Source organism: Mesoplodon bidens (genome assembly GCF_964165515.1).
Source record: "Mesoplodon bidens genome assembly, chromosome: 12".
In the NCBI taxonomy this organism is placed as follows: domain Eukaryota; kingdom Metazoa; phylum Chordata; class Mammalia; order Artiodactyla; family Ziphiidae; genus Mesoplodon; species Mesoplodon bidens.
In genome coordinates, this window is record NC_138168.1 from 40,090,110 (window position 1) to 40,212,005 (window position 121,896).

The 121,896-nt window shown below is 36.9% G+C and overlaps 1 protein-coding gene across 2 annotated transcripts; it reads right to left on the reverse strand.

Moving 5' to 3' along the window:
• Positions 1 to 23,937: 23,937 nt before the first annotated feature.
• On the reverse strand, positions 23,938 to 121,622 carry HACE1 (HECT domain and ankyrin repeat containing E3 ubiquitin protein ligase 1). Of its 2 annotated transcripts, XM_081251360.1 has the most exons (24): positions 121,292 to 121,622; positions 115,980 to 116,034; positions 114,887 to 114,976; positions 114,000 to 114,104; positions 101,598 to 101,673; positions 96,271 to 96,402; positions 87,172 to 87,254; positions 80,174 to 80,270; positions 79,114 to 79,215; positions 78,003 to 78,109; positions 72,363 to 72,513; positions 66,126 to 66,460; positions 61,150 to 61,218; positions 60,816 to 60,903; positions 54,574 to 54,685; positions 54,385 to 54,482; positions 54,118 to 54,205; positions 49,974 to 50,123; positions 49,268 to 49,464; positions 40,363 to 40,494; positions 33,424 to 33,522; positions 33,074 to 33,144; positions 25,887 to 26,000; positions 23,938 to 25,297 (listed from the first exon to the last, which is right to left on the reverse strand). In XM_081251360.1, exons 1-24 carry the CDS (start codon positions 121,365 to 121,367, stop codon positions 25,195 to 25,197), a joined length of 2,730 nt encoding a protein of 909 aa, XP_081107486.1. In that variant the 5' UTR covers positions 121,368 to 121,622; the 3' UTR covers positions 23,938 to 25,194. The 2 variants fall into 2 exon arrangements, with proteins under 2 accessions (XP_081107486.1, XP_081107487.1); XM_081251361.1 differs by lacking the exon at positions 114,000 to 114,104.
• Between the last annotated feature and the right edge of the window lie 274 nt (positions 121,623 to 121,896).

A 121,896-nucleotide genomic window follows, 5' to 3' on the forward strand; every position in this document is an offset into this window, starting at 1 on the left:
TTCCTTAAACCATACCTTCTTTATCTTTTTTTATGCAACAAAGGGGAGAGGAGCAGGTAAGAAAGAGTAGACACACCTTCTCTAGACCTTTTCTCTAGCTCTTAGCCATTAAACAAGAAAGGGAGGTAGTTTAGGGGAGCAACTGGGCCTGGGACGCAGGAAACAAGGCACATCCTGACCAGTCACTGCCTGGTTGGAGCCCTGACCTGGAGCCTGGTGAGCCAGGGGTGCACAACTCCATGAGCCTAATTGACTGAGGTAATGAGAGTGAAAAGAGACCGTATCCTATTAACGTAACTAATCTCTATCAGGTTGGTGTGTCTCATGGGATCAACCATCACACTGATGAATCCTTCTGCAACTCCAAACTCTGACGGGGGTTTGCAGGGCTCAGGGATAATGGCGACCATTCACCAAGGACGCAGCGTGAGCCCGACTCTCCACCTACACCAGCTCTAATTCCGCGAACAACTCCACAGAGAGGGTTTGACTGTCCCCATTCGAGGATTTAGGAGACGGAGCTTAGAGTCAAGAAGTAACTTGATAAAGCTGACGTCTGTCTATCGAGTGTTGATTACATGCAGGCTCTCTCTACTGCCACTCCATAGGCAGTATCCTACTGACCGCTCACAGCTGCGCTCTAAAGTAGGGACTAGCACCATCCCCATTTGCAACAGATGATACCTAGTTTCACAAAGGTTAGGTAACTTGCCCAGGGTCACAGAGTAGCCTTGAGAAAGCAGGGTGTCGCTGTTTTGATATCCTGCTCAGAGCCCCTCTGCTATGGTAACTGGCCCCAGGGGACATGTCCCTCACTCCCAAGGTCCTGTAATGAGATTATTGAAATGCACAATCTTTATGGGTTGGGAGACGCATGAGGCCTATTTTATAACAGATATCATCATGAAACTTGAGTGAGTTCATCTTGTGCCCCACAAAGACTCCCATCAATGGAATGTGCCATTCAGATTACATATAGCAAATAGTATAGTATACGATTTGGCAGTGGCCTGGGGAAAGCGCTCTGGAAACATGGGCTCATCTTGCCTGTACTTGCATAAAATGTCTTTCTGTGTCTATACACAACTGTTGTTTGGCTCCACTTCTCTCAGAACAGCAAGGCAGTACTGCTTAAAACAAGCAACCAGCTGTACCACTCAGGCCAGGACCTGTCACTATTATGCGGGTGATGTGGAGCCACACAGAACCTAAGCTTTTCCTGTCCTTTTGGCTTATATTCACAAGTGTCTGATAGCTTTCAGAGCCAATTTTGCTGGCAGTTCCTAAGGTGAGCAACATCACCCCCGTCAGACACCTCTTTTTCCATCTCCTAGATGGGATCTTACACCATCTGTTCCCAATCATTGCTTCTTGCTTATTGTGTAAATTGCATTTATCACTCTAAAAGGACTTGAGACATCTTCACTGTTTTCTTCTATGTGGAACTTGAAATGCATCGATTTCTGCTGCTACAGCCCTATAGCCACATGTTTACTATCTGTCAGTTCTAGTTTACTCAGAAGTCGCCTCCACAGAACTGAACAGTCTAAAACCAGCTCACAAAATAAGAGAATCAAAAGCCATATTTCATCCACATGTGGACACTTGCATCCACCCTCCCACTTCTACTCAACAAGATTCTACCAGAAAGGTCCCTAGTATCCATCCTTCAGTGGCCAGCAGAAAAGCCCTCTAAAAGCTTCCATGGCTAGAAGAGAACAAAGTTGTCACTTCTTGTGATCAAATTCAGCACCTCCTGTTATTCCTGCCACCATCATGAATGTATGTGACACAGAAAAGCCATGTGAGCCTGAGTCCCAGGACTCCCATAAAGCCAGGAATAAAATGATCTCCAGGCAGGTCCTGGGGAGCCACCTCAGAGAAGTAAAGGCAGGTCTAGAGGGCAGAGGGTGGGCTTTGGAGCCACACAGATGTGGTGGTGGAAAAGTCATTTAACTTTTCTTGAGGGGTAGTTTTCTTCTCCATAAATGGTGAAGATAATACCTCACTTGCAGGGTTCATGTAAAAATTAGAAATAATGTCTGAAAAAACTTATTTTCATGCCTAACAGAATGACCTCAGTAAACAGTAGCTATTATTGTTAGGAAAAGAAACTAACATAATAGCTTTCTCTAAAATAGTTTTTTCTTTTTAACAAAGTTACACATGTGCATATTTTAAATGGTCAAATGGGGAAATCAGCCTTCTTACAAAAAAACTACCCCTTACATTAGACCTACTTTCCCCTCCACATGTAATGCCAAATTGGTTTGATCCATCGATACTCCCACGAGCCCATGGGCTCTCTGAATCTGGAAATTCTTGCCCTTCAATACTGGAATGTTTTAAAAATTATTTTTTGGTCTACCTTCTGGCTTACTTCCTCAACTTTATCTTCCCACCCTTCCACTGAATTTTCATTTCTTCTCTCATAGTTTAAATTTTTACTATCACTTATTGTTTTCTGAATGTTACTTTTTATAGTCACTATTTTTTGTCCACGGCTGCAATATCTTCTTCCATCCCTGACTATAGTAATTTCTTCTGGTTCTATTTTCTTCTTCTATTGCTTTCCTAGTGCTTATTCCCTCCAAGATGCTTTTTTAGGTTGTTTCTATCTCTGTCTGCCTTACTGGACACTTTCCTAAAAAGTATGAACATGGGCTTCCCTGGTGGCGCAGTGGTTGAGAGTCCGCCTACCGATGCAGGGGACACGGGTTCGTGCCCTGGTCCGGGAGGATCCCACATGCCGTGGAGCGGCTGGGCCCGTGAGCCATAGCCACTGAGCCTGCGCGTCCAGAGCCTGTGCTCCGCAACGGGAGAGGCCACAGCAGTGAGAGGCCCGTGTACCACAAAAAAAAAAAAAGATATGAACGTCTCTGGTTGTCTGCTTCTATTTAGAAGTGTTGTACTAACAAGTTTATTGAAGCTCTGTATGCTTGGAGGAGGTTTGGTAACTTTGTTCTTCTGTGTAGTCATCTGCCAGAGGCCCATTCACTGAATGTCAGCAGATGAAGGTCTTTCTCTTGGGCTGGTCAGATTTTTTGGATAGGACTCTTCCAAGTCTCCTGCATATAGGTAAAGCCTGACTCTCTATTCTGGGAACCAGCAGGAGAAGAAGTGAAGGGGGAATTGGAGCCACACTATCAGTATGTAAACATTCACTTAATCTCCCTATTTTTAATACAGTCCTGGATAAATAAACCTCCAGTCTTCTGCCAGGGTAGGCAACAAACAGTCACCGGTTGTGCAGAGTTGGAGAGAAGGTCCAAAGATCTGTTTCTATGTTAATTAGGAAGATACTTTATTCTTCTCTCAAAAGATAGTTCAGAAGTAGACAGATGGTCCTGGATGGGTAGGGTGTGCTTCATGAGGAGGGGAAAAAAAAAAAAATCCAGGTGCATTCTATCTGTTGCTCCATCTTCTCCTAGGAGGTCCTCTTCATTTGTATGGGCATAGTCAAGGTTAACTCATCCCATGATATCTACATTCTAGCCCACAGAAAGAGAGGAGAGAGAAACTGAAGGACAATTATCTTCTTTTCTAAAAGCCTGACCCATCATATCCCATTAGCTAAAACTGATTCATGCAGCCATCTCTCCCTGCAAAAAAAAAGCCCGAGAAATGTCATTGCTAACTGGGCAGCACGTGCTCAGCTAAAACTTGGCGATGAAGGGGTTCTGTTCCAAAAGGAAGCAAGGGAGATTGGATCTGAGGACAGCAGCTTTCTCTGCCACCGCTTACTAGACAGATTTTCAATCAGTCTCCCTGTCCTTGGCCCACCTCCACCTCTCCTTCTAGAACCTGTAACACCACTTGGGGGCTTTATTGGGGTTTTGCAGTGCTAATCAGAATGCTTTTTTAACTTTCCCAACTCTGGGCCAGGGTGACTTCCCCAATCTGCTTTAGCATTTGCAATGAATCCATCTGCTCTCCAGCGTCCGGAATTTCATGGCTGTTGTCTTCTCCTGATGTCCTTTCCCTTGAAGATGTATTCCTTGTTAAATAAAACCTTTTACTCTTATTATAGTGGAATTGGGGGAGGGAGTGATGGTTAAAAATGTGTGCTCAGGGACTTCCTGCAGTCCAGTGGTTAAGACTCCACACTTCCAATGCAGGGGGCATGGGTTCCATCCCTGGTTGGGGAACAAAGATCTCACAGACCGCATCGTGCAGCCAAAAAAAAAAAAACCACAATGTGTGCTCAATCAGCCAATTTTAAATAATTCTGATTTCACCAATTCTGATTTTTAATCAGGATGAAAGGTGACAGACATCTACTTTTGGTCCATTCATTGGTCATATTTCATATAATCATTAATTAATTCCACAAGTATCTATTAAGTGTCTGCCATATGGCAGTCATTGTGCTAGACACTTGAGAGACAATGGCTTTATCAACCACATAGCCCAAGGCAAAAAGAGATAATAAGTAGATTTTTAGGAGGTAAACATGAAGTAAAAATTAAGAAACATGCAATAAAGAAAACAAACATTACAGTGGGATAGAAAATAAAGAAGTAAGAGAAGGCCTCTGAAGTGATCACATTTGAGATGAGATTTGCAGAAGAACTATAGAAGCCACCAAAGCAAGAAACAGGCACTAAATGTGTTTTGTTTTAGGAACTAAAAAGATGCTACTATGTTTTTATGGCTTCTTATCTTTACAACATCTTACCTGGTGACTTCTAAATAGTCCCATAAAATTTTTCTTGCTTTTTTTTCTCAGCTTACAGTTGGTGGTGGTATAATAAATAGAACATTATCCTTTGACTCAAAAGACAAGGGTTCAAATTCCAGCTCTGCCGTTTTCCAGCTGTGTGACTCAGCCAAGTTATTCAACTTCGTTGAACTTAATGTCCTCAGTTGAAAAGTGAAACATTATAAGAGGCTTAGTTCTAGCGAGAATCAAATTAGATAATTCATGTGGAAGTGCCTGGCATTTAGTAGGAACTCAGAAATTGTTTGTTGAAACAAAATCTGAACATTGAACAGGTTCTCTGCTAACATTAAACTTGGATTCTCCCCCAACACTGGCAGAAGACTCATGAATTAGTTTTCCACTCAGATAATAAGGAAAATAAATAAATACCATCAGTGCATGTTACAAACAAGTATACTAGGTAATGAAATCGGAATGACTGGGTCGGGTCCCTGGCTTCCCGCACTTAGAACTGCATCTGCTGGTGACATCCAGATCCACTTTGTGTGAGGCGCAGTGATGCACCCTGACATCTGTCTCAAGGGCAGGGATGTAACATGCCTGAACACTCCCCCCTTCCATAGCCTATTACAGAACTACAGCCGATGGACTTACCTCATGTGTTTTTAGTAATTCTGTTTTTTCAGCACCTATGAAGTCTTGGAAGGCATAAGCTCCACTAAGTTTGGATTTGGAGTACTCTTGTTTATTTTTCCATAACTTAATGCCTTGAATATCGTGAAGTGTTCCTAGTGGTATGATTTAGACTTCATTCAACAAACTTTATCCTTTGCTTCCTCGACACACAATACTGTGTTGATATAGTGGGAGGAATACAAAGATGATCTGAATATTTGTGGTCTAGAATATAATAAAATGCAGATAAGTCTAAGGTCTGTTTTCAGTGATTCAGAGGGCACTTTACGATCTTACAACATCAGAGCCATCATCATGGACATCAGTTACTATTCTATATGATCACGTTTATAAGGAAAGGCTGAATAAGGTCTGTAAGACACAACATAGTGGCAAAAGAGTGAGTTGCTTTCTTCATGCTCCCACAGAGAGCACTCAGCTCTGCGTGGAACTTGGAGATTTGTAGTAACTCAAATACAGAGAGAATTGCCCTCCAGATTCGGATGTGTTTAATGGCCAGGTCTCCGTCCTGTCCATCTGTGCATTCTCAGTACCTAAAATCAGGTGAGGCATGTGGTGCACACTCAATAAATGTGGAGTGTTGGCTAGACGGATGGATATTTAAGGCTTTCTCTATTTGTTGCCCTAGAAACTATACAGTGGTAAATGTTGATATGAAAGACTCTCTACTAGCACACTGAAGCTTGGCATTAGCATCGCATCTAGTGATGCTACCATTTTTACAGCAGTATATGTGACGGCGAGTAAAGGGTTAACGTCAGGCCTGGCTGAGGCAGGCCTGCCTGAGAATGACCTCGGTCTCCCAAGGCCCTGTTTCCTAGGAAACAGTGGAGTTAAGATAAATAGGGAACAGTTGTGTCTCCCTCTGTATTGTGTGAAACAAAAACCTGGGGTGGGAATCTGCAAGCTGGCATGCAGACCTCAGGCTTGATGAAAACCATATACCAGACTGAGGGGGGAAGGGGGCTGTAGCCTCTTTGTGACAAGATGACCCCACACACCTTGGCCCTGCACGTGGGTGAGGTGGCAAAAAAAAAAAGCCGCTACTAGGGAAGCTGCTGCGCCTCCCCATGAGCTGATGATGCTGCATCTCCTTGCTATGTCTCCTGCTGTCTTCCCTTCCAGAAAGCTCAGTAAGAGTAGTATTAGATTAAAGCCTGTCTGTGTCTCCCGAGTTTGATTTGCCAACTCGGACTCATAACGGCAGCTGATGAGCTGTCGCAGTCAGTAACCTTCATACCTGTTCCAAATGTCACTCTCAGCACAGAGAAGAGGCAGTTTAAAAGGAAGAACAAAAGAGAAGCAAAATCTTCTATACTATGTCCACAAGGATGGAAAATAAAATGTTTATATATTTGGGGTTGCCGTGAACCCCAGGCAAAACCCAGACCAGCTCCCAAGAGGTCAGCACACTTGATGATCGTGTCCCAGCAAGATCAGAAGGGAGGGGATTAAAATTAATACAAGTGGCAATGTCTGGAGTAGGCACTGCACAATTTAAACTGCATCACCAAAGAAAGGCCATCTGAGAAAGGAAGCGCAAAAGAGAAAAAGCAGGATGAGGGTAATTTGATGACTAGGAAAAGGTCAAAGGGGCATATTCGCTAAAGGTCCCTCTGGATCAGTGAAACAAGATGGAATAAAAGCATATGCATGTTCATTGAAATTAAAAACCCTTTTAGTTGTCCTCTCTGCTAAATTCTTATGGCTTGAAAATGACTTTAAATTCCTGAAAGCAACTCCTTCCCCTCTGAGTGAATGCATAGCCACTTTAAGATGCTTTGCCTGGGAGTTTCGTATGTGCCTTCAGCCAGGAAAAGTTTTAACGGGGTCTACTAGTCCCTTCACACATATGGATTTTTTTCAAGCACCAAACAGAGTCCACAAGCTAACAACGCCTAAAAAGGCCACATGGGTGACATCAGACAGAGTACCACCCAAAGCACCAGGCTAAGAGCCCTTAGGACTCACGTCCACTAGGCTGACCATCTTCACTACCCTTCATTATCATTCTTTTTTTTATTGCATTGAGAGCTCACCATGAGCAAATCAAAGTGGCCCCACCATGTCTTTTACTTCATTTATTCCATGTGTTTATTTCCAAAGTGAAGAGCACTACAGGTCATTACTCTCCGTATATTTTAAAACATCTCAACAACTTGCAGTAGGTCAATTCTAAAAAATAGTGATAGTTTTAGTTACATCAACGTAATACTAAAGTAGATGTCTTTGAAATCATGCATCTTCCTCCAATAAAATCCTAAATGCAATATATTTAAAGTAGTCTACATATACTAAAATTATTTTAAGTAAAATTGCTTATATTGCTGTAGTCCTTTATATGTCTAAACATTTTACATAAATCAACTCATTTGATATTCTCAATAACCTGTGATATAGTAAGGCCAATATTATTATTACTATTCAGCTCTCTTGGAAAGAGAAAGTGGTTTAAAAATGTCCATAAGAACACAGCGTTTTTAAATGACTTTAAACTACATCCCAGTTAGTCTGACTTCTAGCAAAATACTCTATTACAGAACTTAATAAAAATTAATGCAAACTTTTTCAGTTCATTTCTTCAAGATTTCAGTCAGTTAAAACAATAAAAGTTGTTAAACATATCTCCTTCCCTCTGTAATAAGGTAACTAATTCATCTGTAAGTAATTATGTAAAAATTCAAGATTTTGAAAAACATGTAGCCATTTTTGTGAAGCTACTGGGTAAGGAACTTTACGCTATTTCTTTTTTTATTTTTCAGAAGGGATTTGTTAGACAAATACCAAGTTTAAAAATTCATATAGCTCAAGCACAAGTTCAAAAAATTTAATCCCAGCAATACGAATACTCTAACTTCCTTGGAAGAAAAATTTTTTAAAAATCAAAATTTGGACCCACTTCCTTTACTACTCATTCTAATAGTTCACCAAGCTCCAAATTTTGTTTCAGAACAATTCTAGTGGGCAGTCCAACCCATTGGGGTAATCTTGAGATTTGATTTAAGTTCTTCTGGAAGATTCATACTTTTATAGTTGGGAAAGGAAATTAATGACTTCTATAAAGTATAGAAAAAAAGTATTTATAATGGGATTTCGGGGCAGGAGCTTTGCAATTAAAAATACGATTTAAACATTTTACTTAAATCCAACCAAACTGGAGTGTCAGCAAAATTCTATTCATTAATTTTGACATGATTTACTGAGTATAATCCCCTTAAGTCAGAAGCTGACCTCCACAGCATTCAAGCTTCCTGTGGGATCAAAAGGAATAATAAGAAACATGTTACTACTGTAAATAAGCAAGTCTGGTGTTGTGTGCAGGTTTGTTCCTATGTTGTCAAATAGACAAGCATGCAGCAAATACTCAGCAATAACAAAATAAATGTCCGGAGACCTTTTCCCAACCAACCAAGCCGACAACTCAGCAACTTCAAACAGATTTTTTTCTTTCAGAGCCAATTCACTTGCAGTGTAGGCTGATAAAGCAGTATTAATCTCCTGCTTTAAATCAAGTTTCTGTCACTGGGCTCCATTAATCTCCCCCCTGTTATCAAGTGTCTCCATGGCAGGAAATTATATTTCTAAATTGAATTTTGTTCTGTTTCGATGTAGTAAGAAATATTTTCCAGACTACTAATAGGATGCATAAAGATTGTGACTCTGACAATGCCGTTAAACAAATAAAAGCTATAAATTAAAACCACCTTCACTCACTATCCAGCAGAATAGAATAGAAAGCATTGATTACCTGGAAAGAGTAATCAAATAAAAGATTTTAAATGAAAAGTGAGGGAGCAGATGGTTAACTTTTTAATTTACCTTTTTATAGCAATTGCCCATAAAGGTAAAAAGGAAAAAAAATCAATCCAATGAGTCTCTCGATGCTAATAAAACACATATTGATTCTTAGTGCATATGCTTACTCTACAAGATGCTAGAACTTGGTTCTACCACCCGTAATGGAAGCAGATACTGTTTACGAGCGCTTCAGTGGAGACAACTTTACAGTAAAGAAATATCTTTGGACTAGATTTATTATCAAAGAATAAAAACTTTTAACCACAAGAACAAAGAGATTTCATTTTACGGGCAGGGATCCACTCATAGTAGGCTAGGACAATTCAGGCAAATGGCAGTCCAGTCACTGGAAAAGGTCTTCAAAATTACAGTGTTCTTTTTTGTTGGTGAGCAATATAGTGATTTCAACAGTTTAGATCTTTTTCATCGATACAAATTGCTTCGTACTACCTCCTTTAACACAGGTCTAGGTTCTCCTTGACAGTAGCAATGTCGGGAAAGTCTCTTCAACCTACTATTGAAAGGATGCTCCCAAGGTGAGCCATTTAAAACTCCCCATATTTAAAGGAACATTGCATGAAGGAAGCTTTTCATTGGGCATCAACGTAAGGAGCTTGTGGAACACGTAATGAATGCTACCTATCCTAAGATGCTTGAAAGATAAGCAGGATTTAACAAATGTACAAAAGAAAGGGGGAAACGTTTTCCAGACAGAGGAGAGATGAATGGATACCAGCACCTCTTTCCTACTCTAACCTATAGATTTGGCCTGAATAGATAAGATATTCAGATCAAATCACATCTACCCTCTTTAAGTTCAAATTCAGAATATTTCAAACAGAATTATCATGGTAGACTGAAACCACTGTTACACATAGTATCTTCATCAATTTAAGTATTTTGAAGCTCCATTAAATACATAAAGGTTATTTATAATGGGTAAAGAAATAATAATCTGAAATCACGGATCTTAAGATTTGCAAAAGTAAAACTAAGAATCTGATGATAATTATAAAGAATATCTTCAAAATAAGAAATAAATATCAAACAGAACTGGAAAGCACACTGAAATGGAATAAATTACATTCAGAAGAGGAAGAAATACGACATGTTCTTTTTTACAAATAAAAGCAGGTGGTAAAATGGAAGTCAGCATTTGAAAAACATACATCCTCCTCCTTTATCGTTTGAGCGGATCTTACCTATGCACGTGAAAAAGAAAGAAACCGCAGCACCACAAAGGAGAGATAAGTCACATTCCCTAAGAACAACCAACTGGTAATGGTAGGTTTGAAACCCTGTGAAGCTTATCTATTATTATTATTATTATTATTATTGTCATTTAACATAATTTTGACCAGTGAGCAGAAAATAATATCCTCCTGGGAGTAATGGCAGCAAAAGAGAACAACGATCATTACTTTTCTATAGGCTGCAATTTGACAATATATTTTGCATGAACACCACCACCAGGTGTCTAGCCTCTGGACTCACTTTTTATCAGAAAGGCCAGCCAACTCATCCAGTGTGATGTACATTTCAAACATTAATACCATGCTCCATTTAATGCCAAAAGTTTTGGTGGGGTTCCACATGGAATTAAGATCCTGAAAGCTAGCTTAGGACATTCTCAATTTTAATCTAAGTCCAGCTGCCAAAGAGTTGCTTCACACATAAAATGTACTAATTTTCAGAAGCATCTCATAGTCACCTTACTGGCACATAAAATGTATACTTCAATTGCTTGTTCATTAAGGGGGGAAAAATCTATATTGCCTAAATGGGGTACAAAACAGAAGTCACACACAAGGGAGGAAAAGCACTGCAGTCTTTCAGCAAGAGAGTCTTACACCACATTTTTAAAAATTTTTCCAGCACCAGGCATTCTCCTGGGCTAATTGTTCAAGATTTCCATTTTTACCATTAAATAGTCCCATTTTAAAAAGACTGCCTTACTTGGCAAAACATATTTAGACACCCAGTTGCGTTGGTTCAAAGGCTTCTAGTTCTAAATGTTTATAGGTAGAAAAGAGAAGGGTTAGGAGCCTACTTCACCTTGCCTTTTCCTGAGATTTGTAAAAGACTGGCCACACACCAGAATGACAGGATGTGGCCAGAGGGCTTCATTCTTTTGCTATGAGACAAAGTTTCCCCAGGAAGGAAATCTCAAGTAAGAAAGGAATCAGGAAACTAAGGACCATGGCAGTCATCTGTAAAGAGCTCAAAACACTTCCGAGAGCAAAATGCTCAATCCAGCTCTTTTTCTGAACAGAGAAATCAAATCCCAAGATCAACCAAGAAGAAAAAGATCACAAGGGATATTCTATCTCTAGCTCCAAAAAAAAAAAAAAAAAAAAAGACCCATTCTCAATTTTTTAAATGCATTTTTAGTCACTTCGAAGTATAGCTTTAAATATATTGAGAGCTTTAAATATATTGCTTTGAATAATGGTGCTGGATTTTCCATGGGCATGTATCCCAGGCCATTCACCTTGAATGTCAAAGTGCCCAGGATGCTTCTTTACAAGAGCCTCACTTCCAGAACATACCAGTCCTTAAAACTTGAGCTGAGTAGGAGAATAAATGCTTGATTTTAAGGCATTTTGTCAAGTTCCAGCTGAGTAAAAGGGACAACTCCCAGGGCTAACATAAAGTGTCTTTAAAGATACAACTTTATAAATAACTGGCTAATCAAGTGTGAAAGCTTAAAGAGGGAAGAAATTTCACTGACATAGCTTCTTAATACCTATCTGGTTCCAAATTGCCAATATTTATTCAAAAAAGCTAAAGCTAATAATTTTTTTCTTGTCTGTGTTAGGGTTAAGATATAATCTCCTAGAACTCCTTCAATTATATTCTTTAGCTACATCTATCACCAATCCACAGCATGCTGAAGACAAAGCAGGATACAAATAAACTAAAACAGCAGGGCCCCTGATCTCAACAGTTTTTAAAGTTTTTAATTCATTGCTGCCATTTAAAAATTTGGAGATTTCCCATAAATTTCCAGATTTCCTTTTTTTTTTTTTAATTGGAAGATCCAGCATCACTAGGCCCTCAGTCCAGTCTAGCAATAATTGACTGGCACTGAGCGGCTGCTGTGTAATCCTTGAGCCAGATAATCTCCAAAATCCTTCCAGAAACAAAATTCTGAGCGTCTAAACATGACTGTAGAAAGTTAGTTAAACTTTCCATTCAAATTGCATTAGCAAAATCGACTTCATAAGTGTGAAGCTCAGTACACTTCTTTGAACTTTAAGTGAATTCCAGAATTGTGATTATTTAAAATGACTGGGCAGTTCCTCTTAAACTAACCAGGATTACCATGGCAACAACACATCATCAGTAGGGTGAAACTCACCTGTCTCATGACGGCGAAATCCCTGCTCACGTTCCCAGTTAGTGGGTGAACAATCCAATGCTTGGTAAACTGTGTTTCACAATGATAGGAAGAGCCAAGGGCAAAGGACGGAAAAGCAGCATCGCTATGAATGCTTCGTCACCACAAGTCAGTTATGTAGCTCTGGTAACTTTTCTGACACCTCCTAGTTAAAACTCAAAAGGTCAGGAGGATTGTGAGGCCCCACTTTCACAGTCTGTATTCATATTGAAAATCAAGATCAAGCGAGTTTTTGCCCCTCTGCCCTGCTGGCCCCAGTGCCGTGCTTGTTGAAGGAGATGTTGGGGGATGGGAGGCCGGTCCTAGTACTCGATCATGTCGAAGGGGGTCTGAGGCATCATGTTCATCCAGGCTCATCTGCTCGTCTACTTGTTCCTCTTCCTGCTCTGCTCACCTTCTTCCAGGTCTACTACAGCCTGTGGCGAAAGCTGCTGAAGGTAGCTGGAGGGGCCTACACGACGCTGGTACTCATTGCTGTCTGCACCTTCCAGTTCCGGGGCTTCCCCACGATGGAGCACGTCTGTGCCAAAGCACGAGAAGCACGGGCAGGGCCGGGCTGGCCGTGGCCCCTGCAGATCCTCTGGACCCCAGCCAGGAGCCAGGGCCCGACAGTCTCCAGGGGGCTCTTCCCTGCCACAGAGATAGCGGTGGCGGCCGTGGCTGGACCACGCCACAGTCATCCACTCCTGGGCGAGCTACCTTTTCGAGTCTGGAGGAGAAAGCCCAGACCGAGAACCCCAGGCCATCGACACAGAGCGCCTTCCAGATGGACTACCAGGCGAGGGTGGCCATGGCCCAGAAGGTGCTGAGGCACAGCGTTAGGAGCGGCCAGAGCAGCTGCCCATGGGAGCCGGCCTGAGCCGGGAGGCGGAGCCGGCGGTGGGCCCGGAGGACAAGGTGGCGCGGGCGACGGCCACCTGACGCAGCGAGTGCTGAGCACCGGGCAGCTGCTGGGGCTACTGGGAAGGGCGCCGGTGGACCGGCTGGCGGGCTGGCTGCCCACCTTCACGCGGCACCAGGGCGTGGGCTCCAGCGCGCCTCCTCGCGGGAGCCCCTCGAGGGCGAAAGGTGCACAGGACCAGCTGTAGGTGAGCGAAGCAGAGGCCGCGTTCCTAGGCCCCTCAGGGGCCCGCGACGCGCCGAGCTCTGCCCCCAGAGGGCTGGAGGCCGAGGAGCTGCTGAGCAGCCGCCCTGCGCATCCACTACAGCCCCCCGCAGAAGCAGAAGCAGAAGCAGAAGCAGCAGCAGCAGCAGCGACGAGAGGGTCCCTCAGCCCTGAGCTTCCCGCGCGGCTCCCGGGAGCTTTGGGCCCCGCGCTCGCACGCAGACGCACTGGGCCCCCGAGCGGCTCCTCGCAGGGCGCCTGCACATCCAGAGCTGGATGAGGCCGAGCGGCTCGTGGAGGGGCAGGGCCGGAGCTAACGCCTGCGGCGGGCGGTGGACCAGTGTGTGTCGCGCTTCTCAGACCTGCTCTTCTACTTGTTCATTGTCCTCCACCACGTGGCCACCGCCTCGCCGCCTCCCTGGTGCTGCCCGCGCTGTCTGCCTGTGGGCCAGGCTGTTTCAGACTCAGTGAGTGGTCCTTTGTTCTGCTCAGTGGCCCTCAGGTGCACCCCCTGCTTTCAGTATTTCAGACCCACAGAGGAGGGGTTGAGGTTCTTCTGTGGGCCGAGATGGGTGTGTGAAGGCCGACTGCCGCGTGTCAGCTGCTGCGGGGGCAGCGCTAGCCAGAAGTGCCCGGCGTTTCCTGTTCGAGCTCGTCTCGCTGCTCCATCTATTCTGTGTGAGTAAAAGCTTTGCTCCGTGCAGCACTTGACAGTGTTGTGTTTTCCTTGGTGACTCTGATACCAAGATGCAGTGGGCAGAAGTGTTTGGACTTATCTTCCCGGAGGCTGGCACTGTGATGATCTTTGCTGTCCTCCGTGTAGATGGCGTTCTCCCCTGGCATTCATTCCTGGTACTCAGTGCTCTGCTGAACACACTGCTGATGGATGCCTGGGTTCCTTTGGAGGGATGAAAATGGTCTAAACTCGGTCATCATGATGGGCACACAGCTCGACACATATACTAAGAGATGGACATGGTAAGGATGCTCTTTGTTGACAAAAATTCACTACAAATTCACTAAAATTAAAACTGTATAACCAAGGCTTTCTGTAGCCTAGGTCCGTGTGCGGATTATACTCTCAGGGGACTTAGACTCCTAAGAAAGTAGATAGGAGCCCATCAAGCGAGGCTTCTCATCTCTTCCTTCTCTCAGGCAGCCTCCACATTCAACGAGATCAAGGAGCCTAAATATAAAAGGAAGCTATGATAAAAGCGATGGTATGAGACTTTCCTCTTACTCATACTCGTGTCACTCTATTTTGCCCATCCACCAGAGATAGGTTGGATGTCAGCTTAAGGACATCTCAGCCCCCTTTTTTTTTATCTACGGCTCACGCAGGCTGGGAATGTAATGTCAGGCATTAGGCTTAAATTTCACTTCAATGAGATATTCCACTCATTTTTTTAAAAGATGATTTAAATCTTATCATACTGCTATTTCATTCTCCTTGATAGTATTGTTTCTTCTATTAAATTCCTGGGTCCATTCAGAAAGGGGGAAGTGTGAGACACCTGCCTGTATCCCCAAATACTTTCCATTGTTCAGCCAGAAGATGAGTCCTTCCTACTCCAGTTCTAACGGTGGTCAGTGTTGAATGGATGTGGAGCTGAGTGGTACCTCACACAGCCATCACCGCCTTCCCAGTACATTGGGCACAGATTTAGTTGCCGTTAAAAGCAAAATACCCTTCCCCCCCTCACATATGCCTAGGGTCACTTTTGTTTGGCACTTACACTCCTTCATGTTATTACAAAACCATACCCCGGAGTATTGCTAACTCCGTTTTCTCTTCACTACATTCGATGTAATTTTCACATCAAGGTGTTTCTATAGACTGGACAGAGTTAGAGTTCAGCTTCTTCTAGCCAAAGTGCTAAAATTTGACTAGACAGCAGCAATTGGTTTTTAATCTAAGCAAACTGATCTGTCAAAGGCAATCAACTCAGGGAAGTTATTCCTGGAGGATCCTAATAATCCTGATGAATCACACTGCCCTATGTGAAAGTCAGCTGCTGAACTCTTGACATAGCATGTCACGAGTACTTAGAGGAATAAGTACATACAGCCGAACTCTGTGTTGACACACAAACTCTAGCCTCTTGTGCGTAGGTGAATGAGCACTGCTTTCGGTCTGGTGGAGGAGTACCCTCCTGTGTGTGGTGATGTCAATTCATGTTTACTGATATGACATCCACTAGGCTTCATGTCATATAACCCACTATCCTCACAAGCACCTACCAACAGTGTGCTCCCTTCCTCAAGACGTAAATAAACCTTTGCCTTGTTGTTTTTAATGACCTCCTGTCCTTTAAACAAGGGTTCCCAACCTCTTAATAAGGCCCGTAGCAATTCAGGGCTTTACTGTTACCAAGATCTTTCAGTACTTTATCTTGTTTAGTTATCACAACAATACTGAGAGGTCAGTAGAGATGGTAGTATCATTTACATCATTAGTAACTCACAGGACTGAGACTCAAACCTAGATCTGATGACTTCGAGTCTTGAGGTCTTCCCAATGCTGGAAATCTTGTTATTGGAGCTTTTGTTCTAGTGTTAGTCTAGGGTAGCTGGGTTAGGGAGGGATAGCAGTGGTGAGGTCCTATTCCTGAGTAGGGCAGCGCTGTCAGCTCTGTCCCTACAGAGAACTCTCTCACACTTCAGATAAGGAGACAGCAGATGTGGAGGCGGCACTAAACGTGTGGGGTCTGGCAGAGGGCAGTGCTGAAAATTCTCCAATTCTCCCTAAGTGATGGGACAAGTGTTCTTTGAGAGTGACTTCCACTTATTAACAGCTGGAGGAGAGCTTTAAGAAAAATATTGACACGTAGTCAGTGCAATCAAAGGGCAATGAAAAAGTCGATTGGCTAGAAGGTATATGAAAGAATGATAATAATGGGAATAGTAAGAGCTAGGGAGTTCCCTGGTGGCCTAGTGATTAGGATTCTGGGCTTTCACTGCTGTGGGCCTGGGTTCAGTCCCTGGTCGGAGAACTGAGATCCTGCAAGACATGTGGCACGGCCAAAAAAAAAAAAAAAAAAAAAAAAAAAACTAATGTATAATGTATCAAGCGCTTAATGTCTTCCACTATTCTAAATGCTTTATGTATATTTATTAAATTCTCATCATAACCCTATGAAATAGCTACTGTTCTTCTGAGGAGAAAACTGAAGCAACGAGAGGTTGATTAACTGACCTGTGACCACACAGCTAGTAAATGTTAAAATTAAGATTCCAGCCTAGGCAAACTGATTCTCCAACTTGTGCTCTGATTATTATGTGGCAATAATGATGAATTTGGGAAGAATTCTGAGAAATTTCATTAATTTTTCTGACTAAAAACAATAATGAGTATTTCCACGTCACGCCATAGTACAGCCTAAATAGTCAGTCTAACTGATCCTCTCACTGAAAAACACCTAAAATTCATGCATAAAACTAAAAGGAAAAAACTTTTAAAAACATGCTAACAAGCTGGCAAGAAAGTAAAGAGGGGCTTCCCTGGTGGCTCAGTGGTTAAGAATCTGCCTGCCAATGCAGGGGACACGGGTTCAAGCCCTGGTCCGGGAAGATCCCACATGCCGCAGAGCAACTAAGCCCACGAGCCACAACTACTGAGCCCACGTGCCACAACTACTGAAGCCCGCACACCTAGAGCCCGTGCTCCGCGACAAGAGAAGCCACCGCAATGAGAAGCCCATGCACCGCAACGAAGAGTAGCCCCCGCTTGCCACAACTAGAGAAAGCCCGTGCGCGGCAATGAAGACCCAACACAGCCAAAAATATATATTTTTTTAATTTAAAAAAGAAAAGGAAGGAATACTGAGGTGCCTACAATTACAAGAAAATGTGGTCCTAGAGAGGCAAGCTGAACGGTGAAGTCTGACAATATTCACTGATCCTGAGGACCTGGCTCTCTGATTTCATAGGGTCATGGGGATGGAGACACAAGTCAAAGTGCAGGGCCTGAGCAAGGTGGAGAGTGGGAGACCTCAGTGACCCGCAGATCCACTGCCCCCTATGTCAGAGATAATAAGAAAGACTAATTTCTCAATCCCTAGTGCTAGGAGAGGAGGATAAAAGTCTCTCCTAAGAATTCATAACCACAAAACAGACCTTCATTTGGGTTTCTAGCCCAAGTGCACATCACTGGAGTGGTACCAAAGAAACATCAGGATAGGAATAGGGTTTAGAATGGTTCTGGGTTGGTGGTGCACCCAGATGCCTGGCAGAATCAAAAGCAGCCCCACTCTAAAGGAGCCAACCTTAGAGTCAGATGCCACGACATCGAAGTGTCCCTTGAAAGTGAGAGTAGCTGTCTGCCGAGACACCTGTAACTCAGTGGCTCTCAACTAGAGGCAAATTTGTCTCCCAGGGGACAGGTGGCAATGTGTGCAGGCATTTTTGATTGTCATGACTCGGGGGCAGATACTACTGACATCTAGTGGGTAGAGGCCAGGGATGCTGCTAAACATCCTACGGTGCCCAAGACAGCCCCTATAACAAAGAAGTATCCAGTCAAAAATGTCAATAGTACCAAGGTTGAGAAACCCTGTATACTCCATATGTAGCCTGAGAAGAAAAAAACAGTATGACTACTATCTCTCTTTGGCAAGAAACAAAGATGGTTATTAATGCAGCTAGATACTTCGCTGACTATTTAGCATTCATTCGTGTCACATTGTTGGCTTTTATGAAGCTACTTAGTGGTCACTGAAAATCCTCAGGGTAGTTTCCCCCTCATTAATTACTCTCAAGCCACATGCTCCCTATATTTTTCAACTTTTTTTTTGGAATCAAGATATAAAACTTTACATTTAGGTGTTTAAGTTTCATCTTGTTTTTTAATTTTTATTTTTCCAATCCAGAGATATCTTTTTAAAAATTGAGATATGATTGACATATAACATTATATGTTTCAGATCTAAAACATATTGATTCAATATTTGTATATATTGCAAAATGATCACCACAGTAAGTCTAGTTAACATGTCACCATACAAATATTTTTCTTGCAATTACTTTTAAGATCAATTCTTTTAGCAACTTTCAAATAAGCAATGCAATATTATGAACTATAGTCACCATGATGTACTTTACATCCCCATGACTTATTTACTTTAGAAGTTTATACCTTTTGACCCTCTTCACCCCTTTTGCCCACCCTCCACCCTCCTGCCTCTTGCAACCACCAATCTGTTCTGAGAACTTGTTTTTTTGTTTTTCAAGACTCCACATATAATTGAGATCATACGGTGTTCATCTTTCTGACTTACTTCACTTAGCATAATGCCCTCAAGGTCCATCCATGTTGTCACAAATGGCAAGACCTCATTTGTTTTTATGGCTGAAGAATATTCCACTGTATATATGTACCACATTTTCCTTATCCATTTATCCATCTATGGACACTTAGATTGCTTCCATATCTTGGCTATTGTAAATAATGCTGCAATGAACATGGGGGTACAGATTTCTTTTCGAGTGTTTTCATTTTCTTCAGATAAATATCCAGAAGTGGAACTGCTGGATCATATGGTGGTTCTATTTCTAATTTTCTGGGGAACCTTCATACTATTTTAGAATTTGACTGAGAATATTAATTTTACTTGAATACTGTATAGACATCACTTCAAGCACTCTTCCCTACTTTTTTAATAAGTTTATCAAAAAGCATCAGATATTGCCACTCTTCTCAGAAAAATGTAGAGCCTTGTGGACACAACAGCCTCCAAATCATGAAAGCCACCAGATCAGAATTCTCAAGGAATAACCAGAACATAGAACTGAGCAAGCTAATAATACACTAATTAAAATTTTATAACAACTCAGTGACTAGCACACATTAGTTTTTTTCCTAAGTTTATCATGTTTAAGCTTTTCAGTTAGTTGCTCAATCAACAGTCTAATCAATTTATTTGTCTCCAAATCTAGAGGGCAATTTAATAATTCAATTAGGCCAGATGCTTAAAGCTGCCTTGGACACTCAGTCTATATTAAACCCTTCATCCCCCACACCAATACTTTTCTGTAGCTGGTTTTTACACTTAATCATATGCTACACAGCAGTTTTAAAACCTGGTCAAGTAGGCCTTCCATCTGCCCAACTGAATTTTATTTCCTTTGAGGGGAGGGCCTGGTCACAGTCCCTAAACCAGTATTGAATACATAGAAGGCATTAAAGGGAATTTGTAGAATTGCTTTGAAAAGTTTTCTACACTAACTGTATAACCAGCACCCACCTAGGACTACTTCCCCTGCATTTCACTCAGCTAGACTCGATGCACTCACAAAAGTATACCATTATAGTCATTATATTCTGTTTATGGTTTTGCAACATTAGAGGCACAATGTCTTTCCAAGCACCAAGTATGCTTGAAATTGAACATTTTTATAAAGATAATAAAAGTTAATGACTACCCATGATCTACAATCTGACATCTGTTCTTTTTCATCCTGAGATGGTAAAATACCCACCCTAGTTTATTGTGGCATAGTGGGAGAAAAGAAATATAGTCCAATTAATCACTCTTAACTATCAGCTTATTAAGTTATAGTTTCCCAACAGGTTTGTCTTACATGTAGTAGGCTGCAGGTGTTTTTCTAAAAGTCTTTTTATAAATGTGGTTATGTCATAAAGAGACAGCATGGAGTAAAAGAAAACCTAGTGGACTAAAAATCAGAAAATCTAGGTTCTAAATTCTAGCTTGGTTAAGTAGTCATGAAACGTTAAGGAAGTCATCACCTCTTCGGTCTCAAATTTTCTCATCTTTAAAATGAAAGGACTGATTTTAAATTAATTTGTGCCAATTTGCACCGGACCAATAGACAAGTAACCATAATCCAAGACCTAAGAATTTCACAAAGGACATTCTAACAGAAATCTTGTCCACATTAAAATATCTTAAACCAAAGTATAAAATTGGGATTCCTGTTACTATTGTTAACCTTAAAAGTAAGTTTGTTGCCTAACAACTGTGAAATATGTAGGAAACGGGGGAACATGTTTCACACAAAAGAACAACTGTGACTATAGATATACATAGATATGTCTAAATTGTGGTGAAAATAACCAAAATTTTAATATTAGCTAAATGCCCACTCATAAAGACAGCTATTACACTTTCTCCAGTTGACAAAAATGTTGCACTCCAAAAGACTGTAAGTCCATTTTGGGGAAACTTTATAAATGGAGGCTAAGTTTTTAGTTTAACCCATAAGCACATAAGTGACCCTTGATGTAGCTGAACTATATAACATAACATTAAATGCTTGAGTTCTGGGTCCTGAGACTGGGGCTTGTGTCACATAGAAGATGAACTTCCTTCCCTATTCTTGGGAAGAAGACTGGAAGTAAGCAATTATTAAAACTAATCTACCTTTGTCACAGCTTTCTACTTCCTTCTAACCCTTTTACATTCTGGGAGGGTACGTAGCCCTAATCATGCTGTTGGAACAATCCTATCAGTCCTGCTTAAGGGTTCTCTGTTCCAACAGCCCCTTCCTGAGCCTTCAAACAGTAATTCCACAACTATGGAGCAATTGATGAACATTTCAACAAATAACCCAGAAAATGTTACTACTCTGAGACTATAACTAGTGTTGAAAGAGGCCACCTTTTAAAAAAGCAAAAAATATTAGAAATCTAAGTGTTAAAAATTTTAGAGATATGATCAAGTAAATTATGAAACATCTGTATAACAGAATATCATGCCATCATTTAAAAAGTTTACAAACAAGCTGTAATAACATAGGATATGTTTAATATATAATGCTGAATAAAGAAGATACTAAATGCTATGTTCTTTATGAACACAACTATTGAAAAAATGCATTGAGAAAGATTAGAAGGAAATACAATAGTTGGGTAGTATAATTTATTGCTTTTCTCAAGTCAGTACATGAATCCATGATTTCCAGATTTTCCCATGTTAAATAAGTACCACTTTTTGTTATTTTAAAAAAAGGAAGGGCTTCCCTGGTGGCACAGTGGTTGAGAGTCCGCCTGTCGATGCAGGGGACACGGGTTCGTACCCCGGTCTGGGAAGATCCCACATGCTGCGGAGCGGCTGGGCCCGTGAGCCATGGCCGCTGAGCCTGCACGTCCAGAGCCTGTGCTCCGCAACGGGAGAGGCCACACAGTGAGAGGCCCGCGTACTGCAAAAAAAAAAAAAAAAAAAAAAAAGGAAAATTGGGGGGAAGTGTAAATTCAAATAAATAATAGAATTTGAGAGAGCTATAAACAGTGTTAATTATCAGGCAATATGGAAACAGAGCTTTGTGGGCAAAGGAACATTCCTTTGTTTGACTATGTTACTAAGAGTTTAATTAGGATACTCATTTTGAATTAATCATATTATAAAATAAGCTTTGTGATTATGAAAACATTACTTATCACTACTGCTATGGCATTTTATAGATTCAATAAAACCTATTACTGAGTCTTCTCTTGATTTAGGATTCTGGACATTTTATATATATCATATAGACAGGGTTGTAATTTAGACAAACAGGAAAAAAAGGTGAAAAAGGTGAAAAAGCCTTAATCCCATCTTACGTTTTCCCAGATATTGCAAGTCTCTGGGCCACAAACTTTTCTTGCATATAACCCTATGTATACTGTATTTACACACTAATAACACTTCTATACACTTTATTTTACTTAATGTACCTTAGAAACATTTACGAATCAGTATGTATATATCCACTGCATTCTTTGTAAATACTAATTTTCTATTGTATTTATATAACACAATTAGCAACCCCTTACCGATATTTAAATTGTTTTTCTCTATAACAAGTCTTTAGTGAACATTCTTGTACAAATATGTTATGTACGGGAATAAGTATCTCCATAGATAAATTCTTATAAGTAGAATTGTTGATTCAAAGACTATGGTGTACATTTTAAAAATCTGATATTGCCAAATCGCCTTCCAAAGAATTTGTAGCACTTTACACTCTGGGGGAACATTTCTAATCAACACAGATTTTTTTTTTTAAAGCAAACTCCGATGCTGTCAACGGCCAGGAAAATAAATTAGTGAAGCAGGCTGGGGTAAGAAAATGGCAAACTGGAGAGCATGTTCAGTCATTGCAAGAAGCAGCTTCTACTCAATTCCAGTCTACTAATAATGCCTTCTAGGAATCTCTGCCCAATGTTAAACTGTCTGATTTCTCAAAAGCCAAAAATCTGGACTTCTGCATGAAATCTCCAGGTTTTTAAAATGTTGACAACTCACGAAAAATTTAGAATTGGTGTAACAAACAAAACATATGTGTGAGTGGGACTCATCTGTTGGGCCTCCAACGTGTGACCTATGTTTAAAGCTACCATTGCCCCACCAAAGCCAACAAAGACGTCACCACAACCGGCTGTGTTTAGCATCTTGTTGAAAAACTAGGATTTCATTAGATTACATTTTGTTTTTGGATGAATTAGAAGATGGGTTTTATTAACTACGTGGTCACTATCCCCACAAACTATTTGAATAACTTAATCTACTCTTGCCCAGGTGTTTTCATTAATCAGTTTGCTACAATATGCTCCCTTGCCTTCTAGTTTCATTCCTGTAAAGTGCTGTATTTCTGTCTTCTTCCTTATATGAAACTACCACATGTTGTAAGAGTTATTTTCCTATTAGTGTAATCTTCTTTTACCCAAAGGAGAAGAAAATCTCGAATCATTTTTTATATTTGCATTCAACATATCCATCTACTTACAGAAGAAATTGTGGGAATAGAATTAAAAAGACTTGCTGCCTCTAGTTTAAATAGGATTTTTAATCCATATAAAATCTTTTTATATTAGCTAAATTCTTATAGCTTAGAAACTAAAGATAATATAAAAGAATAAACCCTAAAATTGCTAGCTCTATATAAAAAATATTCAAATTCATGTATATAAACCATGAGATTTTTAATGTTTTATTATCTCCTCTCCATAAATACCTGCAAAAGGATCAATAATGACAAAGCCAATGTATGATTATAAACAGAAATGCTTGTAAATACTAAAATTATAAGCAATGTAATATTAAATAAATCAGTTACCTATCTGAAGTTAGAAGGCAATGACCTCTTGTACAATTAAATTTCAAAAACCAACATTTTAAAAATTATTAGCTTCATTTGTTGTAAATAATGCATCTGAATCCTAATTTTAGGGCTAATAGTAATTTTAAAAGATTTCTTAGTTTTTAATGTAATCTGTTGAGAGATGTTTTCTTAATATTAAAAAAAAAACCCACAATAACAAAAGAGGACCAAAAAACATGTATTAAAGAAATTTTATGACTTAGCAAAGCTTTCAACATATATGCCTATATACATGTATATACAATACATATTTGCCTATATTGACATATACATTGTCTACATTTGTCAGTGACAAATACAGTGGCTGCTCATATGAGAAAATATGTATATAAGAGTCATTTTACCAATAATGATGCCACTGGATAATCTATTTTTAGTTTCCAAAGGCAAGGTCCTAAACATTACAAATTCCCCTATTAGTATTTTTAAATGTCTGAGTGTTCCTACTTCCCCTAAAAGGTATGCTGTAACTACTCAACTGTGTCTTTTCAAAGACACCCTAAAATTTAAAAACCCACTGCTTTGTATTACGCATACATCACTTGAACTCAACATTCTAATAATAAAAAGAAAATTTACAGAAAAATTACAAACTTAAACTGTAATCTGCACATCAGATTACGTTTTCAAATGTATCATTAGAGCTCACAGATAAAACAATAGTAACAAAAAGAAATCCAGTAAAATATTGTATTTTAATTTTATCTAAGATATAAATTAAAATAAGGCATAAGAAAAACTTTGAGACAATATATGTATGTGAAAAACTGACCACTGAAAGATGCAAATAATTCATACAATATAGCATAAGCTTTAATATATAAATTAGACGTCATTTCATCAGCTGTTTATTAGTCACATCAGTCTAAACTTTACATATTAAAATACTGAAAGGCTAGAAAACATCACTGCAATATAGATTCAATATGGGAAAATACATATTTGTGGCTTTATACACAATGTAAATTAATCCATTCTATACAATAGTTTTCCAAAATATAAATGGCACTTTACATGCAATAGGACATACCAAGCTGGATGTCCTAATATAATTTACTATATAGAAAAATAAAAGAGACAACACCTTTTTAACAGAACAGTTACATAGCGGACATGGAATGTAGAATAAGATTCTGCCTTAACACACTCTTGGATAAGATTAAAGAAATATGAAAAAGGACAGTTTCTACTATTTTCAATTAGCATTTTTTAAATGAAGACTACTGTGATTTATACTTTCTAATTGTATCACAAACTGAGAAAACATAAAAGGGAAAAGAGAGGGGGAAGAAAGGAAACCTGATCCTTTATGAATTTTAAACACCAGCCCTGCCTATGGGCTGCATTTAGGCTGCTTTTCTGTTGACGGTTTCCTAAATTACTTCTGAGACTCTGCATTGCGCATCAGCAGTCAGATGAATTTTCCAGACTTCATTATGCCATTGTGTAACCATAGCTTCCACAATGTAGTGCCACAAGAAGCCTGTCCTTGAGTATTTCTTTACTTGGGTATTCAGGTAACTTGAGCATGTTGATACTTTAAAAGAAAAATATACCACTATTAACTAAGAAATCTCTGAAATTTTTTATTGTTTTGTCTAGCAGTGAAAACACTACTCAAAATTAACATAAAACCACCCTCTTAAATTTGCAATCAAATTGGAAAACCCTGAAGTAGTATTGAAAAAGAAAAATAAAAAAAAAACACCCTGCTGCATTGCAGTTTCCTTTAGCATGCAAATGTAGTAGAAGAAAATAAGTTCCCTTCAGCCTAAAATAAATAAGCAATAGGGCAATTTAGTTTGAAATGATGGTGTAACTCAGTGATACTTATGACAGTGTAACTTTAGTGATACTTGAACTATACATATTCAATTAGAGTATAGGTAGGTAGTTTCCTCAAACATTTTCCCTACCAAAAAAGGGGAAGGCAAGAAACTATGTAGCTACTTATTTATCAGTGATTACAAAATGTTGAATAGAGATCACTGTTGAGATTTTCCTCTCAATGCAGCAATACAGTAGTTAGACCTTTGATCATTAATTAATTAAAATTAATTAAAATTAATTAATTAAAATTAATCAGAACAATTTGCAATGCATTTAAATAAACCAACTTAACATACCATGTGCTTGAAGTCGGTAGAAGATTTGGAGTATATGGCACAGCAGCAATTGTAAAGTTCTGCAATCCACTTCCACCCATGATATTAGCAAATCCACCATGTGGGACCCTGGAACTAAGAGTTCATATCTTAGTAAGTTGTAGTCATGCAAGGAAAATCTTGGTAACAGGTATATTTCAAATTAGCAAAATGACTAGTATCTAGTAGATGTTCATTAAATATTTGCTGAATAAATAAATGGCTTACTTGATTAATTCAAGCAACAGAGGCTCTTACATGTTATCCAAATGATTTCCCTGTCTGTGAAAAATATCTAGAGTCAAAGGGTTTTTGTTTTGTATTGTTTTACACGGTGGGAAAATTAGAAAATTCTTTACACTTCTCTTTCCAGAGATTTAGAACATTGGTTGTATTCTTTTTAAATGTCCCCTAACATAGTGAGACCACAGGAAGGTGAACAAACTCAGAGGTCTCACAGTTCCTAATTTCCAAACTTAAACTACAAAACTGCAGTCATCAAAACATTGTGGCACTGGCATAAAAACAGATACATAGACCAATGGAATAGAGAAACTCAAAATAAACCCTTAAATATATGGCCAAATGATTTTTGACAAGAGTGCTAAGAACCTCCAATGGAAAAAGGACAGTCTTTTCAACAAATTTGTGTTGAGAAAACTGGATATCCACTACAAAAAAATGAAGTTGGACCCGTACCTAACACCATATACAAAAAGTTAACTCAAAATGAATAAAAGACCTAAATGAAGAGCTAAAACTATAAAAGTCTTAGAAGAAAATACAGGGGAAAAACTTCATGACACTGGATTTGGTAATGATTTCTTGGATATGACACCAAAGGCACAGGCAACAAAAGAAAAATAAATTAGACGTCATCAAAATTAAAAACTTGTGTGCCAAAGGACACCATGAACTGAGTGAAAATGTGAGCCACAGGAGAAAATATTTTGAAATCATAAATATGACAAGGAATTAATATCGAGAAAATATATAGAACTCCTCCAATTTAACAACAACAAAAAATAGGGACAATTTTTAAAATTTAAAAAATAGGGACAGGACTCAAATAGACATTTCTCCTAAGAAGATACACAGATGGCTTATAAGCATTCAAAAAGATGCTCAATCAACATCACTTGTCAATAGGGAAATGCAAATCAAAACCTCATTGAGATAACCACCTCATAGGCATTAAGATAACTATTAAAAAAAAAAGATCACTAGAAAATAACAAGTATTGGACAGGACATGCAGAAATTGAAACCCTTATGCAATTGCTGGTGGAAATGTAAAATTGTGCAGCCACTGTGGAAAACATTATCGCAGTTTCTCAAAAAATTAACCATAGAATTACAGTAAATATCCAAAAGAACAGAAAGTAGAGACTCAAACAGATATTTGTACATCCATGTTCATAGCAGCATTACTCACAATAGCCAAATAGTGGACTCAACCCAAATAACTGTCCATGGATGAAAGGATAAGCAAACTGTGGTAAACACATACAATGGAATACCATTCAGCCTTTAAAAGGACATATGCTACAATATGGATGAATCTCGAGGACATTATGCTAGGTGAAATAAGCCAGTCACAAAAAGACAAATAATGTATGATTCCACTTACATAAGGGACCTAAAGTAATCAAATTCATAGAGGGACTTCCCTGGTGGCGCAGTGGTTAAGAATCCACCTGCCAATGCAGGGGACCCGGGTTCAAGCCCTGGTCTGGGAGGATCCCACATGCCACGGAGCAACTAAGCCTGTGCGCCACAACTACTGAGGCTACTGAGCCTGCGCTCTAGAGCCCGCGAGCCACAACTACTGGGCCCACATGCCACAACTACTGAAGCCCGTGTGCCTAAAACCCGTGTGCCTAGAGCCCGTGCTCCACAGCAAGAGAAGCCACCACAATGAGAAGCACGCGCACCACAATGAAGAGTAGCCCCCGCTAAACGCAACTAGAGAAAGCTCGCAAGCAGCAATGAAGACCCAACACAGCCAAAAATAAATAAATAAAAATAAATAAATCTATTTAAAAAATTATAAAATTCATAGAGACAGAAAGTAGAATGGTGGTTGCCAGAGGCTGGGGGTAGGGGAAATGGAAAGTTAGTGTTTAATAGGTACAATTTCAACTGAGAAAGATAAAAAGCTCAGGAGATGAATGGTGGTGATGGCTGCACAAATATGTGACTGTACACAGAACTGTACACTTAAAAATGATTAAAATGTTTAATATTAAGTATGTTTTACCACACACACTAAAAAAAAAACTGTCGAATAATGCACCAGGATTTTCTGTCTGAAATCACAGATGATATGTTTACATTCACAGGGAAAAAAAAACAATCCAATATAAATAGATCTCTTCCCAGCATTTTTCTTTTCTAGCTGGGAAGTAGTTTGGTTGCTATTAAACACTTTATTGATGAAATGCCTAAGCTTACTTTAGAAATCCAAGTGAATGTTAAAAGGATGCCTGCATCTTGCTAACAAAACACTAACACATGAGCAATTCCTACTTAGGGAAAGAGAATATCTAAAGACCTGAATATGTCTGTAAACTGAAACATTACTTTCTGTATATTTACCCTTTGCCTAAAAATTTAGCAAAGGTGACCAAAAATGAAAAGGAATAAAAGGCAAGCTGTTTTCAATTTCCTACAGAGGCAGACTTTAAAAACAAGTATTCCACTTCAGCAGGACAAGGTGAGAAGATGAGCCTTGAGACTGATTCTTACACAAATTATAGCACAGTATGTCAATAACAGAATGATCAATCTAATGTCTTCCATATAAATAAATTTTGAAAAATAAGCTTAAAAAATCAGATGATCCCCCAATTTTCATATCTAAATTGAAATTATTCTGTAAACTGATATTCACAAACAATCTCTGAAACCTTACTCCTCTTCCTCTAAACTACAATGACTGGGCCCCATACTTGAAAAACCAGTGGATCTTAGCTAAGATTATGGCTCATCAAGCTTAAGCATGTATGAGAAAAATAAATGGTCTTTGGTTGAGTATTATGACACCTGACATATACAATGTAAAATTACAGTTAATAAAAATGAAATATTTCTATTTTATACACAAAGAAATAATCAAGTCTGACTTTTATTATTCTTAAGAGATAATGAAACAAGAGTAAGACATTTAAGACAGCCTTGTAGATAAACAAAATATTGTCACCACCATAAAAATATTTTAAAGTTACTGCTGATACAGATTCTTGCTTCTACAACTGGAACACATTTGACTCTTTAGTAAGATTCTTTTAAATTATACTATGGACACAGAGAAAGACATTCTACAATCTAAATATAAATGACAGAATTTTCCAAAAAGTGGAAAAAAAAAAAAAAACCACACTCTAAGTCTAGAATGGCAAATGCTATACCTATTGATAACTGGGTCTAGTGTAAAAGGAAAGTTAAGGTTTAAAAGAACTTAAGGGCTTCCCTGGTGGCGCAGTGGTTGAGAGTCCGCCTGCCGATGCAGGGGACACGGGTTCATGCCCCAGTCCGGGAGGATCCCACATGCCGCGGAGCAGCTGGGCCCGTGAGCCATGGCCGCTGGGCCTGCGCGTCTGGAGCCTGTGCTCCTCAACGGGAGAGGCCACAGTGGTGAGAGGCCAGTGTACCGCAAAAAAAACAAAACAAAACAAAAAAAACAATAAAAGAGCTTAAGACTTAGTTTGAATTCAAAACAAGGACTCCATGTAGACTAAGTGCCGAAAAGTGGATTCTTCAACCTGAAGGTAAAGCTTAGCTCCATGTAGTTTCCCCTCAGCTTCCTTGGCTTCTACTCTTTTTTTTAAACCTCTTTATAATTGCTTTACAATTGTGTGTTACCTTCTGCTTTATAACAAAGTGGATCAGCTATACATATACATATATCCCCATATCTCCTCCCTCTTGGCTTCTACTCTTTACCCACATCCTTCATCAGTTTAAATGGATTCGCAGCTACACTTCTCGACCAATTAAATAGTAAACAGTGCAGTTCTTTTCAGCATTGCTAACCATGACTGCACTATTGACACGGGAGACGTACTGTGTATTACTAATCGAAGTGTTTTTTATTCTACAAGAGCAGCAATCTAACAGACATTTTTAGAACTAAAGAACTTGAATAATTGTTTCCTACATCTTAAAGACTCATACCAACTGAATCATGAAGGAAAATATAATAATTTATTAAATGGTGTTTAAATATAAACTGCTTAGAAAAATAATCAAAGAGCCCTGCCTTATAACATAAACCAAAATAAAGTCCAGATGGCTTAAAAATTGGTATGTAAAAATAGAAACTACAAAAAAGTTACAGAAAAAAAGGTAGATAAACATATATATACAAAATCTCGGGAGTAGGGAAGAATTTATTTAAAAAAACATAAGGAAAGTACTGATAATCAACTTGCAACCTAATTTAGCACTTTCATTATATAATTTTATAAATTAAATTTATAATCTAAATTACAGGGAAATCTGTATGTTTAACTTAATATAATTAAAAGGCAAATGATAAACTGGGAAAGATATTTGCAGAGTTAATGTCCCTATATATACAGAACATTTAAAACCAAATTTTTGAAAATGATGGTAGAATAATGTGCAAAAAATAAAGGAAATACACACCATACAAAGTATACATATATGAAACTATGAAAATAAAAATGATTATATCCTGTATTGATAGAATAAAAGAAATAGGCTGAGGTGAATCCTGATATTTTTCTGAAGGTTAAATGAACAATGTCTCAGGGTTATAAAAATTTATATACGTTTGTATCTAAAAATTTCCCTTCTAAGAATTTATCCTGTATTTTTATCCTATATATCTTATATATTACATTTATCCTATATTTATAAATAATCAAACTGGGCTGCAAGTGTATAAAGCACAAGAATTTCTTATTTGTTCAGCATTATTCATAAACAGGAAAATGGAGCAATAAAGGACAATATCAATTAAGGGAGGTCCACAGACTGAAGAATAGACGGCCATTTAAAAAACTAGATCTATAAATGAAACAATTTTTAATGATATATTGCTAAATTCAAAAGTTATAAAATAGGAACAATGTTTTTTAAAAATAAAAATTTATATATGTGAGAAAAATTCTGGAAAAATAACCAAAATTTTAAGTGATTATATTCAGAGACTAATATTAAAGGTGATTTTTTAAAAATTTGAATTGTCTAACCTTCCTACATAGAAAAAATAATTTTTGTTTAACGTTTTTGTTTGTTTGTTTTTGTTTTGCGGTACGTGGGCCTCTCACTGCTGTGGCCTCTCCCGTTGCGGAGCACAGGCTCCAGACACGCAGGCTCAGTGGCCATGGCTCACAGGCCCAGCCGCTCCGCGGCATGTGGGATCTTCCCGGACCAGGGCACGAACCCGTGCTCCCTGCATCGGCAGGCGGACTCTCAACCACTGTGCCACCAGGAAAGCCCTTAACGCTTTTTATTAAATTACTCAAATCTCTAGGTATTTCTGGCACTAAGTAGCCAAAAAAAAAAAAAAAACCTGACAAGATTTTCTTTCATCTTTAGTGTATAATCTGTGAATAATTCATGTTTTATTTATTCTTTGCAATTAGGTATATAGTATATATTTTTCTAATTATATACCTTAAAACTAAGAAAATACAGCAAAATATTAATAGTGTTATCTCTAAATAGTGTAATTACTTAATGGGATTTTCATTTTCTTCTATCTATAGTCTCCATTTTCAAAATTTTCTATAATAGTTACGAACTACTTTAAAAATAAAACAGTTGACTTTAAATTACATATATATAAGATATATATTCACACTATGTTTTTAAAACAGGTAGGAAAAAAATAAATACATCAAATTATTTACAGTGCTTATTGCTGGCAGGTGATGGTTTTTCTATTTCTTCTAATTTTCTGTGTTCCAACTTTCTTAGAAGAACCATGTACATTTATAATGGAATGACTGAACTATATTTTCATAAATAGGACACAGATGAAATTCTAACTTATCAAGAATGAAAATCAGGAATTCTCTGGTGGTGCAGTGGTTAAGAATCCACCTGCCAATGCAGGGGAAACGGGTTCAAGCCCTGGTCCAGGAAGATCTCACATGCCGCGGAGCAACTAGGCCCGTGAGCCACATGTACTGAGCCTGTGTTCTAGAGCCCGCGAGCCACAACTACTGAGCCCACATGCCTAGAGCCTGCGGTCCGTAATAAGAGAAGCCACCGCGATGAGAAGCCCGCGCACCGCAACAAAGAGTAGCCCCCGCTCACCACAACTAGAGAAAGCCCATGCGCAGCAATGAAGACCCAATGCAGCCAAAAATGAATAAATAAAAAATTAATTAATTAAAAAAAAGAATGGGGCCTCCCTGGTGGCGCAGTGGTTGAGAGTCCGCCTGCCGATGCAGGGGATACGGGTTCGTGCCCCGGTCCGGGAGGATCCCATATGCCGCGGAGCGGCTGGGCCCGTGAGCCATGGACACTGAGCCTGCGCATCTGGAGCCTGTGCTCCGCAATGGGAGAGGCCACAACAGTGAGAGGCCCGCATACCGCAAAAAAAAAAAAAAAAAAAAAAAAAAAAAAAAAAAAAGAATGAAAATCAGACCTTTTCTTTTACATGTTTCAGAACTGTAAGTTAAAAGATGTTTAAATCATCTGTTTTCTAATATCTATGATATTTAATTGGTTCCAAAAGTAGACTTTTCCAAGTGTGGTATCACAAATTATTTTTCAGGCCACAAATCTTAAGACTTTAAAGTTTGATAAGAATTGAAGAAAAACTGCTGTGTATGGGTATTATTATGTATTGTGTGCGTGTGTGTGTGTGTTGTCCCAGCAACAAGTGTTGGCTACTATCGCTGACTTATCTGCAGAATGAAAAGACTACCAAGTTATAAAATATAATATACATGCTGATAGTTCTGATTGGAACAGTTTATCTTTTATACCTTAAATAAACATTTACTGAGCACTACTGTATGTTTTAACTTTAATGCCTAAATAAACCTTTGTTTAATATCTAAAAAAATGGAAAAGGAGGTGAGAAATTGATAATTCAGAGTAATAATTCATTTTGAGTTGTATATGTCTAAGCCATTAGAAATGGAATCTATTAAATTATTTCCACATTATCATAAAAACACTTCTTACCTGCCAGTAACAAACTGCAACAGAAGAACTCTCTCCTCTGGAGTAATATCTTCCACAACTTCCCAGAACCACTAAAAACAACAATAAAAAACTTAGCTCATATTTCAGAGCAACTGCAGGCTTCTTAGTACCAGAGAAATATGCAATATTCATAAAGCATATTTTATTCCATGAAACTCATTTATCAAAAAAAGATTTCATACAAAGCGTTCATATGCAATTCCCATGAGAAGATTTAGGGAAAAACTTTACTTTCTTAATTAATGTAGGTTTTCATCGAATAGTGCTGAAAAGCTTACAAGATTAAATACCAAAACTTAACTTCATTCTAAGCTCTAGAGAGACTTTACCTGAATAACTGGATCTTCTCTTTCATAGCCACTTGTGTATTCAGTATTTTTTATCCAATCACTCACATCAATTTCTGGCATGCCAGAAAGCAGTAGCTCCTTTGGGGAAGAAGAAAAATATTTCATTAATCTTCTCTGGAAAAAAAAGTGATTACATTTAAATAGTAAATTTGCCTTAATTAGAAACTAATCCCATGTAAAACTGATTTATTTTTGTAACAGTGTCTGTAAATCATCAATAACAAGTACTACCTGATACTAATAATCTCAAATATTGTGAGATGTGGAAATGTCTCTACACTGATACAATTTAATTAAAACATGAGATAAGAGTTCACCTTTATATAGAAACACATATGCCACAACAGTTTATATGTGCAATAATTTTGTGAACATTATTATCTTCGGTTTATATGTATTTTATGAATTTGTTAAATTCTATAAAAATACTGTACTCTCAGTATGAAAATGAAAACAAAGACCTAAATAAATCTGGGTTAAGCAAAGGAAAAGATCAAGAAACCCTAATCACTAGAAAAAAAAGGAGTTATTATAATAAAAATAGTTATTATTTTTAAAAAACCAAAACAGATTTAATCCTTTGAAGAACTCTATTCTGGAATAATTCCAATCCAACTTTCAAGTCAAATTTCTCCAAGGTGAAAAAAAAATGCAATTTTCCTACTAATGACTTTTGGTATCCTTCTTTTTTCCAGGAAGATCATCAAACAAACAAAATATCAATCCAATAACTAAGAATGAAATTAATAATGGCAAAAGTATTTACCATCATGTTCCCCAAGAGAAAAGAGAACATGAAAAAGGCTTGTCCAAATCTCTGAATCAGCCCGTATTTCAGTTGGATGTGTTTACACAGTAAAGTGAGGTAATAACTAGCCTAAGCTTAACACCAACAAGCCAGAACAGCAGACTTTGTTACTGCAGAGATAGATACCATGTGGTTCAAAATCACTTCTCCTACAGCAACTCCTCATAATATATACCTGCCTAGTATAGAGTATGCTCTGAAAAATACTAATGAAGGCCAATGTAAGGTGGTGTCTCAGAACTCTTGGGTGTTTCTGGGATCTATTTAAGGAGTCTGCAAGGTTCTCCCTTTTCCAACGTATCTGAGGCTGGATTTTCTCCATATAGTTCAACCAAGCAACATATCACAACAGATTATAAGCAGAAGCAGATGTGAGAACCCAGTTTCTCCTATTAAGCCAGACGTTAAAGAAACTTGCAAAGATGTAAAACAATGCCACTTCTCCCACTATTTTTGTTTTATTCTGGAAAATGCAGTTTTAATTTCTTAAATGTTTTATTTATGTTAATATGTAATGAATTGTTATTTTTATGTGAATTAATAAAAAATTTTACATTTCTGTTTGAATTTCAAATACAGTTAAGTATCAATTACTATAAACCATATAAACTCTTTTCTTTTAAGGGGTCCTAAGACCAAAAAGTTTGAGAACTGCCTGTCTAGGGTATGTTTCAGTCCTCCTTGCCATAGTATTATAAAATACTTTAACTAGATGAAGGCATTCTGGTAGGGTGCATTTTATCACCCCCAAATACATTTTCCATCTTCCTTTGCACATTCTGTGCCCCAAGAGGCTGATCCCTGCAGACTGGCTCTCTTGCCTGTTGGTTTCAGGTTGGGCTCCATCACTGGGAAACAGGCAGTAGTCTGCAGGTAAGAGTATTTTCTGCTCCCTCCCTGCTTCAGTACATCTTTGCAGTAGCTATGTCTCCTCAACTAGAGCTGCCACCAGGTGGCCCCTGGTGGTTCAGGCTCTCACCAGGCTCCTCACAGTAATTCCTCCACTTGTCTTCAATTCTAGGGGTGATACGGCTTTCCACTGTTGCTATTCTCTGGATGCCTCAACCGTATCTTGTTTCTTCTTAACCTGCCCATGCCTCTTTAAGTTCCTTCATTAAAGTTTCTTTATTTGAACCATCTGGGGAAATTCTGTTCCCTGGCAGTACCCTGACACAGATCTGCCAAAAGGAATATGGACGACTGTTACATGTTTCTTACAACCCATGAGTTTAATCCTCTTCCCTTCTAGGCTGAAGATAAGCTTTTAATAATATTAAGTATGCTTTCATTGTTAATAATTGTGAATAAAAATGAGTGAGACAATATTCTCTCAAGAAATTGGAAGCATTTCATGAACATCATATGTTATAACTTTGTGAAGAGAACAAAAGATCTTTACTATCCCATTTAACACCTGGGCAAAAAAAGTTATTAAACTATGGGCTTCCCTGGTGGCGCAGTGGTTGGGAGTCTGCCTGCCGATGCAGGGGACACGGGTTCGTGCCCCAGTCTGGGAAGATCCCACATGCCGCGGAGCGGCTGGGCCCGTGAGCCATGGCCGCTGAGCCTGCGCGTCTGGAGCCTGTGCTCCGCAACGGGAGAGGCCACAACAGTGAGGGGCCTGCGTACCGCAAAAAAAAAAAAAAAAAAGTTTTTAAACTGACTGAAAACAGTTGAAATGGGAAGTCCACAATACAAACTCCATATGCATATAACAAGAAGATTTTAAATCCCAATCAATAATTTATTTATTATTTTTTAATATATATATATTTTAAAGTTATATATTTATTTATTTTTGGCTGTGTTGGGGCTTTGTTGCTATGTGCGAGCTTTCCTCTAGTTGCGGCGAGCGGGGGCTATTCTTCATTGCAGTGCACGGGCTTCTCATTGCGGTGGCTTCTCTTGTTGCGGAACACGGGCTCTGGGCGCGCGGGCTTCAGTAGTTGTGGCTCGCGGGCTTAGCTGCTCCGCGGCATGTGGGATTTTCCCAGACCAGGGCTTGAACCCGTGTCCCCTGTATTGGCAGGCAGACTCTTAACTACTGTGCCACCAGGGAAGCCCCTATTTATTTTAAGATTTTTTTGATGTGGACCATCTTTAAAGTCTTTGTTCAATCTGTTACAATACTGTTTCTGTTTATGTTTTGGTTTTTTGGCCCTGAGGCATGTGGGATTTTAGCTGCACCCCCTGCATTGGAAGGCAAAATCTTAACCACTGGACCACCAGGGAAATGACAAAATAACTGAATTGGTCTGTTGGAATTAGGTACAACATATATAACCCATAAACTAATAGTCAGAAACTGAGTCATGCAGGTGTTCACAGCTCTTAGCTTACCTAGAATTTACATGACTCAGTGTTTTAATATCCTGGTACCACCATGGATAAACTCATAAGCAGCACAGTATGGCAGGACAGTCCCTCAGACATTTAAGGAACCCCTCAACTGTAATAATGTTATAAATATAGTAATCACAAAATGTTGTCACCATTTTTCAACCTGATGATCATCCCTTGACTTGAGACTGCGTTCTGTCCGCAAATGGATGAATACACATCCAGTTAAGGACACTGATGCTACTGGATACCTTCTTTTCACTAAAACTCTAGAATCTAACCAGTATCCTTTAACTCTGATGAACATCTAACTTAGATGTTTGCACCAACTTTTTTTTTTTTTTTTTTTTTTTTTTTTTGCGGTAGGCGGGCCTCTCACTGTTGTGGCCTCTCCCCTTGCAGAGCACAGGCTCCGGATGCGCAGGCTCAGCAGCCATGGCTCACGGGCCTAGCCACTCTGCGGCATGTGGGATCTTCCCAGACCGGGGCACGAACCCGTGTCCCCTGCATCGGCAGGCGGACTCTCAACCACTGCGCCACCAGGGAAGCCCTGCACCAACTTTTTAAAAAAGTTTTCTATCCCAGTGTAGCAGAGCCCTTTCCTACGAAAGACACAAAGTCACACCAAAGGTTCTAAAACCAAGTCCTACTTATATAGTTCATGCCACTGAGAGGCAATACTGATGAAGAGAGACTGGGCTGTGGTCAGAGACCATGGGTTCACAGTCTGGATGTAACACATACTCTGTGAACATGAGCAAGTCCCATACCTTCTTTGGCCTAGTTTTCCTAATCTGTAAAATGGGAATAATAAGTTACCTCAGGGGTCTGATGTGAAGGTTTTAAAAGTTAATACACATGAAGTACCTGGCAAATACTAAGTGTTTAATAATAATAATGATCATCACTGCATAAGTAAGCATCATGCCAACAACACTGCTATTCCAAAACAATCCCACCATCTGAATCAGCTCAACTTAGTAAAGCCAGGGTAGAAGACAGACTAGGAATCCTGACCTAACTTCTAATGTAAGAACCACAATTAAAAACTTACCAGTAGCAAACCTAAATGTAAAAGACAAAGGAATAAAGTTTTCAGAAGAAAATACAGGAAAACACTTTCATGACCTTGGAATAAGAAACAATTTCTTAAACAGGACACAAAAAGCTCCATTCATTTAAAAAAAAAAAAAGGGAAGAGAAAAAACAAGTGATAAACTGAACTGCGTTAACACTAAAAACTTTTATTAGTTAAAAGACACCAGAGTAGGAGATCTTCATAATACATATATCTAACAAAGGCTCCTATAAAGAATATATAAAGATTCCTACAAATCAGTGTTTAAAAAAAACAGAAAACACAACAGAAAAATGGACAAATTACTTGAATAAACACTTCAAAAACAGAGTATACAAATGGCCAATAAACATAAAACACACTCAATCCCACACTCAATACCAGGGAAATACAAATTAAAATCACCAGGAAATACCACTACTATTCCACCCAAATGGTAAAAATAAAAAAGACAAAAATATTAAATGCTGTTTAGGATGCAGAATACCCAGAACTCTCATAACCTGTTGGTGGGAGTGTAAACTGACATGCTGCTTTGGAAAACTACTTGCTAGTATCTACCGTAATGGAATAAATGCACCCCCTAAATCCCAGCAATCCCACTCCAAGATATATAATCTACAGAATAGCCTGAAACTGAAAACTACCCACCAAATGTTCATCAAGAGTAGAAAAGACAAAAAAAAAAAAAGTATATTAACACAATGAAGTACTACAGAGCAATGAAAATGAACACATTACAACTGCTTGCAATAATACATATGATTCTCAGAAACAAAAAGCTGTGCTAAAGAAGTCCAATATATTCTAGGTGATTATTCTATTTACATTAAGTTCAAAAACAGGTAACCTAGTCTATATTATTAGAAGCCAGGAGAGTGGATACCCATGAGGGGTCAGAGTGACTGGAAGAGGACATGAGAGGGATCTGGGGTGTTAGGATTTCTCAGTTTCTTGATCTGGGCGCTGTTTCATGGGTGTATACAGTTTGTGAAAATTCATCAAGCTATACATTTACGATACATGTACTTTTCTCATGTATATTGTAGTTCAATAAAAAGCTTCATTAAACTCAGTATCAGTAAATTATGAGGCAAGGTTTTTGTCAGTTATTTGTGTTGTTGCTATTTGTTTTTTATACATAGGTCCAGAAAATAATGTAATTTTCTGCTTAACAATTCATAAGTACTCCTCCATTTTTAAATACTAAAAATAGTAACTTTTATGGTTATACAAAAACTAGACAAGTCTATGCTAAATAAAACCATTCATCTTAACCGTAAAAACACAACAAAAAAACCTCAAAACTGACATTTAGTGAAACTAAGTCACCATGGACTTCAACATTATTTAGCAAATTTTGTCCACTACTATACTAAGACATACTATGAGTGATAAATTGAAAATACTGGTATATGTAAAATTAACTGGTACACACCAATGTACTTATTCATATATTAAAATGAAAGGCATAGGGTGAAACTAATTTTATGAGACAGAATAAAAGCCAAAGGATACTTTTCCACTGATCTAAAATTTATTATTCCAAATTATAAAATTTTTTATTCCAAATCTAAAATTTATTATTCCAAACTAAGAAAGCAGCCGTACTCTATTTAAAATATTGTGTGGTTTTATTAAGGAGTTAGACAACTCAAAGAGCTTACAAATAATTTATTACCAAAAATAAAAGAGAAAAAAGGAAATGGGGGAAAATGCAGACATAAATCATATAAAATCAGAAATCCTGTTAGATCACAGTGAAGGGCAAGCAAATTAAAGAAGCAAAACGAAACATTCATTAGAGACTAGGGGCCAGCAAAGACAGTGGACTCCATACATGGTTAAAATGGAAAATTATAAAATTATATACATGATGAAATAAGAAGCTGGAGAAGATAACAGAAATACAACAAGAAAATCCCTCAATCAATTTTTCTTTTTGGAAAAAATAAAAGGTACAAGAAGTTACTATCAGTATCCTTTACCTCATACAGCCAAACAAAAAATTTAGAAATAATGTGAATATTGCTTTTGGGAAGACTGGCCTTCAACATCTCCCATGTAGAATACTTTGGAAATACATTCCATTTTTCTTTATCACAATCTCACTCCATTCCACATTAAGAAATTGCTAATCTGGTTATTAACCTTAAGAGAAGCACAATCACAAATCTTATACCTCCCTAAAAATCAACATTAAACCATAATGTCTTCTACATTATTCCATTCATCATTGTGCTCCAAAATTATTTCTAAACTACATCAATTGGAGTTTTGTGTTGTTGCGTTGCATAACAACAAAAGAACTGATGTTTGGGACTTCCCTGGTAGTGCAGTGGTTAAGAATCCACCTGCCAATGAAGGGGACACAGGTTCAAGCCCTGGTCCGGGAAGATCCCACATGCCACAGAGCAACTAAGCCTGTGCACCACAACTACTAAGCCTGCGCTCTAGAGCCCACGAGCCACAACTATTGAGCCCGTGTGCCACAACTACTGAAACCTGCGCGCCTAGAGTCCACACTCTGTAACAAAGAGAAGCCACCGCAATAAGAAGCCCGAGCACCACAACAAAGAGTAGCCCCCACTTGCCGCAACTAGAGAGAGCCCGCGTGCAGCAACAGAGACCCAACACAGCCAAAAATAAATAAATAAAAATTTAAAAAAAAAGAACTGATGTTTTTCCTTACCAATTCATATTCATCAAAAAGTTGTATGAGGGAAGGTGGAATGAACATGTGAAAGCCCTGTAAAAAAGCATTAATCTGAGGCTGAATGGCTCTTGTCATTCGAAGTTCAGTGACAAGCTGGACATACTCCGCCTATTAAAAAAAAAAAGTTTCTGTGATGATTTCTTTTTAATTTCACGTAATTAAGACACTTGGTATAATCATTTCTCATTTAAGAGATAAAGCTTTAGAATTAATTTGGCAGAAATATTCATACATCTCAGCAAACCAGTAATCTACCATTCACTAACCTGTTTAGGCCCAAATCCTAAGAATCAATCTCCCAGGTTTCTCTCACACCCTCTATCAGCAAGTGCTATTAGATCTACCTGAAAATACATTCTCAGTCAGACCTTGTCTCACCACGTCCACGTTTAGCACCTTGGTCCAAGCCGTCATCATCTCTCACCTGTATTACTGCAACATCTGATACCACTGCTGCCTCTGTTTGCCTCTGTTACCGCTTCTTCACCACACCAGAGTGACTTTTTAAAAATACGTATAGATTTTTTATATATAATTCAGATCACATACCCCTCCTTCTCAAAACCCTACAATGACTTCCTACGACACTTGGAGTGAAGTCCAAACTCCTTTCCTAGTCCATAAGGACCTAAATGACCCAGCCTCTGCCTTGCTCTCTCATCTCATTTCCTTCCACTTTCCCCTTTGCTCCCTCACTCTATCCCCCAAACACAAGCTTGCTCAGGCCTCCATGTCTGTATACTTCCTGGTTTCTCTGACTGAAATCTCTTATTAGACTGTAATCTCTCTGCAAGCAGGGGCTCTGTTTTGTTTACCAGTATATATCCTCAGCTCTTAGAAAAGAGGCTGTCACTTTGTAAGTGTTCAACAAATAATGTGATGAATGCATACATTCTACAAATTCATTTAAAACACACTTAGAACCTGACAAAAAGATTCATTTAAGTGTAGCCTATTTGATGCTGAGTTAAGGTAACCTATTTTCACACATTTTCTTTTAAAATACACATCTTTATCATCAAGAACAGTGTCTCTTAAAATTTAACTAGCAATAAAAAATGTATTTTGGCTCAAACAAAATGAATTATCATCACTTTCGGTATATAAACCCTACCACTGTTATTATTCATATATTTTAAATTACATCTAAGTGAAACTTTGAGAGTTAAAAGCAATATGCTGTATATAGTTCTCACCTCCCAGGAACGAATGCTCTAAACACAGAGGAAGAAAACCTATTTTAGGCCCCTTCCTTTAATATATATATATATTTTTTGGCACTAATCTGATGCTCTGTTCACCCCGCCAAAAAAACGTCAGGCACTGAGCCAGCAAGTTATACATGATTCCGGCTATGAACTCTCCATACATCTCAGACCCACAGAATTGTCACAATGGATTACTCACAGCCCTCCCCAAACCCTGCATGGCTCCTTCTGCAATCTGGCACGAGGAAAGCTACTGTCTCTGCTATTCAATCTACTCCCACCCCAAATCCCACTCCCAACTGCCCAAAGGTTTTTCTCCATTGTATAGGAATTAATCAGTTTCTACAAGTTACATCCAGGTAGTTACTAGAGAGAGGGAAATAGAAATGTATGCCAAACAACCAAACAGAAACACAAACTAAATTTTCAGGATCCAGTCTAAAAAAATAATATATATAACACACTTCCAAGTAATAACCAGCAATGATTTCAGCATTAACACATGATTATCTTTTAACTGATGTCTGTTCTAACTAAACTGCTTAATGAACATACTAAAATTTTTCTGCTCCATTCATTCATTAAAATTATATATTTCTCTCAAGACGTTTTGCTTTTATAATCTTAAGGTACTATTCACTAATAATCATTCAAGACCTCAAATTATGAAGCATGAACTGCTCAAGTACACTTTATTTTGATTTGCCATTGTATTCCATATTTATCAGAATAGTACACACTCTTTTCTATCAATTAATTCCTATTATTTCCTCATACATTCTATTTTTAAAAATTAATTTCACAAATATACTAATGTCCCCTCTAATATTATTTCCCACGTTTATTTTTGTAGCTCTGGCCCACAGTTATTGGATATCAATTTGTGAAAAATCAGCTCCTCCAGATACCAGTCTCCACATTAAGTTAATTTAAATATGGACAAATCTTGGTCTAAATTATTTCTCAGTAAAATAAACCCTAGCCATCACAAAGTCTCCTGAGTTGTTTGGTAAAGTTGAAAGACAACTGTGTTTAAGAGGAAAAAAATCTGAATCCAGCTGCTTCTAAAATGTTTCCCTGCCTCCTTAAAGAACACATCCTCAGAGAGAATAACACACCTTAACATGTTCTTGATGACACAATTATTACTATGAACATCCACCATTATCATACACTAAGATTCTGACGGTTCATACTGTACAGAAATACACTGGTTGCATTCCCACTACCTACTAAGGCATCGAAGTGACTGATCCACACACTTCATGCCCTTGAGTAACTACATCAAATACCTTAAATGCTCTAAGGAAACAGTCAACATGTAGATGACAATCAGTCCACAAAACACTGGCATAAAGAGCTGCTCAAATAGACATTAAATATAAAGGAAACCTAAAATCCCACTTCATTCTAAGGTATTTAAAGAGATGATATAACTTGGGTGTGGGGGGTATTTTTATCCCCAACAGATGCATATGTGCTCCCACCTGAGTTGTACTGTTAATTCTTTGAGGGCATAAGATAATACCACATGCCACAGAAGTAAACTGGAGAAATAACTATACTAAAGAATCTGAGCTAGTACCTGTTCTGGTGAAATAGTTATGTTTATAGAAAGCTTTCAACTTACAAAGCCTCAGCATAGAGATAACAAAATAAAAAAGAGCCTTAGCAACTTTTTCCTAGCTCAACCTCTGAGCCTCATAAGTGATACAAGATAGGTAAGCAAAGAATAAGTGCCAAGGGAAAAATAAAAACACTAAGATTGAGATTCAACTTTCAGATATTACGTTCCAGTTAAATTGCATGCCTAGTTATAGAAACATTTTGTTTTAATTATCTCCTAGTCTTCTGAATGTGTGCAATGAATAATATCACCCCTTGGAAATCTTCCTTAAAATTTAACTTCCTTTCAGGCTTTGAATCTAAATTATGTCTTCTTAGGAGGAGTGGTGGTAACGCTGAAAATTGACACCTTTTTTTGGAAGCTATTTTTCTTCTTGAAAATTTTTTCACGATTTCTTGAAAGATATATATATATATATATAAAGCATGTTTACTTAACTAATAGTTAACTTTTAATAGTGAAAGCAAAATGTTCTTATCTCAAGTAAGCTGATAAACTTGGAGATACTTGTAAAACTGTTTGAAATAGTTATTTTTACTTTTAAATTAACAGTTTAAAATGGCATTATGACTGGCATAATTCAATTCACTGTTTGAATATAAATCCTTTAGTAATAAAAGCTTCTTTCCTGGGCTTATCCACTTGATTATTATTGCTCTGGTATGTAAGAGTTTTCATTGAAAATTTCTCCACTGAAAACTCAAAGGATACCAGATTTCTTCTGCAGGAATAAGTAGATATAAGAAAAAAGAGAGGCACATTTTTACAATGTAACATTTTCCAATAATTTATCCTTTACCAATATATTCTTATTTTTAAGGTCACTAATTAGTTATAAAGATAAAAATCCTATTACATCTGATAAAAATCCTGATAAAAATCCTATTACATCAGTTCCCGTAGAACAAATTCAGTCATTGAAAACAGTGACTCTTCAGGTTACCATTACAAGGATTTGGTGATTTTTAAAGTGAATTTTTAGAATATACCGACTAAAATGCAGAGAAAAGTATGTTCTCCTTCAATGACAAAAAGATACTAAAGATAATTTAAAACCCAATCTAAAAATACATACATACACTCAATATGGAGAACATTAGACCTAAACTGTTTTAAAAGTTTTCAGAGTAATAAAAAGATCTCTCGGGGCCTCCCTGGTGGCGCAGTGGTAGAGAGTCCACCTGCCGATGGAGGGGACATGGGTTCGTGCCCCGGTCCGGGAAGATCCCACATGCCGCGGAGTGGCTAGGCCCTTGAGCCATGGCCGCTGGGCCTGCACGTCCGTAGCCTGTGCCCCGCAACAGGAGAGGCCACGACAGTGAGAGGCCCGCGTACCACACACACACAAAAAAAGATCTCTCATAGTATACTTTCCTGAAGATACACATAGGAATCCACTTTAAGTCAATAATCTATACAGACAAGCTTGTATTTTGTACTTGGATGGGTATCAAATGTGCTTGTATGTGAAATAAATCAAATTAAACTAGCAATAAAATATAAGGTATTAACCAAATAAAAATGAAATGGAGGAAAACATACTAAATTTTTTAATTGAAGTATAGTTGATTTACAATGTTTTGTTAGTTTCAGATGTACAGCAAAGTGATTCAGTTATATATATATATATGTATATATATATATATTCTTTTCCATACTCTTTTCCATTATAGGGTATTACAAGTATTGAGTATAGTTCCCTGTGCTATACAGTAGGTCCTTGTTATTTTATATATAGTAGTATGTATCTGTTAATCCCAAACTCCTCATTTATCCCTCCCTCCCCATCCTTGCCCTTTGCTAACCATAAATTTGGAAAACACACTAAATTTGTATTTGCTACCTTGTTCATATTCACTGCCTTAGTAAATGAGAGGCCCAGCAGTTACACAACCATACAGACCTCGATTTAAACTGAGGGTCTACCAGTTACCAATTTTGAGCCTTTAGACAGTTATTTAACTGTCTATATTCTAAAGAAATATAGTGTCATAGTTACAAGCTCAGGCTTGAAATTTATAGACTGTCTGGATTCAAAACCACCACTTATTAGTCTTGTGATTTGGAGGAAAGCTACTTAACCTCTCTATGCTTCAGTTTCCTCACCTGTAGAAAGGGGTATCTATACCTCATAGGATTGTTTAAGTGTAAGTTAATACACATAAAGCACTTTTAACAGTGCCTAGCACATTATAAATACCTAATAAATGTAAGACGCTTTTATTATTAAAGCTGTTCCCACACTGAATGAATAAAAATAACTATCTCAAAAGGCTGTTATAGTAAATGAGAAATGCATAAAGAACACAACTCGAATAAATGAAATATACACAAAGTACTCAATAGGCAGTGGCTATTATCATCACTAGAGAATACAACTGATGTGATGAGGTTGATGACTAGGAGAATGATAACACCACCCATCATTCTAGAGCCCATCCACCAAAGTGGCTCATCCTGGAATCCTTCTTTTTCACCTTCCCAAACAGCTAATTACCATGTTGTATAAATTCTACATCCTCAAAAGATGACTCATTTTCTCCATCTTCACTGCCACTGTCTTATAAAATCACTCATGCATGCTCCCCAGAGCAACGCCACAATCACCTATCAGTTGCCCTGACTCCAATATTGCCCCATTTCAACCCATTCTTCACACTCCAAGCTCAGATTGGTGTTGTTTTTCTTAAAAAACATAAATTCAGTCATGTCAGTGCCCTCTACAGCATCTGCAACCATCCCTAAGCCTTCAGAATAATTTTCAAATTTCTAATTGTGGAGGCAAAGTCTTTCAGAATTTGGTCCCTGTCTACCTCTCCCACCTCATCTTTTCCCACTCATTTACTTTGCAATCTACGCTAAGATCTACAACTCTGACCTACCTGTGGTTCCCCAAACATACCATGCTCTGCCATCTCTGTGCCCTTCTATAAGCCCAGAACATTTCCTTCTCCCCTTCCTCACTCCTACCTGACCACTTAATGCTTCTCCTCTGTAACTCAACTTCCATGCCACCTCCTCCATTCCCTGATATCCTGTCCCATCTCACCCCATTTTGTTCTCCCCCAGACTTAATGAACTTTACGATTAGTATGGTAAAAGTGTTGTTAACACTTAAAAGCCACTGAGCTTACTCTTCAGTACCAAGAGCTAGAACTGAAGGTCTAGCAAAAATATGTTACTCCTAACTTAAGGTTTTATGGTCCCACAATTCTATCGTTTGGTCAAGAATTTAAAAGTCAAAGTGAAAAGTTAAAGCAAAACTTTTTAAAATGCTGAAAATACTATTTAAATGTAAATGTTCAGCTCCTGGTAATTCAGCCATTTTCTAAAGTGAAACCAAGTGATCTTATTTTTTCCTCTAGATTTTAAAACAAATCATTGACAGATATAAAATTAAATTTAAAAGAGAATTTTATTTCAAATATGGAACTAATATATACTTTTCTGCCTACATTACTTGTATTTATTAATATACTTCTTTTTAAACAAAGGTATTTTATCTATTTGGTTTCAGTCTATAATTACCAAAGCCTTTCAATAAAACTTAGGAATAAATGACTCCCCCATGTGGAGATTAGCTTACATCGACTTTTTCTTACTAACACGCTTGGCAAGTCACTTAAGCTTCAATATGCTTAGAAATTCTGAAGTTGACGCCAAATGTGACAATTATAACTTTATACCTAAAGTTAAGTAAGTAAAAGGCTGACCCTAGAGTAACAGAAAAAGTTCATGACAGAAATGTATGTTAAAATATAACAATAACACCTCTGAAGAACACGGTTTGAAAATTGTATTTGTAAACTGAATAATTTAACAATTCTAAATCAAGTGATCAATTTAAGATATTAGTATGTTTTTAAAGATTTTTAATTTTAAAAAATCAGGTTGCTTATTGCACAAACATTAAATGCTTAAGCATCAACAATTTGATATACAATCACACTTGACCCTTACTAGTAATATTAGAAAAATGAGAGGCTCATTTTATTGTGAGAAATGTTTGTATCCGAAAAACAAAAGCTGAGAATTAACATATTAGTGATTGAGATCCTGCTTTTACCTCTATATTACTGAACCTCATCATCAAAGTTAGCCTGTCATTAACAAAACAATGTCTATAATATAGTTAAATTAAAATGTGCTAAACTTAGAAACAGAACTTCCAAGCTCTTTAATGTTACAGCAATATTCCAGCCTCAGGCTAGACTCATGATCAAGCCTCAATGTAAGTGTATTCTTATTTGTTATTATTTATTAAATATCTTCCTTCTTTCTAGATTTTAATACAAAAACACAAATGCAAAAGAATAAAATACATATTTAAAAAATCTAAACAAAAAATCATGTCATATGGAAGAAAGGCTGTTAGGAGACACAAGTATAAATATAGCTATCTACCATGCCAATTGTTAATGACCCTTTCCACTTTTCATATATCTGAGAGGACTGACAAATCCAATCACCAGAGAGTGTATTCACAGATAGGAATCATGTATGAGATTCTCTCATGAAAAGCAATCACTTGCTTATAACGAAGATTTTATGACTTCATTACCCCTAATTGAGAGGAGGTATCCATTGTAAAATAAAATAATAAATGCACTATGAAGTGGACAATCTAATAATTAGAAGATTTTTTTAATATTTCCATTCACTGGCAAGTTCATATATATTCAAAAAATTATTTTAAGCATTTTACTATTTTAATCTTCTAGAGTTTAATGTGACTCATTATATTAAATCAAGTAAGATCTACCTCAGTGTGATCACTTTTACTAACAGGATGAAGAACCTTAGACTTGAAACTAGGAGACCTGGGTTTTGGCCCCAGCTTTACCATTAACTCTTCAGGCTTCAGTGTCCTCAGGTGTAAAGTGAGAGGGTAGACTAAAACTTTACTAAGTATAAATGTACAAAAACTCAGGTCCTGATTTTATATTCAAAAACTAAAGTTATTTTTTTTAATATGTACAGTATCTAAGTTTCAAAAGGTAAAATTACATAGCTTAATTTAGGTCTTCATTCCTATAGATATGTGAAACCTAGGAACCTATTTTTATAGAAAACTATCCAATAAAAACTAACTTTTGTGTTGTGTTTTTCAGTTTAAAAAATGCTGGTACCAATTCTGTATGGGAGGTATTATTATCCCAAGCACACAGAATAGAAAACTGAGGCTCAAAGAGGTTAAAACAGGGCCAAGTCTTTTGGCTTTAAAAAAAAACACAAAAACTATATTTTACTATATCTCTAGTCTACAAAATCATTCAGTGGACATTATTTTTTAAGTTAGCTGATTCTGAAGCTGTCTTGGAATTATAATCCAATGAAAGGAAAGGAAAAAGGTTTTAGTCCTGTTTTACCAGAAGTTGCTACTGTAAGTGATAGAACTAGAATTCCAAAACCAGACTTTCTGACTCCCAATTTCCTACATAATCTATCAAAACATAAAATAAAGCTGTATTATATATTAAAGTAATATAACTTTCAACAGTGTAATTTAAAACATGCACCAAGTTTTTAAAAAATATGTACAAACAGGAGATATAATAATAAATAAAAATAATCAAGTTATAAAGTTAAAAAAAGATCAAGTTCAGAGGTCCTGCAGAATTTACTGCATCCCAAAAGTGTGTACAAAGTTTAAACACTGCGATTTCTTCTCTCTGTTGGAACTCTTAATATCGTACTTCTAAAACATGAAATAGTGATCTAGTGCAAATATGATATTGATGTAAGTTTATATTTCTAATCAAATGTTTTGATATGCAGATGCCCAACTTACACAACCAACTGAACTATGCTCTAGGCTGCTTCAGGAACTGCCTCAGCACATCTAACACAACAATGAAATGATCCTTTATAATTCAAAGTCTGGTATTTGATGGTTTAGTTAATTTAAATATTTTATCTGTTATAAATGTTACAAAAGTCTAACAGTAAAAGTTCTCCTGGCTAGTGCCAGGAGACTTTAGAGTAATTAGCAAACTATCAGGGCTAAGTTACAAACAATGGCTAAGGTAAAAATTCAAATACTTACTTTGTTATTTTGTGTTACAAGAATACTTCCACCCCCAGGTTTCAAAGGCACCTCTTCCATTGCTCCAAACACATCAGTCTCAACAGAAAAAGTTAGTTCTAGACCCAAATCACTAATATCATTATCTAAAATCCACTGCAAATTTTTGGCATATTCTGGATCAATGGATGCCACATCTTGGTAATTCACAGGAATACCTAAAAATGCAAACATACAGCAGTTATATTCTAAATGTTTCTGCCTTTCCTTATCTGTTTAATGGTGAAATACTGCCCTCTACAGATACTCTGTAAAACTGCAAAATATAATCCAATTCACAGCATGATTTAAATGAATGTTAATTCCTGAATTTGGAAGTCTGTAAATTTAAGCTTACATTTCTACAATGTAAACTTTCTTTGAAACAGCTATTCAGGAACTTATTATAAACTTTAAAAAGTGCCAATTCTCTTAAGTATACTCATATTAAAATGCATTTTTAGCATAAACATACACACACTAAAATGGAAAAAAAACCTTTTTTTAATCAAAAATGTAGGTTATTTTTTCTCTCCCTCAGGCCCCAATGCCTTACATACACAGACTGTCTCCAATCAAAATATAAATTATTCACCCAAAATGCCACCATTTATCTACTAATTTTCGCTAAAGCCTATAAGAAAAACACTTTAAATAAATGCCTAAGGAAATAACAATGGAGCCATACCAAGAATGTGCTTGTAGAACGATCTCGTGAAGTAAATGTTCACCAGCTGCCTATGGTTCAGAGCTAATCCCAAGATCTGTCCAGCAAACCGGAAATAGTTCAAGTGATCAGGATTTACATAGGAGTTGCTATTAGGTTGAAAAGTTGTTCCTATTAAAATAAAGACAAAATAATTTATTTTTAAGACCATGCATAAGAGAGATCATTTCAATGCAGGTAAATCAGTTCACATACAACTACAGCAAAGCTAAGGTTACATCATGTATAAACGTTCTTCAGCAAAGAATGTTCTTTGTGGAATATTTAATAGTGGAATTGGAAATACTAATCATTAATTCACACATACTTATCAGAATAAGTCTTTGTGCAGAGAGAAAATTTTAGAATACTTTTCACTGAAAGTGGTTGGAAGAGGTGTCAGAGAGATCCTAGAAATACATACACACACACACACACACACACACACACGTTTTCCCAGGCAGTGTGGAAATAACCTTAGGCTATGAATTAGGGCAGACATTGTCTCATTCACCTATACATGCCCAGCGTAGCAGGTATTCACTACATTTTGCTTCTAAAGGAATTGAGCACTACAAGAGAATAACTAAAATTTTTAAATGTACAACTGTTTTCCTCATGACAAATAATCAAGTTTGAATAAGTACCACTGAGGTATAAAAGTAAAAACAGCATTAGCAATAGTTATTGACTATTGCCAAACTCTAGTGCAATGCAGGCTAATTCCAGTTACATGAAAAAAAGTCTGGAAATAAGATAGTGGTGAATGTACTTAATGCCACTGAAGCGTACTCTTTTAAATGGTTAAATGGTATATTTTATGTTATGTATATTTTACCACAAAAAGTCTCGAAAAAAAATGTAGTGCAATGGAAAAACCTAATACCAAGATCTCAACTTTAAATAACCTTCCTTATTTTTTCTGTGTGATCACTACCTCTCATTCATTCAACAAATATTTACTGAGCTCATGCTATTTACTTCTCTTCTAGGCACCTGGGCAAAAAGAAAGACTGATAAATCTAATGAAATGCATCAAAAATAAATAAACAAAGGAAAAGTGAAAGTATTGGAAAGTGAAATGTTTGGCCATTGAGCATACATATTTTAACTCTTTGTGCTTTGCTGGTCTTTGATTTATCAGTGCTGGCACTGGACTATGCCATGACCAGTAAGTTTACTTAGATACAAGGTACACATTTGGAAGCTTATGGCTGAATGACTTAAAAGGGCCACATGAAGCTAGTCACCCACTGTTAAGTACCTTTTGAGAATCATTCCCAGTCATGATATAAGATTGGGTATTAAAAGTCAAAGCAGGGACTTCCCGGTGGTCCAGTGGTTAAGAATCCGCCTTCCAATGCAGGGGACGCGGGTTCGATCCCTGGTGGGGTAACTAAGATCCCACATGCTGCGGGTAACTAAGCTCACGTGCCACAACTGGAGAGCCTGCCCACCACAACTACTGAGCCTGCGCGCTCTGGAGCCCACGCACCACAACTAGAGAGCCCGCATGCCACAACGAAGACCCAGCACAGCCAAAAAAAAAAAAGTCGAAACAAAGTTTTGTGAGATGAAGAAAGACTTCAAAGACAAACGTAACTATTATTCCAAAAATACAATATTCTGAGAATAATCAGAAATACTTTTACCTATTTCCTCCCCTAGGTCTGTGTATAATTCCTTCTCTAAGTACTTTCTGGGAAATTTGGGTTATTACAAAGAATAGATACAGAGAAATCAAAAGAAAAAAAGGAAACACACGGGGGGAAAAGTCTTCAGGAAATGAATAATTTTTAGCTCGAAAGTGAATTAAGGTAGAATATAAAGTTTATGTCATGTTTTAAGTTCAAAACCAATAAAACTATGACAGTTCATCATCTCAGAAAAACCCTATTCAATAAGAAAATATCATTTTCACAGAATAATAATAATAGCATCGGGCTTCCCTGGTGGTGCAATGGTTAAGAATCCGCCTGCCAACGCAGGGGACACGGGTTCGAGCCCTGGTCCGGGAAGATCCCACATGCCGTGGAGCAACTAAGCCCGTGCACCAAAAGTACTGAGCCTGTGCTTTAGAGCCCACGAACCACAACTACTGAGCCCATGTGCCACAACTACTGAAGCCCACGCACCTAGAGCCCATGCTCCGCAACAAGAGGAGCCACCGCAGTGTGAAGCCTGTGCACCACAATGAAGAGTAGCCCCTGCTCGCCTCAACTACAGAAAGCCCACGTGCAGCAATGAAGACCCAACACAGCCAAAAAAAAAAAAAGAATAAACAAAATAAATTAATTTTAAAAAATATTTTAAAAAATAATAATAATAGCATCTAATATTTATTTCTGATTTCTATGTGCCAGGCACTGGGCTAAGCATTTTTCCACATCAGCTGATTTCCCACTATATTACAAAACATAGGTTATCACCATATTCAAATAAGGAAATCAAGGTCCAGACATACAACATTTATTGGCACAAGATCATAGCAGAAAAAGGGACAGAGCTAGGATTCACATTCAGTGGAATGTGCCAAAGGCCAAACTCTTAGCCAGTCTACTACACTACTATTGCTCTACAGTAAGCATCTTAATTTAATTAGAAAGCAAGTTTTAAAGAAATTACTACATACATTAGGTCTATCCAAACACTCCCCACATTTAGGAACCCTAAATGTAATTTTCTTCTTGTCAACTAAACATAAGAACATGAAAATATTTCATCTATATTTTATTAATATTACAGCCCCAAAGAGAAGACATACATGGCTTACAAAAAGGACGAATCAGAAACTATGGTCTATGTGCTTCATCATATTACTTGCCATAAATTTTTAGAATAAGCACCTCAACTAATGATTCCACACCAAATCTGTTTTTCAGATATGAAACTAAATAAACAACTCAGAATAAGGGACTATAAAGAAAAGAAATAAATCTAAAATACAATGTTTTAATGCTAAATCTTGCTGCAAAGATTAGGCCTAAATAACTAAACTAGGGCCTCATCATACTTGTCGTAAAATCACAAAGACACTAAGTTCATCTCAGAGCAAATAATCAAAGGTTACAGAATTAAAGTAGGAAGTCCCATATTCCTAAATAATTTCAAATACACCAAATGTGTCTGAGGAGCCATCACATAGGTGAATATCTGCAGTTCTCTAGCATCACTGCAGCCCACCCCTACTTGCCTCTCATACAGTAATCCTTCTTATTCAATGGAGATTTGCTGCTGGTTTGGTTGGATACAATAGGAAATTACAATTAATAAGACACTCTCTCCTTATAGAAGAATTTAAACACTGGGAAAGAAAAATTTTTCAGGAAATAAAAGCAACTGAACAAAGCATTTAAAAACTGAAATCCCACCTTCACTTGGATGTAAGTCTTTATTAAGTTAAAGAACTCCCAGGTATATCTTATACAAATGAGGTGGTAACCATTGCCATTTAGCCTACAGTATCAAATTACAATTCAGTAGGTAGCAAACATCATTTCAATAAAGAGAGTTTTTTATTTGCATTACATGGTTAAATAAGAGCTTTTTAGTTACCAAGTCTTGATCTTTTAAAAGGGCTGAAAACAAAGTTACTATAAAAAAACAGATTATAAGTTAAGATTTAACACACCATGATTTCTAGACTTTGTTTTTAATGACCAATAACTTTGGAAACTCAAATAGGGTTAGCAAAATTTAACTTTTCCAACACGGACTTGTATTTTTTTTAAGTTCATCTACTAGCATGATTTTATAAAAGGAAATTTTAACTCAAGAAAGGTAGACTAAAGGACGATCCTTAAATTGAATAAATTTAGTTTTATTTTATAAAAAGAACTGATGAAAACTTCCTTGAGGCCAGCACTGGTCCTTGAGACAAGCATTTGAGAACCAACTGTTCAGAGGAAAGAATGCTAGGCTGAGTCAGGTTCCACTCAAGATCCTACCACTCATTAACTGCTAACATAAACAAAAATCCTGAATTTCAATTTCCTCTTCTATGAAAAGGGAATATCCAACCACTCTAGCTCACAGGGCTACTACAGGAATCAAAGGATAAAATGCACTGAAGTAGTCTGAAAATGTGACAAGTCACAGAAAAAGTCATCTAGACTGTACAACTTACCATCAGCTGACTGGGTAAACAATGCATAATCAGGATTGACTATCTCATTAGACAGAATATCAAACCACTCACGCACAACACCTTGACCCTGAGTTCAAGAAAATAAGATTAAGTATCAACAGAAATATATGGTGAAACTTTTTTCTAAATAATAATATTAAAATTATATTAAATTTCTTCCATTATTAATTAAATATTAAACTTTATTGAAGGGCATTTCAATCTTTTAGAGACAGTGATCTTAACAACACTTATTTTTATACCCACCATGCCTTCTTCCCCATGGAACCGTACAGCGATTCCTTGCTTTAGCTTTGCACAATTTGCTTTTGACACAACTTCACAGCTACTCCTAAAAATAGAATCTAAATATGTAGCATTGGTTAATTTTACATATTAAAATTTAAAATAACTAGTATTTTGTGCCTCACACACACATCACTTTGTTAAACATACCTCTGTGAACTAGCAGGATATCATTTTCATTCACTGGCCTGTGCACCATGTCTGAATCTGGCTGTCCTGAATGCAAATGTTCATAGAACCATTCACAGCGATCTTTAAATGGCTACCGCAACAAATAACAGTGAAATATGTTAGCAGTATTTCAGTCACTTAACTGTCAGATTTACTTAACTAGCATGCTAAATGCTCTTTCTACAAATAATCATTCTTAGACCTTTATTTATAATAAGTAGTTCTAGATAAGGTTCTGACATTTCATCCACTATTCACAAAAAGGCAGATCTGAGCTGAAACACTTTGACTACCTAGAGAGCATATTTCTTTTAATTCCCTATATTTTCAACAGAAAAGACTTGATAAATTAAAAGAATTCAATATCAGACATACAACTGAACACACTCTCAATTTCTTTTAAACCCAAGAAGGCTTGTAAGAATGAATTTCCACATCCAGAAAAATTATGTTGCATGTTCATTTAATTTTCTATGAAAATAATCTTTATGCCTTATTTTAATTTCTATCCTTTGAATATATGCAGCAACTAGAAAGGAATTTGTTATCCTTTTTCTTCCTTTCCTCCACCCTAAAAACTGAAGAATACGAATCTCGTGAACAGTAAAGGAAGTCTCTACCTTTTGTTCTTTTGCCAGATATGCAAACTGTAAGTGATTTGTAATTTTATTCATCAGAAAGTATTATTGAGTACCTAGGATGTGCCAATACTCAGGTAACATAAGAGCTGTAAAAATTTCATTGCTGAAAACTGTTTAATACACTTAAAGAGATGAGAATAACATTGGAACAATATAACACATAATGATATCAAGTTCTAAACAGTGAAATACAGACCACAGTGCACTAAGAATTCAGAGATTGTGCAGATAAGTGGAGTACAAAGGCTTCATGAGGTCCTGGTCTGAACCAGGACTTAAAGATGGGTAGGTCTTGCTCAAGCAGGAGGAAAAGAAAGCACACCAGGCTAAGGGAGACAAGGAAAAAGGCTCAGAAGGAGAAACCGTGTCTCCACGGAAGATGCAGTGAAGGCACCGGCATAACCCTACACATATTGAAAGAAGGAAGTTTTTGTAACTAAATCAAGGACATAATTATGGAGCCTTCGAATCAAGTAAAAGACACAGTGGCCACTGAAGATACCTGGTCAGAAGAATAGCATGGTAAATGCACTCATTAAAATGAGAGTAGAACCAGGATAAAGGGAGGCCATCTAGGCAGCAGTTGAAATAATACGTATAGATTGATACGGTCCTGGTCATGGTAGGAAAGAAGAACAATGAAGTAAATCTGAAAGACATTACTCCTCTGAATAAAGAAGAAAAGTAAAAGAAGATCTCTAGGGGCAGAACTTAAAATCAGAAACAGCTTAGAGGGGGAACCCCAGCACCACCACCGTCTACCCCACTCCTAGAAGGCACTGGTGGAAGACAACGAATGAGGTTTTATATATTCTGAATTTAAGGTTACTTAGGATATAACTATGAAGAGCTTAGAAATAAATACTAGAACATGCTGCAGCTGAGACATTAGAAAGAGAGTCATGAACAAAGCTGAAATTGGAGACAAGGTAATGTCCCTTGTTCAAGAGATTAAAGATACAGGGACAAACACCAAGAACAGAGTAGTTTATGATCACAGGTCAGGACTGAGAATTTGCTTACTAGCAAATGATACACACAGCTAGAAAAGTCAAAGGAGAACCAGGGTGGTGCAATACCACAAAAGCCAAGAGTTTCAAGAGATAAATACGATCCATGTCCAACACCACAAAGAGGTTCTCTCTCTCTCATGCAATTTTTAGGATACCAGTAAATGTCTTCATCTGAGCTAAACTGAACATCTGTTTTCTTCAAAAGACTTAAACATCTTTTTATTAATTCTTAATAAAAATATTTTTATGAAAATAACTGGTACAAGATTAATTTTTGCCTTTTAATATCTGTTCTTTCAATAAGAAAAGAGTAAATGTTCCCTTTTCCAAAGTTAAATGTATAATTTTGTCCATACTTCTAGCAGTTTTCCACATTTTGAATAAAACACTGCTGTTGTTATATTCATTACTGGTCATATAAATAAAATATTTCATTTTAAACAGGCTAGAATGTTAAGTGCTTGAAATTTTAATGCTGATTATTCCTAAAACTTAGGTAAAAGAGGAGAGAAAAAATATTACACAGAATTAATGTATTTAAATATGGGCTTTGAAGTTTGATAAACATGGTTTGAAATCCTGGACCTGCCACTCCTAGGTTTGTGATCTTAGGGGAATTACAAATCCTCTCAGAACTTTAGTTTTCCTACCTGTAAAATGGGGAAAATAATACCACTTCAAGGGCTAATTCTGACGATTAAATGAAATAATGCAAATACAGATCAAAATAATAATAATTATAATCATAAATTAACTAATGTTTATTAAAGCATCTATAAGCCTGGTACTGTTTTAAGCACTTTACATGTATTTTCACATTTAATCCTCACAACACTCTGAGAAAAAGGGACTTTTAGTATCTCCGTTTCATAGAAGAGAAAAATTCAACACCAAGAGGTTGTGCAAATACTCAACACAATAATTTGTGCAAATACTCAACTCCCAGAACGCTAATAGATGTTGCTCTTATCACTCAGAACAACGTTAAAATTACTGCGAATAAGTATTTTAAATGACAGTAAACTTATTTGCCGTTATAAGATATTAAATATTAAATTCTATCCTTCATATAGAAAATGTGGACCATTTGAAAATAAATACAAGTGGTAATTTTTTTTAAGTAATTCAAATGTAACATTAAAAAGTACAAAATGCTACCTTCAAAAGCTAGTAAGTTATCTGTTAAGATCAAAACATCCACACACACATCCATATACCTACAAAGCCAAAGAGCACATTTCTGTATGTAAACTTTCTGAGTACCTGCATTTCCATAAAATAATTCACAAAACAGGACTGATTACAGAGGCTCTTCTTAATAGTATTTGTACAGCAATACAAAATGTCTCTCCCTTTAACTAGCAGGCCACCTGAAAACCACCAACAGAAGAAGAAGTCAATCCCTTAACAGAGGTAGTTGTTTTTGTTTTTACTTTTTTTTTTAATAGCCTCCAAGTTACAGAAAATTTCTTAGTATAGTACAATGGTAGGGTTTTTTTCCCCTAAGGTGAAAGTAAACTGCTAACATGAATAGTACAATGGTAGGGTTTTTTTTCCCCTAAGGTGAAAGTAAATTGCTAATATGATGTCCAGTCACCCCTAAATACTTCAGTGTGTATTTCCTACAAACAAGAGAATTCTCCTACACAAGCAGTTCACAATCATCAAAATCAGGAAATTCACACTGATATATTACTATATCTGATCTTCAGACCCCATTTCAAGTTTTGCCAGGATCCATATAGTATCCTGTGTAGCATAATGACTCATGAACTGCGTTCAGTTGTCCTGTCTCTTTCATTCTAGCACAGCTGTTCAGTGTTTTCTTAATTTTCATGACCTACATTTAAAGATTGCACGTCAGTTATATTGTAGAATGTCTCTCAGTTAGAGTTAGTCTGATGATTTCCCATGATTAAATTCAGGGTATGCATCTTTGACAGGAATATCAAAGAAGTGATACCGTATTCTCAGTGCATCCTATCAGCTGGCACACTGGTATGTCTGCTGTGATCACTGCCAAGCTTCTCCACTGTAAAGTTCCTTTTTAATCTTTGTAATTAGTTAGTATTCTAAGAGGAGATACTTTGAGACTATAAAAATATCCCACCCTTCATCAAACTTTCCATTTATTCATTAATTCTTTCACTATAGACTTATGGGTTCCGATTTTATTTGCAATATTTTGCCATCATTATTTATTTTGATGTTCAAATTGTTCCAGATTTGGCCAGTAGTATCCATTCAAGTTGGTTCTGAATCGTTTTGACATAACCTCATAATTCTCTGCACAACTTTCTGGCACAATAAGATGATCCAGGCTCATCTTGTACTTTCTCTGAATTAGCCATTTCTCCAACAGGCCCTCGTTCATTGAGAATGGTATTCAATGACCAAGAAATGGATGCCAGGTTTGCTGTATCTATCTAACCACATAGGAAACTATAAGTTCACAATGATATCTCCAATTCCAATCCAATAGTACATGATTCATCATTTTCCTCCATTTTTTAACTTTCTCCAACAGCGAGGCACATTATCTTTACTATACTGACTTATTCAATCAACTGCCCCACCTCATATATAATCAATCTTCTGTCACTGACATGGACCATTCACTGCATAGATACCCTATACCCCACTCAAGCTTTGTCAAATTACTCTGAGCAACTGTCACCACCCTGAACACTGGACATCCTCCATATACCGTGCCAACTCACATACTCCGTGCTGAGCTCCTCTTCTACACAAACACCCTCCTTAGCACGTCCAAACTCCTGACTGGGCCACCACTATGCATGTGGACACCCGCACTGGTCAGGCAACAAAACCCCCTCTGTGGGTCAAAAAGGTGGATAGCTAACGCAGATGCTTTTTGAGTGAATACAGGAAGGGAAGAGGGAAAAGGAAGTGAAAAGCAGAGATAGTATTAAATATAGCAAACTACCTCTTTCAAAAACTAAAAGCTTCTTTCACCTATAATCTCATTTACCCTAGAATGGAGTAATTTAGTGTAGATTAAGAAAATGAACTTAAGAACCAGATGGACTTTTAAATTCTGGTGCCCCCACTTAGTAGCTGAATGACTTAAACAAGTTGCTTAACCTCTCCAGCTTCAGTAAAAGAGTACCTATCTCACATGATTGTTACAAAAATAAAATAATCTATGTGAAAAAATGTATGGAACCTGACATAAAGTTAGCATTCAATAAATGCAAGTTATTACTGCTACCTTGTCTTTTACATCATCATTATTAAACAGATGCCAAAGGAGACCTATATACATGTGTCTAATTTTATAAAGATCAGTTCTTAGCTTTCTTTAATTTCTAAAAAGGATCAGTGTCCCTGAAGACAATTTAAAATACCTATAGCCTTTATCTTATGACTACTAACCAAACCATTACCTCCAGTCTAGCCTACATTTCAGACAAATTATTTCCTAAAACTTTGCAGGATCATGTCATTCTCCTAAAATTATTAGTGGCTTCTGACAGCCTAGCAAATGGAGAGTCTGCAATCTGGCAATCAAGGTTCCATACAGTATAACCCTAATCTACCTTCCCAGAATTATATCTCATTCCTCACCTACACAAAATTTCTGCTTTAACCCACTGTATTTTAATACACTTTTCCATCTATATGTCCTGACCCATATCTTGGCTAGAATGTTCATCTTCCCCATTTACTCCTTTCAAAATTTTGCATGCTTTTTAGATTAAAATCCACCTCCTCTTTGAAATCTCCCTTGACTACAGCAGCCAAAAGCAAGCTCTTCCTCCCTTAAACTCCTAAAGAATCAGGTCATACTGTAATTACTGTATTTTACGGGTACATTTATTATCTCCCCTGCTAGACTGAATTAAGATCCCCTTGGAGACAGAACATATCCTTTCTATCTCCAAAACAACTACCAATTATTGAACATATATACAAGTCACTATTTAAAACTTAGTCTTCACCATGGAGGTTTTATGAGGTTGGTGTCATTATCTCTGTTTTATAGATGAAGAACCCAAGGCTCAAGGATGTTAGAAATATGCCCCAAGCCACATAGCTGCTAAGTAGCAAAACAAGCTTTTCCCAAGCATGTTTCATGAAACATGAGATATACGGAATGAACCCTCATCGGGGAAAGCTCTCAGGTCAATTAAGTTTGGAAGACTAATAAAGCTAAATCATTATTTTTACCAAAGGGCTTCTCAAAGCCTTTAGCAAGCTGCTGATATGCTTTATTAATCTCCAACAGGGCATGTGTTATATTTCCCAAATGTATTTGGGGATAAAATCCCCAAGGACCATCAGCCTTATAGGACTAGTGTTCCATTTCAGCAATGTGGCAACATGTTGTCTTTGCACATAGTAGGCACTCAATGCACATTTCTTAAAGTTACTCCTCATACAAAAGTAACATACTAATGTAACTCCACATACTAAAGTAAAGAATAAGGTAATGTCACTCCACTTACAGCAGATGGTCTCAAGTATAATAATTACTGAACAGTATTCAAATTAGCTGAACAGTATTCATTAGACATTCTAAAAACAAGATTAAAAAAAGCACTACCTGTGCTTTTATGATATGCATGAATCTTGACATCAGTTCAGGACATTCAAGGAGGAAGTGAAAGTGGTCAAATATAATCTTGGGATTCCTAAAAGAAAAACACATTGTTTACATGGATGGGAAGGATGAGTAGCATTAAGTGACATGCAAATTTAGATATACAGATATTGAAACAGAATAAAAATACATATTAATCCACACCTACTATACTTGTACTTGTCACTGAGCATTTTTTGAATAGTAACAGAAGTAACATTTTTTCTGTTGAGATAAAAACTGTAAGAAAAGAAAGAAAAGGCTACAAAGGTAATCCATGAAACCAAGAAAGCTTTACCTGTTAACAAAGCATTTTAAAACTTCATCATGTTTGCAGACAAATTCAATGAAACGGGGTGAAGTCATTCTGTGGGGGTAAAAAACAATCAGAACACACAGACCAAAGTTGGTGATATGGCAAACGTGACTATGCGTTGAATTGGACTGGTTTCTACACACACAAAAAATGGGGTTTGGATTGTCTTTATGGAATCTGAGGCATGCCTAGTCAATTTATAATATGAAATAAATAAACAAATAAATAAATATATATATACACACTCAGATATATATATAAAATAACTTATCATTAACAGATGATATAAACAAGTGACTTTTTAAAAACCCTGAAATTTTAAGCATCTCTGTCTATATGTTTCCAATACATAGTTAAATGATCCTATAGAAAGTGACATTCACCATCCTACATGTTAATAACATAAATGATGCTTAAAACTCAAATATTCTGTACTAATTCCAGATCAGTTCAATGAGTATCCTAAAGATCAGAAAACAACCAAAAACAGCAAAGTATTATTTGTTATTTCTGCAATTATAAAAAAATTATAGCTTTTCTTCATCTATCAGAAAAGGAAATAATAAGCACCTATCGTAAGCCCAGATAACTGGGTTTTCTCTACTCTGTAATGCAAGTGCCTGACTTAAGGTTTGATTGGTGAAGTATCCACTTCAAAGATGGCTATCTCGAATAAACACAATGCCAGGCCCACAACTAGATAAAGAGCCAGGATGCCTCCCACGGAGGCTCCTTTGTTTCAGAAATCTTGGTTAATTTTGATAAGTGACCATTTGGGCTACTTGTTTTTTTCTCTTCTCATACTTTATACTCCCACTCTTACGTTTAAATTCACCAATAGTGAGCCCTCGAAACCCCAGTCCCCTGCCCTCGACCCCAGGCTTGTGTGTGCTCTTTCCCTCTTTCTCTCTCTCCGCCCCCCACTCCCCCTTGATGACCTCACTGTGTGGCCCCCAGGTGTGCCATGTAATTTCCAGGTCCTATAAGTAAAAAAACTTTTTCCCCCGAAGTTTTCAATGGTTATTGCTGAAGGACATCCTGTAATCATACGAAGAACCACAAGGGCCAGTCCGGCCACGACATTGGTTATTGATAGGCGGAGACTGGCACACAAAACAATTGGCGTACTCAGCAGGATTGCATGACCGTCCTGCAGTAAACCAAGAGGAATGCCCTTTAGCTGCAGCTTGCTTACTACCACCTAACTAAGGTAGGTAACATCATCTGGGAAAGGAGCACCACTTGCTGGGGATCTGCCTTGCAGCAACGTGCTTTTGCGTACTGCCCCTGTCATGTGTTGCCTGAGACATCCAACCCGAAAGGTCACAGCTGCCAACAATCTCCTCAGAGCAGTATGATCAAGCCATATATGGTCTAATGAGACGATGAGACCGCTAATTATAAAGGCCTTGAATGACTATTAATGTGTGTGAGGATCCTCTTCGCCTCAAGGCCAAGGAGAGCTAAGGAGAGTGAATTGGACAGCAACCAAGGAAAGGCTCTGGGCTAAAGGCACGAGAAGATTCCCGTAGGTCTGTAACCACGGTGTCAGTATGTTGTGCCTAGACTAAGTGTCCTAACCTAGCAGAGTAAAATAGCCTCACAATGGAAACCAATGGCCCCACCTGAGGGAAAATACACCAGAGGCCTATGGTCTGTGTCACCACTTCACTCACTACTGTCACTCTTCGTCCACTAACCCAATGGGATATTGGGTCCAATCCCTGGTATAACGCTACTAAAAAATGAAGCGCCAGTGCTTCCTAAGAACGCTGAGGAGGTACACCGGCTCTTTGATAAATGCAAAACTCCTTGGTCGCTTCCTGGGCATTATTCAATGCTATGCATACTAACATGCCAAGAATTTGATATTATTGGGTTGGCCAAAAACTTCGTTTGGTTAATGAATACGTTGTTCAATAACGTTCTTGGTGAAAATGAAAAATGTGTCTTTTATTTTTACTTAAAACCGAATGAACTTTTTGGCCAACCCAATACATTCCAAAAGCCTGGGGGCTTTTCCCAAAGAGCCTGAGTATCTGGTGCTAATAGAGACCGACCACAATCCTGGAGTATTCTCTTGGGACCCCTGGAAAGGAAAGCAGCCACCTACAAAGGGGCTCACAATGACGTCATCTAAAATTTTCCAATAACAACACATAAGATTAAGGTAACAGGAAAAAAACAAGAAGTAGAAACTGAGTTCAAAAACCACTCCTTAACTGATATTCAAACCCTTCTCAAAGATCTTATGCAACAGGAAGAGGAGAAGGGAGCGGACTACTGCAGGTTTTCTTGTTTGTTTAGAATGAGCTCTAAATTGTTGCGACCACCAAAATGCATCAACTGGTCAGTATCTCTAAAGACCCTAAAATCCATAACTTTCTTAAAGATCCATCTTGTTTCCTCCAAGAGATCACAGATGCTGAGCCCCTTTCTGCTTTCCCCTGAACAGGGCAGAACTAAGAAAAACGCCTCACAAGGCATCCCTGCCACCAAGGCAAAAGGTGACAGGGTTAGCAAGGCCTCTAAGTGAGTGAAAAAAATGGATATGAGAAGGCAAAAGCACCCAGAGCCACCAATATTCATACCAGGGCACCTCCTCTCCTCACTTGGATATTTAATGCCTGGCACCATGCCGACTCTTCCATACTGCTAAGGCTCAGTGTGAATGGAAAACATTACGATGAGGCCCATCTCCTGCTGTGCAAAACTGGCATGGTCCAATGGGTTTATCATTTCCATGACCATAGTGACCCAAGTGACCCCTCTTCATTTCCAACCCTGGAGAAGCCCCATTTGACCCTGAGTCCAGGGAATTATTTTTACAGGACACTCCCTCTAATTACAGGTTGGCCCTACTACATTTTATTGGGACTGCCAAAACCATCCAAAAGGCACTAAAAATCCTAGGAGGAAACTTACATTCCTTCTCTGTCCCTTAAGATGTAAGTCTTACCATGTTTTTGAAATACAAATACCCTAGGAGGTAACTAAAACTCTGCCCACAATCACCTGAGCCTGAAGGAAAAAGAAAAAGGGAAAGAGGCCGTTTAAAATATAAACTGTTGTAAAACCTCTTACCCAAAATCTAGTCCACACCCTCCTTAAGATAACTTGTCAAAGACAAATACAAATCTTAAAAGTCTCCTCCACAAATATTTGTAAAAAGCTTTAACCACCGGAGCAGGTAACCTTAACTTGTTCCATCTGCCAGACACAATTTGGACTCAGAGGTAGTCTGTAAACTAGTAAGTTGTATATTGTTGTACCTGATCCACAGCTAAAATTTTAGAATGGAAGCTATAGGGTCTCTGTGTCTGGCTGCATGTTTACGTATGTCTATACAGATGTATGTTATATGCAAGTGATTTTTTTTTCTCTCTACCTCTGGATGGTATTGCCAAAATTAATTTATAAAAGAGCTGTATTTAATTGGCTTAAAAATAAATACTATGAATTAAGTATTCCTAAAACTCAGTAATAGAGAAATTAACCCTAACATTTTTCAAGTTCATGTGATCTGGGATAATCTTCTGTAAATAAAAGATAGTTTAAACTTGTTGGTTTAATTTAAAAAGGCATATCTCAGATTTATCAACATTAGATATAATACAGACATGCAGCTTTTATTCTACTTGGGTTTACAATTCAAATAAGTTCATATTATCTAGGTTACACAATTTGTTAGCAAGAAAAATAGCTTGGGATGACAGCCAATTTTGTCTAATGCCTAATGAGACTTTCATGAATAATCTAAACATAATTGTTAAGAACAAGTGATTTAACCAGATGTAAGTGGAGTAAGAGTTTAGGTGAACTTTTCAGCAATAGCTATGTTTTATGGTATGTCTACTTAAAAAGAGTTTCCCAAATCTCTTTGGTAACTTAAAAACTTCAGAGTTTTGCTAAGTTAAATTAAATGATGGAAAATTTACTGAATATCTAGGTCATTTACAAATAAGGTAAGATATTGAAACATTAATTACTAAATATAGGTTTATCCACTTTTGGCTTTCTATTACAGAGGAACTAATGATAAATTTGGTTCTCTTAGTAAACATGTCTTGTACCACACTGAAAAATTATACTATAAGGAAGCACTCTTGTGGATATCAGATTCTAGTCCTGTTAACTGTCTTTGAGGTTTTCTTTTTCTACCTGTAAACTGGACTGGATGCTGAATTTTCACTTCCTCCAATATCAGCGACAATTCTCCAAATTAATGTTTCCAATTTTTCTCCCACCCTTCTCACTTGGAATCACTGAGAACTAAAACTGCTCCTTTTCCAAATCCATACAATATAAAGTAGGACAACTTGATGTAAAATTCAGAGAAACAACAACAACAGCTCATATATGGACAATCTTTGTGCCTGTTGCTATATGGGCCACTCAGAAAAATCACCAGATACATTCAGACTGCAAACCAGGAAAATCTAGCAGATTGCCTCCACTTTATCCACTTCAAAGAGGCATCCGCTTCAAAGATGGCTATCTCGAATAAACATAATGCCAGGCCCACAACTAGATAAAGACCCACCCCTCCATCTCCAAGCTCCTTTGTTTTAGAGATCTTGGTTGATTTCAATAACTGACCATTTGAGCCACTTGTGTTTTCTCTTCTCATGCTTCAAATTCCCGCTCTCATGTTTTAAATTCACCAATAAAGAGTGAGCTTTCAAAACCCTAGGCCTCTACCTTCAACTCCAATAAAAAGAGAACCCCAGGCCCTCGAGCTTTCTTTCTACTGGCAACCTTGCTGTGTGGCCCCAGGTGTGTCATGTAATTTCCACGTCCTGTAAGTAATAAACCTTTTTTTTTTCCCAAAGTTTCCTGATGGTTATTGCTGAAGGGTGTCTTGCAATCATAATAAGAACCACAAGGGCTGCTCCAGCCACAACATTGGTTATTGACAGGCAGAGATCAGCACACAAAACAAGCAGAAACCTTCTTACCCTGGAGGCATCTGACAAGAACAGCACATGTAAAAAGCTTGAATGACAGCACTTAGCCGGTTAGCTGTCATAGAAATAACATCCTGGCAGTCTGCACTGGCTTCCTGTTTCCCTCCAAGAGCATCTGGTTTAGATTCCCCTGTGCCAGTGGATAGATTTTCATAGCTCCCAGGTCCTGGAGGTTCAAATGCAGGAATGGAAGTACCATCTTGATCTTGGCCTTTTTGTTTCAGTAAAATAGAAGTGATATCCGTTGAGTCCTTTTTGTTTTTCATTAATTCTGTAGCTATTAAAACTAGCCATTCATCTAATGAGTGCCAAAGCAATTCAAGAGGCTAAGAAAAAAAGAAAAGTGTTTTTTTAAAACATCATTCTTAAACTGCAGGATAAAAAACCCACTCAGACAAATATTATAGAAGAGAATATTTACTCTAGATACTTTTATTTTCCCAAGTTTATGTGTCAGCAATGCCTAAAGGTAAGTAACAAAAACATAAACCTCATATAAATGACAATTTCTTCATTTATAGCAAAAACTTAATTTGCATTTATTTATTCCTTAGAATAAAAAAGGAAAATTAAACTCTAACAAAAAAATGTATAATATTTCTTCTTTTAAAATTTTTCAAATATTTAGTTTTAAACCATACATTACTTTTATGAATACAATCCCCCTAAACTTTACTGTATTGATGTGTCAACTATTTTTAATTATGTTGTTTTTCAATTTAAAAAAATGAGAATTCATAAAGAGCTTAATAAACTTAGTTTACTGCACTCTTTGCTTTACATGGAATCTCTGAGATTTTGAAAATTTATGAGAAACTTTAAAATATGACGTGATATTTACATGCACACATACACACACACATATACACGCATACCCAACCACACACAATCCATCTCTAATAACTAGAAACTATCAAATATTGGCTAGCAAATCCATAATTCAAAGTAAAGATTAACAGCTTAATAAAAAAGGAACACATAGGAGTAAAAAGTTTCTTATTTCTATACTATTTAAAATATTCCTTTTGAGAATAATGAAATGTCTTTTGTAAATTAACAGCAAATGAAATTTTATCTTTAAAATATTATGTGATCACAAATGCTATAACAGGACTAAGTACTAGAGAAAATTGAAATATACATATCATCTCTAGTAAACAGCAGTTTTTAACACAAGGAGAAATATAAATGCCCAACTACTATTAAAAGACATGCTACTGGGGATCTAATGTACAGCATTGTCACTATAGTTAACAATACTGTATTGTACACTTGAAAGGTGCTATGAGAGTAAAGCTTTAATGTTCTCACCACAGCAACAGCAACAAAGTGGTAATTATGTGAGGTGAAGGATGTGTTACCTAACCTTACTGTACTAAACATTTTGCAAAATATACTTGTATCAAATCATCACACTGTATACCTTAAAGTTACTCAACCCTATGTAACAGTTACAGCTCAGTAAAGCTGGGGGGAAGAAAGACCTGCTAGAACATTTTTTAATCCCAAATAAAGATGAACAGTGAAGGCACAAGGGAGCAGGGGGGATAGTGGTTTAATGGTCTTCCATTCCTACACTATTCTAAGTATTCCTATTGAGACTGATAAATTGTCTTTCTACAAATGAATAAAAAGTTAATCTTACCTTTTGATTCTTATATGATCACAGAACACTACAAACTAGACGTGCTTCTGAAAGACCCACCCTAAATATTTCAACTAAAAGAAACAATCTTACTTTTAAAGACCACTATGTAAAGAGATTATACAACCATATTTGGAACTTTAGGAAATGTTTAAATAACCTGTTCTGCCAAGCAATTCTTTACAATTATTATCTAATAAATCCCCCTGCTGTTATCGTCAGCCTTTCTTCAGATTTCCAGACACTCTCTATTTGAGAATAATCTACTTATTGAATTTGCAAACAATTAAATCACCCCTAAGTCTTCACTTAAAAATTAAACCAAAAAGCAAGAAGGAAAAAACCCTACCACCATCAACAAAAAACCAGTTTACTCATTCAACAAATATTCAGTTAGTACAGCCTAGGTAAACAGGTAAGCAAAGTGAGAAACTAATTTCTGAGAAACCCTTTCTGAGGTTGAAATGAACACCCTTCTCCTGCACAAAGAAGGCTTTTCCATGGTTAGTCACAGCAGTTGGATGCCTAACTTTTTAAAGGGTCCCTGAACTGCTTAAAAGAAGGGCAAGAAGCACCAGCTGCCATCAACACTGACATGGTACCTTCACTGCAAATGTCTTAATTTTAATCATGATCCAAGTTTGGGTCTACAGTCTCTCTTCATGAGAAAAACATTAAACCCTGCTATAAAAGATGAAAAGAACTTCTTATGTCAGCAAAACTATTTAGCTTCACATCAAAAAATGAACTTCCAAAAAAGAAAGAACAGGCGGTGATGAAAAACTGCTTGAAACAAAAGGAAAAAAGGAATAATTGGCCTCTAAGTGAGAAGGACTAAAGCCTAGAAAATCCCCACACTAGATAGAGATGAAGGCTAAGGCTGGAAGTGATACCTGCTCCTCACGTGGATGAGAGCACTGAGCCTGAACTACGATCATCCTATTCTCAAATACTGACAACCTGCAAAAATGAAAGGTGAATTCTGAATAATTCCAGAAATAATATCCAAAAAAAGCCAGATCTGTGTAAAAATGTTAGTGACAATAAAGATACCGAGAAAAGCTAGAAAGAGTTTTCAATAAAGTAGCACAGCAAAGATTAAAAGAGAATGAGGGAAAAAAAGAAGTAGTAAATCATCTTGGGCTTTTCTTTAGTTTTCTCTTTTTCCCACTGTTTATTTCTTCATTCACACATGCACTAAAACTAAATCCCAACCTTAAAGCATTTTTACCTAGGGAGTTGTCCCTTTGAAGACTTGTTCCGAAAATTCATTCCTCAATAACAAAAAGAATACTGTGAAAATAACTTTAATTTCTAACTGTAGTAGCAGTCACAGACAGAAAGGGTTAAAATAAATTTTAAAAATTAACCATTGCAAACCATATCTATGAGACTTTTTATACTCATACATAATAATGATTAAAAAACATCAATACAAAGTACCGTACATATTAACCGTTACAGAAAAATGAGTCAATGACTATGGAAAATATTAGGCTTCTTGGCACTATGAAAGTATTACTTCATTTCTTATTATTGAGTGATCTTCACCACAGAATTATATTCTACCTATAACAACGATTTGACAAGCATACATGATTTTCAAAACATTTCAAGTTAACAAGTCAAAGCTATAATATATAAAAATCCCAAACTTGTTGGACAATTTAAAAAATTTCAAGATCCATGTGTCAAATGAGATACAAATTTGACAGGACAGCATTACTAACTTAAACTTATTAATAGCAACGTGAAATTCTCTGTTAATAGGACTGTTCTCAACTCGATAATGTCAAATGCCACGATCCAAAAGATAAGATCTTCAAGTTAAAAGTTTCTCAATCTTTCTTGGCTTCCAAATTTCCAACTATAATTCTAGGAAACTGTTAATAGTCACAGCTTACTACTCACAAAAAAAGAGCATATCAAGATTCAAGAAGCCTAAACTCTCTTCCCCATGCTCACCCTACTTCTATAACCAGAACTACTTTCTCCTTCAGATGTTCCAAAGTTCACAAGGCTCTAGATAAAAATCTCTTAACACTGAAAGAAGGGCTAAGTGTTAAGATTAACTTAAAGGGCTTCTAAGATAAATCAGGAAACTAATAACAGGATGTTAAACAAACCTACTACAAACACATGGCCTATAAACCCACTCATTCTTAATGGAAAACCCATTAGCTAACCCCAACAATAAAGTGACATAGTAACTAGTTAATGAAATAGAAAGTAGGGATCAATTGCTACCATAGACAAAATGTGGTAAAAATTAAAATGGTATTTCCAATCTAAAATTGCAGCAACTCACCAGATGGTTCAGATTTTTACAACTTCAATCATCCCAAAATGAAAAGAAGACTTTAAATACATGGATGACAGTGTAGTTTCTATTTTTATCCTTGTAAGTGGGAGGGCAGATCATTTTGCCATCCTCCAAAGAGTCCACATTTAATTCATAAAATTAGAAAGAGATTAATCAGTTCCTTAAGAGCAACAATGTTTTAAAAAACTGGCTGGGTTTGCAACAAAAATGTTTTAGCAAACTGAAAGGTCAAAATTTAAGAGAAAATAAGTGCTCAGAGACAAAGGCAGTTGTCAATGATACAGGAAAAAAAAAAACCTTAAAAAGAGAAATAAAGATACTAACAAATGAAATAAAAGAGAAGGAAAGAACTTTATATATTATATATATCATTGATATATAACAATGAAAACAAAGAGTCTGGATTCCATAAAAGAAAAGCTAAAAGAAAAGCTAAAAGAAAAGCAATAATATTGTTTTCTACCCTGTTTTATCTGTACTGACTGGCTAGATAGAAAAATAACATTTAAATCAAGCACTAAACGCCTATAAAGAGGTTACTTAGCACGTAAGTATTTTCTGATATCATTAGCAACAAGTAGCAAATTGAAATTTTAACAAAAAAAGACAATAATAAATATAATATATACTCAATTTGTCAATAGTGACCATATGTATACCTGATTTGACTTTCATTCATCATTATAAATGAGTAGAAGGACAAGTAGAAAAATAAATCAGGGGAAGTTTCAGTAAGAAACTGCATGAGTCATATTAGAACACATTAAGAACAACTTCCTGTAATATGAATGTTTGAGCAGTGAAACTCACTTAAAACAGCACTAACAAAACAGAGGATCAATAATTCAAATTCAAATTTTACAAAAACAGGAAGTTATCACTTCTAACTAGTATTAAAGGAAGTGGTACGTTGAAAAGCTAAAATCTGAATTACAAGAAGATGCATAACTTCCTTCTTCCAGGAGATGGCACAATAGGGGAAAAAAAGAAGGAAAAAAAAGACACACATACACACACACACACACACACTTGCGCGCACGACTGCAGGGGGAGGGAGAAGCATGCACATGTGTGGCTGAACACTCCTGCACCAATGTAAAAAAAAAAAAGAGCCTGAAGCAGACGAACAGATGCACAGAAACTGATACATACCTATTCTAAAAGGTTATCATACCTATTCCAGGTATTAAAGAATTGACTAGTGTCAAAATGCTTGCAAACCATTTATTTGTGTCTGCCAAAAACTTTCCATGTAAGAATAGAATCATTTAGCATACATCATTAATTTAACTTTATATAACTTCAAATTTTATAGATAAGTAAAGCTGTCAATCACAACTCGTTTTTGAGGATGTGGCACATAAAAACATTTATGTCACCTTTTGGATAGACAACCTATATTTATACCCAAAAGACTGTTTATGATTTTTCATGAACCCAAAAGCTAATTTTATACTATGAAAAGCTCTCCAGATAAATTACCTTTTAAAAAAAAAAATGAAAACAATTATTAAATTACACATTTGTCCAAAATCTGAGTTATTTGAAAATATAATGCCATAAAAAAGCATTAACAGCAATTATAGTCATGTACATTTATTAACAATAGCAATTATAGTCATGTACATTTTGCTTACTTCACAAAATTGTAATTTGACATGGTTACACTGCCTTGGAAATCTTTCTTCCAAGGATTCCATTCATAAATGTGCTTGTAAAGAAGCAGCAGCTGAAGCAATACAAAATACATTAAGAAAATACCTCAATGTTTCTTCCTTGAAGTTACCCAAGGAATTGTTAATAAACCCAATAAATGAAAGTAAACTTATTTTTAAAAAAACAAACACAGACACACACATAACGCAAACGATAATAAATCCTAAATAAAAACTGGATGTCTTCTTTCTTTCTGAAGAAGAACTATTTTTTAAAAATCGTGATGGCTGCATTTAGGACCTATTATCCAATTTTAAAAAGTAGATTTAATTATATTTAAACATTAAATACCTTTACCCTTAGAATAAAACACTACTGAAATTAAAATTTTACTTGTAAGAAAAACATAGAAAGCTCCCCAAATGAGACTTGCTGCTGATTAGACAGAGATGAAAGGAAAAAGGTCTTAGTTTACAAAGTGTCAATCACTGGTATAAGCCAAATTTACATCCTGTTTATGAGGTTTCCAATTAATGAATATATGCTTTGTCAAATTCATCTCTTTTACATCTATCTTCCTAACAACATCATATATTTTTCTGACCTTGAACACCTGGCTTCTTGGAGTTTTATTCCCATTGTAGCCCATATCGATTCCATTACTGGGAGAGGATGGACCAATTCGAAAGACATGACAAAATATCCTCACAATCCTTAAAAAGCTCTTCATTTGAGCATCATAATTACTAGATATGCTGAAAATAAAAATTAAAATATGAACAGATTAGATGGAATAAAACAAATTACATCTTAAAATACTTATTTTAAAACATTTTCATTACATTTACCATCTGTTTCATAATTTAACAAATAAAATTTCTTTCCTGTCATGATAATGGGATGGAATGTTTTGTTTACCAGGAAGTTAGCAAATGTACATTATTTGGATTGCATGTGAATGATTTATTTACTTTTAAGTAACTAGAATATAGCCAATGATCAAAGCATAAAATATGAAGAAAATCACCAGTATAGAACAGTATATTTATAAATTAAACTAATTCTTTAGAACTCTGAGAACATTTGAGAAACAACAGTAGGAATGTTGATTATGATCTTAGGCCAACCCACAACTGAATTGTAGAGGCTGAACTCTACTATTCTATCCATAACCCCATTTTCCCTAATCCATCCCAGAACAGTAACCAATTGTTCACATACAGAACATGTACAAATTGAATAATCTTAAAGTTACTATCTGTATCAGGGTGGTTCTCCATATAATGGGTTGTCTTATGACTGTATATAAATAAGGGAAATACATCCTACTATGAAAAAGACTGATCCAATTAATACTAAACCATATTAAATATAATATAAACTTTCTCTGACTAATCAAAAAGCCCTTCAAAATCCCAGTGCCTGGGGATTGTTCATCATCATCATGAATATCAATCATTACTCTTCCACAGAGAAACTGTAGGAGTTAGGGTAAATGTGTATTAAATCTAATGATAGATCTTAAAAAAAAACTTGTTGTTGTTTTCCAGGGGTGGTTTTGTTTTGAAACCTCCAACGTCAGTTATCTTGTATTACAATGGTTACACAAAAGCAGAGTAAAGAGTTGCATGACATTTGGGCAGAATGATATGACTGCCTTTGCGTAAGTTTAATCATCAAAGCTTACTCTGTCTTCCTCAGTTCATTAAAATCTTCCTCTATGGTATTTTTAGGTATCCTCTAACATGAAAAACAATAATGATTAGTTATGTGGAAACAGCAAATGCCTATTCTAAGTATTCGGATTTGATAAATGAAAAATCAGAGTATTTTCTATTCTGGTGACAACTGAACCAAAATTTCCTGACATTTTTACTTCAACATTCATGTTATTTTCTCATTCTAAAAATTATTAAATTGTTAAAAACAATACATAAAAATTAGCTATCAGTTACAAGTGTTAGTAAAATACAATAGCTATTGCTATCCATACTGTATTTGACTGGGATAGCTACAACACATTAGCAAAACTTTTTCTTTGTTTTACTAACTTTGAATCAAATGTGTATAGAATCATTAGTTTAACTCGCACTGATTTTTACATATTTGCCTTTACAAAGTTGTTTTTAATTCTATATAATAAGATTGTTGAGACTGACAAAAGAGAAATGCAGTTTGGTTGAAACTATTTCCTTCTTTTATTGTGTTGCAGCTATTGGAAAAGTTAACTCCAATGACTCTCAAATTCTTCTATGAGAAAGATGTGAATTTAATTTTCCTCTGTGAAATTACCATATATATAAATATTTGTTTTAAGTACCTGATTTAGGGAACTTCATGAGTTATCTTAAGGTAAGAAGTATTCTCTTATACAGTGGAGTCCGAACATCATCAATTATTAATATAGTCTAATATAAGATTATTAGACTATATTAATATTACTTTACCCAGTTTAAACTTCTTCCAAGTAGAGTCACTGATCCAAAAAATGTCATTTTTCACTTTCCAACCAGTGAAATATCTCTTTCATATTATACGAAAAGATCATAAAATCCAAACTTCATCACAAACTGCTCCAGCTCATCACAAAATGATAATTTCTTCCCAAGCCACTAGGTCCCAAAATAAAACTTTAGAAATCAGTTTCCTAATTCAAAGCCCTGTCAGTGTACTTACCTTTGTTAATATAAGATTATACTTTCATTCAGTGTCTTACTTAGCAAATAGCTGTAAATTCTCTTTTCATTTGCACATTGGTAACTATCTTTACCTTCAATCATAAATATATAGGAAGCAAGATAACTCAGTTATTTAGTGAAAAACAACACTATGTGCAACAGGGCCCTCAGTAAATATTTATTATCTTCAGCAAATATTCCTAGAATCACTTAGACAAAAGGCTATCCATTTTTCCCAAAGTATGCTAAATAACACCTCAATCGTCACTACTTAATATGTATTTGAATTATTTTCTTAACTAAAATATCTATTAAAATAAGTGGCCAAAATTACATCACATTGTGGGTTAAGAAACATAAAATGATTGACAAATGAACAAAAGAAAGACAACCTGCAAAAGTACCATTACACTAAATTGGCAGGGGGGAATGATTTGTATTTGAGGTCCTCTTAACAATCTACTTTGGTAGCTGTGAGATAACAGAAAAAATATGTTTTCTGCCCCCACCCCTTTTCCTGGCACAGAGCTCCTAAAACCCCTGTAATTTCTGAAGTGGTAAGTGCACTAGGAGCACCTTCTGTTCTCATATTGGGTCTCTGACCTTGGTTCCTGACACAGAGCTCCTAAATCCCTGGGAATTTCCTGGGTGATAGCAGTAGCTTTTATTCTAATGAGGCAACTCTTAGGGGGCTTTTGGATGGGGGCTGGTCACCAGAAAGACCAAGCAATGACTAGAGGATTGGAATTTTCAGCCTTATCCCCCATTATCCAGAGAAGGGTAGGGGCTGGAAATGGAGTTAATGATCAACACACCCATGTGATGAAACCTCCATATAAAAAACAAAAATATGGGGGGTTCAGGGAGCTTCCAAGTTGACGAACACATCCACAAACTGGGAGAGTGATATTCCCCAACTCTATGGGGACAGAAGCTCCTGTACTATGGACCCTCCCAGACCTCATCCTATGTATCTATTCATCTGGTTGTTCATCAATATCCTTTATCATATTCTTTAAAAAACTGGTAAACAAAAGTAAGTGTTTCCCTGAATTCTGTGACCTGCTCTAGGAAATAACTGAATCCAAAGGGAAGGAGGTCATGAAAACCTCTGATCTGTAGTCAATAACAAAAGTTGTGGGTAATCTGGGGATCCACTAATTCCAAGTGGCATCTGTGGTGGGGGACAGTCTCCTAGGACTGAGCCCTTAACCTGTGGGATCTGATGCCATCTCTAGGCAGAACTGAGGTAAACTGTAGGACACCCGGCTGGTGTCGAAGAATTGCTTGGTGTGGGGAATAAAAACTCCCACCTCTGGTTTCCAAAGTGTTGTGGGTGTGGTAGTCGTGTGAGAGTAAAGAAGAAACGCAGCGGGAAGACTAGGTTTTTCCAAGATGGTACCAATACAGTAAATTCTAACACAATACTAATAACCAATACTCGTTACCAATCCCAACGAAGAGATGTTTACAGAGATGTAAATTGGCCATAATAACATACTCTATAAGACGTTTGACAGGTATCATTGTAAATGATGAGGCAGTAAATCTAGCAAGGTAAGTTTAAAACTTGTTCTGGCATGGATCCCTCTTTCCTACCCTGTTTCTCCTGTCCCACCAACATCCCTATCATTTTTAAGAGCTAAATTGGAGCCCAGGATCTGCTCTTTATCAATTAGTAAGGATGGAAATCCTGGTTCTTCTAGCCTAGCAAATCACTGAACTTCAATCTTCTTATATATAAAATGGAGATAATATCTAAATCACAAAGTCACTGTGAGGTTTAAAGGAAATAATGTATCTGAATGTTCTTTAGCTTATTAGAACCTGCTTAAGTACATATTAAAGGTGAACTTAAAATAAAAACATAGAAACATAAATGCTTTCCGATTATTAGGAAAAGCAGAAAATAGGGCAGAGATTTAAGTAGAAAAAACAAGTTTTCTAATGTAGGAAAACAGGTTAAAGGTATTATGAGGAATTTAAAAAAGAACCATGATGATCACCAGCATCATCATCATCTCTACTTACACGCCAGACACAATGGTTGGCACTATGCTTACAGAACCTTATCATTTCATTCTTACAACAATTCATTAAGATATTTACTATCATTTTCCAACAAGGAAATAAAATCCTGACTAGACTGTAAATTAAATGTAGGGTGAGATCTTGTCTGTTTTACTCACTGTTATCTAGCAGATGGCCTAGTGGAGAGCAGGCACTCAAAAATATGTATTGGATAGATGGGTGGATGATGAAAGGAAACTCCAAAAAGTTACTTGCTGGGGTCACACAGTAAATGGTGATGTCTGGATTAAATCTGAGTCTAGCTGACTCCAGAGCCCATGCTTTTTACTCAGTATGTCTTAGAAAGTCCTCATCATATAAATGGATTAACAGAAATGACTAATAAAAGGAGAGCATTATGTAAAGCTGGAATTCAATGAATCTTATAGACAAAGTTTAAAGTAGCCTCAAAAATAGAAAGAGAATAATAGAAAAATTAGCAAATGGCATACTGAGTAGGACTGCTGAAGAAAGACTTAACAGCTAAAAAGACACAAGAAAGTAATCTTGGACCATGAAGTGTAAGGGGCCTTTTAAGCAAACAGTACAGAGTGTGATTCTGCTCTGAAGTATATGAAAAGTATGAAGGAAGACAGGAATAAAGGGCTAACATAATGGACTTGACAATGTAGCTGATTTACAGAAGCAGCATACAGTTGGGAGGAACAAAGTCCAGTTCCACATACAGAGGTGAGAGAAGACCACGACCTATTCTAATACTGTCAATGTATTAAAAGTTGACATGAAAAGAAAACTAATGGGTTAGTCAAAAAGTTCATTTGGGTTTTTCCAGCTTACGGAAAAATCCAAACAAACTTTTTGGCAAACCCAATCAAAGGAAGAAAGCATCCATAACAGAAGTGGGCCAAATTTAAGCTAAGAAATAACACATTAACCATTTTTAAATGGCTGTTTACTCCTAACTGGGGTGACTAACCACATACAAACAAGCGGAGGTGCAGGAAAATATATAAAGGCATTAACTTCATGGACTTAGTGATGAGCCATTAAAACCACAGAATTGGAAAAAATAAAGAACTGAACTGAGAGGGACAGTTCAGGGAGAAAACTTTATAAAGAAGCATGAGGATGTAATACTGCAAGGCTGAACAGTAGCCTATACCCAGTTTTGTAAATTACTGATCAAGATTCCTAAACTACGTTCTTGATTCTTTTTTATGAACATTTTACTTACATGACTAGTCTAAGCAATCATTTTCTAAAATTCTAGACACATAAGCCCAAATCCACTTAAGTAAGTCTCTATTTTTAGTCTCTTTAGACAAGCTAAAGTCTCCTCAGGAATAGCTGATTGCCCTGACCCTTTAAAACAAAACAAACAGTGATAACTCAACAAATGTTTAGAACACCTTAACATAGACAAAAGACATCAACAAAATAACCAACAAAATAAACTATTCCCAGAAAAGCCTAAAATGTGACAAAGCTGACAGATATTGCTGCCTACTGATTTGCTTATATTGTGAAACACTTACCTAAGCAACTTATGACCATTTGTTGTGGCAACTTCAGCAAGGCTTGTTAGAATCTTTAAATACTGGTTTTCACTTTGCTGAGATAAATGCTCCAGAACTTGCCGTAACTAAATTTTTTACAAATAAAAAAATGTGATTACATAATAATCCACTAAACTTTGTCAAGAAATTAAGTACCTATTAGTTTAGTAAGTAACCCAAAGCTCAATTAGCTGAAACCAAGTCCTTTACAGTTATTTGGTCTTGCATAAAATCAAAAGCTTATAGAGAGATAAGACGACATACAATGTTTGTTCAAAATCACCCAGTGAAAAAGTATAAATAGAGAGAACAGAAATCACCAAGTTTATTTATGGAAAATTAACTCCAAACTTCTAAAAATGTAAGAAAAAAACTCTGTAATTATTCAAAGAGTAGAACTATTAACAAATACAGAGCTCAGTAAACTAGTGATTACTAATCGTAACATGATATTCCTCCTTAGATTCTTTTCCTCTACCTATGGGAAATATTCTAATTATCTTAAGGAGAGATCAAAGGCACAGAGGACAGAAGACTCATAGGGCCAAATATTAGCATAAAGTTTATTAATTCTTATATAATTCATACTTAACCTATAATGCAGATAAGCCAATTCAAATTACTTAAATATTTATAATAATAAAATCAATAAACACATTTGTAAGATGCCATATACACCAAACATGAACAAAGCTTGTTCAGGGGCTTCCCTGGTGGTGCAGTGGTTAAGAATCCTCCTGCCAAGGGCACTGGTTCAAGCCCTGGTCCGTGAAGATCCCACATGCCACGGAGCAACTAAGTCTGTGTGCCGCAATTACTGAACCTGAGCTCTAGAGCCCGCGAGCCACAATTACTGAGCCCGCATGCCACAACTACTGAAGCCCACATGCCTAGAGCTTGTGGTCCGCAACAAGAGAAGCCACCGCAATGAGAAGGCTGCGCACCGCACCAAAGAGTAGCCCCCGCTCGCCACAACTAGAGAAAGCCCACACGCAGCAACAAAGACCCAATGGCAGCCAAAAATAAATAAGTTAATTAAAAAAAAAAAAAAAGCTTGTTCATTTACCAGCTACCAGCACAATTACATTACCATGTTTTCTCGGAGATCTTCATTCTGTGTCATTTGAATAATTGTCTGGAAAAGCCTAGGGTGATACTGAATTAATACTTCACAAGTCTCTCCATATCCACCCTAAAAACAAGATTTAAAATTATCTAGGTTTAAAAACAAAACTCCTAAAGGAAAACATTTCTTCTATATATAAGTCTGACACCAAATATGTGGGATTTCCACACCAACCAATTCTCCAATTCTCTGTGGATACCGACTGGGTGTCCTACAATTTAATTCAATTATCATGCTAACTGCCTAGAGTTAGGGCAGACCACACAGTAGGGTTCAGTCCCACAAAAGTGCCCCCCACTTCAAAAGCCAATCACAAGTCCAGGTCACCCATACTTCTGACTAACCAGCTGTAAGTAAGGAACTCCCACGACCTCCTTCTCAGGTTTGATAATTTGCTAGAACAGCTCACAGAACTCAGGGAAACACTTTATTTACCATTACCTGTTTATTATAAAGGCTACAACTCAGAACAGGCAAATGGAAGAGATGCATAAGGTAAAGTATGTGGGAAGGGGCACAGGGCTTCCATGCCCTCACTGGGCGTGCCACCCTCCCAGCACTTTGATGTGTTCACCAACCCAGAAGCTCTCTGAGAACCACACTGTTTAGGGTTTTTATGAAAGTTCCATTACACAGGCCTGAATGACTAAACTCAGTCTCTAGCCCCTGACTCCTCCCCGGGGGTGGGGGAGGAAATTGCCTTCTAATTACATGGTTGGCTCACCTGTCAACCAGCCCTGTTCCTGAAGCTACCTAGGGCCTTTCAGCCACCACTCATCTCATTAATATACAAAAAGACATACTTATCACTCTGGAGATTCCAAGGGTCTTAGAAGCTCTTGTGTTAGGAACTGGGATAAAGACCAATATGTCTTTCTTATACTATCACAGTTCCTTTTAAAGATCATATTCTTAACAGAATAAAAATCTTTGCACCCATCCTCTCATTTGAGGAAAAAAAGTGATCTTGTCTGTCAGTTTCTCTTACCAAGTAAGGGACTAAGAATATACATGAACAGCGTACCTGCACACATAAATCCAGAGGGCTTACTCCATTTTTATCTGGCAGATATTTGGCTCCTCGCAACAGAAGAATCTGTGCTGTGTCTCTCTGACCATGACTGTACAGAAACAAAGTTTAAACATATAATCTTTTTAATTTTAAGTCTTTCTCTATAAATTATGGACAGTTAGTATCAATCAACAGAGGATTAATAATCTTAAAAAACTGAGAGGAAGATCTGAACTACAACCTCAACCGTTAGAAAAACTTCCCAACGTTAAGTCATACTTTTACAATGTAGATAAGAAACTGGTCTACTGAATCTTAGAATTGAACTTGGGACACATTACCTACAATAAATCATAATATTTTGGGATAAGTTGCTGGTACTCAGGCTTATGCTTTATTTTTTTCTTCCCATCTTTTCCTTCTCAACTCTAGCCTGACCACCTTCCTACCACATACATCCAAGTCTCCAGATTTCTTAGTCCAAAAGAACCTCAATACTCAAAACAAAAGTACATTTTATGACACTTTAATATGTGGTAAAAAAAATAAAAACAAAGGAAGGAGAAAAGACAAATATCAAAATGAGTAAATGGGGGGGATTCATTAGCCAAAAATACTAACTAACTGCCAACCTTCATTTTATCAACCCACTCAGTTTGGCTTCTGCTGACAGCTATTCAATCTGACCTAGAATGAACAACTCTCATCCACATGCCCCATTCTCTCTAATTGCTCTTTCAAGTAGGTGTAACAGCCACTCTTTAAGCTAGGAGGAAGCTGCTTTGGGGGTAATAATCACTAGACTCTACATTTCGTTATTAAATGAGCTAATCTGATCCTAGACACAGACAATAAATAATAAATTTATAATGCAGGGACATTAAAGTTTAAAGCTAATTTTACAAAATGCCCAAGGAAGTCATACAGTTTGGAAGAGTATCTCATCAAAGAATTTTATTCTGTAAATTGATACAGCCACTATGGAGAACAGTATGGAGGTTCCTTAAAAAACTAAAAATAGAACTACCACAGCAATCCCACTACTGGGCATATACCCAGAGAAAACCATAATTCAAAAAGACACATGCACCCCAATGTTCACTGCAGCACTATTTACAATAACCAGGACATAGAAGCAACCTAAATGTCCATCAACAGAAGAATGGATAAAGAAGATGTGGTACATATATACAATGGAATATTACTCAGCCATAAAAAGGAATGAAATTGGGTCATTTGTAGAGATGTGGATGGACCTAGAGACTGACATACAGGGTGAAGTAAGTCAGAAAGAAAAACAAATATCGTATATTAACGCATATATGTGGAATCTAGAAAAATGGTATAGATAATCTTATTTGCAAAGCAGAAATAGAGACACAGACATAGAGAACAAACGTATGGACACCAAGGGGGGAAAGCAGGGAGGTGGGATGAATTGGGAGATTGGGACTGACATAATACACTATTGATACTGTGTATAAAACAGATAACTAATGAGAACCTACTGTATAGCTCAGGGAACTCTACTCAGTGCTCTGTGGTGACCTAAATGGGAAGGAAATCCAAAAAAGAGGGGATATATGTATACATATAGCTGATTTATTTTGCTGTACAGTAGAAACTAACACAACATTGTAAAGCAAATATACTCCAATAAAAATTAATTTATAAAAAAGAATTTTATTTTGTAGTGAAAAAAATTACTATTCAAGCACAAGTGAAACTAGAACTCAGATCTCTGGTCTTCTAGACCAATACTCTTCCCACAGTACCATTACCTAAAAAGGTATGTTATTTCACAAAGACTTCACAGATTCCTCAGAAACTTAAAACAAACAAATAAAAACCTATTCTTTCTTTTCCACAAAATGACGCTGCATAAAGTATAATTGGACTTAATTTTAAAAAATAGGATCATACTAGGAAGCTGGTGGCAGACATTAGGTATATCACTCTCTTGATACTTTACTGTAATACTGATTACCTTCCTTAATACAAATATCAATAGACAAAAACTAACTTAAGAACAATATCTAATTTACTTCAGAAAAAGCAGAAAATCAAGAAAGCAAGTACGTCAGCAATCCCTTCAAAAGCAACAGTAACTAATTTTTCTAGTCTACATTAAGAAAAATCTTCATCAAGCATCATTTGTCATTTGTCAGCTGGGCATGCTGGCCAACACATTATATATTACAGCTAATAGGAATTACTTTATAATTAACCCTGTTCTATTCCGTATAATACCTAAGTGAAAAGAAACTAACTTGAGCTTAATTTATTTAAGGAGTCAGTGATTTCTTTGCGAGGACCCAAGGTTCTGAGAAACCCAGATTTGCAAAGCTATTCTGATCAACTTTAATGACATTTCTTTTACAGTTATTCATTATCTGTGTTAGATGTGTTTAATCTTTCCAACTAAACTATAAACTTCTTGACAATACCCTTGTTCTATAACACCAAGCATGGCTTATAACATGTACTCAATATACTTGTTGAGTTATATGATGGGCTTTAATTTTAGATACCATTCATCTGACAAGTAAGCATTAAATAAGGTACTAAGCTACACAAAAATAACAAAAAGACCTGAATCATAATTTATTTAGGATTAATTTTATACCACATATAGCAATAAAAATAATTAATATCAAGAAAAAAATACCACTATGACATTTTTAGAAAGCTGGAGTAATTTCTAAAACTACATTAAAATCTCATCTGTGAACAGGTGGCATTTCATTTCAAAAGTAACTTAAAAGAAATGATTGCTAATAATATATAAAATCTGCATACTTCATTAGGGGCTCAAGTGCCCCATGTGTAATATTGCAAAAGATAAAGATTATTCTGTTACAGACTGCTCAAAGTGTCACATGAAAGATTTTTCAGTTCAAATAACTGCAAAAATTTGCTCAATGAATAATTATTCTTTACAATTGAACTTATATTTTTTATATTGATTGAGACAATACTCCCTTCAAGGAAATGCCAGTGTATTTTCTGGAAACTAAGAAGTTGGCAAAGATGTAACTAATAAGAAACCTGTAGTGCTTCTAAAGCACTTAGAACTGATTTCTCAAGCACTTTCAAGTCTCCTAACTTCAGGCTCTTGCAGTGATACAATTTGAAAACTTGGCTAACAGTGCATATGTACTATATATATAACAACATTTTTTGCAACTGCTTATGAAACAAAGAGGCCATATTTTCTAATGGTCCTTTGATACTCTAAAAGTTTGCAATTTTGAATCTATGGACTGTTTTACGTGGCTACTTTGATTGTGAGTTTCCTAATTGAAAGGAGTTGCTTAGCAGTAGCTGCAAACTATGTTCAGAATCTTACCTGTTTCTCACTTTATTACAGACCTCCAAAATTCCATAAAAATCTCACTAATTTACTGTATCTATATAACCCTAGCTAAACCTTGCTTTCCTTTACAGAATAAAAATTATCTGCAGATACAGAAAATATTTGAAAATCATTATACATCCAAACCTTTATTTGAGGAACCCAGTTAAGTGAATGGGAAGTATTATGACGAATATAAAACCAATCTACTCATTTAAGGACCTGAAGCATTTGCAGATACCACATAAAAGTCCTGAAAACAAAGGCACCTGAAGAGTGGGGGGGGGTAGGTCAATATATGTGTGCCTATAGTCCACATGAAAGAAAGCTAGTGAATTAGAATGTCTTGTACAAAATACCTAGAGAGGAAAAGTGGCTGGGAAATAGTTCCTGTCATAATTTTAGGTCAAAATCAATCTGAAATGCCTCACTCACAGAAGCATTACTTTATTAAATAGTGCTCAGAATTAGAATAGAATACAAAGGAAAAAAGAAAAGGCCTGCCTGTATGATGGGATAAGAGTCAAGTTTCTTAGAAAACCATGCATTGCAATGAAATTGAAAGAGGACAATACAACTTTGTGCTCACTGGGTGTGGAAAAATTCACTAGAGCTTAGTGAGCACCTACCAACTACTAAGTATAAAATCCTCTGCAGGATGCTTTATATAAGCCACCTCATTTAATTATCACTGTAGTCCCACGAGGCAGATATCAGCATTTCCACTTTACAAAGAAACAAAGCTTCAGAGGTCAAGAAACTTGACTAAAGTTGCATAGCTTTGGGGATGGGATTTGAACACTGCCTCCTATATATTTCAATAGATTTTCTATTTAAAGAAAACAGTTTTAGCAGTTAATCACTGAATTAGACATATGACATATCTAGTAACATCCCTCAACAATAAAAATTTACATTAAGTTCAGCTTTTTATCTTAGAGCCCTGTAACTTGTCTGCAGGAACAACTTGTTCTATTTCTCACATTCCTTTCCCTTTCATTTATCAGAGATAACACATTGGGAATAATTTATAATTTTTAATGTATACCTATATCTAGATATCATGAATATAATTAGAAGTCTGCCTACAAAATGAACCATTTTCTATGTTCCATATTTATCATCCTGCAACAATGAAGAATTTATATTCTAGTTTCAATTTTAATCATATTTGCTTAGCCATCTTTGTTCAAAGAGATCTAATGTTTGCTAGATTAAAACTTAAAGATGGGTATACAATACTAGCAGAAAGTACTTCTAAAAAATTCTTTTACCATAACCCTATGCTCAGACTAACTATACAAATATCACAGTTATGTGAGCACTAATATATACCTATATTTTACCAGTATACATGGCATTATTTTATATATTTTTCAAAAACGTAACTATAGTGATTCACTCATTCAAAAACATTTACTAAGCATCTAAGCACAAAGCACTGTACTACACATGGAATATAAAGTGATGAATAAAACAAAATTCTTGCTTTCTTTGGACTTTCAGTCTAGCAGGGGAGACACACTATAAACAAGTACATAAACACTATAAAATACAAAGTGCTACGAAAGAAATGATCATGATACTGTGATAGGAAACATGGGGAGAGGCCTACCTAGATTGATCAGGAATTCTTTCCTAAAAAGTAACAGTGAAGCACTGACATGGAGTCAGCCACATAAAAAGCCTACGGAAGAAGGTTTCAGGCAAAATAAACAGCACATAGAAAAGCCTGCTGGAAGAGTCTGATGTATTGGGGGAACTCAAAGAGAACCAATGTGGCTGAAGCACAGTGAGCTAAACAGGGTCAGACCATGCAGGTCACGTGGAAGAAGGCAGAGTTTTATTGGAAATGCAAAGAAGAGGCACTGAAAAGTTTAAATACAAGGTTTAAGCACAAAGTGACAACAACCGATTCATTTTTTAGAAGGTCACTTTGGCTTCTGAGGAAAGAACAGAAGGGAGGGAAACAACAGAGGAATCTGGAAGACCAGTTAAGAGACTGCTGCAGTATTCTAGACAAGAAGTAACAACTTTAAGGTGGTTTAGCGAGGTGGAGAGCAGTAATGAGATTCAGAATGTATTCTGAAAGTGGAATTTACAGAACTTACTAATATATTCCAAGTTGAGGGTCAGAGAGAGAGACAGAAATAAAAAATAATGACCTAGTTTCTGGTTTACACAACTGAGAAGATAAGGGTTCCAATGACTGAGATGAGAAAAACTGGAGGAAAGGTTTGAAAAGGAAATCAGAAGCTTTTGGACATGCTAATATCTGAGATTCTATGAGACTTGCAAGTGATGATGTATATCAGGTAGATGGACATTCAAATCTGAAGCTTCAAAGAAAGGTCTGATCTAAAGATAACCCCTCAAGACAGGATATGATTTCAGGGAATCAAACAATATTATTCATAAATTCAGGACACTAAAAAAGGAATTTGTGTTCTAGCCAAGGAATCAAATTGTAAGTATAACATAAGAAAAAGCCTGGATTCAGGTAAGATGGAGAAGTCTAGAGGTCCAAAAGTCCTTGTATTCTAATTCAAGGCTGTTCAATGATGATTTGAATCAGTCAGACCAAAGCAACATCAGAGGCCCTAAAAAAAAGCTAAACGAGAAGAAAAGCAGATCTTTCATCTTAAACAAAGCTCCAGGGAATTCCCTGGCAGTGGTCCAGTGGTTAGGACTCAGCACTTCTCAATGCCAGGGCCCAGGTTTGACCCCTGGTCGGGGAACTAAAATCCCGCAAGCCACGTGGTATGGCTAAAAAAAATAATAAAAATAAAAAATAAAACATAAAACAAACCTCCAGTAAAATGACATAAAACAGGAAAAAGGATAAGAAAAGAGGAGCTTTCTGGAGAGCTTTATATCTAAAATAGAGCCTAAATAAATACTACAATTCCTGTAATCTAAACCAAAAAGAAAAATCAAGTGTATTGTGAACTGCTCCTAATTGCAACTAAATTTACATAACATATTATGGGGGGGGGAGGTATGTGTATAATTATTACACTGTTAGCTCCTTAAGGACTGGGATTTATTTATTACTGTATCACTAATGCCTATAATAATGCATGGCACACAGTGAATGCTAACTAAATGCTTATTACATGAATGAACCAATGAACAAAACATATGCTTCAGGAAAATGAACCAGAAAAAAAGAAAAAAGAAAATGAACCAGGACAGAGTGTAAAAACAACTTAATGCATAACTCAATATTTAACAAGAATGATTCAAGAAATTTTTTAAAGTTACAAATCCAGAGAAAGCAAAGACATGGCTCTGAACTAAGGCATATTTTAACAGCTTATCCCACTGGAACTAACTTGATACTTGATAAAGAAAACTATGAAAGTTATTGGATTATTGGTATATCTTTTTTATTACTAAGTAATTCTAAAATCTAAGTAATCAAGTAAATCAAAACTCCCACTTACAATATATAAAAACACTGGCAATATAAAACACCTTTCATCATGCAGTTAAGTAACAGAACCATAATGCTATATACTTCATCTTAAAAGGGAGCATAGTATTTCCAGGAGAGGAGGAGAGTTTTAGAAAATACACACAAATGTTTGTGTTTGGAAATACAGCAGATTCAACATTCTTTAATAAGAGCATCTGGCAATATAAATGATCATACCTGCAAGCAAAGTACAATGGAGTGGCTCCTGATACATTCGGCCTGTTAATATCAGCACCACTGTCTAGCAAGCATTGCACTGTCTGGGGGAAAAAGAAACAAAAGTAAAGCCAGAGAAGTTAAACAAAGACACAGTTATCACAATTTTAGTCCATATAAGGAAAGTTCTTACCACAACCTGAAGCTTTAAAGAAGAAAGAGTAGGAACATGCCAATTATGACGGCTGAACAAATTCCATTTTTTGGTAAGCTCTGAGTCTCAGGCACTACACAGTATATGTAGAATTATCAATGTAATGTAAATTGTGTTAACCTGGGAAGGTTCTAGAAAATCACTGACATGTGTAGTAGTTACCAAAGGACTTGAAATGTGGCTAGTACAACTGAGGAACAGAATTTTAAATTTTATATTATTATAATTAAGTTTAAATAGCCACATGTGGCAGCACTGGACAGTGCTGCTCTAGATTTCTGAATTTAAAAACCAGAGTTTTTTACCTCTAAAAACAAAAAGTTGGTACCAGAGCTCTAACTTTCTCAAAATTCAAAGAGCATAATTATTAAAGTACAAAATATTAAAAAGCTAAGAAGTCCTTTTGCTACTGACAGTCGCCAATACTGACTCAGTTTCTCTGATTGTCAGCTAAGCTCTACTTCTGCAATCATTTGATGTGTACTAAGGGAAAATAAGCTAATATAAAATTTTAAAAATAAATATCTCTGGGCTTTCCTGGTGGTGCAGTGGTTGGGAGTCCGCCTGCCGATGCAGGGGACACGGTTTCGTGCCCCAGTCTGGGAAGATCCCACATGCCGCGGAGCGGCTGGGCCCGTGAGCCATGGCCGCTGGGCCTGTGCGTCCGGGGCCTGTGCTCCGCAACGGGAGAGGCCACAACAGTGAGAGGCCCGCGTACCGCAAAAAAAAAATAAAAATAAAAATAAATAAAATAAAATAAAAATAAAAATAAATATCTGATGATTAGGAATACGGCAAGGCTTGCCTGAAAAACCTTAAAAAAGAGAATCTTTTCTGGTTTTAATTCCTATGATCTTCATTTGAGTTTCTCCTGCAAAAAGGAAGACAAGATGTAAAAACTTAAATGTTTTTGGAATTAGACTGTTTAATAATTACTTCTGGATTGAACACACATGTTCATCTTTATTGCTGCTCTAAAACCTAGTACAATGTCAGCAAAATATTAAGACTACAAACTCAAAGGAAGAACAGCAAAGAATACAACACATACTAGATAAGTCAGAAGTTTTAGGGAAATGGCAAGCAAGTGAAAGAAGAGTAACTGACTTAGCCGATTAAAGAAAGCTGAAGTCTAAGTGTCTGAAAATGCAGATTCCAACAAGAAACCACCAAATTCTCACTACCGAACACACACACACAACACAGGAATTGGAAGTAACAGGTATCTTGGAAGACAGGGATAGTTATATTGAGCTAAGACAGAAGAAGTAGTTGAAAACCTAACAGCTGGGCCTTCCCCCAGGACCCTTCCTCCCCATCGCATACAGTTAGCCACTATCCCTCCCTATCTGTCTTGGAAGTAGGGAGGTTTATTATCTGGACAAAGTGAATAGTGAGGCTCTGGACTGGCAGACAAGAAATACAGGGAAGAGCAGGGATGAGCAGCCATGCTGAAAACAACTAATTAAGTGAAAACCTCCAGCCCCCATGCTCCACTAGGCTCCCAGAAATCCAGTAGCCAGGCTTAAAAGCTTAAGCAGAAGGATACTGAAGGTTTCCTATCTGGAAAGTGGCAACAGAGAAGAGTCTGACTGATACTGGCATTACAGACACCAGTGAAATAGCCCAGTTGGCCACAAGGGGACATTCAGCAATGTTGGGAGACTTTTTTGATTTTCATTACTGGAGAAGGGAGGGTCCAGTTGGCAGCTAGTGGGTAGAGGCCAGGGTATGTTTAAACATCCGACAATCTACATACAGGCCCCACAACAAAGAATGTTCAGGCCCCAAATATCAATAGTGCCAAGATTAAAAAACCTTGACGTACAGTGAGACCAGTCAACAAACCCAGCTCATATACACAATGCTTTCAGCCCCATTTCAGTGCCTCACCACTATACATGAATTGACAGACAATGTTTAAGACACAACTGAAGCAGGCCTCTAACCTGAAAAACAAACAGAAAAAGGAAGTAAGAAAAATAAAGACAATAAAGGGAACCAAAAAACAGCATCAAAAATTAGAAAAGTTAACTGATACCCTCAGAGAGAAAAGAAAAAATACTATCCATGGGACAAAAACAAGATGCTGGGGGAAAAATATTCAGAGAATAAGACATCAAAAATATGATGGAATGGGCTTCCCTGGTGGCGCAGTGGTTGAGAGTCCGCCTGCCGATGCAGGGGACATGGGTTCGTGCCCCGGTCCGGGAGGATCCCACATGCCGCGGAGCGGCTGGGCCCATGAGCCATGGCCGCGGAGCCTGTGCTCCACAATGGGAGAGGCCACAACGGTGAGAGGCCCGCGTACCGCAAAAAAAAAAAAAAAAAAAAAAAAAATATGATGGAAGAAATAAAAATTCAATAGAAGTTAGAAATACAATGGTGAAAAACTCTACAAGAAACAAAAAGACAAAGAAAACAGGAAAAATGAGAAAACTAGTAGATCAATCCAGGGAGTCATTGTAGAAATTGAGAATAAAGAAAATGAAGGAGGTGGGAAACCAAAAGGAAGTAATCAAGAAATAATACCAAAAAATTTCCCAGAACTGAAGGACACAAGTTGCCAGATTGAAAAGCTCACCAGTGCCCAGTCTAATAAATTAAAAGACCTTCAACAAGGCACATCAAAGTGAAATTTCATAATACTGGGGATATAAGATTCCAGAGATAAACAGAATTCAGACTGACATTAAACTTTTCAACAGCAACACTGAAATTTAAAAGGTGAAATGCCCTCAAAATTGTAAGGTGAATGACTTCCAATGTAGAATTGGAAATATCCTATGAATACATTAAAAATTCTGTTCTTAACAGAGAAAAACACTTGATTAATAAAGTAGAAAAGCTCATTCCAGCATTTTCTTTTACATTCATAAATCTGTTTTTCTGTTTTAACAAAATTATCTCAATTAAGATCCTCAAAATATACAACTATTAAAAGAAACACATATTTTTAAAAAGCTTTCAATAGCTCACTTGTAGATAAAATGTTGCCTGAAGTCAAAGAGGGAGAAAAACCCATTTCCCTCAGAGTAAGAAGAAAAAAAATACGTAAAGGGATTTGAATGTAAAGAGTAAAAAAAACTGCCTTGCAGCACTGACATGAGTGAAAAGTCATCAATCTTTGTGATTTAAAAAAATGTATGCAGATTTCTTTTTGTAAAACCTCTGAAACAGGAGGAGTAAGGATAACACAGAATTCAATTATTGATTAAACAGCATAATAAAAGAAGCAAGAAAGTCACATAACTTAAAAGTTTCATTTTTTTAAAAATTTCCAGTCTATGTAAACGAAGGGCAAAATAACTTTGAAACTAGGAAAATTCAGGTGGAGGAAACTATTTATTAAATTAAAAACACAAAAGCCCTTGAAGAAACACTACTACTTGAAGATTTTAAATTATACAGAAGCATAAGGCAAAACAAAATCAATGAGAATAAATTCTGGATTCAACCACTACAATCCCTAAGGAGTCTCAAAAGCAGAAATTTTCAGCAATAAACAAACCAGACACAATCTTTTATAAGAATCAGCACTATCAATATACGCTTCACTTAAAGGTACAAAAGAAAAAAATTACAAACATTTACAAACAGAAAGAAAATGGCAGAAAAAACTGCTTGGAATGATACTGCATTTGACTAGCCCATTCCATTTTTTAACAAAAATTTCAATGTTGGTATGTGCTAGTAGTATGTACTAGATGCTAGAGTCACAGCAATGAACAAAATGGACAAACATCTGCCTTCATGAAGCTTACATTCTAGTGGAAAAGGAAAACAAAGGGACATGAGAAATAAAATATGTAGTCTGCTAGATGGTGACTAGTGCTATCCAGAAAAACTGATAGGATTCTTTATGACAGATTTGGATTCAATTTGTTTCAGCAAATTTCTCACCCCTAAACCCCTACACACAAGTACTTCTGTGAAAACTGCATTGTGTCTGTTTAACAGACTATAAGCCATGAAGTCCAAAATAAACCACTGTAATTTACAACAGTCATAAGTTCCCCTGTTTTCAAACTTTTATGGCTTCTCATTTACTTGCAAAAATTAAGCTCAGCAGCTTACAATTTAGTAAATGTAAACATGTAAAAGTATACAAACAAATATCTGTGACTGAGAGCTGATTACCTATATCTTTCAAGTTAATATAACATAATTTTAAGAAGTACACTGGGGCTTCCCTGGTGGCGCAGTGGTTGAGAGTCCGCCTGCCGATGCAGGGGACACGGGTTCGTGCCCCGGTCCGGGAGGATCCCGCATGCCACGGAGCGGCTGGGCCCGTGGGCCATGGCCGCTGGGCCTGCGTGTCCGGAGCCTGTGCTCCGCGGCGGGAGAGGCCACAGCAGTGAGAGGCCCGTGTACCGCAAAAAAAAAAAAAAGAAGTACACTGAACTAAAATCATTTTATGTGTGTAATATAGATCACCAAAATATGTTTTTAAAATAATTCCGACCTTCAAATTCCCTATCCAACCTTCTCCCCCTTAAAAAACAAAAACAAAAAACCCCACTATTATCCTATTCCTAGATAATCTACAATTGGGGTCTTCCTCCTTACAGAGTAAGGAAGAGCTGGGAAGGAATACTGAAAGAAAAGCACTGAAAGGCGATTTTCACATGGCCTTCAAGAAACCCTCAAGAAACCACACACTTTCAACAGACGTCATGACCTTTCAAATGATAAAACAACATCCTGAGTGGAAAACTAATGTGCAAAGCTAATGTTTGGGTCAATCTCAAAAGTCATTTAATTGAAGGCAGTGACTAACCAAGACCACCTGTACCCAATACACTGATAAGTTACAAAGCAAGAAATCCAAGGCAGCTCTACTTTATCAATGTCACCTCTCTGAACGACACTGACCGAAATAGAAAGGAATAGATATTCAATATTAAACCATAAGTAAAAACCAATATTAAACCATACAACATAAGTTGTATTCTCATTTACTAAAACAATGATAGCCAAACAACAAAAAAAGCATCTTTCATCTCTTATTAAAAGTAATTCTGATGACAGGACAGCAATGCACAAACAACTTATGTGCTAAGAAAAATGGCCAACTCACTAGTCAGTGACTGGTGTTTATAGGTTTTCTCTAGAAACCTGTCCACCTAAGCCTATCAAGACTTTGAACCCTTACATAATACCTAGCAAAAAATCAATATTACCCAGTTGTGTTAGAAAAAAAATCACAGTAATAGAACTTCCTATTATTTGTTCACATTTCTCAGAAGTGATGAAAGGAGAATTCTAACATTAGAATAAATAAAATTACTCTGAACCTAAAAACATATCCTGAAATGTTAAGTACATCTACCTTCATGCTTCAAGGCTGAATCCAGTTAATGTTTTTGCAAAAGCTTTCAATTAAGTTTGCATGGCTGCCCTGTAATTCTCTGGATGAAAAGCTTGGAAGCTAGCTAAAGATATCAAGAGAGCTGACTGAACGTAGATGAGCACTGTTCCTTAACAAGCCTACAATTTCAGTAAAAAAAAAAAAAAAATGCAGTCAGTTCTATCAACTCTAAGCAGGGTTCAACTATCATTTCATATTGTTTGTGAACCATTATATTCAGTTATCTAAATTTAGCAATATAAAGTCTATTGTGATAAAAATAAAATTTCCTTAAGTGAACTGAAATTAGTCCAAAAACTAATCCTGCTGTGTACTTTAACTAATAGAAACTGAGATTGAACTGTTCGACAGTTCTCTAGAGTTTCTAAGTCCAAGTTATTCCAGGAAAACAGTAATCAACCATTTGTGGCAATTCAACACATCAATAAATCTTAAAGACCTAATGGCAAAGAAAAAAATTACCAAAAAGTAAGTTCAATTTATGGCCAAAAAAAAAAAATGGAGTCAATTATACCTATGTAGAATAATATTAGGTTTTACAACACTTTCTAAAAATGAGATTAAAAATCAAACAACACATTGGGCCTAGCTTACTGCATAAGAGCAAATGAATGAAGAGTCCAGGTAGTGCTCTTTGTACTGTTCTTACAGAATCACATCATCAATATTAGTAATGGTAGTAACAGTACCAATACTATCATTACTCTTAAGTATCTTCCAAAATATTCACAACACTTTCCTTAATTGTGTAATCAGCAGATTATATCTTAAGAGGTAGATAAAGGCAGGGGAAGAAAAAGTTGCCAAAGACTATATAATAAGCCAGATAAATAACCAAATGAATTTATGCAAAAACTGACTACTTTGAGACAATGAAAAGGCCATTTTCATTTGCTGATATCTGACAAAGCATTTTAGACTCAGTGTTCAACTTATGGAAAGATATACAAAGGGTTAAAAACAAAATCAATAATATCTTTTTTTTTTTTTTTCTTTGCGGTACGCGGGCCTCTCACTGCTGTGGCCTCCCCCGTTGCGGAGCACAGGCTCCGGACGCGCAGGCTCAGCGGCCATGACTCACGGACCCAGCCGCTCCGCGGCATGTGGGATCTACCCTGTAATAACATATCTCAGAGTTCTTAAATCATATCCAACTCAAGATAAAAGAATATTCTCATCAACTGAGATCCGAACATGTCCCAGAAATACATGAGTAATTATGACACATAGGTAATAATAGCACAACTATCAACACAGATTTTTTTTATTAACAAATTTAATGTTATACATATACATATGTTCCCATATCCCCTCCCTTTTGTGTCTCCCTCCCACCCTCCCTATCCCACCCCTCCAGGCGGTCACAAAGCACCCAGCTGATCTCCCTGTGCTATGTGGCCGCTTCCCACTAGCTATCTACCTTACGTTTGGTAGTGTATATATGTCCATGCCACTCTTTCGCTTTGTCACAGCTTACCCTTCCCCCTCCCCATATCCTCAAGTCCATTATCTAGTAGGTCTGTCAACACAGATTTTTAGAGGTATAATTCAGCCTGGAGGCTAGGAGATGGCCTAATTTTTCAAGATTCCTTTTTGCCCTATTGAAGGATTAAAGGTGCATACAATGAATTGGAAAATAGTGCTAAACATTCCCTTTGTATACGATCCTCACAGATAACTATAATGGACCAACTAGACAGAAAGGAATCTCACTCACTAATACAATCAATCACAAGTCAGCATGACTTTTTGTACTCTTCCTCCTGTACCATACCTGCAAAATCTCACCCTGTGAAGCCCATCACCAAGTGAAGTCAGGCCCCCTATAAATCTTCTGAAAATACAATTCTTCAAAGGCATTTGACTATGAGGAATTCTCCCTTACTTTACCATGCCTGCTTTAGGTGGTAAACCATATGGAGTGTATTATACTTAAACTAACTACTCTTCAATAACTTCAGAAGGCAATTCTAAATTTTTAATGCACCCTGTAATGCACATGTTTTGAACCAAGGTTTTTTGCGTAATTCTTGTTTTTTCACTGGCTTAAGGCAGCTAAAATTAGCCTTTGTAGGTAATTCCTAATCTGAATTCCAGTTTTTTACTACACAAGTTCTCGGGCAACAGGTAGGTTTACAATCTTAGTAAATGACACGCCACTCATTCGATAACGGCAGAGAGTATTTATATTAAACCGGGTGCTTTTCTGTCCTGTAAGAGCTACCAGCAGGACTCCTTCTCTAACAGGCAGCAGTTACTTACTGGGGCCAGTCAAGATTAGAACATTTCAGATGATTTTTTTTTTTCCACACAGAATACTTCTTAAATTTAGTAGTACTGACATGGAGAAAGTAAAAGGTAATGAAAAGGAATACTCCTTGAATACAAATGGGTTAGTTTTCAGATGATAAAAGACAAAAGAATAAAAACGAACATTGGTGTTCAGAAGAAATGCCAGGAAAGAAAAAAAAAGCATATATCCTTCCTTTTATCCAACGCTTATTAAACATAAGACAATGTCAACCTTGAGCTCACTATCTTAAAAGAAGTGCAATATTCTATGAATTCAGGTCATACATAAAGCATCTAAATACGTAGGATCTGACATCCTGAACCTAGGTTAGGAAAAAAGTGTTTGCAGAGACAGAAATCCAGATTCCACTAGGAATTCTCCCAACAAAAAGATAAGACTCAGAGTGTATACAAAAAAATAAATATAAACAAGCAAACTTCTGTATCTTTGTAGATGCTGGTGGTGTTTTTTCGTTTTCAATTGGTTTTCATTTTTTAGTTAGTAAATAAATAATATTCTATTATCAGTAATGTTAAATGTGGGGAAAAAATGAAAGTAACCAGAATAGGAAATTACAAAAAGCAGAAGTTCAATCTAAAATCTTAAGCTAACAATCTTTAAATAAGGCAGCAGTCTTCTAATGAGAGAGAAAACTATTGGCAATTTTAAAAGCCAAATGTTTATACATAGGGATAACAGGAAAGTACTGCCTAAAACAAATGCATGATTTTAGAAATCAAAAGTAAGGAAGAAAACAGCTGTGACTCTAGCACTTAAATCATATTCCAAGAGAGTAGAAAAATATGATAATCCAAGTTGAACTATTTAAGCAATGTCAGAGCTCACTTTCTTCACTAATTCCAAAACTTGAGGCTTAAGGGTAAAAATATGAAAATGGTAAAAAATATGAAAAAGTTATTTGATAAAACTGAGGACAGAATAAACATTATAAACTGTTAAAATTATTATATGTGAACATACATTTAAAATTTAAAATATTCAGCTATTAGAATCTATGAATCAGAAATAAAATTGAAATCCAGATTACAAATACATTAAACATATTTAAAAACACTATTTTCTGTTCCTTTTATCCACATAGAATATATTAATCAGAAGACCACATGACACAGAAAATGTTGTAAGATTTTGCTTCATGTTTCCAATTATACACAGTGGAAAACTTTTCATGAATTCAAAGTTTAAACACATGCAACTTAAAGTCCTCGAGGCTTTATTTACCGTCTTGTGACCGTTCTGGCAGGCCACATGCAGCGCTGTCTGCCCCATCGCGTCCTCAACATCGACGTCACTGACATGCTGTACAAGGTCATGGAGTAGTTCTGTCCGCCCATTCACAGCCAGCCAGTGTATCTGTGCAGCCATTTAGGTTACTTAACATTTGTGCAAGAGTGTTTCATATAAAAGCAGCAGATAAATAATGCAATAATTTCTCAACTGTGAGCATGACGTGTACACTAAAGATTAAAATTAAATTTTAAGCCAATATACTTTTTTCCTATATTTTTATATGGGGAAAAAATATGCATCAGGATGTAGGTTACACCACCATGTACTTCAAAATCAAGCATTTCATGGTTTCAAAGTAGTTGAAAATCCTAAACTTAGGATCACCAAATACTCTGCTTCTTAGATGACCATGGACTGTATGTGTAGCTTATCTCTAGAGAAGAGGTACTGGATATTTTTCCTCCCCCAGAAACAAACGTAAGTTAAAAAAGTAATTAATATGACAGTAGGTGTCATATTCTTTACTTCCTATATTTTACACATAATGCATGTAACATATATAAATAACATATATGGGGAGGATTAAAAAAATATAAAACACCTGTAAGTCTACCACACAAAGATAATCAATGTTAAAACTTTGGACTATGCTGTCCATGCATTTTTCATCTGACTTCTTTTCCATTAAAAAAATATATCATGAAACTTTTGTTTTAAAATGGTAACTCTGAACCCATGCATCAGCTCCTACTTCTTCCCCGAACATCACTGAAATGACAGTAAAGAGTACTTTTTCTTAAAGGACAGACCTATTAAGAAAAAGAAAAGGAGAGAATACAAAAGCAACACATTTTGGAAGCTGGAAGCTTTTGTCTGAATTGTCAGAACAAAGAGCTGAATCCTAAACCAGTAATAGAGCACCAAGAAGGTAGATTCAAATCACAGAACTCCCCAAAGGCTCAAGAATACGTAGTAACACTCTGCTGCACTTCTTGAAGTTACATATAACTTCTATATGCACTAGGAAACCAAAATATTTGTATGACTTGCTTTATCTCAGTATTCATTTTATTGACATGGTCAGAAACAGAACCTGCAGTATCTCTGAGGTGTGCCTATAAAACAAGAGAAAGGCAAAGGAATCTCCGGGATGATGGTGAAGAGATACTCCAAATAACGCTGTAAAGCAGGCCTAGAACTCAACCAATCTCACTTAGAGAACAGCAGTCTCCATAACAGACTCCTTCAAAACTATTCAAGAAGCTGAAAGGTACTGCACACATGTTATGAGGATATTTACAAGGCTCAGGGAAGTCTAGTAATGAATTAACAACACGTATTTAGAAAACAAAAAAAATGTTAAGGTTCAATAAAGGAAGAAACAGAAATAAAAGACATACAGATTGGAAAGGAAAATATAAAACTATCTCTATTTGCAGATGACATGACTGTCTATGTAGAAAATCCCAAGGAATCTACCAAAAACTCCTAGAACTAATAAGTGAGTTCAGCAAGGTCACAGGCTACATGATCAACACATAAAAGGCAACTGCATTTCCATGTACTATCAATGAACATGCAGAAATAAAAATTAAAAACAATGTCGTGGGACTTCCCTGGTGGTGCAGTGGTTAAGAATCCACCTGCCAACGCAGGGGACACAGGTTTGAGCCCTGGTGCTGGAAGATCCCACATGCCATGGAGCAACTAAGCCCGTGCGCCACAACTAATGAGCCTGCATGTCACAACTACTGAAGCCCGCATGCCTAGAGCCCGTGCTCCACAACGAGAAGCCACTGCAATGAGAAGCCCGTGCACTGCAACAAAGAGTAGCACCCACTCACCGCAACAAGAGAAAGCCTGTGCGCAGCAACGGAGACCCAACGCAGCCAAAAATAAATAAATAAATAATTTTTTTTTAAATTAAAAAATAAAAACAATGTCACTTACAATTGCTCCAAAGAAAATAAAATACCTAGCTATACAATTAAAACATGCACAAGATCTGTAAGCTGAATAATACAAAATTCTGATGAAAGAAATCAAAGACCTAAATAAACGGAGAGACATACTGTGTTTATAGATTGGAAGACTCAACATAGTAAAGATGTCAATTCTCCCCAAATTGATCTACAGGCTTAATGCAATTCCAATAAAAAATCTCAGCAAGGTTTTTTCTCAAAGACAAGTTTATTCTGAAATGTATATGTATAGGCAAAGAACCAGAGTAGCTAACACAATCTTGACAAAGAAAAATAAAGTGAGAGGAATTACTCTACCTGATATTAAGACTTACTATATAGCTAGAGTAACCAAGACAGCGTGGTATTGGCAAAGGGACAGACAGATCACTGGAACAGAACTGAGGACCCAGAAATAACCCCATACAAATATGCCCAAAAGATTCTTGAGAGAGAGACAAAACCAATTTCACGCAGGAAGTATATAGCCTTTTCAACAAACAGTGCTAGAGTAACTAGACTCCATAGGTTAAAAAAACAAGCCTTGACTTAAGCATCACAGACAAATATTAGCTCAAAATAGATCACAGGCTTAGATGTAAAATGTAAAAGTATAAAACTTTTTGAAACAGATAGGAGAAAATCTTCAGGATGTACAGCTAGGCAAAGAGTTCCTAAACTTGATACCAAAAACACAATCCATAAATGGAAAAACTGATATACTGAACATCAAAATTTAAAACTTCCGTACTACAAAAGGCTCAGTTAAGAGTACTGTAAATCATCTATGCTTCAAGTTAATAAATAAATAAATAAATAATAAAAATAAATAAAAACATAAAAGTGATAGAAGAGTGATTTTGAAGGTGAAGGAGGGAAGGGCAAGGTGTTCTTGAGTAGATCAGCTTAAGAAAGGAGCACATATATAAAGGCTGAAGACCTGGAAAGTGACTCCCTTAACTATCCATGCTACAGACCTTTGGAAGTCTTCATAAACCCCCAGGGGTATCTGAACACCAGTAAAGGTCACTGCTCCAATGTAGCATGCTCTCTTGCATCTCCAAGGCTTTGCCAACCTATTCCACAGAGCTAGAACCCCACTACCACTCCCAACCTCACAATCACCACTTACACCAGTCTAACTTCTGTTTGTCCCTTTGGCCTCAGCTCTTGTGATACTTCCCTGGGATGCCTCCTCCAATGCCATTGGTGAGGATGGGTCCCCTGCTCTGACTTCTAAAGCATCTCCATCACCTATGTTAACATTCATTACAGTGTGTCACCATTGCCTGTTGCCTATCCTGACTTCCTTGGAAGTTTGGGGAAGACAAGGACTGGATCAGTCAAATTACTGCTGTAACCCCATACCAGTAAAGTGCCTAGCACATAATAGGTATCCAAGAAAATCCTGTTCAAAGAACAAATGAATGAAGAAACATGAGGAGTCCTTTGTGAGGGTGATCAGCCTACAGAGTATGCCGTGAACAGTTCTCTCCTTTTGTATGAAAAATCCTGGGGACCTTGACTCCCCACTGAAGGTTCTTCCATCTCAGGAGCCCTTGACTTTACTGCCCCACATGCTTGGCGGCCACTATTCAATTCTGCAGCACCACATTTCCACCATCCTAGCTAGCTTCCTTCAGCTGATGGGGTCAATGTGCCTGGCTGTTGAACTAATTCCATCATGTGATCTGGGACTAGGTAGGAACATGCTTGGTGGCCAGAATTGTTTCTAAGAGAAGGAGGCACACGACACCAATCAGGGCCACAGGACAGAACACTGAGATTGGTCCCAGGCAGAAAAAGAGCTGAGACTGTTTTTATATAATAAGCCTTGTAGAATCATTTGACTCTTTAAATACATGCATGAATAATTTTTTAATAAAAATTTTACTTTAAAAAATTTTATATTCCACTTCCCTTAAAGTTCAGGAGTGAAGGGGGAAAATTAGCAGATAAAAACTTATGCGATTAAACAGACTATGTTAGTACTGAGCATCTTATCTTGCCTATACTAGAGAGTGTCCTAAGGATAGAGCTATGTCAGTTCCATAACCCTCTGTGGTACCTACCATATCACTATAGTATCCTGTAGATATTTGGAATACAGTTTTTCTTTACAGAGTAAATGGTGTTATATTGTTACTATGTAACAAAAATGTAGATTATCACAAGAATTGTGAATTCCATATAATAATCATGATTGAACTTAATCTTTAACAAGTCATTCTCAGAATAACTCACATCGTAGGAAAGCTGGTTTTTTATGCCCCAGCTCCCTCCCTGCCCACTAAAAAAAAAAATTTTAATCAGAAAGGCTTTGAAAACTAGCATGGTATGTAAATACTCAATATTCTTCTTTATTCACAAATTAAAGGATTCAAAATTTACAAAAACTACCAAAGGAAGGTTAAAAAAAAAAAGTTCAGCTTTATTGAGGTATAATTGACAAAACTGTAAGACATTTAAAGTATACATCACAATGATTTGATATACATTGTGAAAGGATTTCCACTATCCAGTTAATTAAAACAATTTCTCAGTAATCACATAATTCTATTTTATCTCTACTTCTAAATCAAATATGCTCCATTAAATGACAGTATGATTAAAATTTTTGGATTTCAACAATCTCTTCAGAAATATCCCACACCACCCTCCCTATAATATCTATGTGGATCAAAAAAATATCATATTTTTGAAAAGAAAGTGACATGGCAAAAAGGATAAAAATACTAGTTTAAGTAAGATATAACAAGTCTGAAAGGATACAGGCTAAAATATTAACAGTGATTATCTCTGAGTGCAGGGAGTACAGGTGAGTGATCATTCCCTTAGTTACCTTTTATTTCCTTTCCTTTTTTTTTTCCTTTCCTTTTTAAAACTAAGATACGTTATAAAAACATAGCCATCCAAATTTTCCTACCATGTACATATTAAAAGAATTTAAAAGGACATAATGAAAAACAGCTGTCCTATAATGAACTCATAACACACCTTAGCGGAGATGCTCCTACAAACTCCCTTGAAAGTCAGTGACAAAAGCTAGGGGATCAAGACTTCATAATAAATGAAAGGTCATAAAGGTAAAAAATAAGGGGAAAGGGGAAACATGGTGAACCATAACTTCTCTTAATAAATATAGCTTAAAAAAGAGAAAAAAAAAAGGAAAAAGAAAAGAAAAAATAAATAAATAAATATAGCTGAGAACTGTGTCTAAATCATTCTGTATCTTCCCAATTACCACAAAGAGGTAACTGCACAAATACCTGTACTACACTTTGCATTACTATCACCTTCAATATTATTTTCTAAAAAGTATTTTTTAAATCGCAGATAAAAATTCTTAGTACTTACTGCTGTAAGGCCTTCATTATTACAAATGTTGACATCAGCATTGTATTCTAATAATTTACTCATGCATTTCTTCTGCCTGAAAAGAAAGAGACAGTCACAGATAACTGGTACTAGAAAAATAAACAAATGACAAGTATTTTACTGAAACAGTAACTATACTCAACATTAATTAATGGCAAATATCAACTTCCATCTGCAATATTTAAATAAGTACTGTAACATCGGAAACAAAACACAAAATTTTTTCTATGACTCAAAGATAATAGGATAGGGCTTCCCTGGTGGCGCAGTGGTTGAGAGTCCGCCTGCCAATGCAGGGGACACGGGTTCGTGCCCTGGTCCGGGAAGATCCCACATGCTGCGGAGCAGCTGGGCCCATGAGCCATGGCCGCTGAGCCTGAGCATCTGGAGCCTGTGCTCCGCAACGGGAGAGGCCACAACAGTGAGAGGCCCGCATAATGCAAAAAAAAAAAAAAAAAAAAAAAAAGATAATAGGATAAAGAAAAGGCACAATGAGGTTTTCATGCCATTGGGACAAATTCATCATTCAAAATGCTGAGAAACTCCTAGAGTTAACAGAATATTTGGAATAGTAATCTTCATTAGAAATGTCAGACAATATCAGTCTAATGGAAGGGGAATGGAGAGCGTAAAATGATGTCTCAATGTTGTATCCTACATTCTCAATTGCAAAATATTTAAAATACTAAGGTGAGTTATAAAAACCACAAAATTAATAAAATGCCTATCTATTCATCCCCCTACCTACTTCACTTCTTTTACAATTTACTTTACTGTGGTAAAATACACATAACATAAATGTATCATCTTAACCATTTTTAAGTGTACAGTTCAGTGATATTAAGTATATTCATATTGTTGTGCAACCATCACCACCATCCATCTCAAGAACTCTTTTCAGGTACTGAGTATTGTTCCCAGAGCCTCTGCCTGCAACACGCCCGGCTGAGGTGCCTGCGCAGCCATTTCACAGGAGGAGGTCTGGTCCGGAGCACCAGGGTGGATGAAAGGCTCTTGGTGCTGCAGCCAGGAGCCAGTGCTGTGCCTCTGAAGTGGGAGAGCCAACTTCAGGACACGGGTCCACAAGGGACCTCCCAGCTCCACATAATATCAAGAAGCGAAAATCTCCCAGAGATCTCCATCCCAACACCAGCACCCAGCTTCAGTCAACGACCAGCAAGCTACAGTGCTGGTCACCCTATGCCAAGCAACTAGCAAGGCAGGAACACAACCCCACCCATTAGCAGAGAGGCTACCTAAAAACATAATAAGGCCATAGGCACCCCAAAACACACCACCAGACGTGGACCTGTCCACCAGAAAGACAAGATCGAGCCTCAACCACCAGAACACAGGCATTAGTCCCCGCCACCAGGAAGCCTACACAACCTACTGAAACAACCTTAGCCACTGGGGTCAGACACCAAAAACAACGGGAACTACGAATCTGCAGCCTGCAAAAAGGAGATCCCAAACACAGTAACATAAGCAAAAGGAGAAGACAGAAAAACACACAGCAGGTGAAGGAGCAAGATAAAAACCCACCAGACCTAACAAATGAAGAGGTAATAGGCAGTCTACCTGAAAAAGAATTCAGAATAATGATAGTAAAGCTGATCCAAGATTCTATTTCCAAGATCCATAATCTTGGAAATAGAATAGACAAAATGCAAGAAACAGTTAACAAGGACCTAGAAGAACTAAAGATGAATCAAGCATCGATTAAAAACACAATAAATGAAATGAAAAATACTCTAGATGGGATCAATAGCAGAATAACTGAGGCAGAAGAACGGATAAGTGAGGTGGAAGATAAAATAGTGGAAATAACTGATGCAGAGCAAAATAAAGAAAAAAGAATCAAAAGAACAGAGGACAGTCTCAGAGACCTCTGGGACAACATTAAACGCACCAACATTCGAATTATAGGGGTTCCAGAAGAAGAAGAGAAAAAGAAAGGGACTGAGAAAATATTTGAAGAGATTATAGTTGAAAACTTCCCCAATATGGGAAAGGAAATAGTTAGTCAAGTCCAGGAGGCACAGAGAGTCCCATATAGAATAAATCCAAGGAGAAATACGCCAAGACACATATTAATCAAAATGTCAAAAATTAAACACAAAGAAATCATATTAAAAGCAGCAAGGGAAAAACAACAAATAACACACAAGGGAATCCCCATCAGGTTAACAGCTGATCTCTCAGCAGAAACTCTACAATCCAGAAGGGAGTGGCAGGACATAATTAAAGTGATGAAGGAGAGAAACCTGCAACCAAGATTACTCTACCCAGCAAGGATCTCATTCAGATTTGATGGAGAAATTAAAACCTTTACAGACAAGCAAAAGCTGAGAGAGTTCAGCACCACCAAACCAGCTTTACAACAAATGCTAAAGGAACTTCTCTAGGCAAGAAACACAACAGAAGGAAAAGACCTACAATAACGAACCCAAAGCAATTAAGGAAATGGGAATAGGAACATACATATCAATAATTACCTTAAATGTAAATGGACTAAATGCTCCCACCAAAAGACACAAATTGGCTGAATGGATACAAAAACAAGACCCATATATATGCTGTCTACAAGAGACCCACTTCAGACCTAGAGACACATACAGATTGAAAGTAAGGGGATGGAAAAAGATATTCCATGCAAATGGAAATCAAAAGAAAGCTGGAGTAGCAATTCTTATATCAGACAAAATAGACTTTAAAATAAAGACTATTAGAAGAGACAAAGAAGGACACTACATAACGATAAAGGGATCGATCCAAGAAGAAGATATAACAATTGTAAATATTTATGCACCCAACATAGGAGCACCTCAATACATAAGGCAAATACTAACAGCCATAAAAGGGGAAATCGACAGTAACACAATCATAGTAGGGGACTTTAACACCCCACTTTCACCAATGGACAGATCATCCAAAATGAAAATAAATAAGGAAACACAAGCTTTAAATGATACATTAAACAAGATGGACTTAGTTGATATTTATAGGACATTCCATCCAAAAACAACAGAATACACATTTTTCTCAAGTGCTCATGGAACATTCTCCAGGATAGATCATATCTTGGGTCACAAATCAAGCCTTGGTAATTTTAAGAAAATTGAAATTGTATCAAGTATCTTTTCCGACCACAATGCTATGAGACTAGACATCAATTACAGGAAAAGATATGTAAAAAATACAAACACATGGAGGCTAAACAATACACTACTCAATAACGAAGTGATCACTGAAGAAATCAAAGAGGAAATTAAAAAATTCCTAGAAACAAATGACAATGGAGACACGACGACCCAAAACCTATGGGACGCAGCAAAAGCAGTTCTAAGGGGGAAGTTTATAGCAATACAATCCCACCTTAAGAAACAGGAAACATTTCGAGTAAACAACCTGACCCTGCACCTAAAGCAATTAGAGAAAGAAGAACAAAAAACCCCCAAAGCTAGCAGAAGGAAAGAAATCATAAAGATCAGATCAGAAATAAATGAAAAAGAAATGAAGGAAACGATAGCAAAGATCAACCAAACTAAAAGCTGGTTCTTTGAGAAGATAAACAAAATTGACAAACCATTAGCCAGACTCATCAAGAAAAGAAGGGAGAAGACTCAAATCAATAGAATTAGAAATGAAAAAGGAGAAGTAACAACTGACACTGCAGAAATACAAAAGATCATGAGAGATTACTATAAGCAACTCTATGCCAATAAAATGGACAACCTGGAAGAAATGGACAAATTCTTAGAAATGCACAACCTGCCAAGACTGACTCAGGAAGAAATAGAAAATATGAATAGACCAATCACAAGCACTGAAATTGAAACTGTGATTAAAAATCTTCCATCAAACAAAAGCCCAGGACCAGATGGCTTCACAGGTGAATTCTATCAAACATTTAGAGAAGAGCTAACACCCATCCTTCTCAAACTCTTCCAAACAATATCAGAGGAAGGAACACTCCCAAACTCATTCTACGAGGCCACCATCACCTTGATACCAAAACCAGGCAAGGATGTCATAAAAAAGAAAGAAAACTACAGGCCAATATCACTGATGAACATAGATGCAAAAATCCTCAACAAAATACTAGCAAACAGAATCCAACAGCACATTAAAAGGATCATACACCATGATCAAGTGGGGTTTATTCCAGGAATGCAAGGATTCTTCAATATACGCAAATCAATCAATGTGATACACCATATTAACAAGTTGAAGGAGAAAAACCATATGATCATCTCAATAGATGCAGAGAAAGCTTTCGACAAAATTCAACACCCATTTATGATAAAAACCCTGCAGAAAGTAGGCATAGAGGGATCTTTCCTCAACATAATAAAGGCCATATATGACAAACCCACAGCCAACATTGTCCTCAATGGTGAAAAACTGAAACCATTTCCACTAAGATCAGGAACAAGACAAGGCTGCCCACTCTCACCACTCTTATTCAACATAGTTTTGGAAGTTTTAGCCACAGCAATCAGAGAAGAAAAGGAAATAAAAGGAATCCAAATTGGAAAAGAAGAAGTAAAGCTGTCACTGTTTGCAGATGACATGATACTATACATAGAGAATCCTAAAGATGCTACCGAAAAACTACTAGAGCTAATCAATGAATTTGGTAAAGTAGCAGGATACAAAATTAATGTACAGAAATCTCTGGCATTCCTGTACACTAATGATGAAAAATCTGAAAATGAAATCAAGAAAACACTCCCATTTACCATCGCAACAAAAAGAATAAAATATCTAGGAATAAACCTACCTAAGGAGACAAAAGACCTGTATGCAGAAAATTATAAGACACTGATGAAAGAAATTAAAGATGATACAAATAGATGGAGAGATATACCATGCTCCTGGATTGGAAGAATCAATATTGTGAAAATGACTCTACTACCCAAAGCAATCTACAGATTCAATGCAATCCCTATCAAACTGCCACTGGCATTTTTCACAGAACTAGAACAAAAAATTTCAAAATTTGTTTGGAAAAACAAAAGACCCCGAATAGCCAAAGCAATCTTGAGAACGAAAAACGGAGCTGGAGGAATCAGGCTCCCTGACTTCAGACTGTACTACAAAGCTACAGTAATTAAGACAGTGTGGTACTGGCATAAAAACAGAAAGATAGATCAGTGGATCAGGATAGAAAGCCCAGAGATAAACCCACGCACATATGGCCAACTTATCTTTGATAAAGGAGGCAGGAATGTACAGTGGAGAAAGGACAGCCTCTTCAATAAGTGGTGCTGGGAAAACTGGACAGGGACATGTAAAAGTTTGAGATTAGATCATTCCCTAACACCATACACAAAAATAAGCTCAAAATGGATTAAAGACCTAAATGTAAGGCCAGAAACTATCAAACTCTTAGAGGAAAACATAGGTAGAACACTCTATGACATAAATCACAGCAAGATCCTTTTGGACCCACCTCCTAGAGAAATGGAAATAAAAACAAAGATAAACAAATGGGACCTAATGAAACTTCAAAGCTTTTGCATAGCAAAGGAAACCATAAACAAGACCAAAAGACAACCCTCAGAATGGGAGAAAATATTTGCAAATGAAGCAACTGACAAAGGATTAATCTCCAAAATTTATAAACAGCTCATGCAGCTCAATAGCAAAAAAACAAACAATCCAATCCAAAAATGGGCAGAAGACTTAAATAGGCATTTCTCCAAAGAAGATATACAGACTGCCAACAAACACATGAAAGAATGCTCAACATCATTAATCATTAGAGAAATGCAAATCAAAACTACAATGAGATATCATCTCACACCAGTCAGAATGGCCATCATCAAGAAATCTAGAAACAATAAATGCTGGAGAGGGTGTGGAGAAAAGGGAACACTCTCGCACTGCTGGTGGGAATGTGAATTGGTACAGCCACTATGGAGAATAGTATGGAGGTTCCTTAAAAAACTAAAAATAGAACTACCATATGACCCAGCAATCCCGCTACTAGGCATATACCCTGAGAAAACCATAATTCAAAAAGAGACATGTACCAAAATGTTCATTGCAGCTCTATTCACAATAGCCCGGAGCTGGAAACAACCTAAGTGTCCATCATCGGATGAATGGATAAAGAAGATGTGGCACATATATACAATGGAATATTACTCAGCCATAAAAAGAAACGAAACTGAGCTATTTGTAATGAGGTGGATAGACCTAGAGTCTGTCATACAGAGTGAAGTAAGTCAGAAAGAGAAAGACAAATACCGTATGCTAACACATATATACGGAATTAAAAAAAAAAAAAGTCATGAAGAACCTAGGGGTAAAACGGGAATAAAGACACAGACCTACTTGAGAATGGACTTGAGGATATGGGGAGGGGGAAGGGTAAGCTGTGACAAAGCGAAAGAGAGGCATGGACATATATACACTACCAAACGTAAGGTAGATAGATAGTGGGAAGCAGCCGCAGAGCACAGGGAGATCAGCTCGGTGCTTTGTGACCGCCTGGAGGGGTGGGATGCGGAGGGTGGGAGGGAGGGAGATGCATGAGGGAAGGGATGTGGGAACAGATGTATATGTATGACTGATTCACTTTGTTATAAAGCAGAAACTAATAAATAAAAAAAAAATTTTTTTAAATAAAAAAAAAAAAGAACTCTTTTCAGCTTGCAAAGCTGAAATTCTATATCCATTAAACAATAACTCCCCATTCCCTCTCCCGCTAGCCCCTGGCAACCACTATTCTACTTTCTGTATCTATGATTTGGGCTTATCTAAGTACTTCATAAAAGTGGAATCATACAGTTTGTCTTTCTGTGATTGGCTTATTTCACTTAGTATAATGTCCTCAAGGCTCATCCATGTTGTAGCATATGTCAGAATTTCTTTCCTTTTTAAGGCTGAATAATATTCCATTGTATGTATATACCACATTTTGCTTATCCATTCATCTGTCAATGAACACATAGGTTCCTTTTGTTTTAGCTACTATGAATCATACTGCTATGAGCTCAAGTATACAAATATTTCTGCAAGACCCTGTGTCAAATTTGGGGGTGTTATATACCCAGAAGTGGGACTGTTGGGTCATATGGTAATTCTTTTTTTTTTTTTTTTGGCCATGCCATGCAGCTTGTGTGATTCTAGCTCCCTGACCAAGGGATTGAACCTGGGCCTTCAGCAGTGAAAGCGAGGAATCCCAACCACCGTACAGCTAAGGAATTTCCCATATGATAATCCTATTTTTTATTTTTTGAGGAAGCACCAAACTAGTTTTCAGAGCATCTGTACCATTTTCCTTTCCCACCAACAGAGCACAAGGGTTCCAATTTCTCCACATCCTCATCAACACTTGTCATTCTGTCAACACTGTTTTTCTGATAGCCATAGTAATGAATGTGAGTTGGTATCTCAATGTAGTTTTAATTTGCATTTCCCTGATTAGGGGTATTGAGCATCTTTTCATGTTCTTATTGGCCTACGTATCTTATTTGGAGACATGTCTACAAAAGTCCTTTGCCACCTTTTGAACTGCCTACCACTTCATTTTGCTCACAATATTTCCTCCTAGCCTGAGCCATTCCTAGTCACTCTTCAGTATTTATCTCAATTTCCCCTTCATTAAATAATTAAATGAAAATTCATGCTTTGGAAACAAAGTGATACACACACCATATATATATAAATAAAATATGCTTTTTATGTATATGCTTAACTATGCTCAGTATTGAATTAAGGAAATATGATTTAATCCATGGCATGAAACAGTATATGATCTAGTTGAGTAAATTTTATATATATATATATATATATATATATATATACACACACACACATATATATACATAAAAAATATAAAACAGGGTATGTGTAATAACATATTATGTATGTTACACAATATAGTATATATAGTATTAATATGAGTATTGAGATACTGTGATTTATAGGAAAAACATATATTTGGTCTTAATCCACACTTTTTGGGTCGCAGCTCCCAAACCCTTGGAATTTTCTAAGCAGTTAAGGGCAATGGCCCTCTTTTCCTGAAAACGTTTCAGGGAAGGTGAATTTTGGGTCCCACCCAAGGGTGGGGGTTGGTTGCCAGGAGAACCAACCACATGACTACAGGGTACTTTCAGTCCCACCCCGATTTCCAGGGAGGGGAGAGCACCTGGAGGTTGAATCAACTGCTAGTGGCCAATGATTTAAGTCAATCATGACTAATGAAGCCTGCAAAAGACCCAAAAGGAGAGCTTTTTGTCCCTTTCAGGGAGAGCTTCCCGGATGGGAATCAAAATGTTTCTCCATGTGACCATGCCGGGACCTTCTTTGTTCAGGACCTCACCCTGTGTATCTGTCTCTTCATTTGGCTATTGATTTGTATCCTTTAATACCCTTTTATAATAAATCAGTAATCTAGTGAGTAAACAAACAGATTTTCCTGAGTTCTGTGAGCCATTCTAGCAAATTAATTGAACCCAAGAAAGGGATCATGGGAACCTCTGATTTATAGCCACTCAGTCAAAAGTACTGGTAACAACCTGGACTTTCGACTGGAATCCTGAGTTGGAGGGGGTTGTCGGAACCTCCAATTTGTAGTCAGTCAGAAGCACCACTTGTGACTGAGCTTGCAAATGGCATCTGAAGTAGAGAGTGGTCTTATAGGACTGAGCCCTTTACCTACAGAATCTGCTTCTACCTGAAGGTACATAGTGTCAGAATTGAGCTGACTTCTAGGACAGTCTGCTGGCATCCGAGAATTGCTTGTTGGTATGGGGAAGCGTGCGCGCGCGCGCGCACGCGCGCGCACACACACACACACACACACACACACACACACACAGGAACTGGGTCCAGGAACCCTTTGCAAGTATGCTATACACACACACACACACACACATATATATATATATATATATGACATACAGAGAATATACATAATACATGTAGTATATATAACTATTTACTCAGATAATAAATATCTTCGTGCCATGGATTATATCATATTTCTTTAATCAACTCAGTACTAAGCATAGCTAACTGATTACTAATTATTAAATCTTATAATCAATAGCTAAAATTTTTATTAACTGAATAAACCTTTTAAAAGAGAATGAATTACTTTCCTTACTTTGATTTTTTATATCTAAAATGAGGTTAAATGTCATTTAAAATTAGCTTTATAATCAAAGAAATGGAAGAAAATAAAGCTCTGAGTAAACTTTTAAGTTCAAAAGTTTACAAAGTTCCTTCATCGAACACACTGTTATGAAAACCTTAGAAAATAAATCTTCAATAACGTGAGGCAACAGACCAGAAAGTCTTATTAAAATTAATATTGCATTGTTTAAATTATGTGTGTGTCTGTGTGTGTCTGTGTGTGTGTGTCTGCACCCATATTGCTGGATTTCTAAAATCTATTCAGAAGCCTGTCGTGGACCACTGGCATATTGTCAAAATAAACACTTAGGTGGGACTGTACCAGGGAAAAAGCTCCAAAGAAGTGTTTAGGGTAGAGGTTGTTGAAGAAAAGCAGCAATCCATAATCCCCCTCCCAAAAATGAACTGCAAAAGGTACAGGGCAATATGAGAAAACTATATCCTTTTTCTTACTTAATAATCATTATTGCTATTTTCCAGAACCCTGAGTATATCAAAAAGACCAACTAAGTGCACACCAATTTTACTTAGAATGGAGCTAAAATGTTAACTAACACATACATGAGTTCTGCCCTTTATGAGCTCACAATCTAGCCCAAAAAATAAAGAAAAAATGTTCCTGGGACTTCCCCGGCAGTCCAGTGGTTAAGACTCCACACTTCCACTGCAGGGGGCGCGGGTTCAATCCCTGGTTGAAGAACTAAGATCCCACATCCTGGTGCGGTGCAGCAAAAAAATTTTCAAAATAGAAAAAAGAAAAAATGTTTCAAATCTGACCAATATGCAATGTAAGGATATACAATAATTTTTAAGTCTTCCCTTTTTATATTCTCATACAAGCATGAGCAATGCTGGATCCTACTGTACAGGAAACAACTATTTTCCTGCCCAGATACTGCAACAATTATAAGAAGTTTATGGTAACCCAAATGACACAGGGACCAGTCATCCACGTGCTCGGAGGCAGCTTACTGGGTTTTCCACTGGAAAGGAGGGCATTTTAGTATTAATGCACTGATGGCTGAAGACAGAAACACTAAAGCAGGCCAAGAGAAATACGCTACCCTTCTGACAACGATAGATGAGGGGACAAAACAAAAACCCCCATAAACCAGATAGACCAGCAAAAGGGGTAGAATTCACCTATGACTTCTGCTTCAGTCTAGACAAATTTGAACTTATAGAGAAATTAGAGACAAAGACTATTTCTGAAGCCATCAAAAGCTACAGGAAGCAACAAGTAATCAAGTCACTTAAACATTTACTGAGCACCTCTAAGTTGTACAAGGCATTCATTCAATATATAAAAACCAAAATAGTTAAGTATGGAATATCAAAAGTAATCTTTATAGAAATAGAAAGGCATCCAAGTTAGATGTTATGTTAGGGTCATGGACTCTTCTTACTCCTTTTCTCTTCACTGATTTACCATATGAATTATGTAATAATATCTGTTATATTTCTTCATCTTTAAAATGTAATGGTCTCCAAATTCAATGTCTCACCAAAAAAAAAAAAAGAAGATAAATATGTGAGGTGATGGATATGTTAATTAACTAGATGACAGAAATCCTTTCACAATGTATGGATCAAATCATCATGATGCACACTTTAAATATATTATAATTTTATTTACCAATTATACCTCAACAAAGTTGGGAAAAAAAAAAAGCAATGGTCTCCTAAATGACTAAGTCTCCTACTACAACAGCAGCAGACATTTTATCCCTGCTGTGCTCCAATCTGTCCTTTCATTTACAGTTGTTGAGACACTGTACTAAGATATTTTTCTATGTGTAACTTTTTCAGAGAGCTTTGTCACTATCCTACCAACATTTGGGATAATGTATCTAGACCTGAGATCAGTTCAACAAGGGAATGAATGATTTAGTCTATGACCTTGGGCGTGACACCCTACAGCATACCTAATGTGGCCAATTATTAGAAAAACAATTGTTTAATCAGCACGTTACCTCTTGCAACAGTGGACAACTAAACTGGTTCACGTGCTAAGTCAGGAAATGGGACAGACCAGACAGGGTCAAAGGGCTATGCTTCTCCTCTGTCCAACTGAGACACCACTATGGTTCTTGTCTTTCTGGTTCCACTTTAATCCTTGTCTACAAAAATTTGGCCTCAGACTGAGGCAGTGGACAATTTTAGCCCCATATCCATCTCACTTAGGCAGCCACCTCAACTACCTAGAATTCCTGTTCCAAACAGTCAACAAAAATACTTCCAAGAGTAACCAAAAGAAGCGACACATAGGAATAGTCTTTCAAAGAAAAGTTTTCCAGCATTCAAAAAATATTTATAAATGTAAAGTTCCTCAAGCCCTGAATCAAAAACTACTTATTTTCATTTTAAACATAGTTCCAACTATTTTAGTCTGGTTTCTCAGTCCAACAGAAAAATATTGTGGAAGCAGACACAGAGATGTGACTATCTGAAATTCTTGACAAAAAAACTAGGTATAGGGACTTCCCTGGTGGCGCGGTGGTTAAGAATCCGCCTGCCAATGCAGGGGACACGGGTTTCAGCCCTGGTCCGGGAAGATCCCACATGCCACAGAGCAGCTAAGCCCGTGCACCACAACTACTGAGCCTGTGCTCTAGAGCCCGCGAGCCACAACTACTGAAGCCCGCATGCCTAGAGCCCGTGATCTTCAACAAGAGAAGCCACCGCAATGAGAAGCCCGCGCACCGCAACGAAGAGTAGCCCCCACTTGTCGCAACTAGAGAAAGCCCGCATGCAGCAACGAAGACCCAACGCAGCCAAAAATAAATAAATTTATTAAAAAAAAAAACTAAGTATAATGTATTTACTCTGCCTTTAATTGCATTAATGAAATTAACTAAACAATGTGGAAAATAAGCCATGGAGTTCGACAAGGCAAAAGACTACCAGGAAAAAGCACACTAAAACAAAGAGGTGAAAATTATGCTTTTCAGAAAATGTCATTATAATACTAGTAAAAATAAACTTTGACAAATATATCTTCAAGAAGAAAAATATTAGTAAACTTAATAAATTATTAAAATTATAGTTATTTAAAAGTGTAACAAAATAATCCAAGACCCTTGTAACAAAATAATCCAAGACCCTCTTCCCAAGGCAAATATTGGGGAAAAGAAAAAAAAAATTCCCAAATGAAGGTAGAGTGCCTTGACTACTCTTAGTCATAACTGATAATACCACTTAAGCTACTTAAGAAAAAATATTTACCCATTTCTAGCTGCCAAATGAAGGGGTGTACAGCCTGAAATATCTTGATAGTTAGGATTTGCTCCTTTCTTTAAAAGCAGAACCAAGCATTCCACCGATCCACAACTAAAACAATATTAAAAACAGTTCAGACACATTTAACGAACAGCCATAGTTGACATAGCTTAATTAAAAAACAAAAAGCCCTATTAAACACATTATTTGGGGGGTCCATATTGACCTACAATTTAACTCCTGTCACAAATAGTAAATATCCTCTACTTTCAAGATGGTACATTCTACTACAAAAGCTATGAAGTATTTGAGAAGTTCATATAAAGCAAAATAAAGTATTAGCACATAAAAGAAACCATATAGTACTCTTAACTTTTGGCTTTCCAGAATCCAAATTTATACTGAAAAATCAATTTTATTTAGGTAGAGTAATCTCTACCTAAATCCTAAAGGGTGATGAGATATCAACAAATTGATTAGTTACACACTGGAAAATTATGAATAAAAATCATTCCCACAGCTAAATAAAAAATATAAAGCCAACAACTTCACATGAAATTAGCATATAAAATCTTATATTGGTGGGATAAAAGTAAAATTTTGGTGAATGTACCCTCTTAAGTATATCCAGGAAAGATAATCCCCGTGCCTACTTCCTCTAATCTGATCTAGAGCAAGCTAAAACATCAGATATAAGACTTGAGTCCAATCCCAAGATTAACAATCTATCTAGTGAAAGAATGTAAGCATAGCACACTATGCCCTCGACAAAACAAAGAACCACTCAGATGTCTGTTCTCATCTCTCTCCATAACTACTATGGAACACACTGATTCAAAGCTTACTGATCATTACTCTAGACCAAAATTTAATCCAAAATGTCTTAGTCTTACTTTGCTGCAATGTGAAGCAAGCTTCTTTTGACACGTCCAAATGCATAATTGACATCAAACTTTGAATTTGATAGTAGTTCAGAAACAGACCTATGCCAAAAGAAAATTGAGTCAAGGTTTAAAAAAAAAGTTTTTAAAAACATAATAACTCAAGTTAATAGCTGTTTAGTGTTACTCTTACCAATTATTCAAAAGGTTTTGTCCCACATCAGCCAAAAAACAAGGCACTACTCTCTAAGCGTAGCACAGCAGCAGCCAGTGCAGCATCATCCAGAAACCAACTGCCCTCACCTATAAACTGGTGCTGAAGGGTTCCTCGTCTGCCGCTCTGACTATGTCACCTGCTCTGAGGACACCTAAGTTGGCTTCAGCTCCCACTAGATTCTTGAGAAGCAAAGAGAGTAGGACTGGCTGCTCCCCCTGCAGAAAGTTGAGCCTATCTATATTAATTTTGGTCAAATAAGAAAAATCAGACAAAAACATGTTTTAATTATATCAGACAGGAGTTCAAAGCAAAAAAATCATTTATATTTTAAACGTGTTTCAAAATACAGTGTCTCTTTACTTTCTCGTGATAATACCAAACTACCCAATGGCTAACCACAGCAGAGCTGTCTATTATAAGTATAAACATCTCATCACACAGCCAGACAACCACACCTCACGTGCGCCCTGCAAAAAAAAGTGTCAACACTACAACAGAAAGAACATCAAAGTAGTAGAATATTAGGGAATAACTTGTCAATCAGCCCTAACTTTTTGCTATAAAGATCAGTAGTGACCTCTAACAGAAACCATCATAATGTTTTTTTCACTGTCAGTGACCAAGCAAATACTTGTTTTAAGTTCTGACTACGCATTTAGAAAATCTCTTATCACAGAATTTTACAGTTGATACAGATCTTAGAAAATCTTGTTTCTTATTTCACAGACAGAAAATTATAATAGAGGTTAAATAACTTGCCGCAGGACAAAACCTATGTCCAAACTCTATGGTGTGTTTGTGTGTGTACACAACATTTAAGTAAATTTATATTCTTAAAAAATATAAATTTGTGGAAAAAAATATATAAATTTGTAAATAGGCACTCACCTGTGTTGATCAGCCATAACCATTGGCATTAATGTATAAACAGCAGTTTCATTATCTAAGTGTTAAAAAAAAAAAAGAAAAGGAATTAATTTATCTCCTACTTTTTCCAAAGGGTGATACTTATGACTACTTTAGAGTTTTCTTAACTCTAAATAAAAAGCTAGGAGAAGAGGTGGAAGAAGATTACGGATAGTGAAAAACACCAGAGGTATTGCAAGATTTGCAATAATGCACAATGTTTCATCGTACTTACAAGTACTTTGGAGGAATGTTAAGTATATATGAATATCAAAGATAAATATGCTAAAATTATTTTAAAACATTACATATACATAGTATTTGCTCCTTGTCAATAACACAAGAAATTTTTAGAAGCTTTTATGAAACAGCATTAAAGTCTTATTTTTACTTATTACTTACCTCACATTTTCATTTATTATCTTTTATAGAATAAATTCACAGAAATATGATCCAAAAGAAGTTAAAAGTCAATAACATCTATGATCTCATGTGATACTTATATAAATTTCAGATAGTGTTTGAATTTTTTTTTTTTGATGTGGACCATTTTTAAAGTCTTTATTGAATTTGTTACAATATTGTTTCTGTTTTATGTTTTGGTTTTTCTGGCTACAAGGCATGTGGGATCCTCACCAGGGATCAAACCCGCACCCGCTGCTTTGGAAGGCGAGGTCTTAACCACCGGACCGCCAGGGAAGTCCCTGACTTTACTTTTATGTATTACTAATGGTCATTCCTCAAATCAATGCATATTAGAGCTTTATGTTTGTTAATAAGTTACTTACAGAGAAGTAACCCTGACAAGTCCCATTTAGCCCTTAAAAAGTTAATAGCAATACTAAAATTTATGAGTTAAAGTTTGAGAAAAAGGATATTTGCATAGTATCAAAGTATTTCCCCCACAGTGAATTTACAGTGGAGAACCCAGCAGATTATCACCTTAATCATCTGATAAAGGGTAACATCACCAGAAATAATACATATCAATATCTTGTAGCCCTTGAGTTTCCACTGAGAAGGGCACATCACTTTTGTAGCATTCTTGCCAAAAATCTGTAACTTTAATCTACTCATGGGAAAACATCAGACAAACCCAAATTAAGGGGAATTTCACAAAATACCTGATCAGTCCTCTTAATCAAGAACATTAAAGTCAAGGAAAAATTGAAGAAATATCACAGTTCAGGGGAGGTTAAGGAAACATGACAACTAAATACAACGTGGTATCCTAAATTGGATCCTAAAATAGAAAAAAGACATTAGTGGGAAAACTCATGAAGTTCTAATCAAAGTCTGGAATGTGGCTAACAGTATTACACCAATATTAATTCCTTAGTTTTTGGGTTTTTTTTTTTGCGGTACGCGGGCCTCTCACTGTTGTGGCCTCTCCCATTGCGGAGCACAGGCTCCGGATGCGCAGGCTCAGCGGCCATGGCTCACAGGCCCCGCCGCTCTGCGGCATGTGGGATCTTCGCGGACCGGGGCACGAACCCGTGTCCCCTGCATCGGCAGGCGGACTCTCAACCACTGCACCACCAGGGAAGCCCCATTATTTTACTATTTTTGAATGTATACACGAAGAGCAATTTAGTCCTAGTCAACATTCACAAGTACAGTATGCAGATGCAACAACTCTTTCACTATAATAACCAAAGAATCCTACTAATCACAGCCAACATGTTTTAAACCATTACCTTAAAGGCACTGTTCTAAACACTTCACATGCATATGCATCATCTCTTTTATCTTCACAGCCACCTTATGAAGTAGGTACTAGTATTATCCCTATTTTACAAATGAGGAAGCTGAAGCACTAAGTAAAGTAATAAGCCATGTGATGGTGGCATTAAGTGGCTAAACTGGAATTCAAAGCTGGCTGATTCCAAAGCCCCCACAAGAAAAATCTTCCGCTGCCCACAGTATACACTATATAAATAGCCAAAAGGTCTACAATACTATTCTTAACATGTACAATACAGTCTAACTTGTTTTATTCTTGTCCATCTCAATTTTTTCAAAATGCTGACTGCAACCACTAAATTATTCTCATTATCTAAGAGTGAGTCACCAAAAGGAGTTGAAAAGCACTGCACTAAGCCTCCCTCAGCATGGCAACATTCTTTCTCTCTCATATAATACACGCCCCAATAAAAATCTGAACTTCCAAACCATGACAACTTCAATTAAGTCACTCCATAATAAACAAAGTCATAAACAGGAAATACCCTTATTTGTAAATTTAAACTTATAAATCAAGATAGTACATACTTTTAAGTGAGCACCATGAGGTTCGCATGGGTTTTACTTTAGGGTGTTCATTTAGATAAAATTTAGAGGTAGATCTTGTTTTTTAAGTAGTATCTAACCTTATTAAAAAAATAGCTCACATACGCTAAAAGGTATGAAGACACAAATATAACCACAACTATGATGCTAGAAGGAAACTATCCAGGAAATACCATACTAAGAAAGTACTGAATAAAATTTGCTGTCAGGTGCTTCCTTCTCCACACTCATGAAGAAACCCTGAGAACTAGGTATATAACAAAAGTTTTCAGAGTGATAAGAAAAGTTTAATCAATCTCTCACTTTATCAGATATGTTGGCCATTTTTATTAATGACATTTAAGAACTCAGCAACTAAAAGGAAAACCTCAAAGAACAGGAAGCTCAGATTCACTATGCTATATTCAATGTCTCATCAAACCATAAAATGGGAGAGATTTTTTTAAAAATTGATAATTATCCTAATCATCATTCAAATATACGCTCAAATGGGCTCCAGTTCTATTATTTTATTAAACAAATTACATTCACTGTAAATGCAGTAAAGATTACTTTCTCCACATAAGTGAATAATATAAGCCAACTTTTTAAAGTCCACAGAGAATCTATATCCCTAAAATAATTGTTTTCCCTTCACTTCCTCTCTCTCAAGAATATTCCTGTTAGCCCTGCCTAAGATGACTCAACAACCTGCACTCCATTACTTAGTGGGAATACTCAGGTTTTCATCATCCCAAGGAAACATGAATATGTCTTCCCAGAATTCAATTCAATAAATAAAATATCTGCAGGTTAATCCTATGCAACAAAGTTAATTTTAGAGTGAGGGCTGATTAAAAACCTTCCAACCTTAATAACTAGCTCCAATCAAGTGCTTATTAATCACTGGTCTAACAAGGCAAGATAAACATCTGATTATTTCCTAAATTTAGGCAGATATCAGAACTTCTGTTCAGCCCTTAAAATGAAAGCACAACAATCTAGATTTTTATAATTAGAATGTAACACACACACACACACACACACACACACACACACACATTTGAAAGGGCCAATCTCAGAGAATTCAAAAAGATTCATCAGAACTTTGGGACAAAGATAAATTAAAAGGACAGGATGAGCAAACTCACTATAATCAAAGAAAAACAAATGTAAGCAACATGGGAAAAAAGTTTTATTTTTAATAACTCTAGTTTCCAGGGACTCTCAGACTGTCGGTGGAACTTTCCTTTCCAAAGAGTTAGTTGAGAGGTTGATACTCAGTCTTAAAAATGCTGATATAATTAGATCTATATTCTTCTATGTAATAATCCTAAGGAAATATTTATAAAGGCAGACAGATTTTAAAATGTACAAAGCTGTTCCTCATAAAATCTATTATAAAAACAAAAATTAGATTCAATATTTGTTACATATTAACCTACCAAATAAACCTACATTAAATCCTACAAAATAATTAAGCATATTTAAAGATATAAAAAATGTTATATGTTTTCTAAAAGCAAAATAAAAGACTATATGCAGTATGATCTTAGTTTCAGTAAAGAAAGAAAAAATAATAATAGAAGGAAATAAAGAAAATACTAACATTGTTGATCACTGGGTGTGAAATGACGATTTTATTTTTCTTTCTTTTCAAAATTTTCCACAATGAAAACACATTACTTTTAAAACAGGAAACATTATCAAAGTCTTCTAAGTCACATTTACGTTAAAAAAAAACGGGATTTAAACTGAGCAATACAAATACCATGTAAATGAAACTACTACACACGCAGCAACGGATACCAATAATTTGCGGAATATGAGTGAGATCAGCACTTAAGAACTGGACTCAAAGGTGGAAGGTGGAAAGAAAACAGAGAAAGAAAACGTTGAAGCCAGAAGTCTTGTTCCTAAAATCAGGATCATTTTCAGTCTATTACTTTACACTAGCAAGGTACCAAGTACAAAATTATCTTTTGAGAAACGGTCGCCACAAATCATCCTGTTCTGAATCATAAGTAGAGACTAGGGAAAATTTTTTTCAGAAAAATTATCCCCAGGTCTCCAGTCCCCCATTTCTTTTATGGCTCTCACCCAAGTTCCCCTTCACTAACCTTACAGATCACCTCTCCAGCAGCAATTCAAAGAAATTTTTTAAAAAGATAAAAGATAAACTAATGCAATGCATTTAAAAAAATATCACCAGACTTAACTCCTACCCTTTCTCTCAGTTGGGCATACAGAATCAATCCTCTTAGAGACAGCACTGCCCTCTCCCACTACCACTAAACCATCCGAATTCATGAGGCTGCAAACAAAACGGCTTTCTTTCTCATCTCTTTTATTACTAGTGTTTTACCTATTCTGAAGAAATCCTGGCCCACTGAACTAAAATTCCTAAACGACAGGGCTCATGCCTTACTCCTCTCTGCAGAAGCGCCCCAGCTCCCTCCGTCTGATGAATAAATGAAGGCAGACATGCATATTAAAGGAAGGTGTATATATGTAAACACACACAGTACTTCAAGTACATATTTGATATTTGACATCCTTTTTATTTATTGTCAAAATACAACAGTGCTCTACATTTAGAAAAAGAAAAGACTGCTTAATTCCCCTCAGCAGCTTAAAGTAAACAATACTACTTGGGGAGCATCTCTCTAGCCCCAGCAGGCAGCGACTGTAAAATGGCCCACAACTGTGATGTTTTCTGAATCCGGATCTCCTCCCTCCGGGTGATATTTCTGCTCCTTCGCCAAAATCCCTAATTGATAGTCTGGAGAGACTTGGGTCTGTCCTACTTCTTCTAGCAGCAGGACCCTCATAGCCCGGACCCCTCCCCCAAACTCCCACCTGCCCCGGGCGGGAGCGGCGGGCGAGGGGTAACAGCGGGTCCCAGCCCGGACCCTGCCAAGGAAAGTAAATGTGGGCGTTTGTTCAGCTTTTGGTTAGTTTTCCCCGCCGGGCCTCCCCGCGCCCCGAGCCCCGCCCCCGGCGCCCCTAGCCCGCGGCCAGCTCACCGTCCGGCAGCTCTACGGTGCGCGCGCGGCGCAGCGAGCGCGTCAGGCGATTGAGCTGCTCCATCGCTCTCTCCATCCTCGGCGCGCCCTAGGCGCTAACCCTGCCGCGCCCGCGGCCTCCGCGCCCAGCGCCCTACATCCCGCCCCGCGCCCTACATCCCGCCCCGCGCCCGTCCCGCGGGCGGAGGCGGCGGTTTGCCCGGGCTAGCGCCCGGGGCTACGGGGGCCGTTTAGGACCGCGTCCTCCGTCCGGGGGCCGTCGGACAGACCACCGAGTGGACACCCGCCGCCGGAGACGCCGCTCGGGCCCTTCCTGCCGCCGCCACCGCCTCTTCCCTCCCGGCCTCGCACAGCCTTCTGGGAGCGGTAGTTCCGAGCCTCGCGCCCGGGGCGGAGCCACGCTGGGTGCGCCCGTGGCTCCGCGCCCCTGACACGCAGACGCCTGGGTAGGGCGGTGTGTGCGGGAAGCTGTGTGCAAGCTTGCGGAGGGACTTATTGGGTGTTCCCACGAGCCCCTTCTCCTGCACCGCAAAGCTGTACGAGAGCAGCTCCCTTCAATTCTATCACTCCCCCCTATATAGCCGATTGGGGATTTGCACGTTAAA

Excerpts from the sequence above, each read along its gene's own strand:
- HACE1 (XM_081251360.1), bottom strand. The coding sequence starts at position 121,367 with ATGGAGAGAGCGATGGAGCAGCTCAATCGCCTGACGCGCTCGCTGCGC. Across the intron at positions 54,686-60,815 it reads TGCATATCATAAAAGCACAG|CCATTTAAAGATCGCTGTGA; the intron begins GTAGTGCTTTTT and ends TTGTTGCGGTAG. Across the intron at positions 49,465-49,973 it reads GTTCTACAAGCACATTCTTG|GTATTCCTGTGAATTACCAA; the intron begins GTATGGCTCCAT and ends TTGCATTTTTAG.